The sequence below is a fragment of the Nelumbo lutea genome, chromosome 6, assembly GCF_056320005.1.
Source record: "Nelumbo lutea isolate HS-2025 chromosome 6, American lotus-T2T, whole genome shotgun sequence".
In the NCBI taxonomy this organism is placed as follows: Eukaryota; Viridiplantae; Streptophyta; class Magnoliopsida; order Proteales; family Nelumbonaceae; genus Nelumbo; species Nelumbo lutea.
This window is the reverse complement of record NC_142689.1, coordinates 20,951,886-21,096,064: the sequence shown is the minus strand read 5'-3', so window position 1 is coordinate 21,096,064 and position 144,179 is coordinate 20,951,886. Positions and strand designations below refer to the sequence as shown.

The window sequence follows — 144,179 nt, the reverse complement described above, 5'->3', positions numbered from 1 at the left end:
TCAGAAGGTAGCATCAGCGGATAATGTGGCAGACCCATTGACTAAGCCATTGACACAGAAGGTGTTTGAGAAACACGTGGAAAGTAATGGGACCCCGACTTGTACCAGATTGGACCTAAGTGCAAGTGGGAGCTGTTAGACAATTTTTTGTATGCCCTTAGCTTCAATCTGATTTGATGTGCTTTTGTTATTTAGTGGAAATAAATAAAGTGCATATTTGATTCATGTTGTTTGGTTTAATTCTGTGTAAAACCCTAAAATTGGACATTTATAGAGACTCGTGTTAGTTTTAAATGTTCACAGCCGTTGGATAAGTTTGGGGAGATTTATCCTGCCAAGGCTGATGCTGGTGTGCCACCAAGTGTTGGGATGGCCTGTCTCAGCCATCAGGGTAAGACCCGAGGCACATGCAGTATGGGATTACTTGAATCCTTGAACCGGACCAGATTTCCAGTTTTGCCCTGGACCTTGGAGATAGATGGGCAAAACTGGAAAGTTACACCTAACCCCTAGACTCGATTATGACACTTCACTAGGTGTTGGATCAGGCTGCCTTTGATATGCCAATCAGTGAGATCCTTAGCGGGGATCAAAACCTGGGTATGTTGGGGCAGTTTGAGAATTCATCTGAGTGGGTGATCATAGTGACAGAATCAGCCACTTTGTCGGACAAAGGGTAATGATCGGGACTGCACTCTCTCTGATGGAAACCAAACTGCCGGCAGTTGATTTCAATCGTTGGAATTTTGTTTTGCAAAATTAATATATTTATATATATATGTACGGTTTCAAATTGTTTGCAAATGGTTTTAATTCCCGGGATCCATGTGAGAGGAGAGTGCGGCACTGTTCCTTGCAGCTGAGGGAGAGGTCCTCTCTTGTCGGGCAGTGCTTGATCATTAAGGGCTGAGAGGTTAAGTGTAAGACCATTGAGGATAATACCTGATGGGCTAATCTTGCACCTGCCCACAGTCCCTGGGTTTTTATAAGATGGCTTGGCCCAGGGACCACTTAATGTAAGTGTTGGGCCCATAGGGTCCATATGATGGACTCAAGGGGTTCATTGAGTTTTTCAGTGAATTCGGCTGGGCCTTGTATTAAAGGCTGGGCCGAACCCATGTGGCTGGTGTGTAGATCAATGCTTAGGTCCCACGCCATACAAAGAAGCCCAACTGGGCAGCAGATTGGAAAGTAATTAGACACTAAACACTAAATGGGCCAGAAGCCCATTTCGAGGTGGGCTGATATGATCACCCATCCTTGGGGCGAATCTGAGATTAATGTTAGTAAAAGGATTGGGCATTTTGCCTTATCCACTCTTGGAGACCAAATTCAAATTAGATTTGAATCTGGTAACCTCCTGATAAGATCAGGAGTAAGCTGACTTTATCTGTAGATAGGATTAAGATTATCCCCTATCCAAATACTGATTTGGATTGGGATAACTCCTAATTAGGAGGATTCTTAATCAAGAAGAAAGGAGAAGAAACCCTAACCAAGAGAGAGAAATATCATATCTCCTGCGAATTGAGATAGGATCTCATTCATACTCCAGAAAAAGAAAAAGGCAGTTCAGCCTTTTCGCCTTTAGAGTTCTCCTCCTGCCGCCGCCATCTGTTTTTGCAAGATTAGATCTTTGCAGAAAAGGAAAGTCAAGAAATCTGTTCTTGACATTAGTCTTGCAACAAAGACTAAAATGATTCAGTGTTTAGTGTTTCCAGAGGATTTTTGCGAAGGATCCAGTGTGTAGGACGCACCCTGCTGGTTCTGTTCCATCCACAGCTGTGTCATCTTCAGCAGGAACGGATCTTGGAGCATTCTTTGGGCGTGAACACAAACTTTGGGAGATACTGCTTCTCCGGATCAGGTATAATCCTCCCATTTATCTTTTGGTACAGATCTGGTTTGATTATGGTTCAAGTAGGATCCTTGAATATTGTATTCTAAATTTAGGGAATATGATTCCCAGTTGGGAGAATGTAGGAAATTTTTGAAATTCGCCCACCCATTCCGCAACATTTATGGCGTCCATTAGATAGATCCTACCATTCTTTCAGCTAATTGGTAGTGAAGGAGGAAAATTTGCCTTAAATATTCCCATGCCTCCAGTGGACCCCACAAGTTCAATTTAGCAATTACAAGATTCTGTAGTGGGCCAAAAGAGGAAGCCTGAATTAGATTTGGAGACCAACATGGAAATAACACAATCCTTGATTACAGGAACCACGATTGCCCATTTACGTTTGAAGAAGAAGGCACGACTCAAAATTCTGGTCCAACAAATGAACGTGGGCACTAGTTCTTTGTTTGAAATAGCCAAGGTGGCAAGCTGTGAAATGCCACCACAGGAGCCATGATTGTCCTTGCTTGGAACTACCAAGGGGGAGGAGCCGATCGGCAGTTCGCTATTTTAAACATCTCATTTGCATAGCTAAACCATATTTATTCTTTTTGAGTGAAACTAGATGTAATGAAAGTAAGTCTGAGAAAATCGTAACCATTCTATATGATTATAATTACTTTTATGTGGCATCTGAGGGTCAATCTAGGGGACTGTGGTTAGGTTGGAAATGGCATATTTCTCTTTCTGCAGCTCAAATTATATTCATGCTTCAAACTCAAATTTCCCACCTCACTTCAACTAGGAAATGCTTGGAGTTTATGGGAGTCCTACTAAGGAACTTAGACACTTTGTTTGGAACCATTTACAAGAGCTTAGCGGGTCTATCCACAACCCTTGGTTCATGATGAGAGAGCTTAATGCCATAGCCCATGAAGGTGAAAAGTTTGAAGGGCAAAGAGCTGATAGAAATCAAATGCAACTCTTCAAAGATTTTATCCATACCTGTGGACTAATTGATATTGGTTTCCATGGCCCTCCCTTTACTTGGTCAAATGGCCGTGATAGTTCAAACTTGATAATGGAAACGTTGGACTGTGCATTATGTTGCCTCCAATACCAAAATTCTTATGTGCAACATTGGACATCAGCCAGTTTTAATAGCGAAGTTGATTCAGCCTGGAACCAAGAGAGGGGCTCCTTCTTACAAGAGTGTATGACTTGTAAAATCCACATAACACAATGTGGGAAGCAAATTCTAGGCAACTTTCACCAACGAATCCACGACATTGAAGAGAAGTTACGGGCAATTCAAAATAGAAGTGTTGATGCTCTCACAAAGATGCAAGAGTTGTCTCTGAGAGCTAAACTTAACCACCTGTTAGAAGTAGAGGAATTGTATTGGAAGCAGAGATCCCGCGTCACTTGGCACTGAGAAGGGGATAGAAATACTTTTTTTTTCACATCTCTACCTCCAATAGGAGAAGAAGAAATAGCATTCAGTGGCTAAAAAATAGTACAGGGTCATGGACAACAGATAAAGAGAAAATTTCTGCCACTATGAGGGAGTTCTATGAGCATCTCTACAAAACTTCCCACCCAACTCTCCCACTGATCGAAGATGATGTCATTCCTAGTACGATAAGTAGTGAAGACAATGAATCATTGTGCAAGGTACCCTCCCTTGAGGAAGTTAAGGATGCACTTTTCACTATTGGATCTCTTAAGGACCCGGGGTCGGATGGATTACCAGTTATTTTCTTTCAGAGGAGTTGGAATGAGATAGGTAGTGATTTTATGAAGTTTGTTCAACAAATTTTCATCACTCCAAAGACTGTTACAGAAGTCAACGACACTCTTATCATCCTGATCCTGAAGAAAGATAGCCTCCAAATAGTGAAGGATCTACGCCCCATCGGATACACTAATGTAATTTACAAAGTGGTGGTTAAGATTATAGTTAATCGTTTAAAGCCATACTTGGATACAATGTTAACCCCTTACTAAAGTGCCTTCACGCCAGGACGTCAAATTCACAAAAATGGAATTATTGCTTCAGAGGTAGTTCGCACTTTTAGCCATATGCAAGGGAAGCATGGGGGATTCATTTTAAAGATTGATCTAGCCAAAGCCTATGACAAGATCGAGTGATCTTTCCTAGAGTCGTGTCTGAAGAGAAGAGGCTTCTCTCCCCATTTCTGTAAGCTAATTATGTGTTGTATTGCTTTATCAAGTTTTAGAATTTTACTAAATGGTGAAAAGAGTGAGAGGTTTACCCCAGAGAGAGGCTTACGTCAAGGCTGTCTCCTCTCTCCATACCTCTTCATTTTGTGTACTGATGTTTTGTCGAGAATGCTTGATAAACAACTTCAGATGGGGGATCTTCATGGAATTAAATTTGGAAGAAGCAATCTCAAGACCAATCACCTGCTATTTGCTGATGACCTTCTCATCTTTGGATGTAGTACGCCCTTAAAGCTAAACAAAGTTAAAGAGACACTTGAGAAATACTACAGCTGGTCTGGAGAGGAGGTCAATTTTGAGAAGTCTTCAATCCACTTTAGTAAAAATGTTCACCGCCGTTAAAGAGAGATGTTGACAGATCAGATTGGTGTGGCACACATGCAACGCAATGAGAAATATCTCGAAAGCCCACTCCTCATGAAGCATAAGAAGATAGAATCCTGGCATTTTCTTATCGACAAAATAAGTGCAAAATTAAAAGGGTGGAAAATTCATAGCCTCTCATACGCGGGGAGATAATTCATTAAAATCCACACTCTCTGTAGTTCCCAATTTTTTTCATGGCAATCCACAAGGTGCCGCATGCTACTTTGGAGAAAATCACCAAAATGATTTGTAACTTCTAGTGGGGCTTTGATCAAAATAGGAATCATGTCTATCTGAAAGCATGGAGTGAATTTACAAAAGCTAAATGCATTGGGAGGTTGGGCTTTAAAAGTTTGGAGATTACAAACAAATGTTTGTTAATGAAACTTGGATGGCGTTTCCTTAAGGAAACAAAAAGTCTTTGGAGTAAGGTCCTACGAGCAAAATATCTATCACATGGATCCTTCTGGGGTGGAAAGAACAGTCTAAGTAAATCAATCATTTGGAACACTCTTCTTAGATGCCGACCTCTGTTGTTGAAAGGAGTTAGGATTTTAATCAACTCAGGGTGGAATACCCATGTCCATTTGGACCCTTAGACTTTTTCCCCATTGAATTGTGGCCACATGGTGAAAAATGTTAATGCTAAAAGTTTAAAGGTTGCTGAGCTTATCAATCCTCTTAATGGCACATGGCATTTTGACCTTGTTCAAAACAAGTTTAAAAGTGTAGTTATACATTCATTTCTTCAACAAGGTCATGAGCTCATCTTGGATTGACTAAATTAGGTTTGCACACCTTCTGGGATTTTTACAACTTCTTCGGCTTATAAAATTCTATCATCAAAGGATCCAAGCACTTCTTCCTAAACCGAAGCCTTCCCTAAGTTAAGCTAGAAAGTATTTTGGAAGTACACGACACTCCCACCACGGGTTCATGTTTTTTTGTGGCATTGTATTAAGAACACCTTACCTTTTGGTGCAACCCTTGCAAAGTACTGTTAGGGAGTAAACTTGACTTGTTGTGTGTGTACGGAAGCTAATGAAACAAGGTCACATAGATTCTTTCATTCCCTTGCCATGAGAGCAGTTTGGTTTGGTCTCAAAGTCCAGTTGATTGATGTTAACTCCTAACATGAAGTCAAGGATTGTTTAGCAACTTTGTGGACTACAAACAACAATCACCCACTTTCAGGGGTTGACAAATTCCTTCTGGGGTCCTTGGTATTATGGTATGTCTGGAAAGCTCGCAATAAAATGGTTTTTGAGGGTAAAATGTTTAACCCCGTTCTAGTTTTACAAGAAGCAACAATGCACTTTGAAGAAATCTGGAATTTAAAGTGCATGGACCAAGAAGAGACCCCTTCTCACCCCATGTCCCACCCAAGGTCATGGCTCCCCCTCCCCCCAATGTATTAAAAGTGAGTTTTGAGGGAGCCATGGGTCCATTTTACTCTAGTATTGGAATTATTATCAGAGACTCAAGAGAAAATTTTTACATGGCTAGAGCCATAAACAATGAACATAGTGCCTCAGAACATATCGAAGCTCTAGCTTTCCTTGAGGGCATCAAGCTGGCCAATGAATTACAGATCTCTTCCATTTTTCTAGAAGGAGATGCACAAAAGAGAGTCTCTCTTCTGTTGAACCCCGCCTTAGTGGTTCCCTAGCGCATTCACCACTTGATAGCCGAGTGCAGGAGTCTTTTGCGAATGCTCTCTCACTTTTCTACCTCATTTGTCTATCGTATGGGTAATTGTGTGGCTCATTCAATTGCAAAAAGGGCTTGTTCTTTGTCTAGGCCAAAGACTTGGTCTACCCCACCTGATTTTCTAATACCTATACTATTGAAAGATGCAATGAGATGATTCAGCCTACGGGCTTTTCAAAAAAAAAAAACTATGGATTCTATAACAAAATTGATTTGAATTTAAGTCCTTTTCTTAACCTTCTATATAAACAATATGAGAAGTTAGGATGGTGTATATATCCATTAAGAAGCAATATGTAGTAGTAATGAATTGAACAATACAGGCTCCATCTATTTTGGTTCTTTTGTTCAATCTCCTATTTTATATAAACACTATATATGGTCTCTTCTCTTGTATATTTCCATTTGGTATATCAGTTACCAAAAGATATCAATTTCTGACTTATTCTAGTTTTTTTCTCACTACTTTTCCACTATGAATATTCTTATATATATATATATATATATATATATATATATATATATATATATATATATATATATATATATATATAGTATATATATGTATATATATGTTGGGGAAGATGGGGTCACTATAACTTAGGAGGAGAAGCTCTGAGGCGCGTCTGAAGACACTGTCTTTAGAACCTTATTTGCCCCCACTCAGTTTTACTGAGTTTATTGTTGGGTTACAGGCAAATTCGTTCCCAGGATACAACAGAGCCTTGGGCAAGAATCTGCAACCAGCAAAGTTGAAGAGTCTCCAAAGAAACCTTCTGTGAGACTATAGCAGACCGGACTGAGAGAGAGAGATAGTGAATTTCGAAATTGTGTTTTTGGAGTCTGATTCATGCTCCTTAAATAACTTGTGAAGAGGTATGAGGAAATGGTAGGTGCCGGTTTAGAGAAGGCACCTTGAACAGTCACAATTTCAACCATTGTGACTGTTTAAAAAATTGTTAACAGTTGGTCACTGTTAACTTTGAATTGTGCCTCTTGATCACACCCGATCGAAGTGCGCCTCTAAAGCACCTCATTGCGCCACACACACGCGTGCGCGCGTGTTGCGCGGTATCGAATCCTCATACTCTCCTCTACTAATTCTAATGAGTGTAAATCAGCTCCTATTGAAATATTGAAAAATAAAACTTATAATTTTCCAATGTGGGACAAGTTCAAAACTGGGTTTTGTAAGAGAAAAACTAATTTTTTTCAAACAAGTGTACATATGCAATTTCTCATGTAATTGACCAATCAAACCCATTGGATTTAAATCTCTTATGAGATTAAAATCCAATATATATATATATATATATATATATATATATATATATATATATATATATATATATATATTCCATATTTCTCCTAATGGGTAAAATCTCAGACTGCCAAGCAAGAAAACACAGGTTGAGTTTGAGAGCAGCACCTTTGATCTTCTCTATATAAATTGCCATATTAATTATCCTTTATTTCCTTAGAAATTGACAGGATAAAATAATAAAAATTTTGAAGGTAAAATCCAATAATACTATATAAGAATAGCATGGGTGAAAACCTTTGTTTGTTCTCGCTAATCTCTGAATAATTACTAGGTACTGTCTTCTAATCCTCCTTGGACCTACGGTTGTTTTCCTCTCCACCATCACCCATTCTTGGTTTGGATCCGTCTTCCACCTTGTAATTGGTTTCAGTATTTTGAAAAGAAAAGGGGACTGGTTTTTCTTTTAATTGTGAATGGTGATGCATCCACAAAGCAAACCTGGTTTTTTTTTTTTTCTGAAGTACTCTACGAATAAATTTTACCCTATAGATGAAATTTGTAAAGGCTGATATGATGCACATGTATAAACTACCATATGGATTTTATTGAATGATCTCTTGTTACCTTTATTTTACAGTCTCACTCTTCTATTGTTATTTGTGGACTCAAGATTAAATTCAAAGAGTTATTAACCACAAATTCTGAGTTAATTATGAACTTTCTAAGACAGAATCCAGAGACAGCAATTGATCGATTGGCCAGCCCCCAAAAAATTAAGGAGCAAAAAATTTCCATAAAACTATGAAAAAATAATTTTTTTAATTTCTAAATTTCCAGAAATTGTTAAGATCTCTTGGTCTTGGTTCTGTTGGATTATCTGTAGAAAATATCAGGACTAGACAAACATAGAAAGTAACATACATCTATGTTAACCAATGAAGCCATAGTCCTGTAGCCAGTAATTAGGCATAATCATAAAGAAGAGTTCAATACTAATGCAAAATAAAGGCAGCCCAATCAGTTTGAAGGAGGAAAGTAAAAGTGTTTCGAATTATGGTAAGAAAGGAACCCAATGAACATTAATCCAACAGCCTAAAAGATCTGTGATTTTGAAGGCTGGACCATGAAGCAAAAACAATTTTTTGATATATTGTTTTGTTCCAATAGAGTGTCTACACAATAAAGGGCTTAGATTGAATGTCTAACCAGTTCATAGTTTTGAACCAGCTGACAAAACTATGATGCTCTCACCACTATGAAAAAAAAATGGATCCAATTAATGATGAAGATACAATAGTTACAGTGATATATTTAATCAATAGAAGGTTTGATCTTTTGGAGAAAAGTCTGCCTTCTTGGATTTGTTCACAAAGCGGATAAAAATTCCAGAGTTTAGTCATCAGGAAGAGAAGGAAGAGCAAAAGAAAAGTGCATGATAGGAAGAGATTTTGAATGTCTTTTCCTTTTCTGTACAAAATATTTGGGAGGGAAAGGGAAGAAGAAAGAGATGCATAGGAAGGTAAGATCTTTAATGCTGTTTTTAGTTGCAAAATGGAAGAAAAGAATAAATAATCTATAGGGAAGTGATTTTCCTTAGTTTGGCTGACAAAGGCCAAAAGAGAAAAGAAAGGTAAATTTTATATACGACCTCTTTTAGTTTCTCTTCTAATAGTTAGATAAAGCATAACAAAACAGTGATGACTGAAAGAAAGTAAAACTGATTCCTCTCTCCCAAAAGAAAATCTTTCCTTTTTTTCACCTTTTGTCTTATTTTCCCTTTTTCTTTCTTTTTTATTCTCTTCTCTTTTGTTGTAATTGCTTCACAACTAAATGCAGTATAAGAATTTTGATAGCAATTTTGCTCAAAATGTATAGAGAAAGTTATTGAACATTGACATTGATTTAAAAGGTAACCTAATGAATTGCTTAGATAATAGCTGTTGTTTACAAAATGTTAATTACTTATCAATATGTAGAAGAAATGCCCTTTAAAAAAGGAGTCTGCTAGGAAAAATAAAGAGATTAAAACTTCATACTGATGAGCCGGTACTTTTATTAGTATAGATACAGATAAGCATGCATTAGTAAAACATTTTAAATGATATTAGAGAATTTATCTAAAACTTTCTCTTTGGAAGTATAGAATTTTAATACCAAAATGAGAAATAACGAAAGAAAGAAATGTATAGTATGGAGACATTGACCATCAATTCTTACTTTGCAGGGGTGATACATAAATCCTTCAAGTCATGCAAAGTTTGGATTAGCACATTTTACCAAACAAGGTTATGGTAATGCACATCAAATTAAGATGCCTACACACAATTTTGTAATAAAAAGCCTAAGGATGGTAAATCTGACAGAGATAGTATAAGAGGTGATCAGTAAACTCGGGTACCATCTCCTAGGTGGGTAATTAAATAACTTTCCCACCTGGGTTGCCAACACTTGAATGGGACAAAAATATCTCTTTTAATAATGGATATTTATGACTAAAATGGTCATTGCCTTATTTACATGGGAAATAAAAGAACATGGGTAAATGCACTTACCCAGGTAAGTCTTTCCTGGGAAACACTTACCTGGATAAGTAACTTACCGAAAAGCAAACCGGGCCTTAGAAGTATGTGTGAAGCCCTAAACTCTTGTAGATTTATTCCCTTAAATTCTTATTAATTTTCCACTAAATAACAAGCTAGGGGGATTGGTTGCAATTGAAAAATCACAAAGTGGGTGAAATGATGAACTCATTTAGTGCTCAATTTCAAGGCCCAATTCAATGTTTTCACTGCATCCACGTTTCTCAAACAAGTCCCCCCCCCCAACTCACAGTGCTTTATGAAGTTGAAAGAATATTCTTATCAATGGTTAACTAATTTTTCTTTATCTTTTGTTTTGGTAAAAGTTCTACCCAACTTTAGTGATTCAAAGTACAGCAAAGGTTCATATTGATAAGACGATGGATCCCCTTTGGAATTTATGCAAGTGGGTTCAGGTAGGGTCAATTTTCATTCTTTTAAGGAAAAAAGTACAAGCAATGACATAAGTTGCAGGATGTTGATTGACAAATACAGATGCATAGATATAAAACATGGGAACTATTATCCTAAACAGACTACCTTCACTCTCATCCACATCTCCTTTACTACATCTATAAGAAAGGGAGATGTAGGGACTTGGGTTTATATAGAATAAAACAAGAGATAACTGTGGGTGGTCCTTGAAGGTTTTCTTTTTCTCCCTCAGCTGTGAGTCTTGTGTGGTCCCATTCATAAAGAAACAAACCATGTGATCTGAGTCTTGTTTGCTCAGGAAGTAAAAAAAAAGAATGCAATGAGAGCTAAGATTTTCCCTCTCATGTTGCATCCGGGCTCCTTTTCCTTGTTTTTAACTAATGTGGAGGTGACCCATGAATGTGAACTACTGAAAGCAATGTTCCAAGCTCCATTATTGTATTGTATGAGAACAAATCAAACTTCCAGTATGCACCTGAATGCCTGTTACTTGTGGTTCCTGAGCCGGCTATTTGCGTTCAACTCTATCTTCTGCACCTGGGGAACGAGGACAAGGTACTATTGTTGCAGAAGTTTCACCAGAAAGTTCACCTAAATACATTTAAGGAGCCAATTTTATTTGACAGACAACATTTAATGGTGCAAAGTGTAGGACCAGAAAATCTCAGATAGACAGTGGAAGAGAGAGAGATGGCAATTATATACAGAAGAAACAACTAAAAGCACTAGTGAGAATGAATAGTTTCATGAAGGTTAAAGGTTCTGAGTATATTGGACAAGGAGATAGAGAAAAAAAATGGACTCTCTCCTTGGTATCCTCCCCTAATTGCAATGAATGCAAGGCCGTAATTGACTGGATTAGAACTCAAATCTGAAACTTAATACTCAGATAAAACAGAATAAGCCTACCTGGTTTAGCTTCTTACAGGTCCCTTTGGATATGAAAATATATATTTTGTATCTTTTTGCAGTATTTGTAAGTACAGAAATAATATAGTTTGTGGTATTGTTACTGCAAGACAACAATATTGTACAAAATATTTGGGAGGGAAAGGGAAGAAGAAAGAGATGCATAGGAAGGTAAGATCTTTAATGCTGTTTTTAGTTGCAAAATGGAAGAAAAGAATAAATAATCTATAGGGAAGTGATTTTCCTTAGTTTGGCTGACAAAGGCCAAAAGAGAAAAGAAAGGTAAATTTTATATACGACCTCTTTTAGTTTCTCTCCTAATAGTTAGATAAAGCATAACAAAACAGTGATGACTGAAAGAAAGTAAAACTGATTCCTCTCTCCCAAAAGAAAATCTTTCCTTTTTTTCACCTTTTGTCTTATTTTCCCTTTTTCTTTCTTTTTTATTCTCTTCTCTTTTGTTGTAATTGCTTCACAACTAAATGCAGTATAAGAATTTTGATAGCAATTTTGCTCAAAATGTATAGAGAAAGTTATTGAACATTGACATTGATTTAAAAGGTAACCTAATGAATTGCTTAGATAATAGCTGTTGTTTACAAAATGTTAATTACTTATCAATATGTAGAAGAAATGCCCTTTAAAAAAGGAGTCTGCTAGGAAAAATAAAGAGATTAAAACTTCATACTGATGAGCCGGTACTTTTATTAGTATAGATACAGATAAGCATGCATTAGTAAAACATTTTAAATGATATTAGAGAATTTATCTAAAACTTTCTCTTTGGAAGTATAGAATTTTAATACCAAAATGAGAAAGAACGAAAGAAAGAAATGTATAGTATGGAGACATTGACCATCAATTCTTACTTTGCAGGGGTGATACATAAATCCTTCAAGTCATGCAAAGTTTGGATTAGCACATTTTACCAAACAAGGTTATGGTAATGCACATCAAATTAAGATGCCTACACACAATTTTGTAATAAAAAGCCTAAGGATGGTAAATCTGACAGAGATAGTATAAGAGGTGATCAGTAAACTCGGGTACCATCTCCTAGGTGGGTAATTAAATAACTTTCCCACCTGGGTTGCCAACACTTGAATGGGACAAAAATATCTCTTTTAATAATGGATATTTATGACTAAAATGGTCATTGCCTTATTTACATGGGAAATAAAAGAACATGGGTAAATGCACTTACCCAGGTAAGTCTTTCCTGGGAAACACTTACCTGGATAAGTAACTTACCGAAAAGCAAACCGGGCCTTAGAAGTATGTGTAAAGCCCTAAACTCTTGTAGATTTATTCCCTTAAATTCTTATTAATTTTCCACTAAATAACAAGCTAGGGGGATTGGTTGCAATTGAAAAATCACAAAGTGGGTGAAATGATGAACTCATTTAGTGCTCAGTTTCAAGGCTCAATTCAATGTTTTCACTGCATCCACGTTTCTCAAACAAGTCCCCCCCCCCCGCAACTCACAGTGCTTTATGAAGTTGAAAGAATATTCTTATCAATGGTTAACTAATTTTTCTTTATCTTTTGTTTTGGTAAAAGTTCTACCCAACTTTAGTGATTCAAAGTACAGCAAAGGTTCATATTGATAAGACGATGGATCCCCTTTGGAATTTATGCAAGTGGGTTCAGGTAGGGTCAATTTTCATTCTTTTAAGGAAAAAAGTACAAGCAATGACATAAGTTGCAGGATGTTGATTGACAAATACAGATGCATAGATATAAAACATGGGAACTATTATCCTAAACAGACTACCTTCACTCTCATCCACATCTCCTTTACTACATCTATAAGAAAGGGAGATGTAGGGACTTGGGTTTATATAGAATAAAACAAGAGCTAACTGTGGGTGGTCCTTGAAGGTTTTCTTTTTCTCCCTCAGCTGTGAGTCTTGTGTGGTCCCATTCATAAAGAAACAAACCATGTGATCTGAGTCTTGTTTGCTCAGGAAGTAAAAAAAAAGAATGCAATGAGAGCTAAGATTTTCCCTCTCATGTTGCATCCGGGCTCCTTTTCCTTGTTTTTAACTAATGTGGAGGTGACCCATGAATGTGAACTACTGAAAGCAATGTTCCAAGCTCCATTATTGTATTGTATGAGAACAAATCAAACTTCCAGTATGCACCTGAATGCCTGTTACTTGTGGTTCCTGAGCCGGCTATTTGCGTTCAACTCTATCTTCTGCACCTGGGGAACGAGGACAAGGTACTATTGTTGCAGAAGTTTCACCAGAAAGTTCACCTAAATACATTTAAGGAGCCAATTTTATTTGACAGACAACATTTAATGGTGCAAAGTGTAGGACCAGAAAATCTCAGATAGACAGTGGAAGAGAGAGAGATGGCAATTATATACAGAAGAAACAACTAAAAGCACTAGTGAGAATGAATAGTTTCATGAAGGTTAAAGGTTCTGAGTATATTGGACAAGGAGATAGAGAAAAAAAATGGACTCTCTCCTTGGTATCCTCCCCTAATTGCAATGAATGCAAGGCCGTAATTGACTGGATTAGAACTCAAATCTGAAACTTAATACTCAGATAAAACAGAATAAGCCTACCTGGTTTAGCTTCTTACAGGTCCCTTTGGATATGAAAATATATATTTTGTATCTTTTTGCAGTATTTGTAAGTACAGAAATAATATAGTTTGTGGTATTGTTACTGCAAAACAACAATATTGTAATGTTGCATCACATGTAAATAGTATCTCTCACTGTCTCGAGGTGCAACAATACAAAGATGTGAGTGCAATATTTACATCCCAAAGTACACTTGGTGGTACCAGTAGTGCAAAACATGTTCCTTTACTATAGAATTGGTATCAATTCATTTCTTTGATATGTTAAACAAAACAAGCATAGGGTTCTGACTTTCTGTTAGTTTTCTCTATATTAGAAATGACAATGTATGGCCTTTGGGTTCTAGGTTTCAGTTAGGCTGGCAAGTTTTAAGCCTGAATGGGCCTAATTTTAAGAATGAAGTTATTGTGGCTGAGCCTCAACCTTACAGAAAGCCAAGCCTAAACTCATCATCTTGGGCATATGTGGAGTCTGCTGATCGTGACCCCAACTCACTGTCTAGGAGTAGTCCAACCAAGATGGGAAGTGGGAAAGGATTTGGTACCATTCTTGTTCCAAAGTAAATTTTCTTTTCTCCCCAGGAGGAAGAAGAAGAAGAAGAAGATGATGATGCTGATGATGATGAGGATGGCACTCCCATGTTTCATTAAGCTCCTCCATTTAAAATGATCCTTAAGAATTTTAGCTTAACTATACAAGTAAAAAATGAAAAACGATTCCCAAAAACAAAATTTAAAGAAAAGTATTTACCAAAAAATCACAAGTGGGTGAAATGATAAACAATTCATTTAGTGATCAATTTCAAGGTCGGGCCTGCACTTATATTTTATAATTTACAATGCATAATATAAATATTAAACATATATTATCATACAATAGAAAATATAATATGATATTTGATATTTAAAGTTCTAGGCCCAAGCCCAGGCTAGCCCGGACCTTACTATAGGTGCTAAGCCCAGCCCTCTTCCCATTTTGAGAATTGATTAATCCTGGATGTATTTCTTTGTTTTTCTTTGGGTGGGTTTTGAGAGGGTGATGCTGAGTGCTTGTTGTACTGGGCATGGGGCAAGGTGGGCTATGCCCTCTCCTGTTAATTTTAATTTTCTGTTTGATAATGGTAAATAAAATATTAAGGTGGCAGCCCCTCCATCTCAAGTAAAGTTTAGGGTTAAAAAAAGCCCGACCCTGCCCGGCCCATAATCACCCCTGTTTCAAGTGATGATCCAATGAGTAATTGTTAGTAAACCATGAACACTCTACTATGTTCATCACTCATTGGCTCCAACCTTGCATTTCTTTCTAAGACAATGAGTGATGAGCACGATAGGGTTCTCATGGCTTGCTCTAAGAGAGGGGTGCTCATCATCTGATTAGTGATTACTACTCCAAAGGTTAGGCATTGTTTTGTGTGAGAAAGATTTGGGTAGTGCTAACCAGTGGGTTCAAAAAGATTTTGAAACGTAGTCATGTCATCTTGTTTCCTTGTTTGCCTCTAGAGTGTAGTCCATCTTCCTTCACTTGATAAAGTAGCCTCCTTTTCACTTTATTCTCCATTGTTCTACCTTTCTAATATTGACTTCATTGTACACACAAAGAAAGATGCACAGCCTCTCTCACATGGATTCTTCTTATTAGGCTTTCCTGAATTCCCAACCACAACAAATAAGCATTCTTTTAAGCTTTATCGCTTCATGCTTTTCAACATGCACTTACTAAAATCCTTTCCCCCGTGTTTGTGCTCTTCCAGTAGCAACCCTAGTTTGTCTCAATTTTTAACTGTCGCTTTTGTGTCACATAGGCTTTTCCCCCCTTTTAACTAGGTTTGTGGCTTTTTTCCCCTTTCTAACAAGATTGTCTGCGTTTTCTAATAGGCTTCAATTAAATTAAAAAAAAAAAAAAAAGCTAAGACCATGGCTAATAACTAGGGATGCAAATAATATCTGTTGGCCTGAATTCAAATTCCATATAAAGCAATCCCAATTCAGTTTGTTAAAGAAAGTTACTTTCAAATCATCTTGTTCATGATATACAATTTTCTATGAAGTAAATCAATTCTTAGGTAAATAAAGCAGATTTTATCTAAAGTTGGTGATATCCCACAGTTTTCTATGAAGTGTTGGTATTTGCAGATAGAGATTTATAGTTTCTTTTTCTTCCAACAAATGAATTTGTCTTGATCAGAGCTGTTACTAGGGCCAGGTTAGCCCGAATACAACCGAACCAGAAAAAGTTGGGTTGGGTTGCGTCAGATTGACAACCGGGTTAGGGTTGACTTCTGCCAACCTAACTTTACTTTTACTTGGGTCAACTCAATTATTACTAATTACATATATTATAATCCCACTAATACTATCATGTCTCTTTCACACACACGCTTGGCCATTGATTTCTAGGCATTGAATTATTCATTCAGTTTTAGAAACTTGTCTATTTTGCTTTCTTCTAATTTTCATTCCTGTATATTATGGCTAATGTCTGATGTATTAAATTAGTGATTTCACCTTGTTAGTTGTCATCAGTGATTTTCATTCCATAGTTTTATGCTTTATTATTGCTGATTTCATTATTTTATATTTTTAATGGGAGACCTATCATAATTTATAATAGATTCTATTGGTTCAAAGCTTTTTTTTTTCATTTTTGTACTAAAAGAACCAATAAAAACATCAAACAAGCGAATAACAATAAACCATAGGGTCAGTATCAACGTTTTAAAAAATTGTCTGGAAATGGAACTGTTTTGGCCATTGGTTTCTAAGTCGACAGTCCGATCATCCAGTTCAAACGAATGGCCTATTCTGACAAACAAATTAAAAATAAAAAACTATCAAAACCATTGAACAGGTCGACGAGTCAACAGGTCAATTGCTCGGGTCAATGGATTGTTGACTTTTTCAACGGTTTAGGGTAAAACGGAACCGATTGCCTAAATGGTTCCTTGATCGAACGGTCCAATCATTCGAGTCAACGGCTGTTCAAAAACCTTAGTCAGTATATGGTCTTGAAATTTGGGCCACCTACTGAACAACTATAGAAAAAGGACCCAAGCCAACCTGAAGTCAACTTTAGGTTGAATCAGGTTGGATGGATTTTAGATTAGAGTAGGGTTACGGTTGATTAGGTTAAGTTTAAGGTCAGGTGCAGTTAGGGTTAGGGTTAAGGTTAGGATTGGGGGTTCAAAACCTCGGGTTGGATCGGGGTTTGCTTCAACCCGACCTGCCTGGTTCGACTTGCAGCCCCTAGAACTGGTATCTTAACATAAACTTTACCCCTACGGGCCCTACCAAAGCTATCTCATGGACCATACTGATTCAATATCCAAGAAGACAAGATAAAATTCTAGGAATACAAGAGAAATCTGCAGTAATATTTGCCTTTTTAAACTAACTTGTTGAATAAGCGGTTGGATCATATTTTACATCTTAAGTGTTTTCCCATGAAACATATATGCATTTTCTATGCATAGTGTTTGCAACAGATCTTTGCGTGGTTTTTTCTACTGCATACACATACGTACACGTCTTAACATATAAATATAAAGCCAGCCCATGTTGACCCATTTGGAATCTTCCCAGCCCATTAGGATCATAAAAGTCACGTAGGACTATGAGCCTAAGAGCCCATAATGTTGGTCCATTAGCACTTATACCCCCTAAAAACCCATCCACCAAATACTCTAAAGCTCTCAATCCTCATGGGTAGGGGTGCAACTTGGGCAGGCCCAACCCGTAATTTCATATTGGCTGAGCTTAAATTTCTATCCTTGGACTGAGCCTCGGCCCAAAAGTTCAAGCTTTTAAATTTTTTGAACTGAGTTTGGGCCTAATTCTTAGGAAGCTCGAGCCTGGCCCAATTATATACATGTACATGTGCATATATACACATGTTTGCATGCATATGTGCACTTTTCTTAATAAATTGTACATATATGCATACATGCATACATGTACACACATGTATATCAATTTTTAGTGTGGATTAATAGACCAATTTGAACCCAATCCGGGCTCAAACCCAACCTGAGTGCATCAAATTAATTTTAATACGGGCTGGGTTCAGGCTAAATAGTTCAGACTTGACCTCACTGGGCTCAGACTTTAAGCTCAATTCTTAGGATTGGAACTGATTTAAGCTTAAACCTAGACCAGCCCGCCCGACTTTCACCCCAGATTTCCTTCCAATGATACTATGGGACTCGGGCCCCAAATGGTTAATCGACCCAGAAAAAAAGGCCGTATTAAGGCCTCTCTGGGCCATAAAGCATATCGCCACATTGAAGATGATTGGGTCATTTTTACGGTTCTTAAGCATCAATAATCAACTATGTACAGTGTTTTCAATCGACGACAGACCAGCCGATTGGACAGGTCAACCCATCATCGACCGTATTCCAGGTCCGTTTATCCTAAAAACACTAATTCGATCAATGATCCGGTGACTTAGTTGGTTGAACTGTTGAACCATATGATCCGATCGGCTAATCATTTTCATCGTAGCAATAGTAATAATTCTTATTTATCAATTATCACATTTATATTTATTTAATATGGTTATATGTAATACTAAAGGTGTCCAATATTTTTTATGTAATTTTTTATATTTATATTTAATTTATGATGTCTTCACCCATTTGATCCAAATGGTGGTATCACTGACCCACCACCCGGACAGAAAAGTGGTTCCATTTAAAACATTGATACATGGAACAATTAATATTGATCGGTAAATAGGACTTGAGAAGACAAACCTAAAAACCAATTGTGATCAACGAGCAACTTCCCCGAAGAAAGAACATCAATTAAATGGCAAAACCCATTCTTCACATCTTTCTTCAGACAGGATGAACAGAAGACAGAAAACCCATTCTTCAGTAAGTTGCTGAAAACAGAAAAGTCTCTCTGAGTAGTGTCTGCAGACAAGACCAACATCCAACAGAACACAGAAAACCCATTCTTCAATAAGTTGCTCAAAATTCTCTCTGAGATCGTAGTGGTTTTAGTTCCTAATTTTGGTTGCAAAATCGCCCACTGACTTGCTACCCCATGCTCATCTCACACAAAATGCAGACAATAACTGCTTCTCACCAAACAGATTGATATTTTGTTTCACCTTTCTTATTCTGTTACTATAAGTTTCAATTTTTTTTTTCTTCTGTTATCATCAATGGGTGTCCCCCTTATTTCATTAAATTAGCATTTTTTGTTGAGGGAATTGCAAAAAGTATAACTAGAGCAAACTTCAAGGAAAAGAAAAACGGCCCAAGCGGTGATCCTCAGACCTCATAGCCGGTGATGTTAGTGGGCTAACATTATTGTAACCAACATATAAAACACATGCAAGGACATTATACCAAATACCTATTGAGGTTGCGAGTCCTAGTTACTTGCACCATCCTCATATTTGTAGAAAAATCTAATTAGTATATCGCTCTATTCTTTGAACACATAGACACACACACATATAAAGAGAGAGAGCGAGAGAGAGAGAGAGGAGAGAGAGATGCAGAAAATTAAATGCTTTCTTTTATTAGCAACATTTTAATTTCAAAATGAATAATAAGTCCGAGAGATAAATGCCCTATAATGTAAGAGCTTATTCCCCATAATGAATCCATACTACAATACAAAAACATGCACTAAACTTGAGAAAACAAAACCAGGTAGCTCCAGAAACCACTTCCAAATCTTAGCTTCCTCTTTGTACTTGAATATGCTAACAACAAAACATGTAAGATGGCTCCCAAAGAAGTGTAAGATGCAAAGAAGCCAGTTTCCAAACTAAAACCTGCAAATTAACAAAGTTGCATTATGATGTTATTGTCATAAATAAATAAATAAATAAATAAATATGTGTATTTATTTAAATATCAACCATTGCCATTAATAAAATAAGGTTGTCTTGATACTTACATGATTGAAGAGGGAAACCTTTTAGGCTTAATAGTGAACTGGAGGAGGTGGAGATGAGTATGTGTATACAGATGGTGGATGAGATTTCACTAGTGGAGGAGGTGAATGGTAGTAGTAGGTAGGTGGTGGTGGTGGTGGTGGGGATTTGTATTCATAAGTGGGTGGGGGGGGAGGAGGTGACTTGTATTGGTAAACTGGAGGAGGGGGAGAACTATAGTGGTATGTTGGTGGAGGTGGAGGCGGTGACTTGTAGAGGTAGGTAGGTGGTGGTGGTGGTGGAGACTTGTAAGTGGGTGGGGGAGGAGGGGGAGAACTGTAGTGGTAGGTTGGCGGAGGTGGGGGTGGAGACTTGTACTTGTAAACGGGTGAAGGAGGAGATGGTGATTTGTACTGGTAAACTGGAGGAGGGGGTGAACTGTAGTGATAAGTTGGTGGTGGAGGTGGTGGTGACTTGTAGTGGTAGGTTGGTGGCGGTGGTGGAGGAGACTTGTATTCATAGGAAGGTGGAGGAGGAGGTGGTGACTTATACTGGTAAACTGGAGGAGGGGGTGAACTGTAGTGATAAGTTGGTGGTGGTGGTGGTGGTGGTGACTTGTAGTGGTAGGTTGGTGGCGGTGGTGGAGGAGACTTGTATTCGTAAGAGGGTGGAGGAGGAGGTGGTGACTTGTACTGGTAAACTGGAGGAGGAGGTGAGCTATAGTGGTAGGTAGGTGGTGGTGGTGGAGGAGACTTATATTTATAGGTGGGTAGAGGAGGAGGTGGTGATTTGTAATGATAAACTGGAGGAGGGGGAGAACTGTAGTGGTAAGTTGGTGGGGGTGGTGACTTGTAGTGATAGGTAGGTGGTGGCGGTGGTGGTGACTTGTATTTATAAACTGGTGGAGGAGGAGGAGATGACTTGTAGTGGTATACTGGAGGAGGGGGAGAAGTGTAATGATAAGTTGGTGATGGTGGAGGAGGTGACTTGTAGTAGTAGGTAGGTGGTAGTGGTGGTGGTGGGGACTTATATTCATAAGTTGGGGGTGGTGGTGGTGGCGACTTGTAGTAGTAAGTGGGTGGTGGTGATTTGTAGTGATAAACTGGAGGAGGAGGATGAGGTGATTTGTAGTAGTAAGTTGGTGTTGGTGATGGGGGAGACTTGTGGTAGTGATGAGGAGGATGCTTGGGCTTCTCACACTTCTTAGAAGGGGTCTTAGGTGCATAAGCGAATGGCTTGGCCTTGAGAACAACCTCGTAATGAGTCTTGGATTTCACCTTGAGCGATGCTCCCTCCTTTCCATTGTGGAGGTTAGTTGGAATGCTACAAGTTGAATATTTGGGGGCTGAGTACAATTTGGCCTTGCATTCTTTGGCTCCATTTTTCTTGTAGTCATAACCCTTGACTGTAATAATGTATTTGCCATTGTTCTTGGTTTCCCCATATGCGACTATGCTCTTGTCACCATCTTTGCACGTTACTTGCACAATTGACCCTGCTCGAGCCATATCATGCATTAAATATTCATTAAATTCTCATATAACCCCCTGCTAATTGAATCATTGTTAATTTTTAATTTTGTTTGATGTTTCATATGGTGGAAAACATGTGCAACTAGCATTAATTCTTTAAGAATATGAAAATAAAAATAAAATATAATATGTTTTAGCAAAGAAAAATGTAAAGCTATATATATATATATATATATATCCTTGGATGAAAATTTAACTGCAAAATAACTATATGATTTTGTAAAAGGGAAGTCTTCGAACTTTGTTATTAATATGCATAAAAGACAAAATTCTATAAATATCGATAGAATACAACCTTTGAGGTGCTTCTTGTTGTGAGATTTCTTGGGGTATTTCCAATCATAGCATTTGTAGCAGTAAACGGTTCCAACAACCTTGACAACGAGTGGGTGATGGGGGTAAGGGTGAGGCTTTGGCGGTGGTGGTGAAGTGTAGTGGTATGGCGTAGGATGGTAAGGTGGTGGTGGGGATTTGTAGTAGTAAGGTAATGAAGATGGATGTGAAGGTGGTGGTGGAGACTTGTAATAGTAGGTTGGTGGAGGATATTTTACTGGTGGTGGTGGAGATTTGTAGTAATAAGATGGTGGTGGAGGTGGGGGTGATTTATAGTAATAAGGTGGTGGTGGAGGTGGGGATTTGTAGTAGTATTTTGGTGGGGGAGGAGACGGAGATTTGTAGTAATAAGGTGACGGTGGTGGCGGGGATTTGTAGTAGTATTTTGGTGGGGGAGGAGGTGCAGATTTGTAGTAATAAGGTGGTGGTGGTGGCGGGGATTTGTAATAGTAGGTCGGGGGAGGAGGAGGTGGAGACTTGTAGTAATAAGCTGGTGGTGGTGGTGGTGGGGATTTGTAGTAGTATTTTGGTGGAGGAGGAGGTGGAGATTTGTAGTGATAAGGCGGCGGTGATGGCGGGGGTTTGTAGTAGTATTCTGGTGGAGGAGGAGGTGGAGATTTGTAATAGTAGGGTGGTGGTGGGGGTGGAGATTTATAATAATAAGCTGGTGGAGGTGGTGGTGGGGATTTATAATGATAAGGGGGTGGTGGGGGTGGAGATTTATAATAATATTCTGGTGGAGGAGGTGGTGGAGATTTGTAGTAATAGGCTGGTGGGGGTGGAGATTTAACTGGTGGTGGAGGAGACCCATAGTGATAAGGTGGTGGAGGTGACTTAACTGGTGGTGGTGGAGACTTGTAATAATAAGGTGGCGGAGAAGATGGTGGTGGTGGTGACTTGTAGACATAAGGTGGTGGTGGCGGCGACACATATTCACCAGAAACTGATCCTGCATTCCCTGCTACAAGCAGCATAGCCAATGCCACCAGAAGTTGTGGCCATGGCTGCCCCCTTTTGGGGTCGCCACTGAAAACTCTCATTGATTTCTGCCTGCTCCACCCAAGGTTTAGGACTATGATTTCCCTAGAATGAACAGGGAAGGGGTAGAAGGAAATCTAGAGAGTCTCAGCTGTGGATCTGAATGCCGGTTGGGTTTGTAAGGCCAACTATTTATAGGTGATCCTTGACCTTAATTAGAGGGAGAGTTGTCACAAGTTGTATATATGATCGCATATTCTTTTTATTTGTTTATTTATCATTATTGAATAACACATGTTTGTTGATTGGGTTCTGCAAGCTGGATTTATTTATTTATCTAACATTTTCTTTATGGAGCAGTACTGACTCTCTTCCCTTAACTCATCTGGCTCTGAATTACGCACTACTTGTACTTGTATAAAGCGGCATTGGTGGATAGGTTATAAGAATATTAGGTTTGAATTATTGAATACTTTGGGAATTCTGTTAAGTGTAAAAAAGAATAAACTCTCATGTATTATGCCGAAGTTCATCCAAAGAACAGACTTCTGAACAGAAATTATATATACATATTTGTTATTTCTTTTCTTGTAAATTGGTCTTGAGCATCTGCATCCTCTTTGTGATAACTCAAATGGTGAAAAATTGTGTCCTAGTTCATACCCATTTGGTTGATCTTGATCAGATGATATATATGTTTGTTTAATCATTAAATTTAATGGATCAAACTGCAATTAGTTAATTAATCTTATTTTTCTCATCAGTTCTTAGTCAATGGAATCTAACAACTTCTTTATTACATTTTATATTTCTAACCCAGATGATGGCCCAAGAAGTTGCAATGTTGAGATCGGAAGTTGCATGAACTGCACAACAACCTGTCATAAAGGTATTATTAATGGAAGAATGAGGTGTTTTTGAAAGTCAAAGCTCTTCCCTAATTTGATAATATTATGGGTAGTTAAGACATGAATGGAACCCGTGTTTTGATTTTAAGCCTTTTGGTTTTGGTTTGAACATCTAGGGATAATTTGAAAAGAATTTGGGTGAAAGTTATAAGAAATGATTTGAAAAGAATTTGGGTGAAAGTTATAAGAAATGATTTAACCACAAATAGATATGGATGAAGGGTGATTTGACCCGACCTAATAAATAGCGGATACATGGATTCAATCAGGTGAATCCGTTTCTGATAAATAGCGAACACATGATTCAGCATCCTCAGCTATCCGACAGATTAATTTAGCATTCCTGATCACCTTGGCAAGTCAGGCCTACACCCCCGACCACCTCGGCAGGTCAAGTCAACACCTTCAGATGCCTAGGTAGGTCATTTCACTTCGGGTAACTAGGCCACCTCGGATAGCACCAAGGCCCGGGTACCTTGAGATGACCAAGCTTGTCAAGGTGACACGTGGTGGGTATCTAGAAGACTGATAGCTATCTCCAAGCCTCTCGGGATCACGCCACCTAACCGTAGGTGTTAATCTTATCCCGTCTGAATCGGATGGAAGCAGTAACCCCCGTCTGTTAGTGGAATCTCCGCCTTCTAGAAACGGACCCCAACAGCTTGGGCCGAAGATCCCGGGAGCGTTTTGCGAGACCTACGACAACATAGCTATATAAAGGCATCAACCACCCGAAACCCAGGTATGCGCGATCATTTGCTCTATAGCCTCCTAGCACACAACTTCCAGCTTGCACACTAAGATACCGACGGGTTCTCTTATTTGTTTGTCTTATAGTTCGATTAGCTAGCTAAGCCATCAGTCCGATTATTTAATTGATTCCATGGTCCTTTCCATTGACACAAAAAAAGCTTCTTTCCATTAAATCTTCCGATTTCCAATACTTCAAAAAATTCAGATCTAACTATAAGAACGCCATGAAATTGTTTGAATTGTATTCAGCCATAATAAATAAAAATTTGCAAATAGAAGGCTTATGCTTATCAGGTTGGCAACCTATGATTTATTTCCTTAATGTGTCCTTTTTTATATTTATTTTCATTAATTCTACATTCCCTATTAAAGCTTTGAAGTATGAAGTATTTATTTTGATATAGAGGTGTATTCGAGACAAATTGAATCGTATATTGAGCTGTTCAAGCTCAACTAGGCTCAAGTCAATACTCGCAAGTTATTTGAGCTTGATTTTACTTGAACCGATTATAAATAAATTAACATTAAAAGTTAAAAAGAAATTAATATTATGAATAAAAATACATTAGGAAACATGGTTATACATTTATTCATTTCTAGTATAAATAAAAATATATTAAAAACAATATTTTATTATATGCTGAATTAGGCTTTCGAGATGCTTAAATTGGATATTGTGAAATTCGAACTTGACTCAACTAATTATTCAACTTGAGTTGAGCTTGACTCGAGTTAAGTTTGAGTATTTAGCGTGTTGGATCATCTTGCATACACCCCCTATATTTGATCTCACCAATAAGTTTTACATGATTATTTCATCCATGAAATGTGTTGTACAAGAACGATGAGGACTGATTTCTCAAATTAGGGGTTTACTTGGCAAACACGAGGACTTTTTTTGTTTGCCACATGGCGAAAGAACAATTATATATATATATATATATATATAACTAAAAAAAGATATTCTAATATGAATAAATTAACTGATAAAGTATATTTGTGCATAGGTGAATTTAGATATATAATACATTATATATGTACATATGAGCACACAATGTATACATCTACATTGTATTATTCAATGTCGGGTAGGCTTGAGTGAGTTTCGGATAGGGGTGCAAATGGATCAGATTATGATCCAATCCTATTTTTTTGGATATTTTTCTATCGAATTTTCAGATTAGATCAGGTCAAATAATTAGATCCAATTAAAAATCAGATCAAATTCAAATCACCCCCTATCTCACTCGAATATATATATATATATATATATATATATAGACAAAAAATATATGAAAAAAATGCTTGTATTTTTTTGTTTGTCTTTATATAAACTGTGGGTTTTTTCTGTTTTAATAATTTGTTAAATTTTAAAGAAATCAAATCCAATTGGATCAGATTTGGATATCTAACATCCTTAATGGATTCAACTTTTTTGAAGTCTGATGGGAGCATATATGAGATTTGTAGTATTACATTGGATTCGGATTTATCCTGATTCGGGTCTAATCCAATCTGTTTCTGTAATTTCAGATTACTTGAGGCTTCAATCCAAGCCCAACTCAATTTAGGTTAGGCCTAGGTTCTCTTGGCCAGACCCAATCTTGAGCCCAAAACTCAAGCCTAACGCATGCAAAAAGCTTGACACAGATCAGTTGGAACTCTGGTTAATCCCACCCAAATAGCAAGGAGTCAAAGGTTGGGATGTAAATGGATCGAATCCAGCAATAATACTCAAATTCAAATCCAATTAGAAAATTTGATATTTGAATTTGATTCGATTCGATTTTAAATTCGATCAATTAATTATTTTAGATAATTAATAAATATATAAATTAAATATTTTATTTATATAAATATATAAATTATTTATATAATATAATTATTATATATAATTGATATAAAATATTTTACATATTATATATAAAAATTAAATAATCAATCAAATTCAGATATTTATCAAATTGAGTCGGGTCATATTCAAATTCAACTAATTAGTTCTTTGAATTATTCGATTAGATAGATTTTCAAATACTGTGGACACCCCTTAGGCCATGAGCAGAAGAAAGAAGAGGAACATAGCGGAAGGGTTTGAAGGTTTTTGGCTCATTTATATTCTCCACTAATGACTAAACAAACCCATTACTACCAGAACCAGATCCCTCCGCCATAATATATTAAGATCCTAACAGATATAATAAAATCATATCGTAATAATAAACAAACAAATCGACAGCTCACTTTCTAATTTCTAGAGTCGTTCCACAGCCCTCCTCATCTTTAATTCCTTATGGTTTATATATCAATAAATACGGTTGCTGAAAGCCAGATCTACCTAACCCAAGACAACATATTCTCGGTCCAGTCAGTTGAACAAGTTATCAGATAAATATGTTTAGTGAGCTAGTTAAAACTTAAAATTTATGTTGATCGGACCGGATTTTGGACAGGGTGGACCAGATCCCAAACCAATACATAAATGTACAAAACAATCCGAATCAGACCAACCGGATGATAGATAGTAGGGGTTCTAATTCTATTAGGTAAAACCATAGTTTTTTAAAATGAATCGGTGATTGAACCGGTTAGGGGTTCGATTATTGGTTCGAATGACCGGCCCATTCTGACAAAAAAATAAAAATTTGAAAAAAATTGAAAAATGATTCGAACGATTAATCGTCCGGTTCAACAATTTGCTGACCAAAATCAGTGGTTTTGGAGAAAAACAGAACCGATCAGGTGACCAGTTCCTGATTTTTCTGGTCTGACCATCCGGTCCGATTTTGAAAACAGTGGGCAAAACAATGGAGGATTGGGGAGAAAAATCCTGCAACTTTACTGCACAAGACCATGACCATCACCATTCTGTAGCTACCCGCTGTAAAACCTCACCATGGGCTCTACTCAGCACAGAAAATACTCACCGGATAATTCTCCATGACTGTCTTACACTGCACCTTCGATAATTCATTTGTTAAATTGTGACATTTGGACATTAGAAAAATAGGTATGAGATCGAGGAATCTTTGTATATGATAATATAATATACATATATATGTAGTTGGTCTTGGTCCAAGTCTTGATCGGTTTGCAACAACCAGAACCTGTTCATTTTGACCGTGATACTGACCCAAATCTAGGGATGGTAATTTCTACCCTATCCAGTGGGTACCCATCCCTATCCTACCCGATGGGGTGGGTTTGTTTTCTTGAAGAACGGGTTTTGGGGTGAAGACGGGTTTTAGGATTCTACAACCCATACAAATATGGGTAGAGTATGGTATTAGGCTAAACCCAATCCTCCCCGATGCACATACTCTTGGAAAGCATATAAACTTTATGTACCAAGTGCTTAATTTAATAATATTTTTGAATTTTATATCAAAGATAATTGATAGTTCATGTGTTTTTTTGTCTTAATCAAATAATTGGAAATTTTGTTGTTTATTTGTGTTATTTTATTATTTATTACTTATATATGACAATAAATAATAGAAAATTAGATATGGGTTCTAAATCCAACCCGCCCTACCCTTGAATGTGAGGAGGATAGGGTTGGGGAGGGTTTTGCGTTTTCATGTGCGGATAGGGTTTGGATTCTCAAAATCCAACCCGCTATGGGTTTTGGGGCGGGTACAGATTGGGAGATTTAAGGAAACAGGTAGAGTCTAGAATTTGCAAAACCTCCCTAAACCCACCCCATTATCATCCCTACCCAAATCCTATACCCATATAATTGTGTCAATTTGGGTTAATCTGCAACCAATCCAACCCATTAACCCGGCAATGACCTAATTAAATAGAATGAAGTCACATTGGTAAAAAAGCCCAAACGGACCCATATTGGCCCAACCCAACTCGTCCAAAATTAATACTTGTCATGTTTGGCGCAAGACCCCCAAAAGAGAAAATTATATGAGGTGTCAATAAATATTTTTTCTAGGAAAATTTATACTACCAGAAAGAAGGGCTATAACCAATCAAAATTTTTGATAAATACCACTTGATTGGTTAACACAATGATACTGGTTGATTTGCCACAAGTTCTTTTGGATGTCATGTCTTTCCGATATCATGGCACAGTAAAATTTTTCCAACTAACCCATCGTTTATGTTTGTAATTTTGTATTGAATTAGCAACATTAGTTTTTCTTTCTTTTTTTATTTGGTGTAGAATGATCAATGACCAACAAACAAGAGAAGAGGCTAATTTAAAATCTAGTTCGTATAAGGCATTTCCCCGGGCAAGTGATTCCTAGGGAAACGTCACGTCGTCACCCATTAGCTACAAATACAACGTTCAGTTAGGCAAAGATACCAGGATAAGGTGTGAGAAACAAGGCGATTAGCAATACTCTCTAAAAAAATTACCATGGACCCCATTCTAGCGAAGCATGGGTCGATTCAGTTTGGTTCCATGGCAGAACATGAAGCCTACTCTATTGGGGTCGATTCCAGGTTTTTGGAATCAAAACCTACCCCATAAAAGTCAATTCCAAGGTCTATCGATGGAACTTGTTCTTTCTTTATTCTCTCCTTAAAAAAAAGAAAAGAAAAAGAAAAAAGGAAAATTCCCAATTAGTACCCTATACTTTGGCTCAAGTGACAATTTGATCCCCAGACTTTAAAATGAGAAAATGTAGTATCCAAACTTTCAAAATGTGACAATCCAATACCTGCCATTAATTAGCAATTAAGTGACATTTGAAAAGTCAAAAATGCCCTTCAAATGCCATCTAATTCTCTTTATCAACCATCCAAACGTTGACAAAAAACTAAACAGTCCCAAATCCTAGCATTTTCTATTCAAAAAAGTTAGTGACTGTTTAGAAGAATCTAAAATTTGGGATTGTTCATTTTATTATCAATGTTTGGATGGTTGATAAAGAGAATTAGATAGCATTCTTAAGGGATTTTTTACTTTTCAAATGTCACTTAACGGCTGATTAACAAACTGGCTAATGCCGGGTAATGGGTTGTCACATTTTGAATGTTCAAGTACTGGATTGTCACATTCTGAAAGTTTGGATACTGAATTGTCACATTTTAAAGTTTGGAGACCAAATTGTCACTCAAGCCAAAGTACAGGGTATTAATAAAGAATTTTCCCAAAAAAAAACCATATTCTTTAAAAACTTAATCTTCAATAAATATGATATATAGTTTAAAACTTATATTATCTTTATTGATTAAATTAAGCACCTTAATATGTAGATTATCATTATATAGTTCAAAACTTGTAATTTAAATTTAAATTTTGTGAATATTACATTTTACATTACTTATTATACACATTCAAATATTAAAATGAAAACAAATAATCAAATCACTTAAGTAACTCAATGGTCAAGTGAAACATGACCTTTGTATCCATGAGTGATTACGTGCAACTCTTCACATTCCCAAAAGTATTTTTAGAATTGATTTCAAGGCAAGTTCCACCAAGACCATGCAAGGCTGATTCATCAAGTCACTTCAGGTAAGATAAACCCCTAGACCCTAGAAGGCTAGAACCAGCCTTGGTGGAGGTCGATTTCAAAAATTTAGAACCAAACCTTACCTAGTAATAGATTAGATAGGATTGGTTCAAGACTGGTTCCATTCAATTTTAGAAAGAATTTACCAATTTGCTTACCCCTAATAGCGATAGTAAAACACAAGATTATTACATTTTTGTGAAACCCACCTACTAGGCCATTTTTTATCGCAAAACGAACAGGGCGGAGCCTAAATGACTAGCACCTACCCGTCTCAGGTTCCAACCAACCCAACTCATTAAAATATGAATCCATTGGGTTGATGGTTAGGCTACGTAATAAAATACCCAGCATCAGGAATGTGAGATACTAATTGTTCATGGGCCAGGCTCGGACTTGGCTTTGGACAAAATTTGAATGGTCAAGGCCAAAAGCCCGGCCCCAAAACAGCACAAAGTTGGTTCTGGCGGACCGCCCCGTGAACAGGCTGTCACGACTCAAACAAACCCTGAAATAAATGAGTGGGTTGGGTTACAACATATTACCAATTACCACCCCAAGGCTAAACCGGATTTCATGCCCACAACTCTAACCGCCTTGAATAGCAGCCACATATCTTGTATTGTGAGACGTGCGGCTACAGTGTAGTGTGGGTAGGGGCGTGGGTAGAGAAGGTGAGCAGGAAATGTTCGGTGATGGGTTCATCTCTCTCCAGATCAGCAGATGCCAAACGAAGCCCGAAAATCGAGAAGGCGAGCATCGGGTGGGTCAGCCCATCTTTAAATTCGGTGCTGAACATCATGGACCTAGTGTTAAAATGCAACATGTGGGGACATCACATCACATAGGTTTATCACCACCACAGGTCTTGTCCAGTTTGAAGTTTTTCCAGTTCCAGGAGGTTGGGATCTTGACTTTGTGAATCCATTTCTTACTTTTACGACAAGATCCAGGAGACATCTGTCCAACTCCAAGCCGAATACAATCAAATACTAAATATAACCCAGATTATTTTTTTCCGAAAAAATAAATAAATAAATAAATAAAACAAAAAGAAAGTGCACTGCAGTCAGACGCCTTGTATAACAAGTAAGCTATGATGAACTTGAGAGCATTGAACCTGTTCAAAAACCAATCCAAATGACAAATGCATCACAACCAGAAGAGGGGGGGCTAGGTATCTTGAAACGGCCAACAATCTGGTGAGGTCGACCAAGAGCAACTCCAATTCTTAGCTGGGCAACCTGCAAATTACCCAAACTTGCCACCTTTTCAGTCCTGAGCAGGGACAAGTTTACCTTGGCAGTTGATGCTACTACTACTACCAAACCGAGCATGAACCCAGTCCATTGTAAGTTTGTAACTAGGTAAGACAAGATGCATGGAATCATCTCTTGCACAATCAATATTATAACATTCCATAAAAACCAAATTTTAATACATATCAGCTCTAATAATCTACATGGCCATTGGAAAGCATGCATATATCTGTAAAAATATCAGATGTAGATTATCCACACTAATTGAAGCATGAAAGAACTGACTTCAAAATTTTATGAAAATAACAATATTACCATAAGAATTCAGAGTCAACATTGGTTCTTCAAATAACATCAAACACTCTGCAATTTTAGTCCAAGTTTTGCCTAAAGGAGGAAAAAGGTCCTGAAACAATTAGCTTCCACCTTCCACTTGAGTGATCCTCAACCTTGCATAATTTAGGAAAAAAAAAAGAATCTTTAAGTATATTCTTGGGGGGAGAGATAAATCAACATAGCAATATAGTAAATTGGCGTAGGTAGAAATAGAAGAACCTACCAAGCATGTCCTAATTTGCGTCCAGGCACAAGGACAAAACAGAATGGCTTGAAGATGAATGCAAACCTGAGACACAGAGAACTCTGTGAAAACAAATCGAAGAAAAAATAACAAATGGAATAGATAAAAAATAGGAAAAAGATTAGTAACTAGCCTTCTAGCTCAGTCTGTAACCAATCCTGAGTGCTTATCAAGGCCTGTAGAATGTCTGGATTTAAAGAACTCCGGTAAGGATCAAGTACCCTATCTCCCACACTGATTGTTGATCCCAATGGTACTGTTGCCATGGGAATCCCCAGTACATCACGAGCCATCATAGATAAGATAGGGTATCTTGGCATGTGAACTTTCCACCAATTCAATATATTAAAATCCAAATTGCGAGGAAAAACAGGTTCTTCCAAATATTTATCCAAGTCAGATTTGGCCCTCTGGCTATTAGAAGTCTCATTTAGAAACTTGTCAAACCCACTAAGCCTGTCATTGTTAACACTAGGTAAGCAGGTGCCAGTAAACCTGTTGTTACCTCGAACTTCCCAGCCTAAACCTTGATCAAGTGATGCTAACGTTGAACAGATTGAATATTCATTGTAGAGTTCCTTAATACTGTCGAAAACAACCTTGATGCGTTCAGAAGCACTACTACCATAAATCTGTGGATAGTAATATTCTACCAACTTCATCTTGAACCGAGGATCCAAGATGACTGCTACTGCTAAAGCCAAGTTGCAAGTGCTCCAGTATTTATCAAACTTGCTTTTCATCTTCAGTCCCATAGTACTAATAACAACATCTGAGCTTTTGCACCACTCAATCAATTGTAAATGAATGTCACAAATCTCAGGAAAATACAAGTTCGCAGTTGGATGTTTGATCCCAGAGAAAACATTTGAAACTTCATAGAAGAGTTTCAAATAGTTGCAAATGGTACTTACCCTTTCCCACTCTATATCAGACGGTGCCATTGTGTAGGCAGAGTCATGTTCTTGCAAAAGAGAAAATGCATCCCTGTATTCTAAGGCCACTGCAAGCATCAGATACGTTGTATTCCATCTCATTGGGCAATCAAGACACAAGCCCTTTTCATTATAAATACGAACTTGTTGAGCCAACTCATTGAATTTTTCTTGCCGTGCTTGTGAACTTTTAACATATCTAACACTTTCACGGATCTTGTGGATAACTTCACTTATTGCTTCCAATGCATCTTGAACAATCAGATTGAGGATATGTGATGCACAACGTACATCAAATAATTGACCATTACTCAAAAGCAACCTGTTCTGAGTAAGCCGATCTCTAATTCTAAAGACAAAATTGTCATTGGTGGAGCAATCATCAAGTGTCATGGAAAACAGCTTACGGTCAATATCCCATTCCATCAAACATGTCATAAGAACTTCTGAAAGCAAGTCTTCTGTATGAGAAGGATCAACCATTACAAAGTTCAGAATCTTTTTCTGTAATTGCCAAGTCTCATCAATGTATTGTGCTGTCAAACATAGGTATCCACCATTTTCACATGAAGCCCACATACCAGCAGTAAGACTTAGTCTGCCTGGCAATTTGTCCAACATCTCATACACTTTTTGTTTCTCTTTCACATAAATGTCCATACAATCAGCCTCAACAGAATTAGATGACATAAACTTAAACAATGGTTGAAGATTCTTAACAAATACTTTGAACCCTATGTGTTCGACCATGGCCAATGGATACCCATGTAAAATGATCATGCGCACAAGATCAAGGCGACTACGCTCTTGTTCGAACTTGTAACTTTCAAGGCTAAGGGTCTCATCTTTCTTCTGCTCTTGATCAAAATTAAAGTTTTCAAGGTCAAGGGATCCTTCTTTTTTCTTTTCTCTTACTACAAGTAATTGAGCAATGTCATGATTAGATCTTTTCCGACACCTTTTCAAGTGATTTCTCAAATGTGATGTTCCACTGGTACTTGATCCACTAAGTTTCTTTTTACAATGTTTACAAACAGCATAACAAGCATCAGCCCTTTTAACCCTTTCAAAGTCATTCCACACAAGAGATGTCAATCGTTTTGTCTTTTTAACAACAGGAGGGCTTGAATTTTCCATGACATGGACTTAATACTCTACCAGTCTGCAAATCACATAAAACCAAATGCAATTCTATAAATAATAGAAGTAAAAGCTGAACAGAAAAATAGAGCCAGATGGTTATTTACTCAAAACCCAATCAACAATGACACCCAAGAAACTGCAGCAATCATATAGCACATTTTCAAGACTCCACAAAACATGGATCAATTAGATATGATTCTTATACTGAACAAAAACACATACATATCCACTAAAATCACAACTAAATTGTAAATAAAGAAAAGAGAAACAATAACAATATGAAAGATTTAAGGTTGTGGAAGACTTCCATTGCCAAAGTAGACTAAATGGGGAAAGGGAATGTGAAGTCTCCTAAACTAAATATCAAGTTCTAAATTCTTAACATTTCTGGCAACATTGCCCCTAAATGCATTCTGCAATGATATAAAATGCAGCGACACTTGTCTATGCAGTTTAACTTCTTTTATAGTAAAATAAAAATTTATTAAAAAGGAAAAAGAGATTACGAGAAAAGTGACAAGACGTCGCCCAAGAGAAGAACTAAACAACCCTTCACAAATATGTAACAGGAAGAGGGGCTTTGTTCTGAATGTCCAATAAATTATTATGGCAGGACATTTATTTTTTGGAATCACAATAACAAGAATCAACAGACAAGTTAATTCTACAAATATAGAAACATATAAACCTCCCATGATCCAAAGAAGATGGACAAAAAAGTTACAACTTCAGCCCCATAAACAATCCCAAGGCCACAGTATTTATCTGGTACACCTCTCTCAAAATAAAAATTCAATCCCTCCCAAAACCATAACACCAAAAAACTTTCAACTCCAACTGATAGTGGATCAATTGGTAAGGTCTCTTGACTAGTTGGTAGTGGAGACTTGGGATCAAATCCAATTGCCATTATGCCCCTAGGAAATGGCTAGCAACTTCCCTCTCAACTCAGCCTTAATCCCAATTATTTGTGGTTGGATATGTTCTCAATTCTGCTTCACTTCCTGATTCAGTTTTCACTCTATAAATGTGATCTGAATTCCAATGTACTCATCTTCTACATCTAGATGTATATCCACCAATTCCTGTAGACAAGCATATGAAAATTGGAAATAGGATGCTAGGAACCTTGAGCACCTCCCCATAAAAGGAAAAAGCGAGTGCCCCATCCTTGCACGGGCCAAGTCGAAAGAAGAAAAAAAAAAGGTAAGAAAGAAAAGTTTAACGCACAAAGTAGACACTTAGAATTACATCACAGAAACTTCAGGCAAATACATTCAGCTACAAAGTGGTGCATCAAACAAATCAGAGAGAGTCAATATTAGAAGAACCAACAATAAAAATATTTGAGTATTTTTCCATCTATAATGTAGAAAAGTACAGATTGCCAAACAAATTGCTAAATCAGAAATAAGGACCCACCAATTCAAAGATTCAATAGTAAGAGATAAGCATATATATGTTGAATCCTGACTCCTCCCTCCTCTGAAATTACCATCAATTGACTAAAAACACCAATCATCCAATTAATTCACAAACATCAAACTGTTAATTAAGGAAACCTTTTTAGATTATCTGAAATGGTATGAGAACTTATAACAATCATAAAGTATTAATTACAATCAGGATAAAACCACACGGGCTTCGAGGTGAGTTGTCAAAACCCTACAGATGAGACCTCCAAAATAATTAAGTTCGTTCTTCAGTTATAATATTTCAAGCAACTAACCATAAGACAATTTGACAGGCTACAATAAAATCTCAAATCATTTAAGAAAGTCCCAGCTCAGGCCCAGAATAAAACACGATATATCGTGATTAATTTAACATATAGAACATACAATCAGAATAGAACAAGCCAACGGTAGTTCGGTTCAGAAATCCAACGTGATTCACAAGAACTGATGAGCCTCCGATCAGTAGGGCTGCAAATGGGTCTGGGTCAACCCAAATCTGACATATTAGAGACCTAGACGAACGCCACTTCCGCCAATCCTAGAGTCCAACCAATCAGATCTGAGAAGAACAACGGAAGTGATCGGAAGAGACGTCGGTCGATCCATCAATTTCGAAGGTAAAAGAATTGGAATTCTGCAAGTGGGTCAGAACTAAAACCGGTTGGGATTCGCCATGGATCCAACCTGTAACCCCAGGCACCCGTCCCAAATCAAAACCCTCGATCCAATCCATGGCAATTCCGATCCAACGAGTCAGTGGGTCGACCCGCCCCATTTCCAACCTTACAGGTATCGGATCAGAGCTTCGAACACAAAAAGCTGTAATCCACAACAACCATGAACGATACCCTCGATAACCTCCCGGATCACAAGAAAAAATGAAAGGGGGACGAAGAAGACAAAATTAAAAATAAGTAATTTTAGCCTCTATCAAGCGCTCAGTCCGTCTGAACACAGAAATCAAACCAAAGGACCTCACGGAAATGGAAAATTCGTCAAACCCAGGTTGAGACAGGGAATCTGGTTCATCCACACGAAACGTTTAAGCCCTAAATTTTCAACCATGGAAATTTGTAACTGTCCAGAAAAACCACACCTCCAGACAACAACAATTGCAGAACAACATACAGAAAACACAAAGAAATCCATGGAAAAGATGTCCAAAGCCACACAGTAATCTTAAAACGAAGGAGAAAGAACATAAGACAATTAGGGTTAGGGCTCACAGCAACTGCAGACGTTCAGCCGGAAACAAGCTAAGTAGTTGCAGAGGACACTCTCCCCTTCCTTCTCGAGAGTCCGATTGAGAGCTGGATGGTTAGGGTTTGGTTTCCGATTCTCGAAACACCCCGCACGCGCAGTGATGAGCGATAAAACCCGAACAGGAGAAAACCCGAAAAGAAAACGGGGTTAGTAAGAGAGCTGAAAGCCTCCTTGCAGATTGACGCCAAGTGCCCAAGTCAAGGAAAAGTCTCGGTTTATCCTCGCATCCAAACACGCTCTGCGGGTATTCCAAAATCTGTGGTGGATGGTCCGATTGAGAGTTTGATCGAAGTTGGAGGGCCGGATTGTGGAGGACCAAATGATGGGATAGATGGGGGCCTATGGCCGGCCCATTCAGACATTGGAGCAATTAAATCTGAATTGGGGACCTTTGCTCGGCCCGGCCCATGGAATACGTGAATCTTTCATTAAGGCTCTGTTTGGGACAGCTTCTGCATTTGGGGCGAGCTGTGTTAATTGAGTCGCTTTGATGTTAACACGCCCATGATGACTTTTATATTTTCACCGTTTCACCAAAGCTTCTTACTGTGTGGAGCTCAATTTGGAGCACCAAAAGCTGCTCCTCAAAAGCCTTTCCAAACAGGCATAAAGCACCGAAAGATGCGTCTGATAAAAAAGTACTTTATTCAAAACAACAAAACCTACCTAATGCCCAACAACCAGAATCAACCTGTTGAGCGATTTGAGCTGTTTGATAATAGCTGAAGCAGCTGAATTGAATGGCTGATTATTTTGTCTTTTAATGAATAAAATAATTATGGAATAAAATATTGAAGGTATAGATGCGTAATAACCAACCCAACTTAATAACTTAATCACTAAAAAGCAAAAGTCAAATGGGTATATAATAGACCCAATATATTGATGAGAAGGACAATGGGCTTTTCTTTTTCGGCCTATCTAATCTGTGGGTGATGCAGCATCAAACAGATCGACCTTGACAGCAATGTAGGTGGGCCCATATTGTCAAAACCAATCCTTTTAAAACCCGACCCGAAAGCAAACAGTTGTTCCCTCTTAGATGAGTCACTAGTTCAACCGGTCCAAGTCAATGGACCAATCTCAGTCTGTGATTTAGTTCTTGATATTTGTTTCGCCAACTAGTCGAGTGCATTTGTTTCATCAATTAGCCAATGCCTTTGCGTCCCCTGATTTCAGCATATCTCCATGGAAAGAATGAGCACCACGGATGCCCTCATAAAACGTAGCCCCTATAATTGCCGCAATGACGCCCTTATAGGTTTTAATATCTGTTAAGTGGGCTTATATATTCAGTGAAATAATTGCATTGATGGGTTATCTTGTAAGTGGGATAAATCAAGTGATTCATTTAGGCAAAGCCCGTAGACTTTAAAACAAAAGGGTATGGGGTTTAATGAGTGGATATCACATTTTGACCCATATAGGCTTAATGGGATCCTATTAGGTCAAAATATAAAGGTTCCTAGGTTATGGTTCCCGATATGTTAAATCATCTAGCCGCCCTCTTGCTCTACTCCATTAGTGTCCAGAGCTGAGAAAACCTAAGGAAGAATGAAAATTTAACAGAGGAAAACCATAGCCGACCTACCATTGATTCATCACTCATTCCGCAAGGGTTTCTACTACTGCGATGGAAACAGGTATGTATGTTTAAACCTCCTTGATAACTGCAGCCTGATATTCTTTGGGGTGCAACATGGTTTCTTGTTCTTCGTACATGAATGGTATTGGTATGATTCTACAAGGCTAAGGATTGATTTGCTCCCATTTATTTATTCTTACAAGTGGTATCAGAGCCTTATATCATGTTCGGTTATTAGGATTGTCGTTTTTCTTTCTGAATCGATTTCACTGTGGTTGCCTTTCGATCGATAGATACATTCATTCGGTTGTGTGTGCTTGTTGAACAGCCATGAAGCAAGGTTGTGTCAACCAAAAAAAAAAGACGCATTGATGATTCAATGCAGTTTTGGTTTCAGTCGAAGGGAGGGATGCATTGATGATTCGGTTTCATTGTTCATGATGATTCAATGCGGTTTCGGTTTTCGGTCGACCAAAAAAAAAGAAAGACGCATTGATGATTCAGTTTTGCTTTCAGTCGAACAAAGACACATCGTGATGATGATTCAATGCTGTTGCGATGCGTCTCTGAAAGCAAAAAAAAAAAAAACAGAAGACGCATCGGTGTTGCGTCTTTCCTTGTGATGCCTCTCAAAAAAAAAACGATGCATCAATGTTGCGATGCGCCTCTGGAACCCAAGAATGAATTCGCATCAGTGATTTGATGCGTCTACAAAACCGACTAAAAAAAATTTGGAATCGTGATTTGCATGCACGTAAGCAATTTGCATATGTTAGTTCTTTTCTCCTTTTGCATGGAAGTAACCTTGAACCTTTTTGACTTTGTCATGCATGCGATGAATACAGTTTTGGATGAATACTTTTTCCTTTTCAAATTAAATTGATTGAAGCAGCATGTTACCAAAGTAGCCTCTGCAGTGTAAAATTAATTTGATTTGAAATATAAAGATTTTGTGTGTTCTTTGTCCATGCGGACATTGATCGGCCCATAGGAAGGTTGATGTTTGGTCGGGTAGTGAACACACATGCGATGATTTGAAATATGAAGATTTTGTTTGTTCATTGTCCATGCGGACATTGATCGGCCCAAAGGAAGGTTGATGTTTGGTCGGGCAGTGAACACACATGCAATGATGAATATTGATATTGTAAAACTATTATCCATGTGAATAGTAGTTGGTCCAAAGAAAGGCTATTGTTTGATAGGATTTATTATCAATTTTGATTGTTGCATTGAGAATACCATTTACAATTGATGTTTCTGTGCAAACACTAAATGTCAAGTTGTGCTGGGTATCTTGCCTTTGTAATTTATATTATTATTGATTATATGTTGTTTTTGTTCTCTGTTCAATTTCAGCAACTGCAAATAATGTTTCTGCTCAAATCAGTGCCATTCTCATGCGAAAGAGAATGTGAAAATCATTCTCGGCTACATGGATTTAGACCTTGCGTTAAGGATGGAGTGACCCATCCCGGCTGAGGACAATTCCAATGAGGCCAAAGTTGAGAAATGGGATCGTTCTAATCGCATGAGTCTGATGATTATGAAACGTTCCATACCAGAAGCGTTTTGGGGTTCTATTTCTGAGAGCAATAATGCTAAGGAATCCCTTGTGGCGATACAACAGTATTTTGCCATGAATGAAAAAGCGAAGACTAGCAACCTTTTAGCTACTCTAATTTCTATGAGGTACAAGGGAAAGGGAAATATAAGGGAGTATATATTGGAAATATCGAATCTTGCTGGTAAATTAAAAGCACTAAAGTTAGAGATAAATGATGATTTGCTCGTGCATTTAGTTCTCATTTCTCTTCCTACACAATTCAGTCAATTTAAGGTGAGTTATAATACTCAAAAGGAAAAATAGACTCTTGATGAGCTCATTTCTCAATGTGTGCAAGAAGAAGAAAGAATCCAGATAGAAAAGACAGAAAGTGCTCACTTAGCATAAACCTCTCAGAATAATAAAAAGAAGAGGACTAAGGATATTGCAAAAGGAACACCCACGCAGAAAAAGGCGAAGAAGCAAGGTGATGGATTTACCTGTTTTTTCTACAAGAAAGGTGGACACATGAAGAAAGAGTGTCCCAAATACGTCGTTTGGCGCATAAAGAAGAGTATGTTTCTCACTTTAGTTTGTTCTGAGGCTAATTTAGCTTCTATACCTATAGACACTTGGTGGATAGATTCTGGCGCTACTATTCACATAAGTGTGTCTATGCAGGGTTGCATCTGGAGCCGGCCGCCAACTGATGCAGAAAGATTCATCTATGTAGGCGATGGCAATAAAATTCCTGTGGAAGTTGTAGGACATTTTAGATTGATTTTAAAAACCGGTTGTTATTTGAATTTATTTGAGACGTTTGTAGCTCTGTCATTTAAACGAAACTTAATTTCTATTTCCTATTTAGACAAATCTGGTTACTTTTGTGGTTTTGGAAATAATAACATTAGTATTTCTCTAAATTCAAACGTTATTGGTGCCGGTGTTTTAATTGATCGTCTTTATATGTTAGAAACTATTGCTTCCCACAATGCAATCCTGCATGCAAGTACTAAAGGTGCAAAGTGTAAATTAACCGAGAATTCTACTTCCTTATGGCATAAGCGCTTAGGCCACATCTCTAAACAGAGAATTCAGAAGCTTGTGTCGACGAAATTCTTGATTCCCTTGATTTAACGAACTTCAAAGTCTGTATTGAGTGTATTAAGGGAAAATTGGCAAACACAAAGAAATTATGTGCCAATAGATGTACGGAAGTCTTAGAATTGATACATACGAACATCTGTGGGCCATTCCCTACGCCTGCATGGAATGGCCAGCAGTACTTCATCATGTTCATAAATGACTATTCACGGTATGGGTACCTATATTTAATAAGTGAGAAGTCTCAATCCCTGGATGTTTTCAAGTCTTATAAAGCTAAAGTTGAACTTCAACTTGGTAAGAAAATTAACTATGGTAGATATGATGGATCAGGAGAGCAACGTCTAGGACCCTTTGCTAACTTCCTAAAGGAATGTGGTATCGTCCCACAGTACACCATGTCGGGTACACCCAGCATGAATGGTGTTGCTGAAAGACGAAACATGACACTTAAGGATATGGTGAGGAGCATGATTAGTCATTCTTCTTTACCTGAAACACTTTGGGGAGAAGCATTAAAAACTGTAGTGTATATCCTTAATAGAGTACCTAGCAAAGCAGTAACTGAAACCCCATATGAGTTGTGGACTGAGAAAAAGCCCAGCATAAGGCACCTATACATTTAGGGATGTCCAGTTGAAGCGAGACCTTATAGGCCCAATGAAAGGAAATTGGACTCTAGGACAGTTAGTTGTTACTTTGTTGGATACGTGGAATGTTCTCGAGGGTTCAAGTTCTATGATCCCACCACCCACTCCTTCTTTGAAACGGGAAATGTGAGATTTCTTGAAGATGTTGAGTTTGGAGGGGAAGAATTAAGGAACGTCTCTTTTGATGAAACAATTGTCTTGCAAGAAGAGATATTATTAACGCCAGTGATCAGACAACAATTTCTGACACTGTTTATGAAGCGATTCCAGTTCAAGACAACAATGAAGTTCCTTCCATGGAGCAAACTCAACAACCTCAAGAAGTGCCATTGAGGAGATCCAACAGACAAAGGAGAAGTGTGATTCCAGATGACTATATCGTGTTCCTCCTAGAACAAGAAGACTCGGTAGGCTTAGCGGAAGATGATTCAATCACCCTTCACGAAGCCCTTCAAAGTTCTAATTCTCAACGTTGGATCAATGCCATGCAAGAAGAGATGAAATCCATGAAAGACAATGACGTTTGGGATCTTGTCGAATTGCTTGAAGGCTCGAAACCCATTGGTTGCAAATGGATATTTAAAACCAAAAGGGATTCAAAAGACAATGTCGAAAGATATAAGGCTCATTTAGTCACCAAAGGTTTCACTCAAAGGGAAGGCATTGATTATAAAGAGACATTTTCTCCGGTTTCTTCGAGGGAATCCTTTAGGACAATAATGGCACTTGTAGCTCATTTTGATTTAGAGCTACATCAGATGGATGTAAAGACAGTGTTTCTCAACTGAGACATTGATGAAATGATTTATATAGTTCAACCAGAAGACTTTGAATCCATGGTCTGCAAATTAAAGAAATCCATCTATGGTATCAAACAGGCTTCTTGTCGATGGTATCACAAATTTCATCAAGTGATTACCTCATATGGTTTTGAGGTAAATGTGGTTGATGAATGTGTATACCACAAGTTCAGTGGGAGAAGGTTTATCTTCCTGGTACTATATGTCGATGACATACTACTAGCGAGTAACGATATAGGCTTGCTGCACGAAACCAAGAAATTTCTCACTAAGAATTTTGAGATGAAAGATCTTGGGGATGCCTCTTTTGTGCTAGGCATACAAATACTACGAGATCGCTCTCGAGGCGTTCTTGGATTGTCACAAAAGGGCTATATCGAAAAGGTGCTAAGCAGATTCGGCATGAAAAGTTGTTCGATGGGTGATATGCATGTGGCTAAAGGAGACAAGTTCAGTCTCAGTCAGTGCCCCAAAACAGACATTGAAATAAAGGAGATGCAAAAGGATCCCAATGCCTCGGCTATAGGAAGTCTAATGTATGTTCAAGTTTGTACCTGTCCCGATATAGCATTTATAGTGGGACTGTTGAGCAGATATTTGAGTAACCCAGGACTGGATCATTGGAAAGCAGCCAAAGGGGTCATGCGGTATTTACAGAGAACAAAGGACTTCATGTTAATCTACAGGAAATCAGAAAATTTGGAGATCATTGGGTATTCTGATTCTAATTTTGCGGGATGCCAAGACAGCAAACAATCCACTTTGGGCTATGTTTTCATGTTAGATGGAGAAGCTATATCTTGGAAAAGTGCCAAACAGACGCTCATAGCCCCTTCAACTATGGCAGCAGAGTTCATAGCTTGCTTTGAGGCATTCAATCATGGGATATGGTTGCGTAACTTTGTCACGGGGCTGCGAGTGGTTAATGGCATTGAAAGGCCATTAAAGTTATTGTGTGACAATAAATCTATAGTTTTGTATTCCAACAACAACATAAATTTTGTGAAGTCGAAACATATTGATATCAAGTTTCTATCTGTTAAGGTAAGAGTTCAGAGTGATCAGACTTGCATAGAGCATATAGGGACAAACTCCATGATAACGGATCCGTTGACCAAGGGATTGCCACCTAAGGCCTTTCATGAGCACACTAGCTTATATGGGTGTAGGCATGTTTTATGATACCTTGATTTAGTGGGATTTTTCTTTTCTTTTGCTCTTGGATGTACTATGGATTAAAGCATGTTTGCATGTCTACATTTACACATAATAAAGTTTATGACTCTTTCCATCATCTACATCTCTGAATATGTTTATGATTTTTGATTGATCTCTCTAAAGAATAAAGTTGAACCAGTTGGAAATAGGCATGTTTTGAGATCACATTGCATGTAATTTCCATGCCACTCATCCATACTTGATCTATGTCATTGGATGCATTGATATGGTGAGCATGAAAGGTTTAGTCACGCATATATGTGGTGAAAGCCGTCATGGTCTCATATTAGTACAGGAGATGGACCAGATTGAAACTAAGGAGAAGTATAAAGAAATTAGCATAAGAAGTGTACACATAAGGAATCCTTTCAATATAATTGTTTTAGTTCTCATATGTAGCCCAAGTGGAAGATTGTTAGGTTTTAATCTCTGTTAAGTGGGCTTACATATTCAGTGAAAAAATTGCATTGATGGGTTATCTTGTAAGTGGGCTAAATCAAGTGATTCATTTAGACAAAGCCCGTAGACTTCAAAACAAAAGGGTATGGGGCTTAATGAGTGGATATCACATTTTGGCCCACATAGGCTTAATGGGATCCTATTAGGTCAAAATATAAAGGCTCCTAGGTTATGATTCCCAATATGTTAAATCATCTAGCCGCCCTCTTGCTCTACCCCATTAGAGTCAAGAACTGAGAAAACCTAAGGAAGAATGAAGATTTAACTGAGGAAAATCACAATCAACCTACCATTGATTCATCACTCATTCTGCAAGGGTTTCTATTACTGGGATGGAAACAGGTATGTACGTTTAAACCTCCTTGATAACTGCAGTATGATATTCTTTTGGGGTGCAACATGGCTTCTTGTTCTTCGTACATGAATGGTATTGGTATGATTCTGCAAGACTAAGGATTGATTTGCTCCCCTTAATTTATTCTTACAACCCCTCCATCTTTGAAAGAACCATAAAAAAAAAAAAAAAAAAGAAATCCTCCAAGAGCTCAATCAGATGCACAGCAAGGCATAAGATAAATGATCTTTTTATTTGATTAAAGAGATTCGTGTTTGATTTGGAATTAACAACTAATTATTTTTGACAAAGGTTACGTTTGTTTGAGTTGTAAAAGTAAATTTGCACCGAAGAAAATAATAATACCATGTGGTTTGATGTGAGTGTAAAATGGGAATCGGATACATTGGTCACGTTTAGGAGATTGAAGTAAATTAAGCGTTGCTTTTTTGCGAGTGTTTGGATAACACCCCCAACAAGGTAAAACTCTACTAATAAATAATGCCCAGGTGATGGTGATGGATTGTCACTTCTGCATATATGCTTGATTAATATTTAAAATTTAAATTATAATTGTTTAAAATTTAACATTGAAGTCTCTTGGACTCTGTTCCACGCGGTAGAGTGAGACAGTTTAGGGTGGTCGACCAACGACTAGAATGGTAGAAATGGTGGGATGCTGCAAGAAATAGAGGAAAGGAAAAAAGGAACCGAAAACCATGGGTTTTTACTAGATTCAAGTGAGAACAAAGAGGAGGGACTTGCCGCTGCAACTCCCCTACTTTCGCTGAAGAAGGCAATGAGTAATGGCTCGGCGGCGAGAAGGAAGATGGAAAGGAAAGTGGAGAGAATAGGAGGAAGATAAGGGAATCAGAGAAGAAGAAAAAAACCAAGCTCTAATTGCCGCCATAGTTTGGTGCTTCGGAATGTTGAGGACAATGAATATATAGGACCATTGTCAAAGCAAAAATATGGTGAGAAATAAAAAACTGATGAGAATGATGGGGGCGGATCTGAGAAGGATGCATCTGTTCCTCATATCATTGAAAAAGGAAGAAAAATGGGGGGATATCTGAGAACGATGCATTCGTTCCTTAGATCCATGAGAAAGGAGGAAAAAATGGGGGCAGATCTGAGAACAATGCATCCCTTCCTCAGATTTGTTCATCAGATGGGAACAAAATGGTGTAGATATGAGACTGATGCATTCGTTCCTCATATCTACTCCTCCAGATAAAAAAAAATGGTAGAAAACTGTACTTGCATTATCGCCGATAGAGAACAATAGCAGTGAATGTTTGAACGTTGCAACGGCTAGAGGAGGTCTGAGGAGGGAGTTTTACACTGATGGGGACGATGATGGAATTTTACATCGATTTTATTGATGATAAATTTCCACAGGATATCAATGTAAAACTTGGGCACGGTGGAATTCCACGCTGGTTAATGGTGTAAGCCAACACCTCAAACAAATAGATGCAAACTCGAACCGGGATATAAACTTTACACCAGTTTGAGTTTTCACCTCAAACAAACGCGGCCAAAAGAACTAGTTGGAGTGTGATACTCAACCAGACTTGGTAATCCATCTGGTTGAACCGGCGAACCTTTCAATCCGGTCAATGAATCATGAGTTGTGCTGAAAGCTGGAGGGTGGGGTATTTGATTTGTTACATATCAAACCAAAATCTTATGAACAACAAAATTCTGTTTTGAAGCCTTGATACCATGGCAGTTGTTGGCCAAAACATGAATCTCCAGGTTGATTTTTTTTTTTTTTTTTTTACCATATTTTCATTGTAGTATCATCAAAAGAACAACTTTGAGGCTTAATAGCCATAGCACAACTTTTTATCATAGTATCAGGTACCGTCATGTTTATCGTGACGCTAATCAAGTGGCAGATTGATTAATACATTAGGTAGTTAGTGATCGATCTTTTATCTCTTAATGATCTTTTGTGGGATTTAGCTTTCATTTGCTTCTATGATGTTTGAAATCTTGTGTAGCCCCCTCCGTTTTATAAATAAAAAAAAATATATTTTCTTTTAATTACATGTTTGAAATCTTGGCTGATAAGTATGAGAACGTGAGCATCTCTTATAGTGGCCATTGAAAAAATGACAAAGGTTAGGTCCTTATTCAGTCCACCCCTCCCAAGTATGTATTGCCAACTTTGGTCAATTGGTATTCCCAGCTTATAGACACAAATTTGAACTCCCAATTATGATTTATGACAGCACAACGTTTGAGAAATAAGTGGGTAAAGCTATACTACTAACAAGGTCCATAATTGTCTAAGGCATCTAGGGGATGATTAGGCAATAAGAATTTTATGATAAAAGAAACTTACTTTTTGGTTAGTTTCCTAATTATATATACCATTTAACTTGTATGTATGTATGTATGTATGTCTGTCAGATTCGGATTGGAATTGAATTATTGGGCCCAAGCTTGACCCTAATGGTGTGGGGATGAGACGGGGAATTTTCTTTTGAGAGAAGCAAGTTAAATAAGAAGATGAGATGGGGAATAGAGGAGGCAAGGTCTAGACAGAAATGGGCCATGAAGGTTGAATCTACTAGAGAGTGATGCTTAACATTTTAGTGGAACTTCCAACTTGAACCTGCTTATTCCTCCCATCTTTTCTCTCCCTCAACACCCCCCCCCCCCTTTCTTCTTTCTTCCCTTTATTTTACCATTATCAAACTTGTTTCAACTTTAATATGAATGCTCAACGTTGGCTTCCCCTTGAGCACCATTATTCTCATTAAATGGCATGACCCAAATCAAACTTTGAACACCTGAAAAACCAAGAACGTGATCATGTTTTTTCTTTTCCTTTCAATTTTTTGTGATCAAGGGACCTATTTCCATTCAGTCGGTCTAGAACTATAAATGACATCTAATGGGGCAATCAAACTTTTCACAAGTTCCTATCAAATTTGGGTTTCCTTTAGAATAATCTTAACAATAATAGTTAAAGAACCTCCAGCATTTTACTTATGCCGCATTTATCGATTACCCTAGGTTATGTACTCCCATTTTTTACCATTGCAGAAGGAGAACCATATTTGGCAAGATCCCCAACAACAGCTGAACTCTATGCAGTGATTAGAAGACTATGAAAGTTTTTTTTTTTTTTTTTTTTGTATGAGTGTAAAGACAGTTTTTTTGTTCTCAGATGCCAAGGCAGTTTTAATGAAGTTCAAAGGGACAAACAAGAACATACCGTGGGACTAACAAGCATTATATGATCATATTTTTGAACTTCTTTCCTTTTCTGAAAATATTAAAATCTTGTATGTAAAAAAACTCTTTTATAAATAGTAATGCCAGCTCCGTTGACTTAGCTCACCTCTTTTTAGAACCATGTAAAAAAGGGATCCAAATGTTTCCTTAAGCTTTTCCTTTAATGAAGTCTGGTTAGTTTTGGGTGTCGTTGATGACTGTTGATGCTTAGGGTTCCCTATAAAAACCTAATCATTACATCGAATGATAATGGGCACTACCAAGACACTAGGGCAAGGTGTTCTTTGAATGAATAGGCCAAAAGGTAAATATGGTATTCTGAAAAAAATAAATGTTTTATTTTAGCGTATTTTGTTTGAAATATATAAGAAAAGGGGGTAACTGCATATTTTTCCAAAACAACAAGAGAGATTTTTGTTATAAGTCAAAATACAAGGGAGGTTTATATGATTGTCAAAAAACCTAGGGGAGTTTTTTTTTTGTATTTTACCCTTTTTTTGGCAAGAACCCACTTTACTACATTTCTGACCATTCCTCCAATTACTAACCATATAAATAATGGTTTTAACAAAATGTTTGGGGGCCAAGGACCCCCACAAATGATGGGGATGATTTTGCCCATGGGGATCTCCGCTATGTATATATGTATGTATGTATGTATGTATATTAATATTTAAAAAAATTATGATTGAATATTCTTTGATATATTTGAATCTATTTTAATAGTATTGTAACTTTGTAATTATTTATATCTATTTTTAAATGAAAGAAAAAAAAAACAAATGTGACATCATAAAAAAAAAACATGGGGAGTGGAGATCCACGCAGGGATGAGGATGGGGATAACCTTGCCCCTGTTGGCGGGGACAGGGACAAGGATGGGGATAGAGAGTGGCTCTGTCCCTTCCCCACCTCATTGCCATCCCTAAGCCAAAACATACAAAAAAAATTGTAGGTTGGATTGGAGCAAAAATAACTGGTAAATTGACAAATTTCCAATTTTGGACTTTATCGAGGCCTAGGCCCACGTCAAAGCCCAAAAATTTGTAGGGTTGGGCCTATGACCATTACTTCTAGGCTTAGTTTTGTCTAGCCCAAAGTAAAATAGAAAGACCAACTTTTGTACTATGGGCATACTAATACTTAATTCCATGAATTTTCTTTTACAACAAAGAACTACCCTATACTTCCAATTCCAATGGTCTATTTTCGTTGTTAGCATTTTGTGAATTTTGAACTTTTACTAGACCATTTTGCCCTCTCTCTTTTTACATCTTCAACACTATTTTGGACTTTTTCTATCTTCTTCCGTTTTTAATTTGTTTTAAGAGAGATGAATGAGAGTTGAAGGCTAACGGTAAAGCATTTACCATAAAGTTCAAAACTTGTATTTTGGGATGTAATAAAAGAGAGGGTAAAAGGGTCTCCTAAAAGTTCACACCTATCTAGTATTGAATTGGGTGTCTTTCACTACTTCAAGAATGACGAACATCAGTTTAGGTGTACGCAGTCTTCTTGTGGGATTTAGTTTCTTGCCATCAGTGCAGGAGCTCATAGTGTGTTATTTGAATAAGGTTTTCGGTGGAAGCATCCCTTCAGGTGTCATCGATGCTTACGAATGTCTATGATGCAAAGTCATAGAATCTTCCTAGAGCTGATAAACTGGTAATGGCCGGTGTGAACCAAGAAGGTAAAAAGTGACATGAAGCTCTGCATTTCTTTGTTTCATTGAAAAGGAAGTGCGTGAATGGATGTGGGCTCGATCGTCGAGCCTGTGATGAATTATGGAAGGCTAGTTCTGGGGACTCCTATGTTAAGGATGATAGGGGAAAGTTAGTGGGTCTCACCAAAAGTTTAGTGTATTATTAGTACAGAAAGGAAGGCGGTCGATCTTGCAAAGATGCTTCAAAGACAGATTGGATTATGCATGAGTTTTCACTTTTGAATCGTCCTAGACAGGCTAAACAGGTTTTCGTTACTTCTTACTTGTTTTCATTTTCTTATTGTGTTGTTTCATTTGTTCCTTAAAATGTTACTTTTGTACATCTTATTCTAATACTGGGTTTTTTTAGTCTGTAACTACTTGATTACTTGATTTTTTTTCTTATTGTGTAGTTTCATTTGTTCTTTCTCTCTACATCTTATTCTAATACTAGTTTTTGGTTTATAACAGTTTTATCAATGGATACTCTGCAAGATCACTAAGACCGAAAAATTACCTTATCATTCTAATAAAAAACCCAGATAGTTACAATATAATGGGTAGCCAAAACTGCGACCAGTTGCTAACCCAATGGCTTCTCAAATTAGTAATTGCTCATCTTATCCATGCCCACCAGTTGCGTACCTAATGGTTTCTCAATTTAGTAACTTCTCATCTTATCCAAGCCTACCAGTTGCAGACCCAATGGTTTCTCAATTTAGTAACTTCTCATCTTATCCATGCCCACCAGTTGCTTATCCAATAGTTTCTGACATTAGCAACACCAAGGAACACTAGCCATGCTTATCAGATGCTCTTGACATGCAAATTTCTTCTATTGTTAATGACCAGGGCGGAGCTAGGATTTTTATTGAGGGGGGCCAAAACATAGAAAACATGGATAGGGGGGCCAAAATTTAGGAAACATGAGTAAAGGGGATAAAATACAAGTGAAAACTTAAACAAATTTAAAGGGAATTTTAAAGGCATAGGGGGGACCATGGCTCCCCTCCGCCGCCCCTTGGGCCTGGCTCCGCCCATGTTAATGGCATTGAAGGTTATTTGTGTTTGCATAGAGGTTTATTAAATCCTAAAACCACAGTTCCCGACAATATTCAAGAATCTAGCACTTCAACCTCACAAGTGATGCACTTGAAAATCTCTCCATCTATGAGCTAGGCTCCTCCAACTCCTCTGACTCATCTGCAGCCGGAGATGTTGGATTAATAATCCAGGGAGCAAGCAATGTCACCATGTCTGCAGCATCATCCTTTGCTGCACAATCAACAACATCAAAACCTTCTGGTTCTAATGAATCACGTTCAACTATCAGAGTCGGATTGGTTTGATATTTTATATGGGGACTGGTCATTGTTTAAGTAATTCTATGACATTTTGTGGTCTAACTCTATTTTTTATTCTGGTATAAAAGAGTGGGTGCTACATAAGACAGGGGGTAGCACATGTGGTCTATACTTCTTCATTGTTTATAGAAACACGTGCAAGGTTTATAGTATTATAAGAATTTCTTTTCTTGTCTTCTATTAAGTTAAAAAAAAAAAACAAAAAGAACTTGAAAATGGGATTTGCTGATTTAAATCCTCTGTTATGGGATTGGAGAGAAGATTGAGCTGATTAGCACCTTATTCAAATAACAAAAGAAAAATTGACTGGTTTTTTTTTACAAATGACGCATATAAAGACAAAATTGTATACAGAGCAAAAGAGAAGAATGGGCAAGACGATAGGTTTTTGAGGTTTTTATACTTACGTTGGTCAAATCGGTTTCAATTTGATTTATAAAAGCATAACTTGAAACCGAACCGAATAATTGGGCTCTAAAGTTTTTCAAACCAAAGCCGACTGATTGACTTTGAAAACCAACAAAGTCGGATTGAATCAGATCGGTTTGGTCCGGGAATTTTTTTTTTTTTTCGTGAGTCAGATCAGATCAGTTGGATGAGAATCATTAGTATAGTAGGGTGGAGTCGCATTGAATATAATTATAAACAATTCATATAGACGTTTTGGACCAAACACAATACTGCTCAAACCATTTATTTAATGTCTAATCAGCAATAAGTACCAAACAGGTTCCATGTCGAAATGTCTGTGTTGGTGTTTTGACATGAAATGCCATTGCCTCTCTAGCGTTTGAGCCTGAAATGGCAATAATAACAAATATAACTTAACTGAATCAACCGGTTTGATGGCATAATCATTCGGGTTGATGGGTTCTTGTCTTTGACCTAATCAATGATTTTTTACGACCACAGTGGGTTATGGGTTGGACCAACCCATCATTGTGATTGGGTGACTCAGTGCATTGGATGGTTCAACGCACTAACGGCCTAGGTCAACAATGGATTGAAAATACCGATCAATTTTTCCTTTTAGTGGAATTCAAATTCCTCCAGGAGTGAGGGCTAGTCATTTTTATTTTTGCAGAATTGAAATGGAAACAGAACTCGAACAACTTAGATCGATTTCTAATACACAGTCTTAAGGCCCATTTTTGGCATTCTCCTTATTAAATGAATTTATATTGAATTAGGTTGGGTTGAACCAATATCTACTCCATTGACATAAGATAAGACTTACAGGTGTCGATGGACCAATTTTGGGTTACACCCAACTTGAGCTAAAACCAATTTGATCAGTTTTGATGGTTCAGATGATTTGGACCAGTCTAAAATGGGCCAAAGTGTTCATCGGATTGAATTGGACCTATCCATCTGTAATGGATTCATAGTGAATTGAATCAAATTGGACCAATATCCGGTCCATTGATAGCTCTAATAATGTGTGTCAAGGCTTTGGTGTCAAAGTGATCTCAATATTTTAAGAATCACTATTTTTTTCCCTTTCGTGAGGGAGGGGGTGATGGAAGTCATTCTATTTTCTAATAAAATGTCATCATCATATCATCAAAGCCTTACCTCAACTATATGACTTGGCAACATGAATTATATATATATATATAGCACTTAACATAACTGTAAATCATTATAATCAAGACTAACCGATTTGGACTCCAACAGAGAAGATTATTTTTTAAAATTGGAAAATCTTTGATATGGGAAAGATATAGGATCTATTTAATAGTTTTGATAATCAGAATTTATTCATGAATTTTGATAAATAACACCTGATGGGTTATTACGTTTATGATTCCAGTTGATTGGTAAGAGGTTTTTCGCATAACATATCTTTTTAATGTTACAGTCGATTCAAAGGTCAAACTTTGACTACCTTAGGTTATTGTCTTTTTGAATGAGCATTAAACAAATGAAAGTTCTTGTTTTCCAAGCATGGAAAAGAGTCAATATCATTTTTTGTTAAATGTCACGAAGTTAAATTGTTCAGATTTATTTTGCCAAAATAAAAGATGATCATTTCATTATATGGCCTTTTCTATATGCATATACCCAATGTATTAAAAATTGATCCGGATTCATAACCGCTTTGGCCACTGGTATGGCCATTGTCTGGATTGAAGACGACAGATTAAATCAACTGTTTTTGGCAAAATTGGGTTAAGGGTGAAATAGAACTGATTGCCTGGACAATTTCCAGGCCAAATTACCCAACCATTTGGGTCAATAACAGCTCGAAAACTATGTATGTATGTATACAAAATGAAATGGCAAGACAAAACTCTTTGTAGCTGTTCCCATATAATTGGGATAAGGCTTAAATGATGATAATGTTAGTATGTGTATTCAAAATACAGGAATCTCTTAAAATAATGCATCTCTTGTAGGAAAAAAAATTACAACTGTAGATTTATAATTGCCTACTTGGACGTGTATACATAATATAAATAGTTAACGGCCATCCTGTATTGATTACATGGCAATTATTACCTAGGTGTTTTGTTCGGAACCCACTAGCCACGTAGTAAACTTAGGTTGATCTTTTTATTTGATTTAAGAGATTCAGGTTTGATTTGTAATAGCAACTACTTTTTACAAAATAACTAATTGGAGTGTGATGCATAGACTTTGTCAAATGAAATTGAGAAAGGGCCTAGGACATTTCAAAGCTTTTCATGACTTATTTCAAGAGAAGCCCCGGATTGATAATTTGTAGCTTTTTTTTTTTTTAATTTAAACCTAAGGGTAAATTACAGATAGGTATCCTGAACTTTCAATTACAACACTTGATTACCCTGAACTTTCAAAAATAGACACATAAATCCATCCATTAATATTCCATCAGTTAAACATTACATAATGTAAAAAATACCCTTATTGTGTATTTCTAGTATCATTCTCAAGTAACTGATGTCTCCCCATGGTGACGTTCTCACATGGACAGCAAATAATATATTCAAAATTTTCAAGTGATGATTTTACTCCATAGAATAATCTCAAAAATACACAAGAAGGGCATTTTTGACATTATGCAATGTTTAACTAATGGATGGACCCAAGTGTCTATTTTTGAGAGTTCAAGGTATTCAAGCATTGCAATTGAAAGTTCATGATACATATCTGTCACTACCCCCAAAGTACAGGGTACCTATCTATAATTTACCCTAGAACAAGTTAGGCTTAGAAATTAGACACAAATAACCATGTTCTTTTCCCTTTCCCTGTCATCAAGCACATATAGAGGTATTCACCCCTAAAACTTAAATGTGAACTCAACCAGACCTGGTAATCCATCTGGTTGAACTAGCGAACCTTTTGATCCTGTCAATGAGTCAAGGGTGTATGACCCAGAGCAATGTACTGAAAGCTGGAGGGTTGGATTGGGTATTTGATTTGTTAAACATCAAACTGGAAGAAATAATGTAATATATAAGATTTGGAGGTATTCACTCCCATTTTGGGGCTTAATAGCTATAGCACAACTCTTTATTTTCTTCCAAGTACATATTTCAAATCTTGGGCTGACAAGCATGAGAACGTGAGCACTTCTTCTAGTGGCCATTGAAAAAATGCCAAAGGTTAGGTCCACCCCTCCCAGGTATGTATTGCCAACTTTCGTCAAGGGTATTCCCAGGTTATAGACACAACTTCTGAATTATGATTTGTGATGGCACCACGTTTGAGATATGACAAGCAGGTACAAGTGGGTAAAGTTATAGTAGTGCGGTCTATAGTTGTCAAGGCGATGCTTAGGCCATAAGAATCTTATGATATAAAAAACTAACTTTGAGGTAGTTCCCTAGTTATATATACAATTTAGTATACATGTTAATTGAAAAATAATAATTTTCTTTATTAAAAATTTTAAATTTCTTCTAAAAATGTGAGAAATCATCATACCTAAAACATAAAAATCTTTTAAATATATGATAAAAATTCAAGATAGAAAGTAAAATAGAAAAAAAAAAAACAAATCTCTCTAAACTTCTATTATTTCCTTTCCTTCTTTCTTTCTTTTCATCTCTCCGAAACTTTTTAATGTTTTAAATTTCAATGGAAAAACATTATAACCAAGTATAAATGATATATAATATATAATAGAATGTATTGACACATATATTAATAAGACACAATAATACAAAGGATATTACAATAAGGAGCTTACCTTGTCATTTTTGCCACCTAAGCAGCCACTTAATCACCTCAGCGGGTACCTAGTCACCTAGATGGGCACTTAATTGATTTGGGCAAGACAACCAGCCAAGGGCGCCTAGTTGCCAAGGCATCATAGGTGACGCCTTGACAACTCAGATGTGGTCCTTTTGTGGCATCCAAAAGGCGGGGCAAGAGGGCGGTCTTGATCGAAGTCCCAAATTTTTTGGATCGTAGACTTCTTTGTGTTTTTGGATCTTACTCTGGCAGAAAAACTAAAGCGAATAGAGTATGACAGTTGACCACTCAATTTGGTTGTATCAGTAGATGATAATTTCTCTCATATTTTGTATCTATTTTCTAGACGATATAATGACAGGGTGTTAAAAAATAACAATAGTATTATAATCAGCTCTGGTTTCAGCTTGAAGCCTGCAGTATATTTAACATGAAAATGGTTATTAGGTGCATAGCACGTTCATAGTTAATACAGCAACACCAGAGAAACAGCTTTTGTAGATGAAATTTAAGAAATCTTAGTTGACATGGTTTCATTGTAAAGATTTCTGAAGTACTACAAGGAAATTATGAGCGCTTTCAGACAGAAGTGAGTTCAAAATCTAACCGGGCACTACAGTGGATGACCCAAAACAATTTCAGGAATGAAAAATTGAACTGTCAACTTCAAAAAAAGTTCAGGTCCTTCTACAGATCAGAGTCCTGGGGATCTTGTGATCCATGGAAGAACCACTTGCAAAGAGGGTGATGCATATCTGAGCATAAAGCACTACTTCCTGCAACGAGAAGGAATCAATTCTGTAGTAGATCTCCCAGAAAATAAACAAGACAAATATCAATCCCTGACAAGGAGAATCATGGCCTCTACAGACCAATACTTCCAAGCTGAGAACCAAGAATTTCAACAAATCAATCTGCATCAACAAATATCTGCAACATGAAATCCGTGATCAAAAACTTTCCTAGAACAATGAACAATTGTTGTCACTTTCCAATCCAAGGAGCATATTGCAATTGGCACACCATTACAGGCAATTTATCCTCCTGTTTTTGGAAAAAAATGGACTCCACAATAAAATTACTATAGACCACTAACCTCCAGATCTGGCAAAGGATCATATATTTTCTTCTCTTTTATGTCAAACATTGCAATTCCTGTGATTTTCTGAACCCCAAGTCTACTAGCAACCAAGTTCTGCAATAAAGGGAAAATATCATAACAAGGAGAGAAGGATAACTTATTTAAAGAATGTGATCAATGTGCATAGACAAACATGCAAGCACCCAACAAATACACTTGCACAGTCTAAATCCTAATTTCTAATGCTGTAAGTTCTCAACAGGCTCATGCTCTAAACATAGAAAAGCATATCTCTGTTTTTCCCTTAGTAAAAAGTAAATTACTTTCTTTTATCAGTAACTTGAGCAAAACTAAATTTCAACTCCCAACTACTGGTTTGGAATCTGAAAACTAGTTGTAGCCCCTTACCAGGTTGAAATCTAAGTCCTAATGCTCTAAGTATTCAAAAGCCCCAAGCTCCAAACATAGAAAAGCACATCTCTATTTTTCCCTTCGGAAAAGTAAAACACTTTCTTTTATCAGTAACTTGAGCAAACTCTAAATTTCAACTCCCAAGTACTGGTTTAGAATGTGAAAACTATTTGTAGCTCACCAAATTGAAATCTGTTGATTCAAATGCCTCCACATGTGGTAGCACCTGCACAAGGGTGTTAATGCAATAAACTTAATGTCAAAACAAGATTGTAGTGTTTACATGTTTTAAAAGGCAGAAGAAAGGACTGCTTTATATATAAATGCAGTTTGAGGTCGTAGGCTTGTAGCTAATACCTTATCTTGTCATGTACTACATCTAATGAATTGTGTAAATCTAAGAAAAAAATTAAAATGAAATTACAAGCAGTAATTGTGACCATTCAACTGTTGAAATAGGTGTTGCATTTGATTTGATAACATATAGGCCATAACTTGGTGATTAAATTCCTTACCATTTTGTGAAGACCATTAACAGTAATAGCTTTCTGCTCATGGGAATTGCCTTTAGACATCCAAACTTCAAAAGGTCCCATTTTCCTATCTGTCTGGTTTGTGAGATTCAAACGTATCTGCAAAAGATGAATTAACTCAACTTTAAAGTCATTGCAATTATTTTAGAAAAGTGACTATAGGATCTAGTAATTCATGATTAATAAGCAAAATAAGCAAATATTTTTTCTATACAATTTTGTGTTAATGATGGGACAACAAAAAACAGAACAAATTCATGACATGTTAAACCACATTTGTGCCCCTCAGGCCTCATATAGTTCCCTAGTAGCATTGGAATGGAATTTCTTACCCAGTCTATTCAACCCACTCATTAAGTAAGCTTCTGGTTTGGGTTTTCACTTAGTATGTTTCATTATGGGTTGAATCACCCATCAGGTGGCGTTAAATTTTTTTGGTTGGGTAATGGGTACCCATTGGTCTATGTTGCATGGACACTCCAAACTTGATGCTTTATCCATGTTGGACACTTAAATTTTAAGTGTAAATTTCATGCTAGACATCTTTCCCAAACTGTGTGGCAATCCAAAGAAGTGAAAAAAATTCATGATCAAAGAATAAATAACTTTTTTAATGCAGGCAAAGAACATGCGATTTGGGTGGGTGCTGATTGGGTGTGAGTTTAGAGTGGGTTTCACCTCAATCCACATCTAATCCACCCAAACCTGCCCAACTGCCACCCTATAGAAAAGTGAGAAAACCTACAGATGAAACTTCAAAATTAACAAAATCGTGTATCTTTATTTGTAACTAGACCTAAGTATGCAGGTAAATTTGCACAAATGAGCATAGATTCGTGATGTCCATTTAACTGGGAGAAAACAGACATCATTTTATCAGTGATTTGAAAGGCTGGGCACACAGGTGAGGTGCATTTCAAGGTATACACCTTGTCTAGCCCCCAAGCGCAGAACTTTTGTTAGGGACTGCCTAACTCAGGGACTCTTTCGAGGGAGCCTGCCTCCTGAATGAGAGTGAGAGAAAGAGAGAGAGATTGTATTCCCAAATCGATAATCCCCTCCTAGCTTCCTTTCCTTATTTATATACTGCTGTTACAATTCTGTTATACCCGCTTCTCCACTTGTCCAATTTGTTAGTTAGTTTGTTCTAGTGGTTGGCTGTTAGTTACATTCTTTAAAGGCTGGCATGGCCTTTTCTTGTACACTTGTATTCCCTTTATTTGTGTCTCAACAGTCCCTCCTCCCTTGAAAGCGACCTTGCCCTCAAGGTCAAGATGTGGAAATCTATTCTGTAAATCCAAGTAAGGTTCCCAAGTTGCATCCTCAATTGGGAGACCTGACCATTCCACCAATGCCTCTGGTTCGATGTGATTCCCTTTGCGTATCCACCTGAAATCTGTTCCTTAGGTTCTTGGAAGATCAATGAGAACTTCTGAAGTAGCTGCTGTAGTTGTGTGCGGCCTTCTTCGGATCTGCTTCCTTGGGCTAGGATGGGGCCATTCCCATGGGAGTCTATCTGCATTAATATGATGTGGGCCGGGTCTGCTGCCTGTTTCCTTAGGGAGGCGAGACTAATGGGTCCTGGACCCTTGGACAGCTGCCCTTGAATATGCACCTGAGAGCTGCCCACTTGAAAATCCATGGTGAGACGGGCCCAATCACATATCACCGACCCTAGTTGCCTTAACCATTGGACTCCAAGAACTACATCTGCTCCACTGATTTCTAGGGGGTGCAGATCTACCTCAAACTCATGTCCTTGTATCTTCATCTTTAATTCTGCGCACGTACTATCGCACATCCCATTAGCTACGTGCACCCAGAAGGCTGTACATGGTTGGACCGGAATCCCTAGTTGTTTGACCAATGTTTTGGTAATGAAATTGAGAGTGATGCCACTGTCTATTAGAACCGACACATGGCGCCCTTGTACCAATCCGGTTACTCTCATAGTTTGAGAAGAAGCAAGACCGGTCAAGGCTTGCAGAGATACTTTCGGGTATTCCTTTGTCCATTGCCCCCATTCTTTGTTGTCCATTGGCTCTTCAGTGTCTGTTGATTGCTTGACATATTTGGTTTCAGGTTGAAGGAAGAAAACTTGAGGGATATTACAGGGATGGCCCGGCCCGAATTTGTCTCCACATGCATAACAAAGGCCCTTTTCCCGTCAGGCTTGCATCTCAGCCCAGGTTAACCTCTTGGCTGAGTCGGGGCCTGAGCCAGAGTTGGCGTCCTTGCCTGTGATTCCTACTCCTGATCTGGGCTCCGGTTTACCCAAGATACCTAGTTCTGGGTTCGGTATACCTGGTCTAATTGCAGCTCCCAGAGGTCGATTAATCTTTCTTGCCCGATTCAGTTTGTCTTCATGTAGTCGAGCTAATGCTGCTGCTTCGAGAACGGTGGTGGGCTGCATGGCTTTTACCTCCAGCCGCAATTCTTCCTTGAGTCCACCAATAAAACTACCGACAAGCGTGTTTTCTGGCCAGCCTTGCACGCACACAGCTAATCTTTTGAACGCTATCTGATAATCTTGGACGGAGCCGGTCTGTCGTAGCTTAGCGAGGCTTTCATCACAGTTCTCAAAAGCCAAGACTCCAAATCGCATGGTTAAGGCATCGGTGAAGTCCGCCCATGTGGATCTTGGGTGTTGTCGCCGGTACCACTGGTACCAGATGATCGCCTCTCCTTCCAGGTGTGCAGAAGCTAATGAAACACGATTAGGTCCTTGTGTGTCATGGTAATCGAAGTATCTTTCTGTTCGCAGAAGCTAGGATGTGGGATCTCCCCTTGCGAAGATGGGAAACTCGATTCTTGTTGTTCTTGATCCACTTCGATGACTGGTGTCACTGCGCTCTTCCTGATTCGGCGCAGGTGGTGCCTGTGTTAGTCATTCAAGCAAAGATGCAAAGCTTTCTTTGATTTCTTTGACGTCAGCCGATATTCTTTGCATTTCTCCTTCCATGTTGTCGACTCTGTTCTCCATTGCGGATGACCTTGTGCTTGGCATCTTGGCTCTGATATCAACTTGTTAGGGGCTGCCTAACTCAGGGACTCTTTCGAGGGAGCCTGCCTCCTGAATGAGAGAGAGAGAGAGAGAGAGAGAGAGAGAGAGAGTTGTATTCCCAAATCGATAATCCCCTCCTAGCTTCCTTTCCTTATCCGCCTCTCCACTTGTCTAGTTTGTTAGTTAGTTTGTTCTAGTGGTTGGCTGTTAGTTACATTCTTTAAAGGCTAGCGTGGCCATTTCTTGTACACTTGTATTCCCTTTTGTTTTTACTATAGCTACTGTAGCTACAGTAGTCCGAACCAGTAAGGAGAAGAAGAAAGAGAAGAGAAGAAGAAGAAGATGAAAGAACTGTCGAACTTGATAGCTAAACCCTATCAGTCGACCTCTTAATAGTGATTAGGCTTCTAATTAAATGTACAAGGACTAAACTGCCCCTACATAAGTATGGGACAGAGAACCTCTAATAAGACTGCCACATAAGCTCATAACTTAACCAAGGTGAGATGACTAATCTACCTTTATTCGGCTAACTCTAACACTCCCCCTCAAGCTGGAGAATATATATCATATAATCCCAGCTTGTTACATATATAGTTCACTCTCCCTGAGCTTAAGGCTTTTGTAAACAAATCTGCCCACTGATCACCTGAGCTTACATGTTCTATGCTTATCTCTCTAGTAAGAACCTTCTCCCTCACAAAGTGGCAATCAATCTCTATGTGCTTTGTTCTCTCATGAAAAACAGGGTTGGATGAGATATGGAGCGCAGCTTGATTGTCACAGTACAACTTCATAGGTTTATCCATGTGGAACCCGATTTCTTGTAGGAGATTCCTCAACCACACTAATTCACATGTAGTGTGTGCCATGGCTCTGTACTCGGCTTCAGCACTGCTTCTAGCCACAACCGTCTGTTTTTTACTCTTCCACGTCACAAGATTTCCTCCAAGAAATGTGCAGTAACCTGTAGTAGATCTTCTATCAGACACAGAGCCCACCCAATTTGCATTCGTGTACCCAACTACTTCAAGTTTTCCTCCTGGTTTATACAATAGCCCACGGCCTAGAGCTCCCTTCAAATATCTTACAATTCTAAGAACTGCATCCCAGTGAGATATATGAGGGTTCTGCATAAATTGGCTCACCACACAGACTGCAAAGGAGATGCTTGGTCTCGTGATAGTCAAATAGTTCAGCTTCCCCACTAGTCGTCTATACATTCCAGGATCATCAAATATTTCCCCTGTATCACGGCTCAACTTAACATTTGGTTCCATAGGAGTCTCAGCCGGTTTTGCACCTAACAGTCCTGTTTCGTCCAATAGATCGAGAACATATTTTCTTTGGCACAGGTTTACACCTTGTCTTGATCTAGCAACTTCTATACCCAAGAAATACTTCAATGTCCCAAGGTCTTTTGTTTGAAAATGATTTTGCAGAAAGACCTTGAGTTTGTCGATCCCCAATTTGTCACTGCCAGTTATGACAATATCATCCACATAGACCACTAATAAAATCTTTCCAGCTTCTGAGTCATAGCTGAACATTGAGTGATCAACCTGGCATTGTTTCATTCCAAAATTCTTCATCACTTCACTAAACTTCCCGAACCAAGCACGAGGTGATTGTTTCAACCCATAAATTGCCTTTTTCAGTCTGCACACCTTACCAGCCTCCCCCTGAGCAATAAACCCAGGTGGTTGCTCCATATATACCTCCTCTATAAGGTCACCATGAAGGAAGGCATTTTTTATGTCAAGTTGAAATAAGGGCCAATCATACATAACTGCTAGGGAAATTAACACACGGACAAAGCTAATCTTAGCCACTGGAGAGAAGGTCTCCATATAGTCCACTCCATACAACTGTAAATACCCTTTAGCAACAAGTCTGGCTTTCAGACGCTCCACACTACCATCTGGCAAGTATTTAACAGTATACACCCATTTACAACCCACAACATGCTTACCAAGGGGAAGAGTAGTGAGCTTCCACGTGTGAGTATGTTGAAGAGCAAAGAGTTCCTCCTCCATTGCCTGCCTCCACCCAGGTGAACTAAGAGCCTCTTGGACATTGTTAGGTATGGAAATAGATGACAATAGTGAAACAAACTGGTGATGTGAGGCGGAAAGGTGAGATACTGAAACAAATTGGAAATGGGATGGAGAGTAGAACTACGTTTACCCTTCCGTAAGGCAATGGGTAGGTCAAGTCCTGAAGGTTCAGCAACAGGAGCAACGATAGGATCCGCGGACAAGGTAGAAGCTGGAGGAGGGGCCGGTGTCGTTCGACGTGTATACACTTGCCGAAGTGGTGGTCGTTCAGTAGGGATCTGCATTGGATGAGATGACGAGTCAACTCCAACAGGAACACCCGGAATGGGATCACTGACCGAAAGAGGAAGAGGAAGTAAAGGTGGAGACGAAGATGCTTCAGTTCCTGAGAAGGGAACAGACTCAAAAAAGGCGACATCAGGACAGACATAGCACTTCCGAGTAATGGGATTGTAACACTTGTACCCTTTTTGAGTCCGAGAGTAGCCAAGAAAGACACACTTAATGGAGCATGCATCCAACTTGTCTATTCCAAGACTCAGATTGTGAACAAAGCACACACAGCCAAAGATACGAGGTGTTAATGGAAAGAGAGACAAGGTGGGAAACAAGATAGAGAAGGGAGACCGACCACGCAGTAAGTACAGCATCACTCCAAAGACGTTTAGGAACACTCATATGATGAAAAATAGACCGAGCTGTTTCAAGGAGATGACGGTTCTTCCGTTCAGCCACCCCATTTTGTTGAGGAGTGTATGCACATGAAGTTTGATGAATGATGCCATGCTGTTCTAAATACTGTTGAAAGGAAGTTAGAAAATATTCACGACCATTATCTGAACGAAGAACTTTGATTGGAACACCAAATTGTGTACGTATTTCAGCAAGGAATTTTTGAAAAATGGAAAATAATTTACTCATTTCTTTCATTAAATAAATCCATGTCATTCTTGAACAATCATCAATAAAAGTGACAAAATACTTGTAACCATTATAAGACTCTATTTTGATCGAGCCCCAAACATCTGAATGAACCAAAGTAAAAGGACTCAACATACGACTTTCAACTCTAGGACTGAAGGAAACACGACGATGTTTCCCAAACTGACACGACTCACACTGTAACACTAACAAATGACTCAAAGATGGAACTAGTATCTTGAGTGCCTTGAGAGAAGGATGTCCCAGTCGACAATGCCACTGTAGAGGAGTGAGTGAAGTCTGAAGTGCAATTGACGATCCACCACCGTCAAGGTAATACAATCCACCAGCTTCATGCCCCCCATCAATCTTCTTCCCCGTCCTGAGATCCTGAAAAACACAAGAGGAAGGGAAAAAAGTAACAGAGCAGTTAAGAGTCTTGGTTAATTTACTAACAGACATAAGATTGAATGGAAACTTAGGGACATATAGAATAGATGATAAAGAAAGAGAAACCATGTCAACATTGCCAACACCACAGATGGGAGAGGAGAAACCATTGGCAAGGGTAACAGTTTGAGATGTGGTAGTTTCAGAGAGAGAAGAGAACACACCTGGAGTCCCGGTCATGTGATCAGAGGCTCCAGAGTCAATAATCCAATGAGAGGTTTTAGATGACAGGCAAGCTATACCTGAGTGGGCAAGAGTAGCAGTAGTGTGCTGTGAAGTGGACTGAAGGAACCGCTCATACTCATCACGCGGTACACTCACCATCTCCCTTTCGGAAACAGATGTAGATGTGGAAGGAGTTAGGTCTGCCTGTTGATTATCACTGACATCAACCCCACCAGCAATAGCATGATTGGCCCATTTAGAGGGAGGGCGGCCATGAAGATCATAACAGAAATTTACAGAATGTCCTTCCCTGCCACAGTGGGTACACTTCCTTGTAGAGCTGCCTTTTTCTTTGCCACGGCCTCCCCCTGAGTCACGACCAACACCACGACCAAATATGGAACCACCACGACCTCCTCGGGAGGCATGTCCTCCCCCTTTCTTACCACGTCCACCTCCTCTGGCTATTACAAAAGCTGATCTATCAGACTGTGTGGAATTCTCTATCTGTCCCAAAGAAATCCTGCGAAGCCGAGCAAACACTTCCTCAAGTGTAGGAAGGGTAGAGACCCCCAATATTTGGGCTCTAACTGGTTCATACTCTGATTTCAACCCCACTAAGAACCTTGTGACATCTAGTTGTTCCCTCTATTGTTGCTGAACCTTAACATCTGGAGTGAGAGGATGATAGACATTGAGTTCATTTCTGAGGTTCTTCATACTGGCATAGTACTCTTCTAGGGTTTTATTTCCTTGTTGCAGACCAAAGTACTCCTGATAGAACTGATATACCCTTGTAGTATTATCTTGCCTAGAATACAGCTTCTTGGCATGTTCCCATATGTCCTTAGCTGTATCTAAGAACATGAAGTTGGCACTTATTTTGGGTTCCATACTGTTCCATAGCCATGTCATGATTTGAGCATCCTCCTATTCCCAATCATCAAACCCTAGAGAGTCAGCCGGTGGTTTATCTTCTTTCACATGCTTCACTTTTCTCTTTGCCTTGAGAAAAACTTCCACCGACTTGGCCCATGGAACATAGTTCTCACCATTCAGTTTAACTGAGGTCATCTGTACACCTAGATAGTCAGAGGAAACCACCACACTAGGTTTCTGATCACTACAGCCATCTCCCATTGCTGCCATGATACTCTTTCAATGCTGCCTCTAATCTGAATTCCCAATCACCAACTAAGTGCAGCTGTCAAGAGTTTGATGTTCCAGAACCTACAGCAGTCCCTAAACACAATGATAGATACACACGCCTTTGTTTTTATCCACACCACTACTGATTTCACAAAAAATAAAACACAGACTACACCGACATTAGTTCAGCACTTACTAACCACATGCAAGCTCATTTACAACTACTCAACAAAAACTCAACTAGCTGTCACACCACTACTGCTCTCAAGTGTTTGTGCATTACAAGCACCATCACACAGCCATAGCTGTCACACACAATACAGACCTGTTTTAACGCTTTTAAGAGGGCACCACAAGACCAACAAAAACTCAACTAGTACCATTGCATTACACCTTGCACCATTCGGCCACCTACAGTAGCCAGCCCTTACACCATTTGGTCACTGTAAACACAACCTGTTCTTGGAATTTTTCCAAGAACCAGGGCAACAACCAACCTAGTTCTCTAGGTTCTGATCAGTCCTCTCAAGTTCTTGAAGATTTTCAACCCAGAAATACCAACAGCACACAGAGGAGAGATAACCAACCTTCGTTTGAGAGCTTCAGCCAACCATTCACTGCTGAAGTTGTTTTCTTAGGAAAGAAGGTTCTGTGCACCAGAAAAAAAAAGAGCTGTGATGTTTCAGGCCTGGGACAAACCACTTTTCTCCATTGACAGCCCAGAGAAGAAAAGGAGAGAACTGAAGCACGAACTGAAGTTGTCACGAACTGAAACAGGTCACGAACTGAAGTTGTCACGCTCTGATACCATGTTTTTACTGTAGCTACTGTAGTCCAAACTAGTAAGGAGAAGAAGAAAGAGAAGAGAAGAAGAAAGAGAAGAGAAGAAGAAGAAGATGAAAGAACTGTCGAACTTGATAGCTAAACCCTATCAGTCGACTCTTAATAGTGATTAGGCTTCTAATTAAATGTACAAGGACTAAACTGCCCCTACTTAAGTATGGGACAGAGAACCTCTAATAAGACTGCCACATAAACTCATAACTTAACCAAGGTGAGATGACTAATCTACCCTTACTCGGCTAACTCTAACACCTTTATTTGTGTCTCAACAACTTTCAAAAGTCATGCGCCTGGTGCACCTATGTGTGTACCTTGCACTTCAGCCCTGGTGCACCTAGTGCATTCAAGGGGACCCAAGTAGCTCACATATGGTCCAATTTTAAGGTCTGAATAGACGTCCTAGACCTGCAACTGAGACTCCAGAGGTGGATATGAATCTGCATCCCACATATCATGGAAAGAAATAATGATATCTCATATATGTTCAAGTTTCAGGTTGCTTAGTTTGCAAGCTTATACTTCATTATGAACCCAGAAGATGTCTATCATGGAGTAGCAGTATTACCAAAAAGGGTCTTCCTGAGATGGTTATGGATGGAACCTCCACAATCTTCAATTTGATCTCTTTGTGTGATATGGGCTGCAAGATGAACAAACTTAACCTTTTTAGGATGTGGACCTTAACGAACATATGATATTTTAAACATGCACGAAAGATGAAGAGTGTGTGTGCGTGTCACGATGTAGAACAAATAAAAGTACGCATTTCCTAAAATTCATAAAATTAAAATATATGCCTATATCATTTTTCAAGACTTAAACTTGCCAAATTTAATTAAATTACTAACATGTGCAAAAATTTTATAGTATAATTTGTTAAAACATATCATTTTACATATTTTAGAGGTGTTAATGCTACAAATTCATATTGGGCAGTGTGCAGATACAAAGCACTCTACAATAGAGTGATGTCTATTCTTGGGTGAGCCCCTCATCTATTGGAAATGCAAGAAGAAACAAATCGTCACCAAGACTTCCACAGAGGCCGAGTCATGTTATGTCTTCTATCTGCATTTCTGCTAAGTGGACTGCCACTTCATCAGGATCAATATGTGATTAGCCTTATTACACTTCCATGCATAGCCTCAAGTACTGGTCGACTGATATTTTCACATATTATGACTCCGTTACAACCTCTTGCTAACAAAATGATACCCTGTCTATCTTGTACTGTATTGTTATTTTGTATTTCCCTGTATTTGCATTGCAGTCTCCACTCTCCACATGTGAACACATTTTCTATGTGCCTCCCTTGGGGTCTCTCTGTAATTATGTATATTTTATACAACATATATGCAGGACTGTGTGAGCTGTTGACAGTTTTAGACATCCACTCTCATATGTAAGTTTCTCTTTACATCTTTCTTTTTTTTTTCTTGTTCTCATGAGTGCAACCTAGAGGTCTTGGTCCTCGTAGGATTTAAGTATCTAGAAATGGAAGAAACTATATAAATTAAAGTCCACAAAACCATATCTAAAAAGAGAACAGAAAAAATGAAAAAAGGAATTTATTCCTCAAAAACTGCATTTCGTTTGTCATAATTCCATAAATAATGAAGTACCATTTCATAGGTTTGGGGGATTCTATCCTTGTGGAGTTCCAAGCAGTTTTGCAGGGAGTTCAGATTGCTAGAGAGCTGAATTTTGATAGGCTCTTAATGGATAGACTCTATCCATGAGCGCTCTGTAATCAGGTCTTATAAGGATTCAATGAAATGATTTAAATGGCTGACCACCAATTTCTCTAAGAGTTTGTTGGGAAAGGAGATCGGCCAATGGGATTGCGGACTACTTAGCTAAGCAAGGAATCCACAAGGACCATCTTTTTTGGGCTCATTTGTAATACGTCTCTGTTTTTGTTTTTTAGGCTGCAGCTCGTGCCTCTTATTGGGAAGCTTCATTGTATACTCTAATTCCACTATTGAATAATTAATAATTTTTATCATTACTTGTAAAAAAAATGAAGTACCATTTCAATGTAGAAAATGAATATGAACTTACACTGCCAAAAATCGGTTGTGTCTGCAGCCGCCCAGGTTCACCCAAATTAGTATGCCATGTAATCTGAAACTTACCAAGGACATTACTTCCCTCAACTTTCATTTGTGTGGATTCATGTGAGGACAACCTCAACTGATAGAGATAATTGTGAATTCCTCCCCCAGATCTAATGAGAATGGGTGGCTTAAATATCTCTCTTCCAATTAGTATGATTGGAAGATTGACAAGAAGATATTTTATATCAGTTTTATGAATAAGCAAAGCACCACGAGGATAACAAAGCTAATAATATTCCATTTATTTGCACCACCTGGTTTGACAATTGATCTCTGAATAGTGTTCATCAGCTTTCAATGTTGTTGTACTCCAGTTCTGAGCAGGCACAAAATCAACTTGCTCCATGTAAAGGTTCGATTTTGTATGGTTTTCAATGCAAGCCTCCAAAAATGTAATGTCCTGAGAGGGAAAAGGACAGAACTATCTTAAGTAAGATGGATTAGGAAGAGACACATATGGCAGCACCAGATTTAATTTCCTAGGAGAAGGCATCCAGATAGCACTAACACAATTGAACTATCGAAACAATGATTACAATCCAAGACAGAAGTGACATAAACCAACAAACTAGACTCAATAATTAGTAAACTTTCACATAATCGCACGGTTCGCACCAGAAGAGTAGTTGATACCAGATTTTTTTTGATAATTAGTAGTTGACACCAAAATTGAGGTGCCAAATTGGTATAAAATCAAAAACCTTACAATATTGTCTTGCCTTTAGAACTCTACATATCATCAAATATCAATTAATTTTTGAGGCTTGACCTCTCAATCTTTTTCAATCAAGATAAGAAAAATTGATAAAAAAAGGTGTCAAGGAGAAGGCATAGCTCAAAATAAAGGATTGACTATCAATGCAGACCATTGCTGCACCAATAGTCTTTATACTGCAACTAAGCCCAGCGACACTACCTTTTAGAAGACCATTGACCATGAGTGCAGATCTTGGAATTTATTGTCTAGAGTTTGTACCTAGACATGGGGACTTCTTGGAAAGACATTCTAAAATCTGGAGCTTTTAGAATATCAAACCCTGTAAAACTGATAAAATTTCAGTTACTGAGACTCTGATCCTTCTATGTGGATTCTAGAATCGATCATAAAATCTACATGCAAAATATGAAACAAATGCCTTGGATTCTTAATAGAATCCAATTTTTCCATAGTATTTGGATTCTAGAATGCTGGAAAAACAGCCCGTTAGTTTTAGGACTTATTTGGTAGGAAACTGATCAAGAAATAATTTAATTGTCAGAAATTTGTATGATTGTGCCCAAGTGCAAATTGCTGGGAAAAAGAATCTATTTTTGATAAACAATTTTCCAGTTTTAGTTATTTTTGAATTCCTCCCATATATATGTGTTTCTACGAGTATATATAGTATAATGTTATGAGTCTTCAGGAATTGTTATATTAGGAAGATATCTAATTATGGTTCAGATTGTGGTCATAAAATAAATGTAGCTAGTTTTGAACAAATATTTCAAATTTGGTTTTTGTCTTTTCTTTTGTTTGATGCTCTCTCCATAAATCTAAGGCGCTAATCCTCAGCAATCTTATCCATGGTGCTATCTGAACTAAGGACTTGATTCTAGAGAATATAAAAACCCATTACCTAATGGTGATTCCAGCAATATGGGGTCTTGGGAGGGGTGTACTGGATACAGACCTAATCTTTGGCATGTTTTGCATAAAGTGGCTTCTCTCAGACTCAAACCCACACTCTCACACTTCTCAACCCAAGATTTCACCATTACACCAAGCAATGTATCCTTGACTCAAGAAAATATGCTGATACTAATTCTTGATCAAGATGAAAGGTGTGACTCCATTTTCATATCCCTTTGTGGTCAATAACTCAATATAATTAGTAGGTAGCTCTGGTTGTTAAATGTCTACAAGATTTATAGAAGAGAAAGAACGCAAGTTTTGGAGGGAAAATGGAATGCCTGCAAGACAAACACATAAAAATACACACCTGCTTTGTATCCATATATAAATATTAGATTTCATAAGGCAGACAAAGATTTTAGGATACAATCTGAATAGCTCATTCAGATGGATCGCCAGGTCTGCAGATGAACTAGTTGATACTCTAGCAAAAGAAGGGGATACAAGAGTCATGTTAGCCAGGGACAGAAATGTAAAATATGCATTTTGGCTGCACAGAGGTGTTGCCTGTATTTTAATTGTGCATTTGGCCTTCTATCCAGAAGTTTGCATAACAGGCTTCCCCTGTGTATTTAGTTGAACGAAAATTGTCTTTGTTACTTATGGGAGGTCATCATGCCAGACATGAAACCCAAATTCTTGGCACTGGTGCCATGTACCACGGTATCAGTGATTTCAAGGAGGGGCATAGGATATTTTCAGTATATCTGGTTGGTTCTTCAGTCCCCTAAGCCAAGGATCTGTGTTTTCCGTCTGAAGCATATCCCACCGTCTAATATATGGCATAATAAGCCTATTTTCTATACACACTTGACATGCTAACTCACAAATATAGTATTCTCAAGCTAATATTGTCTACATATTTTGGTCAATTAGATACATTTCAGACATTGATCCACTTCCTTACATAACAATGCAAATAGTTATTTTGCTATGCCAACATTCAATTTTAATATTAGTTAGCAGAAACTTTTCACACTGAAGAAAAGACCGATTGCTTCTGTGGCTAGAAAACATTAACTACTTTATCTGCTTATATGCAATTTCCAGTGCAAGTGCTCCACCAATTTGTGTTTTATCTCTTCTCACCTTCCAAGTAAAATGTATGTTGTCTATTTAGTTTTTTTTTTTTTTTTTTTTTTCCAGAAGGCATCTCACAGCATATGTGCAAAAGCTCTCAGAGAGCATATGTATGTTTATGTGTATACATACCCATTGGTACTTAACATTAAATGAACCAGCAAAGACCTACCTTGACAGTGCGAACCTGCATGAAAACTTTGTATCATCAAATGAAATAAATCAGACAAGGAACGCTGATCAATAGAGACAGAATAGAATGACAAAACACAAACATTCAAGAAGCAATTATTGGTTGGTCCAATATGTACCAAATTAGTAGAAACCCATAAAACTCATGTGATACCTTTGTTCTGACAGAAAGCGGGCTTGCCACAATGAACTTAAAAGATTGTGGAAGATATTTGCAATCACCATCCCCATCGGTGTACAAAGCAGTACAAACCAGCCTGAAGATTAAATGAAGAGAAAGCATGATCAACATGGAGATATATTTCATAACATCAAGAAAGTAATGTGTTGAACAGAGAAAATTTATAATCATCCACTCCCAGCCAAGAATTACGTGTGGGTCCCAAGCTCCTTGACATCATGTTCCATAATAAAATCATACCGCCCCCCTGAATGTATTGATGCAACAGGTGATTTTGAAGTATCCAATAACATTATACGCTGCCTCTCTGTTTGAATTTCAACCTGCATTCAGTCACTAATTTTTAAGGTCTAGGTAATAGTTGTTAGATTGAAAATTGTATTACTCCATATTTAAACACATGAAAAGAACATAGACATTTTATTGATATCATATCATAAAACCCCAGCCACTGCATATTTCTTTGTGTATCCATAAGCATGGAGACCATAACTTACATGCAAACAAAGATTCAATAACTAAAAAAGTTGAGTAAAAGGTAAAGTATTGTATTGATTCCTTCAATTGATATAAAGATGTACAGGTATAAGCATGTACAGTGAGCCACTATAAATAAGTGTAAACATGTTGCAGCTCTCCCGCTAGCTAACAAACTTGCAAGGACATTCTGCAAATAAATCAGACAAATTAAATGCATAAGTAAAAGAATACAACTCAAAAATACAAACTACACAAATATGATGAACATTCCAGATACAATTAGATGCAAGGTCAAATCAAATTGTAAAAAGCTGGATGAAATCAGCATTTTTAACCTTTTTCACATCAATGTAGGACTTAGTGATCTAGGTCATTTTGAAATTTGAACACGTTTTATTGTCATTTGTATTATTTTCCAGGTTTGTTGAGATCCTTAAACAGAATCCCAGCATCCCCACCAATCCTGAAACTAATTGGCTAAGGGCAAGAGTCATGGGATTTCCTCTGCATAATATATATACCCTCCAAACATATCAGGATAATACTAGGGAAGCTAAGAAGATAGTGAAGATGACGAGGGATTTCTTGTGGGAGCCAGGGCAAGAGAAGAAGGATCATTTTATTAGGTGGGAGATAAATAGTCGAAGTAAGGAGGAAAGAGGATTAGGATTAGGGAATCTTGCTCATAAGAATGTAGCTCTTCTAGGTAAGTGGTTGTGGAGATGGCCTTTAGAGAGGGAGAGGTTATGGCATGCAGTGGTGGTGAGTATCCATGGCTGTTCCGGAAATGGTTGGGATGTAGGGGTATCCAGACGGACAACTCTTGCAACACCTTGGAAGGCAATTCATGGCATCCTCCCCCAGTTCCTCCGCTTTGTAAGTGTTGTCAGTTGTTTATGTATTCAGATTTAGTACCATAAGGGTACTGTTGTAATTTCTCCTTCATTTATATTGTTCGACTATACTAGTATAAATAATAAAATCATTCTTTCGCCCCCTAAGTTCTGGAGGGCATTCAGTCACTCGACTCATCTCTCTTCTCTCTTCTCCTCTCCTCTCTTCACTTGCTCTTGCTCAACATGGTATCAGAGCAAGTCGTCCAGGCCTGAAGGGTGGTGTCAAGCTAACTACTGTTGCATCCAGTGCTGTCTCCAATCGAACTCCTGATCTAGTGAAGTCAATTCAATCCAGAAGTTACAGAGTCTATTCGTCTTCCAGCCCAGAAATTGCTCCTCCTGTCTGCTCGACTGTAGAGAGACTATTGTTTGTAGTTCGTAGAGGGTGTTCTGTCTTCAGAAATTGCTGCTTTCCTTATTCTGCTCATCTTCTGTTCAGCTGCCTATTGTTTGAGGATTCGTAGAAGGAGCTCTGGTTTACAGTCATGGAGGTCTGGTTTACCATAAGGGAGAATATCATCTGAAACTAAAAGAGGTACTGTCATCCTTGTCTGTTCGGATGCCTATTGTTTGCTGAACTGTTTGATGACTGTTCGGCTACCCTACTGTTGTTTGTTCGACTGATGAACTGATGAACTGTTTGATGTCTACTGTTTGATGCCTATTGTTTGTGGACCATCATCCTTGTCTGTCCGGATGCCTATTGTTTGCTGAACTGTTTGATGACTGTTCGGCTACCCTACTGTTGTCTGTTCGACTGATGAACTGTTCGACTGCCCTACTATTAAGCGACTGTATTCCTTAACACAATAACTGTATTCAAACTTTTTTGTTGTTGGTATTGTAGACTGTTGATGGTCTATTTTAGCCGACTAATTGTCTGCTCAACATTAATCTTATTAAGCCCTACTAAGTAGGTCATTCAGACCTGTTCTTGTACTGCAACAGCAGTGTGCAGACTTGTTTCAGTGAAACCATAGGTCAGAAGGACCTGTTTCAGTACTGCAACAGCAGGGTTCAGTTTGCTATTTGTTCTCAGTGAAGCTGTAGGTCAAAAGGACCTGTTCTTGTACTGCAACAGCAGTGCTCTTTCTTTTGTTCTCAGTGAAACCGGTGGTCAGAAGGGCCTATCTCTGAAATAGTCTTGTACGGCTGTGCCTTTTTTGGTTGCTGTTTCAACTTTTTATTCTGATATCATGGGCAGTGAAGATTCAGCCACATCTGGAGTTTCCTCAATGCTGAATGGAATGGGTGGGGGTGACCTATCCTTTCCCATGGCTGTTGTCCCTCTTGATGGTTTAAATTACCTGGAGTGGTCAAGAAGGATCAAATTATACATCACTGCAAGGGGGAAGATAGGCTATATTAATGGGAGGATAAAAGAACCATCCTCCGGGAGTGCTGAATATGATAGATGAAATCAGGAGAACAATATTGTTATGTCCTGGCTCTTGGTTTCCATGCAACCTCAAATCAGGAAGAATTTCATGTGGGCTGAAACAGTGAATGAAATCTGGGAACAAGCAAAGTCTACATATTCAGAATTGCAACACTATGCCAAAATTTATCAACTGCAGGTAGCATTTTCTACTTGTAGACAGGGGGAGAGGTGTTTATCGGTCTATTACTCTGACTTAACATCTGTCTGGAAGGAGTTGGATCACTACCAGAGTGTGGATTGGAAGTGTGATGAGGATGCTAAGAAGTATAAACATCTTGTCTCCCAGCAAAGGGTGTTTGCATTCTTACATGGTCTAAATCCTATGTATGAATCTATCAGGGTTCAGATTCTCAGCTCTAAGGATCTCCCTTCTGTTCAAGAAGTCTATGCTCTTGTATAATCTGAAGAAAGCAGGAGAAATTTGATGAACAGCCCTGGTGGGGAGGCTATTGTGTTAGTTGCAAAAGGAGGTGTATCTACTGGTGTCAGATCTTCTTCCTGGAAAGGAGATCTTCAGAAAAAAAAAAAACAGAAGATAAGGAAAAATTGCGGTGCACTCATTGCCAGAAACCCTGACACACCAAAGATACCTGTTGAGATCTTCATGGGAAACCAAAATGGGCTCAAGATCTGACTAAGAAGCAAGGTTCAGAGGTGAATAAGAAGTACGGACAGCAAAGTACAAAGAAACATCACATGGCCAACATGGCTACTCGGGAGAATCAGCCCCCCATTTCTCCTATGACTTAGACACATCTCATTGGACCTGACCCAAGGGAGGACATTATGAATTCCTTCCGTGACCATTTAGAACTCTATGGTAGAACAATTCGTCAGATGGATACTCCTCCCTCAACCTCATTTGCAGCTATGTCAGGTAACCCTGCCACTGCTTTCCATGTTGCTTCTCACACTCCTGACTCTCCATGGATCATTGATTCTGGAGCATCAAAACATATGACTGGTACGTCCTCTTACTTTCAAACCTATCACCCTCTTTCTGGAAGAGACAAAGTGAGACTAGCCAATGGATCATACTCTTCCATAGCTGGTCAAGGAACTCTTTCTCTTCCTCTTGGCCTTACCCTTTCTGATGTTCTTCATGTTCCAAATTTTCCCATTAATTTGTTCTCTGTTAGTAGTGTTACTAATTCCTTGAATTGCTCAGTGACTTTTTTCCCTTCTCATTGTGTGATTCAGGATCTGGCCTCGGGGAGGACGCTTGGTAGGGGTCGTATGGCTGATGGACTTTACATGCTAGAGAATAAGGCTGGTCTTCATGTTACAGAGTCTATGAGTCAGTCCTGTAAGAAAAAAGTTTATTTATGGCATTGTCGTCTTGGTCATTTGTCTTTTGAGTCTTTGAAAGTTGTATTCCCAGAACCGTTTAAGTCAATGTCTGTTTCTGATTTTTCTTGTCAAACATGTCAGTTGAGTAAGCATTGTAGAACTCATTTTCTTCAAAGAAATAGTAAATTTGAATCTCCATTTCACATTGTTCATTCTGATGTGTGGGGCCCTATTACTTTACCATCTGAGAGTGGCTACAAGTATTTCATTACCCTCATTGATGATTATTCTAGATATACTTGGGTATACCCGATGCGAACCAGAGAAGAAGTACCAAAAATCATTCAAGATTCCCAATGGATGGTCTTCACTCAATTTCAAACTGAAATCCAAATTTTCCAATCAGACAATGCAAAAGAATTTTTTCATAGTGACCTCACGGAATTTTTTGCTTCGCATGGTTCCCTTCACCGTAGCTCTTGTGCCCGCACACCACAACAAAATGGTGTGGCCGAACGGAAGAACCGACATCTCCTGGAAGTGGCTCGAGCTTTACTACTTCATATGAATGTTCCCAAACGGTTTTGGCTTGAAGTTGTTCTTTGTTCTACTTACCTTATAAACCGTATGCCCTCTCGTCGGTTAGAGTACAAAGCCCCACATCAACTTCTCTTTCCCAAGGCTCCCCTTCTTTCTATTCCTCCTCGTGTCTTTGGTTGCCAGTGTTTTGTCCAAAATCTGTCTCCCACCCGTGGGAAATTGGACTCTCGTGCTATCCCTTGCATATTTCTTGGTTACTCTTTCACTCAAAAGGGATATCGTTGTTTTGATCCTGTTTCTCATAAATTTTATGTCTCCATGGATGTTTCTTTCTTTGAAGATGAGCCTTTCTATCCTGTTTCTCCTCAGGGGGAGTGTAGGCATGAGGAGAAACTGGTCCAGCTTCCCTCTCTCCCTGACCCTCCACCTTTTCGTGTTTTTTCTCGTCGTCGCAAAGGCCAACCAAATTCAAGAGTTGTAGAGAATCCAGAAGTTGTACCTCCAGTGCCACCAGACTCCTCGAGGGAGGATCATACTCACTCAGGTATTTTGGCTCCCAGTGATGTCCTTGAATCTATTGAAAATGATTCCTCTACTACTAATGATATTGACTGTCCTATTGCTCACAAGAAGGGTGTTAGATTGTGCACCACTAAACATCCCATTTCCAACTTTGTCTCCCATGAGAACATTTCATCCTCATCCCGTGCCTTCCTTACCTCTATTGACAGTGTCCCTATCCCTAAGAATGTGGCAGAAGCTCTTTCAGTTCCTGAATGAACAAATGCCATGAGGGAAGAAATTAATGCCCTTCACAAAAATGGCACATGGGAACTTGTTGATCTTCCTAAGGGAAAGGTTCTAATTGGATGTAAATGGGTGTTCACAGTCAAGCATAAGGCTAATGGAACAGTGGAAAAGTATAAAGCTCGCTTAGTGGCAAAGGGGTTTACTCAAGTGTATGGAGTTGATCATGCAGAAACTTTTGCCCCCGTTGCCAAGATGAATTCCATTAGAGTCCTTTTCTCTCTTGCGGCTAATCTTGATGGGTTTTACACCAGCTGAACATCAAGAATGCATTCTTGAATGGTGACCTTGAAGAGGAAGTGTACATTATTCAACCTCCTGGATTTCTAGCCCAAGGCAATCAACAGAAAGTGTGCAAGTTGAATAAGTCCTTATACAGGCTGAAACAATCACCAAGAGCTTGGTTCAGCAGATTCCATGTGGCAGTTCAGTAGAAAGGATACAGGCAATGTCAATTAGATCACACACTGTTTGTGAAAAAAGGAGATGGTAAAATTGCTGCTCTAATTGTATATGTGGATGACATTATTGTTACTGGTGATTGGGAGGATGAAATTCAGAAATTGAAACTTTTTCTTGCCACTCAGTTTGAAGTGAAGGATCTAGGACCTGCCAGATACTTCCTTCGAATTGAAGTTGCCCGATCAAAGAAGGGTATCTTCATTTCTCAAAGGAAATATGTCCTAGATTTACTTCAGGACACTGGAAAGATGGGGGTGAAGCCAGTTGACTCTCCCATTGACCCCAACCATAAATTAGGTGACAACTGTGGTGAATTGCTCAAGGATGTGAAACAGTTTCAAAGGCGTGTAGGGAGATTGTTATACCTTTCTATGACTCACCCAAACATTGCATATGTTGTTGGTGTCCTCAGTTAGTTCATGCATGCTCCTAGGTCTTCTCATCTTGAAGCAGTAGAGAGAAACCTCCAATATCTAAAGAAGTATCCGGGTACTGGTTTGTTGTTTCAAAAGCACGGACATTTGAAAGTTGAAGTTTATACAGATGCAGATTGGGCTGGATCCCAAAGTGACAGAAAGTCTACCAGTGGCTAATGCACCTTTATAGGAGGGAACCTTGTTACATGGAGGAGTAAAAAGCAAAATGTGGTAGCTAGATCCAGTGCTGAAGATGAATATCGTGCTATGGCCCACGGGGTTGCTGAAGGCATGTGGATAAAGAATTTGTTGGGGGAGTTGGGTTTCCCAGTGACCAAACCTATAACTCTATTTTGTGATAACAAAGCAGCTATAAGCATTGCTGCCAATCCGGTGCTACATGATAGAACAAAGCACATCAAAGTTGAAAAGCATTTTATCAGAGAGAAAGTTATCACAGGCGAAGTGTGTACCCCCTATGTCACTTCTGAGAACCAACTTGTAGACATCTTTACAAAGGGTTTAAACCTTTCCAGACATCATGATCTTTGTGACAAGTTGGGCATGATTGACATCTATGCTCCAACTTGAGGGAGAGTGTTGTCAGTTGTTTATGTATTCAGATTTAGTACCATAAGGGTACTGTTATAATTTCTCCTTCGTTTATATTGTTCGACTGTACTAGTATAAATAATAAAATCATTCTTTCGCCCCCTAAGTTTTGGAGGGCTTTCAGTCACTCGACTCATCTCTCTTCCCTCTTCTCCTCTCCTCTCTTCACTTGCTCTTGCTCAACAATAAGGTATGATGCTTGCTCTGGGACTCATGTTCTTTTTTGGGAAGACACTTGGGTGGGAAATTTGCCTCTTAAGGATTTGTTTCCTTTCTCTTCTCTATTTCCCTTTATAAAAAAGAACCTGTGTCTACTTTTCTTTTGTCCCCGTATACCCCTTTGTCTACAAATTGGGACCTTGGCTTCTATAAAGGGTTGAGGGATGAGGAATCCTTATTAGCTTCTGAGCTCTTATTGTTACTTGATTTTGTTTGCTTGGACCCACTCAATTCTGGTAGGAGGATTTGGACTTTGACTCCGAAAGGGTCGTTTACTTGTGCATCTTTCTTTAAATCCCTTTGCTCTAGTTCCTCTCCTTGGGCATTCCCAATTAAGGAAGTTTGATCTAGGCCTATTCCCCCCAAAATAGTTGTTTTTTATTGGGAAGTTTACTACGGTAAATCAATACGATGAATAACCTGCAAAAGAAAAGACCTTTCTTGTATTTATCCCCTAACTGGGATACTTTGTGCAAAGCACAGAATGAGGACTGTTACCACGTATTGATTTCCTGTCCTTTTGCTGCAGCCATTTGGAATTGGGTATTTGATTTGTTTGAGTGTAGGTGGAACTTGCCAGCTGAGGTAAATTTGTTGTTTTCTCCATCTACCTTTGTGTGGACCACAAGAAGAGGGAGAATTATGTTAAAGTGTATAAGAGCAGCTCTTCTTTGGACTATTTGGGAAGAGAGAAATTCCAGAATTTTTCAGGAGAAGGAAAGAATCATTCTTGAGGTCAAGGAGTGTATTTTGACAAGGACTATTTTGTGGCTGAAATCCTTAAAGCTCTTTGAAAATTACTCCTTTGATGATTTAATGAGGAATTGGTCTGAAGTTGCCCTCACTTCCTCTAGGAAGCCTAGAGTTCAAGTAACTTGGACTCCGCCGATGGAGGGTTTTGTTAAGCTGAACTTTGACGGGAGTAGTCAGAGTAATCCAGGACCATTTGGTATTGGTGGTGTACTGAGAAATGAGAACAGCAACATCATCGCCTTTTTTTCGGGACCGGTGGGAATAGGAGACTCTATGAGGACTGAACTCCTAGCTGTGGCACAGGGGATACAGATTGCTTATCAACTCAGAGTGCAGAACTTAATAATTGAAGGAGATTCCAAGGTGGTAGTAGGATGGTTGGCTGACCCGAGTACTGTCACTTGGGACTTTAAGGATATTTTAAAAAAGGTTAAATGGCTATTGAGGGACATGACAGTTAGATTTCAGTGGATGGGTAGATCGGCTAATGCCTTGGCAGATTATCTTGCTAAACAAGGGGCTACTCGGATCTCCTTGTTTTGGGCTTCTCTGTAATTTTCTTTGTCCTTTTCTGTTTATTAACTAAAGGGTTGATGGTATCCCCATCTCCCCTCCTTAAAGGGGAGGTAGCATCTGCTGCATCTCCCTAAAATGTACTATCTTTGGCTATGAATTAATAAATCTTACAATTCACTGATAAAAAACAGAATCTCTTGACACATCTCTAAAATCTGGTAAGATAAGTATCGAGCCCATAATTTTTTATCCAATCCACAAGCACATCTTCATTTTCTTGCATGCTTTTCCTTCAAAGATCCTTCTATTCCTTTCTTTCCATACTTCCAATTGTAAATCCCACCTGCAATAATCTGAAATAAAAGAAAAGAAAAACAGGAGAGAAGAAGAAGATTGAAGGAGATGGAAGAGAGAGAGAGGTGATGGAGGAAGAAGATGGAAGAAAGGGAAGGAAAAGATAGAGTAGTTCAATCCTCTCTTCAGCCCAACAATCTCTTTTATTTATAAATGCTTTAGGCTTGTACAAATGCTACCTTTTTCTGTTTAATACAAATTTACCTTTTCTTTTCTCAAAAAAACAAAAATAAAAGTCTCATTAAACATTCAGTCCACTAAAAAAAATAAAAATATAAAGCCCACAAGATATAAAGACTCTCACAGATCAATATAAACTCCCATGTTAAGAATAAAAATGGCATTCTCTCAATTATTAGAAAATAGAAATTATTAGATTGGACAACCTTAGTAATGACAAACATGTGGATACTCCTATGGAATTGAATGTTAAGTACAGTAAGGGAGATGGTGAGTCCCTCATCAATCCTACACTCTATGGGCAACTAGTCAACAGCCTCATTTATCTAACTATGACTAGAACTGGCATTGCCTATGCTTTCCAGGCCATTAGTGCATTTGCCTCTACACTTTGTTGTCGTCATATGTTTATTGTTTATCATATCATCAGATACCTGAGGATGACTATTTCTAGAGGAATCTTCTTTTTTGTCCTATTGATCAGCACACTTGCAAGCCTATGCAGGTGCAAATTGGACAGGTTGCTTTACCACACCTAGATCTACTAATGGCTGGTGTGTCTTTCTTCGCAACTCTCATTTCTTAGAAATGTAAGAAGAATATAAATATATACAAATACTCAGCTGAATGCAGGGCTATAACATTAGAATGAAATGAACTTGTATGGCTACAAGAACTCTTGAAGGACTTGTCCTTTATTTACTTGATTTACTTAGGCCTAATCGATTATATGCTAATAACACTAGTTCTATATATGTCGCCTCTAATCTAGTCATCCATGAAGAGACCAAGAATATAGAAGTTGATTGTCATTTCATTAGGGACCAATATTGGCCGGTATCTCTTTCTTGGCAATTCTCTCATTCCTGGAAATGTAAGAAGCAACTAAATGTATCCAAATCCTCACCTGAATGCAGAGCTATGTCATTAGAATGTAATGAACTTGTGTGGCTACAAGGACTTTCTCCTTTGATTTACTTATTATTACTCCAATATATGGTAATGACACTAGTGCTATACATACTTCTAATCCAGTATTTCGTTAATGGGTTGTCATTTCATCAGGAACCAATACTTGGTTGGCCACATCTCTCGTCCCTTATGTAGCCTCAAAAAATCAATTAGGAGACACCCTTACAAAGGTATGTCTTGCATCCATCAAACATTCTTAGTAGACAAAATGATTTTTTTTCCACAGCCTCAATTTGAGGGGAGGTGTAGGAAGAATGAAGAGAGACTGCAATGTACATTATAGTCTGTCTTCTATCTCTTTTTTTAATTCTTTTGTATTTACATTTTGACCCCTATACATTTTATAATTTTGTTTGGTCCCTTAGAAGGGCCCTTTTTTGTAATTGTACATAACCTAGGCCTAATAATACATTGAGACCTTTGGGGGTTGGGTCATTCTCGGATTCGTTGAGGCACCCTGCACAACCGGTGTTCTTTCTCTTCCCTTATGCACAGCTATCAAGCGTAAACCACGGACTGATTACACACACCAGCCAAGAATACACCTTTACCAAAGATTCTTATTTGAAATTTTAAGCCCATAAACCTATCCAGAGTTGCAAAAAAGATAAGTAAACTTAAAATTATAGAATATTGCAGGCAGAAAAACACAACAAAAGAGGAAAAGATAATAACTAGGGACTGGAGTTAGGCTTGATGAAAGGAGTGAAAATTGGACATTTACAATATGATGTTCTACAGGTGGCGTGTGAAGGGTAGCATGCCAGGAGAACATGGAGGCTCCATAGAAAATGATACATGGAAACTAAGGAACAACTGACGTCTTAAGACTTCATTTTTGGAACACTAGCATCAAGATCAAAAACAAGTAGCTCGGTCATCTGAAATTACTCAGACAAAATATTGAAAAAAAAAAAGAGCAAAATCTGTTACAAGACATAATAAGTGATTAAGTTTCCCATGAATGTTAGGCTTTACAATTAAACAATGAACTTGGATTATGCAGAATGCTTAGAAATTACAGAGTGTCTACCTCCTCAAATGATATCAATTATTATTAACATTTAGAATCAACAAATAGATACTAAAATAGTCCACTTATATGGGAGCAAATTGCAGGACAGGGAGACACGAGCAAAAGAAAATACTATCTTTTTTTATCTGTTATGAACAGACATAGTCACCTTGATTATAACGTCCTTGACTTCGACATTAGAACTGTTGTTGATGCTGATATAGCTGCAGAAGGTCTCCCCAAGGTAAATTGCTCTGCGGACACAAATTGTCGAGAGGTGATCTTTAGAAGTTAATTAGGTTAATCCGAGAAGAAACAAGAAAGGAGAGAGAGAGAGAGAGAGAGAGAGAGAGAGAGAGAGCGAGAGAGAGAGACCCAAAAGCTTGGGGGAGGACGAGGAAGCCCGGGAGGCCCATCGCGTCGGTGGGATTCTGGAGAACATAGCGGTTGCGATAGGTATCCACTTCGCCAGGTTTGGTGGTGTTGGTGTTGCAACGATGGAAGAGGCGAGGGAGCTGAGCCTGAGACACGGTGGCGGGGTCGTCAAAGATATCTTCTCCGGTAAGGAGGTCGAGCGAGTCGAAGCGGAGGGGATCGTCCACCTGGAATGATGGCCTGCAAAGCCGCATCACTCTGAAGGTCAGGGAGTGTAATCCCATACTGGCGTTCATCTCTTTCCTGTCCTCCCGATCTCAATTCAGTTGCAAGCGGAATCCGGGAAACAGCAAGACTGCTGTTAAAGTTGTTCTAGTTTTATGGCCTTTGTTTTGCCTTCTCTGTTCAGATTTTAGAATTCAGAATTCCTGCTTTGAGTACTCCCTTCCGGTGCTTTCACTCCTTCTTAGTCCAATCAAATGACAGAGTTCCGTGAAAGCTAATACATTCACGTGGGATTATGAATTTAATCAAACCGAAATGATTTGTCTACCAAATTCAGTGACCATCGCCGGAGAAGATGAACTTTTTGACTTTTGTTTGGAGATCGTCGAATCCGCCGATGTCGCCGGAGAAGATGGTCTACATTGAACCCTCTAATATTTTGCCGCTTCGGCTCTCTGCCTTGGCTCTGAACTCTTGTTGAAGGCGTGTTCGTAGCCGGAGAAGATAGGCTCCACGTCAACCCCATTAATCGAGTCTTCAAATCAACAACGCTGCGTTATCTGAGCCCTTTCCTCCCCCACTTTAACGGTCAAACCAAACAAATCCATGCAATTTCTGTTATGTCAACTCGTTGCTCATAGTCATACGGGTGATCATGGGCCGGGCCGGATTTAAGTAGCCCAGGCCCGTGATCAGACCAACCTGGACCCTGGGGCCTGGAACATAAGCCCGGGCCTGGTCTGGCAATAGGCCTATGCCTTTCTTTCTTTTTTCCATTCTAAGCCAATGGCTTTCAATATACTATACTCTTGTTAATATATTATTATACATAGAATATATTTATATCCATAATATTATTAAAAGTATCAATTATAGTGTAGGACTTTTGTATGACTAAAATAACCCTATTTTAAATTTGATCCCTCCTTAATTGTGAGGGAAAACTGTAATTTGAAGTATTACTTTTCATTTTATTTAATTTCCTCTCATTAAGTTGTATATTTAAGGTATTAATTTCTTTCATTGTATCATATTTTTTATTAAAATGCCCTCATCTTTTAATTTGGCCCCTCTCTAAGTGTGAGGGCAAAAATGTAATATTAAATTCTTTTTACCTTGTTCAATTCTCTTTCATTAAGACCTATATTTAAGGTATTAATTCTTATTTCCTCTCATTAAATCCTATATTTAAATTATTTTTCCCGCTAATAAATTTTATCATTTTTTTACTTCAAATAAATTATGCTAATTATATCTATATCCAATACTTTTGGCAATACAAAAAAAAAAAGCCATATTTAAAACAATCCAAAAATGACAACATTCTTCCATCTTGGTGGTGGGTACGTAATTCAACCATCCAAGTCAAATAAAAAATGGGCCAATCCATGATGATTATGTCATGGCTAAATAATTAATACACATTTTAAAAGAAAATTACATAAAATTGTGGAAAAACTAAACACATATCTAATATTTTATATTAATCATATGAAAGAAAAATACATATGATACACATAATTGTTTTACTACAATAATTATTTTACTGATGTTGGAAATAAAAAATAAAATATAAAACTAATCCAAAAATGAAATTGTTTTCCTATTTGGTGGCAAGTCAACAATTCAACCTTTTAGGTAAAATGTGCCAACACTCGGTGTTAGAATTAAATAATATCATTTTTTAAAAAGATAAAAGCACAAAAAATATAAAATACAAAAAATCACTAACATTTTATATTAATCATATTAAATAAAATAAGTGTGACAAACAATAATTATTTTTATTGATGATGGAAATTAAATACAAAATATAAAGTCAACCCAAAAAATTAAATTGTTTTCCTAGTTGCTGGTTGAGGGTCAACAATTTAGCCTTTTGGGTCAATTTTTCATCCCTTGATATCATAATTAACTAATAAAAGATATAAAAACAAAAAATTAAAAAAAAATGCATAAATTTTGTAAAAAATTGGACACATATCTAATACTTTTTTATTATATATTTTATTAATCATATTAAAAAATGTGTAATAAAAAATATTTGTTTTTATTGATGATGGTAATGACATACTAAATTCAAGACTAACCCAAAAGTGAAGTTGTTATCAGGTTTGGTGATAGGTCAAATATGTTAGCCCTTGATGTCATAATTAAATAATAAAAATAAAAAATAAAATCACAAGTTAGAAAAATGAATAAATTTTATAAAAATAATTTGGGCATATATCTAATATCATATGTTCATCATATTAAACAAATAAATGTGTGATGAATAAGAATTATTTTTATTCACAAAAATATAAAAAAATTTTGAAAAATGTGGAACATATTATTACTATCATCATCATCCTCATTGTCTAAAATTGACATGTTCAAAGAACATGCACATTTACTTTTGAGTGTGTGTGTGTGTAGATAGATAGATAGATAGATAGATAGACAGGTGCATGCTATGTATGCGTACAAGTAAAGGGTGAATATATAACTTAACATTGTATAATCAAATTTAATTTATATTTTGTTTTACTTTTCTTTCATTTTCTTTTATTTTCTATTTCACTTTATTTTCAGTTATTTTTCAAATATTTTTATTTCATATTTTATCTTTAATTTTTTCACCATTATTTATTTGATTTTCATTTCTAATTTTTTAATGCAACATCATCCATTGGCAAATTAGGGATGTCAATGGATTGAGTTTGAGTTAAACGGTAAACCTAGCTTGACCTGCCCTAATGGAAAAATGTGACACCTTAGAACTTATAAAGCCAAATTTCAACTTAAATTAATGTCCTTTAGTTTCCAAAATGTGTTATTAAAAAAAGGTAGTGGGTTAAAGCTGGTCAATATTGGATTGAACCCTATAGTCGTAGGCAAATTTGAAAATTGCAAGTAGACTTGGCAATCGGGCTGGGTGGGTCGGGTTCGAGTTGGGTCAAGGTATTTTGGGTTGTCAAATGCTAGACCCTAACCCTAAATGTTCAGGTTAGGGTTGACCCATGGGTCAATTCGGGTCATCCCAAAAAATTATTGAAATTTAAAAAATAAAGAAAATTTACATGAAAAATATCAAAATTAAAAGAATTAACTTTAAAATTCCAAATATAAAATAAAAAATTGGACATTTAACAATTTAAAGAGTAAACAATAAAAAGTAAAGATTAAAAGAAAAAATTAAAGAGTGGAAATTTCTAACAATGCATAAATAATTCCAATTAGACTTGACAATTGGGTCAGCGGGTTGACCCATGACCCAACCCAACCCAACTCAGTTTCGGGTCGGGTCGGGTCATGTCATTTTCACATTCGGGTTGCTAAAAATGAGACCGTAATCCTATTTTTTCGGGTTGGGTTGGGTCAACTTTTTGCCAGGTCTAATTGCAAGTTACGAAGTCAGGTTGGGTTAGAGTCTGACATCAACCTGTACTGAACCCGACTAATTGGCATGCCTAAACATTACACTAACAAAAGGGTAGTAAGTATATTTTATCCCAAGAGTCAGGAGAAGTTTTTGGAGAGATCAAAATTCAATGGAGGTTTAAATAATTTAACTTGTATGTATGTATGTAGTAATGTATGTATGTATTGTAGGTATATGCGTGTGTGTTGGACTTGGATTGGAGCAAAATTATTGGGCTCAAACCTGATCCTAAATTTGTGTGCCTAATTAGAAACCATACCTATAGTGATGGCAGTTTTCTCCATTACCCCAATCCTTGTGGGCCTACCTCGAATGGTGTGAGGATGGGCAGTGGCAGAGGTATTTTCTTTTGAGGAGCCAAATGAGATAGAGAATAGAGGAGGTAAGGTCTACATAGAAATGGGCCATGAAGGTTTTGAGTCTATTATAGCTTTTTCTTAGAAAAAATCAATTTTTTTTTGAGGGGGGGGGGTGGTTTCGGCAAGAACCCATTTTATTACACTTCTGACCATGCCTCCAATTACTAACCATATACATAATGGTTTTAACAAAAAGTTTGGGGGCTAAGTACCCCCACCAATATATTTGGCTCGGCTCGTTGGGGATGGGATAATTTCCCCCTGAATGAATGGGGAGAGCATTCCTCGCCCTTTGGGGATGCCCACTATGTATGTATGCATGTATGTATGTACATATATATATGTTAATATTTAAATAATATAATTGAATATGTTTGAATATATTTGGATCTATTTTAATGACATTATAATTTTCTAATTATTTATATTTATTTTTTAAATCAAATAAAAAAAAAAAACAAAAGGTGACATCATAAAAAAAAGATCATGGGGAGTGAAATTCCCCACAAGGATGAGGATGGGATAACCTTGTCCCTGGCGGCGGGAATAGGGATAAGGACGGGGATGGGGAGTGGCTCCCTGTCCCTTCCCCACCACATTGCCATTTCTAGGCCAAAACATACAAACAACTTGTTGGTTGGATTGGGGCAAAAATAACCGGTATCTCAATTGACAAATTTCCAATTTTGGACCTTAGGTTTTTTGTGAAGGCCTTGGCCCACGTCCTATACATTCAGATTCCAACAGTCTATTTTCATTGTTAACATTTTGTGAATTTTGAACTTTTATTAGACCAGTTTGCCCTCACCTTTATTACATCTTCAACACTATTTTGGACTTTTTCTATCTTCTTCCTTTTGATAATTTGTTTAAGAGAGATAAATGAGAGTTGAAAGCTAGCGGTATAGCATTTACCATAAAGTTCTAAACTTGTATTTTCGGGATGTAATAAAATAGAGAGTAAAAAAGGGTCTCCTTAAAGTTCAAAATTGAAGGAATGTTAACAACGGAAAGTGTTGGAATCTAGAAAGTATAGGGTAACTCTTTGTTGCAAATGAATGATTAGCACGACCTAAGTTTCACTACCCTAAAGTATAAGGTAGTTCTATGTGTTTTTCCCAATATTTTATTTATAAGTTTGTAGCCCCAAAAGTCCAATTTGGCTCACCAAGAGAACAATGAGAGTTGAAAGCGCATAAAGTTTAAAACTTGTATTTTGGGGATGGGAAAATCTATGATGTGGAAAAGATATGGTATGGGAAGAGTTTTGACCAATCAAAACCCACCCATAAATTTTGATAAATAACACCCGATTGGCTACCACGTTTATGATTCCAGTTGATTGGTCAGAAAATTTTCAGATATCATGTTTTTTTATATATCATAGTCGAACCCTTTGGGGATATAATAAAAGAAAGGGTAAAAGGGTCTCCTAAAAGATCAAAATTGATGGAATGCTAACTACAGAAGCAATAACTCTTTATTGCAAATGAACGTTTAGCGACCCAAGTGTCACTACCCCTAAGGTACAAAGTAGTTCTCAGTATTTCCCCCAATATTTTGTTTATAAGTTCATAGGCCCAAATCATCGTAGTATATAGACCTCTTCATGGGCCAGGCTTAAACCCTTATTAACAAAAAATGTTCATGCCCATGACCGAGCCCTTGCCTTACTATCAAGCTTATTATTGAGCTCGACCATTGGCTCAAGTTTGGGCCCGCCCAAGTTGCATCCGACATCCCTATTTATATAAAACCCCACCATGTCAAAAGATGCTATAAGAGCCTTTGATGTGAACATATCCAACCTGAATCTCTTAATCCATGATGGACAAGCCAAGGCCAATTTCCCTACCAAAATACCCCTCCTGTCACAATGAGCCAAAACCCAACACCTTCTCTATCCTTAGAAACCAGTGTTTTGAAACCATTGTTGATCCATCGGTTAAACTGTTTGACTCATTATTTGGTCATGATTTCAACCTAGCTTAACCTAAGTATTTGAAAACCCTTGACTTGATTTGCAACTCGTTTAACCAGGCAGTTGAATCAATGCCCTGCTTGACCTTGTTAGCTGGTCATGAGTTACAAATTAAAAGAAAACTTCTATAAGCCATAATTTTGCATTCAATGTATAAAGGTGCCAATTGGTTCCTTGGTAAGGCCTCTTATTGATTGTAGATTTGTAGTGGAGGCTTGGGATCAAATCTTACTTGCACTAGGGTTCACGATCTATTTGTTGTTGTAAATTGCTAAATACACTTTAGCCCAGTATTTTTTTTTTCCAAAAGAACAACTTTTTATGCCCTGAAATCTGAACGTTTAGCTTTCTAAATAATAATAATAATAATAATAATAATAATAATAATAATAAAACTATAATAAAAAATATGGTCATTTAGTAAAACACCCCCTATAGTTTCATGGATTTATTAAAACCTACCCTATAGTTTGTGTTCTACTAATGCCCATCTGACTAAATTTAACCAAAAGAAAATAGAAACAAAAATATCACGTTTGCTCCTAATAAGACGTGTAACCACTCTATTTGGTTTCATTTGGTCAATTTTGTTTTCTGTGCAAAGAAGTGTAAGGGGTAACTTTGGAATAAACAATCATAACCCATGCTCTTGAACATTTTCCATTCAGTTTAGGTGATCATGTTACTATTTTTAAATTGCAAAGCAAACACTTTTTAGTAAAAGTCGATTAAGCAAATAGATTACAAACAATAAGGGTATTTAGTAAAATGAAGACTATAAGGTAGGTTTAAATAAATTCAAAATTAGAAGGGGGTGGTCTAGTAAATGGCTCTAAACAATATAAACTAGACCAGACAATATATATATGATGCCTATGGATCAACCCTATTGGACCCAAATGATTGAATCGATGGCCCATGATTGAGTTCACATCGTCTGTTCCCTTTGACAAGAAATTTAGACCAATAGCAATCTGCCACATCATTTAAAAAAAAACACTTTAATTTTGAAATGGGAAAACAGGCTGGTGGGTGTGGTAGATTGATATTCATCTTCCACATAGACACTTTTTAATGCCACATCAGCACACTATTGCTAGCAACAGTAGAAAAACAAAACACAAAAAGTTATTTTATTAGGAAAAATGGTTAATCAAACACAAGAGTTTTATTAGAAAATGGATTTTTGACATCAAAACAAAGATAGTATGTAGGCAGGTTAGAGCAAATTGTTCGTACAATCTAAGACTAAGAGTCCGCACATCCTGAGGACTCATGGACACGATTCGTCGTTGAAATCACTAAGGAATCCACATTTTTGTTCGTGTGATTATAAGTTTTTAAGTAGCTTCTATATAAAGATGTTCAAGTAGTTCACCGTTCAATGTTACACTCTTCTTTAGTTCTTCTATATATATTTTAGGTAGAGCAGAGTTTCATTACTCACGTAGGATGGTAGGAGACTTTATTCACAGTCAAAAACTCAACTCTCAACTCTTCTTCAGTTCTTCTATATATATTTAGAGTAGAGTAGTTCATTACACTAAATCTAATATTGAATTGGTGTCTTTCACTACTTCAAGAATGACGAACATCAGTTTAGGTGTACGTCGTTTTCCTGTGACCTTTAGATTCTTGCCATTAGTGTAGGAGCTCATCGTATGCTATTTAAGAAGAAGGTTTTCGGTGGAAGCATCCCTTCGAACATCATCGATTCTTATGATGTCTACGATGCAGAGCCGTGGAATCTCCTTAGAGCTAATAAACTGGTAATGGTCGGTGTGAACCAAGAAGGTAAAAAGTGCAATGAAGCTCTATATTTCTTTGTTTCGTTGAAAATGAAGTGCATGAATGGATGTAGACTTGATCATCAAGTCGGTGACAGATTCTGGAAGGCTAGTTCCGGGGACTCCTATGTTAAGAATGTCAGGGGGAAGGTAGTGGATCTCACCAAAAGTTTAGTGTATTATTAATACAGATCCTGCAAAGATGCTTCAAAGACAAATTGGATTATGCATGAATTTTCATTTTCAAATCGTTTTGGATAAGATAAATAGGTTTTTGATCATTAGTTCTTACTTGTTTACTTGTTTTCTTTTTCTTATTGTGTTGTTTCATTTGTTCCTTAAAATGTCCCTTTTGTACATCTTATTCTACTAATTACTTCTTTACTTGATTTTTTTGCTTATTGTGTGGTTTCATTTGTTCTTGCTCTCTACATCTTATTCTAATTCTGGGTTTTTGGTCTAATCAATGGGTACTCTGCAAGACCACTAAAACTAGAAAATTATCTTATCATTCTGATCAGAACCGGAATAGTTACAATATAATGGGTAATGCTAGCCAAAGTTACCCACCAGTTTTTGACCCAATGGCTTCTCAAATTAGTAATTGCTCATCTTATCCATGCCCACTAATTGCGGACCCAATGGCTTCTCAATTTAGTGACTTCTCATCTTATCCATGCCCATCAATTGCTTATCTAATGGTTTTTGACATCAGTAATGCCAAGGAGCATTACCCATGCTTATCAAATGTTTTTGAGATGCAAACTTCTTCTATTGTTAATAATTTTTAAGGTTACTCATGTTTGTATAGAGGTTTATTGAATCTTAACACCATAGTTCCTAACAATATTCAAGAACCCAGCTATTCAACGTCACAAGGAACACTACTGAATATCTACTATCCTGTAACAGTTCATCAATTTCAAGAATCATCACATCACTTGGATGCATTTGGAAATCTCTCACTATAATAAAAAAACTTTTCGTGACGTTTCATAAATGTCACCACTAGAATCTAAGGAAACGTCACCAAAAGGTTTTTGTGACGTTTACATCATTGCTATGATTGTGAATGTCGTTAAAAGCTTTGGAGACGATTATATTTGATTTCACGACATTTAGCAATTGTCACTAAACCTTTTACAAAGATCACATAATTCTTACAATGACGTCATTTAAATTTCTTTTGGTGATACTTGGCAAACGTAACTAAAAATATTTTTTAGTGACATTTATTAAATGTGATCAATAAAATTATTTTTTACGACATTGCATAAATGTCACCAAATAAATACTTTTAATGACACTTTATAAGTGTCACAAAAAATAAATTTTGGGGACATTTACCTAATGGCACTAAAAGGATAAATTTGAGGACATAAATATTTATGTTGACGTTTGGAAAAGTGTCACAAAAATTACTTTTAGGGACGTTTATTAATAGCTATTGCTAAAAGATTACACTAAGTTTTAATGGAATTTATTAATAAACATCACTAAAAAATTAAAATGGTCTCTTCAACCATCCTTGCCACCATAAAACCAATAATCCAATAAGGTCTAAATGAACTTGTTCTCAAATATGATATATTTTATTAATTCATACACATGAAACAATTAAATAGTAGAGATGCATTAAACAGTAAAATTCAATATTAAAAAAAATATAATGTACATTTACCATCAAACTGTTATTTACATTTTGAAATAAATAAAGTTAAAATAACACAATAAAACTCTCATTAGAAGAGGGTCTTCATCTTTCCCTTTTCTTTCCTCTTTCCCTTCCCATTTTCTATTACATGCACTTGAGATGAATCTATTATGTGAGTGAGCATCTGTTGTAAAAGGCAAAATTAATATAAAATAAAATTATTTATATGATAACAGATGTAAATAAATAAGAAATAAAATCAAACTTGCAAAAACTTACTGGGCTTGTTAGTGGTTCTTCAATAGTATGATTGACAATATCTACATGCTGAATTATACTGCCTATTGTTCCATGGTCACTCTGCACATGAAAATGATAAAAAAATTTACAATCAAAATCTATACTATTTATAAAAGAACGAATCCATCTCTTTTCTGGACTTTTCATTAGACTTCTTCTACCCTGTGTGTCTAGCATATGGCGAGTATATGTAGGGTATATTTGTCATTTCCTATCATTACTCAATAGAAACCGAAAGACCTGTCTCCCACAACCTTTGACTGTCTTTCATAACATGCAAGAATTCATCTCGCACAAACTCCAGAAATAATGCCATCTCTCCCACAAACTCGAAGGTTTCTATCCCACAAGAGCATCTTCTCTCCCATAAAGTCCAACAACATCATCCATGTCTCGATTTGGTTGGTTGCTTTCTTGGGTCACAATTGTGGAAGAACATCTTTCAATTACATTTGAACATCTATAAATGAAGGTTCATAATTCCCTTCAGCTATGTACAAGTCTAAGAGAGAAATTGAAGCAGTGAATATTCGAAAAGCAGAACAACTAGAGGGTTGATTATTAAAAGACGAGAGCAATCGCATGTAATCCCCTGTTTTCAATTTTGGTGTGGGTTCATCTAATCACTCGTACAAATTCTTTAATGTGATTTGATTCATTGAAAATTGTTGGTTTCAAACCGGTGTCTGAATTCACAACTTTAACCCATCAAAAATTAAAGTTATGTGATTTAATTCATTTCAAATGATGGTTTGAAACCAATGTCTGAATTCACAACTTCAAGCAATCGGGTGTAAAAATTTTAGTGTCACCCATTTGCTTGAAATCAGAACTACTCTTGTAAAATTTTATTGTTTTTTATTTAATCATTTTGTTTTTTTTTTTATGCTTTTCATTAATTTTTTTGAAGTTATGTGATTTGATTCATTTTAAATGCTAGTTTGAAACCAATGTTTGAATTCACAACTTCCGGCCATTAGATGTAAAAATTTTATTGTCATCCAATTGCTTGAAATCAGGACAATTCTTATCAAACGTTATTGCTTTTGATCTAATCATTTTGTTTTTTATGCTTTTCATTAATTTTTTATTAATTTTATTTTAGCATGATCTTGAAGTATACCATTTTCTTTCCTCTCTATTGTTTGTAGTTGTATATTGTTTGTTTCCTCTCTACAATAATGAAATTACAGTTAACGTTTCAACTTATTTTTGGTATTTCATTTAGCACACAGATGACAACACTTAATGAGATGAGTATTTCCTTCAAGAATGTACTTAACGAGTTGTGCTCCAAATTGCGCATGTTAACTCCCATATTCTTAGTTGAAGAAGTTGGAAAGGGTTTCAAGGCCTCTGTTCTTATAACAATCGGAGCCAACAATTGGAAATTTTATGGAAAGAGATCTATTTCTAAAAAGGAGACGGAACAAGATGCAACTAGGGAGGTGGTCAAAAAATAGTAGAATACTTTAACATTAAAATAGAGGATGTGAATTATTATGACTTACATTACTATATACATAAATGCTCAAAATTGGAAATGTACATTGACGATTTGAAATCGGAGCTACTAAAATTAAAAAATAGGCTTAATGAGACCAGAGTTGTGAAAAATGAATGCACTGATGATGAAAAACCAGAAAAAGATGAAGAATATGGTGTAGAGGGGATTTAGTTTATCTTGTGTTTAGTTTATAGATGATGTTAAAGTGAATGGTAGTAATAATGCTTGTTTTTAGTGTTATGTTTTAAGTTTTATTAACAAGATTGTTTATGTTTTGGGACAATTTATAATAGATTTCCATGTAGAAGGTTGTTCATGTTATTTTTATATAAAGTATAAATGTTATCTTCAGTTGTTGTTATTCTTTCTTTAATGTTGTGTTCTCTCAACACATTGTGCATGGGCATTGTTCCAAAACTGTATCATGTTCAAAAACAGAAGAGACACAATTTTGGCGGATTGAAAACCTTAACCACATAACAGAATAAAATTCAGGAGTAATTGGGCACGAGGATCCTCAAAAAACTGAAATTCTATTTCTACTTCATGAACTGAAATTAGGTAAAGCAATTTCGACTGATGTATATAGAGGTTGATGGGGTCAAGGAGATTCATAGTTGGCAACATCTTGGATGAGATGCAACAGAGCAGGTGCTGGATACATGGGCAAACTCTAACATAAATGGTCAAGCTAGGGTAGTGGAAGCTGTGACAGAAATGAAATTGTTATCCTGAAACGTTAGGGGGTCTGAGAGACAGGAGGGAGTTAGTAAGCAGTGTGGTGAGACTCAGAGGAGAAAAGATAGCTAGAATAATATGGAACTGTCTTCCATTTGCCATTTTCTAGAATGCATGGAAGGAAAGGAATACAACATTTTAGTGAAGTTAAAAAATGGAAGCTGGACAAAATGGCGGTGGTTGTTGCATACTGGGTTTTGATATTGCTTGAGTTTTCTCAGGTCAATAGAGTAGACTTGGGAGAAAGCTTATGGGAGGTAATGGGATTTCAAAATTATGATATGGATAATTGAAAATATGTTGTTTTTGTTAGGTGTTACTTTTAACACCTATCCAGATTTTACTTTATTTTCATTTAATGAAATTTACTTTTACTTATAAAAAAACATAATTTTATTAAATGAATGATACAACTAAACTTAGGTGTGAAGGCAACACCTTCATGCATCTTAACTATAAACTCAAGGACAACATTTAAATTTTTGATAATGTCCCAGAACCTGTCTCCAAACTCTTTTATGCTCGTTTGAGCTAAATTAGGTAGAACCAGCACCGAATCCATAACCATTTTACCTATATTAGCCATGATTCTTTCAATCCTCTTAGATTTCTTTAAACATTGTCGTTTTCTCTCCTTCCATATTCCCAAATAAACGGCAATAGGGATGCAACTCCAATAGATTTTGGCTTTTTTTTTTTTATTTTATTCTTTGAATTTTCTGCAACTTGAGGAAAAAAAAAAAAGAAAAAACCTCTTTTGGAGTAATGAACATTTACTTCATGCATACACCAATATATATCGTAAAATGTTGATGCCATAAATTATTAAAGGTCATTTCACAAATTTTACAACATACCTTTTGAAAATATTTTAGCCACTATTTGTTTCAAATTATGAATTAAGTGTAGAGAATTTACTAATTGATTGTAGGATTAACTAGAAACTAGATTATTAATATAGACCAATTTGTAGATGTCTTCTGAGAGCAACCACAATGTTCAACGAAAATTGCCAACAGTTATGTATGTATATATCCATTCCACCCCCTTCAAAGACTCTTGATAGATGAGACCAACATTTGGTAATGGCCTTTTGACCAATTTGTGGATATGTATATTCATGGGAAATGTGAATAATCCTAATAATAATACCAAAACAAAAATTGTTTAGGTGAGAGTACCTAATTTACAAATTGTTGTTTCTACTTTGTTTACCTTGTCATTTACATGAAAACAAATTAGTAGCAAAAAACTAGACTTTTCATTATAAAAGCGATAATAAAAATAATAGTTGAAATATTTTAGCATAAAAATTTTGAAAAAGAAACAAATACAACCTAAAGAAATGACAATGCCTATTATACAATTATCATTAATCAAGTCAACAGAGAACGTATGCAGCCAAGGTATAGTACAACAATATTCCATCCTCCCTCACTCGACAAGTAGAACCTACCACTTCAACTTTCCTCTTTCTCCCATAGTATTAGGCCTTTAAGGTGAAATTTTCAAATTCTTCCACCTCATAATTATCTATTTTTTTCCTGTTTTTAGCGTCAAATAGATGTGAAAATCTATCACAATAGAAAGTTTGAAAAATAAAATCACTAAATAAATAAAAATTTATAAGTTGGGAAAAAGTGAAGGACCTTTTAATTATCGAGGTACATGATTGGAGATATGAATGCATAATTGCCCAAGCTTAGACCCGATTCGGATTACAAGTTTGAGGTATTATAGGAAATGCATTATGGAAAATAATATTGTAATATGTCTAGGTGAAAGTCAAAGACTTTAATGCAAGGGGTATGTTGAGGGATTGATGTTTCAGTTTTTATTTTGTTTTATTTTTTTGATAGGTAAAGAAATATTTCATTAATAATTAACTAAAATGTGTACAGTATGGCAATCCAAAGGAGGCACGAGATGCAACCTAAGGTACAATTCAACTTACAATTGAGCCCAAAATTTGGATTTCTTAGAACCCCCTTGCTTAGCTAAAGAATTGCTTGGAAGAGATTGATAGTTGATAATTAGTATAAGTAGATATGATACCCGTACATTTCATACTTCAATATAGAACCAAAAGAAGAAAAGATCTCACCATTATATTTATTGATTTATATTTCTGAAGCCTAAAAGCCAATTTGTTTTCAATTACATGCACAAATATTTATAACCCTAGCGTATTCAGAAAGTGGCAGATTGTTCTTTAGATTCTACATAGCTTTCTACACCCTATAAAAATGACCCAAATGTAACTGCCCCCAAGACTAGCAATAGCATTGTCAGTCCCAAAAAGTTAAGCCAAATAACTTCATCATTAGATGTATCAACTGAAGCATCCTCTGCAATTTTGATGTCTGGCCTATCAAACAAGGCCTGTGTCTACTTTTATTTCAAAGAAAGCTTCTTTGGTCCTCATGGTTGCATATCTCTACAGTGTCACTGCATCCAAATACATAACATAGGACCTAAATTTATAGGACTTTGTTTCACCAGAACCCAATATGCCTTCATCATTGTCATCATCATTAGGTGGTATCTGAACCCAAGAATCTAAAACCTCAAGCTGATTTTTAGGTACCAGATTGTTCACAATTACCTAGTCCTTGATGAATTCATTAGCAAGAAATTTCATAGTTCTCTCAAATTGAAACCTCCAATCAGGAAGAGATTTTTGCTAGCCATTATCAAATATCAACTATCAATCTCTCCACATTCAACTGTTTAGAGAGTTGTACCCCTTGCAGAACTGCTTGGGGGAAAGACGGAATCCCCTGGTCCAATCAGGTTTGAGAACAATGCACATATATTCCCCCCTCCATGCCTTATAACACCCCCTATACCTGAAGGTCATGGGCTGCCAAGACTGTTGCCATCATAGTTAATTTCAGGAATCCTTCTTCTGGAGGAGCCCATTCTGGATTAGGCTTGGCTTTAGTGTGTGAGGAAAGTACCACTTGCCTCCCAATTCCTCCATATATCATCAAAGGAGAATGGGGAAAACCGCTTCAAGGTTTTAACCCAATGTATAGTCCTTGTTTTGATGTAGTTCAAAAGGGTTTATACATTTCTTTCTTTGTCATTAAAAATTCTAGAATTTCTTCCCAAATGGTCCGAATCAATGCAGCCCTAACAAACTCCACAATAATCCACCCCTCCGCTTAGACCAATTGAAGAAAGATAGGTCAAAAAGGCCACTAATTTGTGTAGTAGCTGACCACCTATACCCAAAAAGTGCAATAATCTTTTCCCACAAGCTTTCAGCCACAGGATAGGAGACAAAGAAATATTAACAACTCTCTCCACTAACTTTTCAAAGACAACACCACTTAAGGGACAAGAAAAGGTTGGGTTTTTAATATGATAAGATTGTAATTTCTGTATCTATAAACTAAATAAGGATAGTTAAAAAATAAATAGCTTATGTATCTTAAGGGGGGAGGGGAGGGGGGGGGGGGTTGACCTTGGATCAAAATTCCTATTAATGCCACTGACTTCAGTATGTGTAGTATACCAAAATAAAGTGTTATAACAGAGCTTTTACGAAGAATAAATCTAATCATATGGGATGGGGCACCAATGGCAAAGTGAAAAGCAATTGAAACTTTGGATAGAACTCTTAAAGACACTAGACATTCAATTGCTATTTGAAACTTGGATCTACTGAATGGTTTATGCAATGGAACAAGAATGGTTTGCAAGAGCTTCCAACGCAATGTCATATACACATAAATTTCTGTAGGACAACATGTCGGAAAACATGTTTTTTTTTCCCGAATACCACTCTCACAATCTGAGGATGAAGGGTTCCCATCTAAACTCAAGCGGAAACAATTTCCAATTCGTTTAAGTTTTACAATGGCAATAAATAAATTAAAGCTTAGGGCCAACAATAAAACTATACGTTGCATTGTCAAGAGAAATATCATCTTCAACAATAAAACTATTCATCAAAATTGAATAATCAAATAAGAAGAGAGGAACTTTCACAATAAATATAGTGTACAAAGAAATTTTAACCACAAATATCATCTAAATGCAGTCTAAAGACATATGTAAGTTTTATTCTTGTTTTTGCAAATATAACAACTAATGCCACTAATTTCTGATCTACATTTCTCTTAGTAGATATTTCTGCTATGTAGGGTTCAACTATGATATAAAAAAGATATGACATCCCAAAGACTACTGACCAATGAATCAGAATCATAAACGCGGTAGCAAATATGGTATTATTTATCACAGGCATGAATTTTATGCAAATAAGGTGTTAGTCTCAATATTTTATGCAAAAGGCAGAATTACTCAATTAAAAAATTAAGGGGTAATTTGAGTTGAGTCCCCCTCAGAATTCCTATGTGATCTTACGGTTTGGGGTCAGAGTAAAAGAGAATTGAGAGCGGACTATGAACAATAAACTGACTATTGATTGAGATGATCGACCTGACTTAACTTTAATGGGATTGAAGAGGAGAGAGACGGTTGAGCGGAGTAGCACCTTATTCAAATAACAAAAGAAGATTTGACTTTTTTTTTTCTGACACGACACACATATAAAGACAAAATTGTATATTTGTATAAAGCCAAAGAGAAGAATGGGCAAGATGGGTTAAATCGGTTTCGATTTGAAAGTTGACAAAATCAAATTGAATCGAATCAGTTTGATCGGTTTTTAGCATTTTGTTAACAGCCTAACCCTACTAGGGGGATGTTGGATTTCCTCGTAGCTTTCATTTGACCATTGGATGAGAATCAGAATCAGTAATATAATAGGGTGGAATCAATTGAATATAAACAATTCATATAAACGTGGATAGCAATGCTAACAGCAAACAAAACACTGGTCAGCAATAAGTACCAATCGGGTTTCGTGTCAAAATGTTGTGTTGGTGTTTTGACATGAAATGCTATTGCCTCTCTAGCCTGAAATGGCAGAGTTGGATCTGCTCCTTGCAAATTGCACCCCTCACACGGACTTCACAGCATGTTCTGGTCGCATGTCAGGAACATTTCTATAATTGTATTTAATATTTCATGAGGAGATGTTCTCAATACATAATAGGATGTGGCTGTGAGATCGGTGTAAGAAGTGTTATGTGAGTAATAGGTCCCAATTGAAAATCACAATGGTAACAAACACAACCTAACTAAATCAATCGGTTTGATGGCACAATTGTTTGGGTTGATGGGTTCCTATCTTTGACCTAATCAATGATTTTTTACGACCACAGTGGGTTATGGGTTGGACCAACCATTATTGTGATTGGGTGACCAGTGCATTGGATGGTTGAACCCTAATTGTCTAGGTCAACGACAGGCTGAAAATATCGATAAATTTCGCCCTTTAGTGGAATTCAATTTATTCTTTTATGGGTAAGGGTCAGTCACTTTGCTTTTTGCAGAATTGGAAAGAAAGCAGAACTCGAACTCAGATCGAGTTCCAATACCATATCCGGCATTCTCCATGCATTATATTTCCAACAGATCCTAACCAGCCCGACCCGAACCCGACATACTTGAAGTTCTTTGCAACCAGACTTACAGCAATACGGCCCTGCGCTCCATGTGTGTCAGGATCTGCTACACTAAGAGACTGAAGTTCCATGTCTGTAATAAATTTACAGGCTGCAGGCCCCATGTATTTAAATACTGACGCGGAACCTGTATCATGATCGCTTCTATCGGGGCAAACCTGTGCCCACACGGCCACACCGATCGTTTCACAGCTCGCTTAACAGCTTATCATTGGTTCTACAGCCTCAACCCGCGTTCAGCTACACCTTGCACCTTGCGAGAGCTAACGATAAGTGCAGCATGTGTGGGCTCGTTTTATCAAACCGACTTAGATGGCATTTAAAGGAGCGAATCCTCCTTTTTCATTGTTGATCCAGGCATCCAGCTGCAAGCCTGCATCTGTGGGTCTCAATTGTCAATCCTTTAAAAAGCGTGGATCTCCAGTTGAGGAGATTTTTTTTTTTTTTGTTTTCGAAGCAGTTGAGAAGAATTAAAGAATGGGGAATCTCGTCACGTAAATTAGCCGAAGCAAATAGACCCGATACGACACGTCAGCCTCTCATTCTCCGAGCTGATCCTCCGATACAATCAATTAATAGAAGTTGCGAGGCTATTATTTTATGATTTGTGTTAGTGGGTAAGAAAGTGAACAACGTAAAAGGGGGTGGAGGAGGTTGTGCATAGCTAGCCTTTCTTCTTTTCTTTCCGTCTCATTATTCTCTTCTGGATTTCCTTCTAGTTGCAGGAAAGAAGACTTCGGCAGCTCCAACAAAAATGCTTTACTTCACCTACTCACCACCCTACTTCCCTTTAAAAGCTCTGGGACATCTCATGCTCCAAATCATACCAGTGGAAATCATCAAAGAGTGTTGATCAGAAGAGAAAGGAAAAAGAAAAGAAGAAACCACAGCAGCACAATATGGGTTTTCTGGGAACAATTGCAAGGCATCTTGATGCACTAATTGGGTATGTTTCTTTCATCCACAATACACGTATAAAGTAAAGAAAATATATTTCATGGGATATGTTTTAACACAATTTCATCTTGATTTGTGAACCAGGCCGGGTGTGATGCTCCTCTTTCCTTTGTAAGTCACCAACATTATAGTTGTAGTTATGGAAATTCTTCATTCCCCACCCCTTGTTCATAAAACGATGAGTTTTAATTCTTTGATCCAATGATCAGATATGCATCAATGCGAGCGATAGAAAGCCCAACAACTGTAGATGATCAGCAGTGGCTAACATACTGGATTTTGTACTCTTTCATCACACTTTTTGAGCTCTCTTGTTGGAAAATCCTAGCATGGTAAATGGTGATATAGTGCACGCAATACATGAATATGATGTTTTTATCTTGTAAGACTTGGTTACAATTTGGCAAGATATTGCACTGCAGGTTCCCCCTTTGGCCATATATCAAGCTTGTATTCTGTTTGTGGCTGGTGCTACCAGTCTTTAATGGTGCAGCTTATATCTATGAGAATTTGGTGAGGAAGCTTGCAAATAGGATTTGGGGTGAAGTCAGCTCGAATTATCCGGAGGGGCAACGGAGAGCTCTCCAGATGATGAGCCCGAATGCTAGGCAGGCGGTTGAGCGGTTTATTCAGAAACATGGCTCTGAAGCCTTTGAGAGGGTCATGAAAGCGGTATGAGATCCAATCATTTCCATGGGCATTGGCAGTAGATAATAGAATAAAAATTGCTTGATTTAATCTTACAATTCACAAAAACACCAAGGCACATTGTTTTCTTTCTCTTCTTTCCTTCTGTTGAATTTCCAGGAGGTGATGAAATCTTACTTTACATGTTTGCAGGCTGAAAAGGAAGCAAAGAAATACTAAGGATATATCAAGCTTCTTTGAAGCAGCGTTTCCACTTCTACCCAATTTATGATACAAATATTCTGATGCTTGTAATAATAGAAATCATTAAATGAACAGTATTCTTAAATTATCTAAGGGATTCTCCAAAAGAATGTACATGTGGCATCTTGACCCCTTTTCATGGCAGAAGAATAATGCTCTCTTTTAATGGGAAAATTTTCTTTATATCCAAAATTCCTAGAACACGATCGATTTGCCTGTGCTCCACATCTTACAAGTGAATCAAAGGAATTATCAGAATGACCATGCATTGTTCAATATACCTGCAAATGTGAAAAGCACATCAACAATGGAGACATCTAAATGGCCTCATCAAACTCCATTTTTTTGGTTAGAAAGAAATGAATAAAATCATACACTTGACCTACAGATTCATCAAAGATGTTGCGGTTCAGCCATTTGAAATGAGTCTCATAGGAATTACATGTTATGTACACATTGTCACTCAATTCCGATGTGCTTTGGGCCTTTGGTATGAAGTGAATCTTCATTCTATTTGACTGCCATGCCCAATAATCGTTCAGAACAAATCTAGGTTGTCTCAGATTGGTGATGGCTCATACTGACCCATATACCTTGATTGATGACAAAGGATGTCAACCAATAATTCAAGATTAGCAAAAAAAAAAAAAACAATAATTCTGAAGATAGATTCTGTTCCAATTAAGTTAGTACCCACATCATTGGCATAAAAATGCAGTGCAGAATGCAGATTCTTGGTCCCAATATGAGAGAAAATTCTTCAGAACCAGAAATGACCAATGGTTAGATTACTTATGCAAATTGAATCCATGTGCATGGAAAAAATTAGAAGCTTTTTAAGTATGAATTGCATCTAACCATCTATCTATGCCTTTTCCTAGCACATGAGACAGGTTAGAGCTACTGATTTTCAACATCTGATTGCATGCATATGGCAGTCTCAACTTACACATCTACAAGAGCATAAATAGCATTCAGATTTTACAACTGACAAGCTCTTCATGACCTTCTAAAAGTGCTTTTCCTGTACCATTTTGGAATTAAATACCATGACAATTACTAATTGCTATAAATTGGCCCTACTTCAAAGATTTCCTTTCCATACCCTTTGACGTTATACTTGATATAACTTGAAATCAAGCTCCTATACAGTACCAAATTAACAATGGACTAAATGTTCAGGCAATGTCCTATAAGATTCTGACAGGCGTGTCATAAGTGATGGGAATACATCTTCCTAGCTCTTTAGTATGAGAACATGTCTTTTTTCTTTTGATAACGGAAACCATTATATAAGGAAGAGGAGCTTCCTTCAAGATAAAGGGAAGTACAGTATGGAAGAATACAGGACAAACATAAACAACAAACAGAAGCTTCCCCTGTACAGAAGAAGGAAGAGTCAAAGATTAATCTATCCTGGCGATCCATAAAATGAATGGGTTTACAACCAGAAAACCCCTCTAGAATAAACAACCAATGGCAAGGAATACCTTCAACCTTTCCAATAATAACCTCCATATACTTTTCCCCTTGATAATTCTTTGGTTCATCTCCTTCCATACACTCTTAACACATTTCAAATGTAACAGATTCCTCAAAATCCTTCCCTAGGTGCTAAAATGTTCCACCTTCCAAGAAGCCATCAGCATAGACAGATTTCAGGAGTAATCTGTTCCCACTTAAACGGAAATGCTTGTAGTGGTAAAATCACAGGCTGATAAGCATGAGAACACAAGTTTGAGTCTGAGGTAGGCCACTGTGTGCAAAGCAAAAAATGTTAGGTTAGGTTCATATCCAGTCCACCCCTCCCAAGACCCCAGATAGCAGGGACCAACAATGGCCTTTACCCATCTCACTTTAAGAGCATCAAAAGTGTTCTCGGATTGCATAAGTGATGTAACAATGGATCAGCAATCTTCCTCATGCACACAGGCTACAGACATTTGCAATGGCCATTCCTTTTTTTCTTAGATAGTTTATGGTTAAGCATTTTGTTTAGAATACCAGTCTAGGTGAAAGAAGAGATCTTTTTAGGCATTAGCTCTCCAAATCCACCTCCACCGAAAAGAATACCAAGCTATCCCAGAAAATATTCATAAAATAAAGTATCGGTGAGTGTCTCAGAGCTATCCGCTTTCTAATTCCTAGCAATTTCAAGCAAGGATATTAGCCACTCCACCTCCCAATCATTTACATTGCACTGCAAGCATGGCACCTAATTTATGTTACCACCCACTTCATATTTCTCCATGATTGTGGCATTCTGATTTTATGCTAAGAAAAACATGTCTGGGTGAACCACATTCAATGAATGTACAAATGAAAAACTGATAGATATCTCCTCAATACAATTATTATTATTATTTTTTGGATAACAGATTTATTCATCTATCAACTCATACCTATTATGCATTGTCAATGGCAGATCTGCTACTTGAGACTTTTTATTATTAAATTTTATTTTCCTCTGTTATTAGCAATACAACTTTGAATTCTTTGAAAATAGAAGTCAAAACAGAGTTGGTGATTGAAATTCAATTTCAAAGTCAAGTTCCAATTCTCTGAAGTGCATTCAAAATGTCTGAAATAGATTTTGTGGTCCCCATGGTTTGCAATTTTGATATTGATGGATGTTTTGCCACAAGTGATCTATGGAAAACTTTGTTAATTTCACTAACAGATCTAGAAAATCTAGAGAAATCAAGGAAAGATTACAAAACACATGGAATTTGTTAATGAAAATGATTGTTACAAACTGTAACTGCACAATTAAGACTCAAAAAGCCATAACACAACTACATAAATCATATAAGAGAAGATTAATAGACTTAAATAGGTATACAAATTACAAAAAAGCATTTAATTCATTACCATCGAAGGATCATGTTTCCTTATTTTTCTAATATATTAACTAAATGTACAGATTTATGTTATTTATACACTTATGCTTAAAAATACAATAACCCATCAACTTTACATATATCTGTATGTTACACTAATAAGTTTATGCTTATCTTATAAATTTTCTAAAGTTAACACTTACCTTTTTCATAATATTTAATAACTGATTTATATTCATTTGTTACAGAAATAATATTTCTATAATAGGTGCAATTGCATACTAAAATGTTTATACTTTTGTCTTGTTCCCTATAAATTATTTGAATGTATAAATATATGTATATAGTTATGACTTATAAATTTATAATCACTTAGTTCTTAAAAAGTTTTTAATTATAGTTGTGCTATGGTTACAACTTACAAGCATACAATACATATATTATGTCCATACATACTCAAACAATAATTTTTTTTGTGTATATTGGTTAAGTATTTAATTTTTTACTAACATAATATTTTATGAGTCTCCACATTTTTCTTTTAAAATTCCAATGATTTTAGTGAAATTTCAGAAAGCGTCATCAATATTCTGAAATTTTGAACATTAAATGTTTAATTTATCGGAGATTTTCAAAATATTTGTAATAAATTGGTGATGTGAGAGAAAAATATACCAAAAATCTTTTGTATTGCCTACAGAGGGAAATTTTGACAAAAATTTGGCAAATTCACCAATATTGAAAAAGTTGATAGTTTCCCATTCTTCACATCAACTAGTAGACACCAACCTGCATCTTTTTCTTCTTTTCTTCTGGATCTAAACCAGCAAGAAACTTGAATGCCCTACCTTCTTCAACTTGCTTATCATGCACCTCCTTGTCACTGGCACTATCCCAATCAATAACCAAGATATGATCAAGTGCTTCCCAGAGACCTTCAAGGTTAGTAAAGTAGCTACTCACATATCTTGTTGTTGAGCTGTTAAATCTTGTATCAACTTGTACCTTTCTGCCGGCCTTCAAAAGTATGCAGCAGGCCAATATTATCACTGTAAAAATCCAAATTCCAATATTATGTTGACCTTTACAGCTTTTGCAATGTCATCTAACAAAATTCTGAAAGTTTTTTCTGGCTCCATAGGATTAACCCATTGACAATATATATGCTCCATGCCCTTGATCATGAGACAGTCCACCTTAGAAGTCTATTTCCAGATTCAATAACCCCATGGAAACTGCCAAGAAAGCTGAGAAGTCTATTTCCACCTTAGAAGTCTATTTCCATAGGATCAACCCATTGACAACATATATGCTCCATGCCCTTGATCATGATACAGTCCACCTTAGAAGTCTATTTCCAGATTCAATAACCACCACACCCCTGCCCTAAATCTAGGTCTGCAACATGGGTGCACAAAGCCAAGCAAGGATTTTGGGTTTCATGCTGGAATTTACAACTGGATGATAGAGAAAAGTTTCAACAAGTAGTACATTCCATATCAACATCTAATCATATGATTGATAGAGAATTTAATTAGTATTTTATCATAAAATTGATAAAAAATTCACTTGTGTGTTCATACAGCACTACCATTTTCTGGAGATCATGTAACAGCAAATCCCACACAATTTCATCTGCACCCAGATTACTTGATCTGTATCTGAGACCAGGCCTTGGGAACCTTACTGTCTTCCTTTTTTCCTTTCATTTTCTGACCATATACCTTCAAAGCTTTACTACCCTTAGTAATGTGGGTTTCGATCATGTGGTTTTCAAGAGTATCCACCATGATAGGCCAAACCTGCAAGGGAGCAAGGTGTGCCTGATAACCTGGAATGACATCCCTTTGCTGTCCACTGGAACTATTAGCAAGGTGTTTTCCATACTGCTCCCTTCTTTTGAATCATCAACCCTTTAATATATTGATCCCCTTCATATTGAAGAATTTTAGTCTCGGAGTTCTTTTATCATGGTATGAAAAACTCCTGTTAAGTGATTACATAGGGCAAATAGATTGAGATCCAGAGTAAGTTGACCATACCTGAGCCCAATGTACCATAAAAACCAAACCCAAATCTTCAAATCTTTCTTTCTGGTTGGTCCATCTTCCTAGACTAGTGCCAATTTTATAATTTTTGGGTTATTGGTCAAGAGTTATTTTCTAATTTGTTAGTATCTTTTTTGATAATCAACAGAATGAATTGTATTCATTATAATGGGAAACCTTGCTGTCCAAAGATGGATATCAGGTAGGTAGCATGTGCAATACAAAAGAGCAACAACCTGACCAGTCTTTCTTAAGTTGTGTTAATAACCAACTTCACAATTCCAGGTCCCGGACATCACCATTCTAAGGATTGCCTTGATGTTGCTGATTTAGCTAGGCCTTCAGCCAGCTCATTAGCACCCCTTCAAATCCATCTGATCTAATTTGTTACTATCTTAGAAATAAGGTTAATCATCTAGGATGGTCATAAATATTTTAAGTGTCTTCTTTAGAGAGAATATTGAAAGTTGAGGTTCTAATCACATCCCTTTTCATCAGCCTAACTTTCAGAGGACAAAACTTGTTTGTTTTACTTGATTTTGGTGTCATTAAATAGTCTATTGAGCTGTCTATCCAATTATACCAATATATTTGTAAATTTGATGTGTTTTGGGAGAATTATAGAAGTTATACTGGTAGGATGTCAATCTGTGGTGAGATTTCAGTCTTATTTTTAATTTTTTAGGGTACATCTTGGAGTTATCTTTGGTTTGTTTAGTTTAGAAAGATTAGTAATGGGTTATAAAAGTTACTGTAAGAATTTTGCGTCCTTATTTAAGTGCCCTTATAGGTTATCTATAGGTTTGACTGTGGTCAATTTCCTATTTGGAAAGGAACAGGAAATGAATTAGTTTTTTTCCCACAAAGGCCCATGATTGTTTAGATGAAACTTAAAGTCACCTAACTGCATGAAGCACTGGTTCTTGAAAATAAGTATCAAGAGTGGAAATATACAACTCAATAAGTTGATTTAATGGAAGATATCAATTTATGATATAATGAACTCAAAAATTGCTGAAGCTTACAACCTATAGTGAAACTCCATTCGATGCAAAAATCTTTCCCAACATTGTGGTTTTCAACATATAAAGGAGACACACTATCTACCTTCTTGTTTATCAATATAAAAGTAGTTCTACTTAGTTGGATAGCATTTAGAAACTTTCTATGTGTGTTTAGAATCTGTATCTGCACCACAGATAATGCACAAAAAGGCGAGTTGTTAGAGCTATAAAGGCTTTGGTATGCACGATACTTAGGCTTTCACCTTTCAAATAGTTGGTCTAACGGCTTATGAGGTCTAGCAATGGAACAAATTCAGAAAAACTTTCTAGTTAAAAGATTTGATTGAATATATAATTATCTTTATTCTACATTTAGAAGAATTTATTATGAATAATCATGCCTTAATAAATTAGTATTTCAGGAGATGTGACAGGGGTTTCTCTGAATTCTCTCTCTAGGACAATGAATAGATGAAAAAATTTTGCCTCTGCTTTGTGGTAAGACCTCTCAATTATCCTATATCTTTATTTCCTTATGCTTACTTTACATTTCCGCTATTTCCCTTGACTTAACTCTGTTCTTTCAATAAAGGTTGTGGCTTCAATCTTGGTGGACATTTTTCCATAAAGAAATGGTTTTAGGAATATTTCAATAGTTTTTCCAAGAGAATATATAGAGAAATTAGGGAACGATTATAAAAACATGAAATTTGTTATGAAACCTCAAGATTTGTCAGAAGAAGTTTAATTGCATTTAAGACTCAAAAACATAGCAAACAATATGCATATATATAAGAGAAGGTTGAGAGACTTAAGATAGGTATATCAATTATATTCAAGTGATAAAACTTGTCAATGATTTCATCAGCAAGAAATTCAGAAAAATATCTGTATAATTTTGTTGATATTGAAAAAACTTTGAAAGTTAACAGTTTGAATGTTTCTGTCTGCAGACAATTATTTTTTTCTAGTTCACCTAACATATCTGTTAATAAAAAGGCTCAGTTTCTGTGTAGTATCGTTCCATTTGCAATATGGGAATTTGGAGAGAAAGAAGTGAACATATATTTGAGGATAAATGTTGGGCTAGAAGCAAAATGACTGCTGAAATCTGCGCTGTAATTGTTAAATGAGCAGTGGTCCATCAAGAATTTAAAGATACTAATAGGGATAAGAACTAACTTTTTGGTCTACTTTGGGCTTAAATGATAGGGCTCAATGAGAAATATGGATTTTGTTGATGTAATCCTGAATGGAAAATGCTGAGTTTTCTGTTTTGGTGAAATATCTTCATTTTGTGATTGTAATCCTTCCTTTTTTATTTAATGAAAAGTTTTCTATATCAAAAAAACTTTTTGAAAGATTCTCAATACATTGGCATCGGCATTATAATGGGAGAAAAAAGATCCTGGGGCTCTTCCATATTACCCCATAGCGAAAGGGTGAGATTTCAACCAAATTTGTCAATGTACAACCTCTCTTTAACTGGTTGCACTACATCTTATTTTTGGTATCTTAGCAATTTGCTTTCTCCGAGGATTTGTTTAGATATAATGGATTGAGAACTTTGAACTAGATGGATACTTTTGATTAGAAGAGTTGCCAATTTTGTTTTTGGTAAAAACAGTTGAGAATTTGCTTTCTAAAAAGTCCATAAAGAAGAGTTCTATTTAAATGCAGATTACACATGTAGTAGATCTTTTAGTAATATATTGTACCTCAATTTCATTATTCAAAAGTATGAGGCATTTTGTCAAATTGTCCCTATGATGATTTATCATGTTATTTTAGGAAGATGTTGGCTACAAGAACAAAAAGCTACATATGATCCCAAGAAGCATGCTTACATTTTTGGAAGGGTTTATAGAATCAGATTGTTCCATATTGATCTACCTCCAGTTAGTACATTACAACTGAAGATGTGGAGGACCTAAAATCTAACAGAGTCAATGGTACATGTGCTGATGAAGTATTCAACAACATTATTACTGAAGCAAAGGAAATTAGTGGGAGGTATGTCATTACTTTGGTTCATGATCATACCAAAGAGATGAAACAAAGAAAAATAGAAAACTAAAAGATTCCAAGCAACCAATCAAAGAACAAGAAAAATTGTCTCAAGCCAATCAAAGAACATTAAAACAAATTGAAGCTGAACCTTGATGGTAGTTCTATGGGCACTCTAGGGAGGGCAAGCATAGGAAGTGTCTTCAGGAATCACTTAGGCATGGTGTTGGCTATGTATTCAGGACCAGTTGGTTTTAGTGGCTCGGTTAGAGCTGAAATAATGGCACTGTTGCAAGGGCTGAGATTAGCACAACAGCTTGGTTTCCTAGAACTTGAAGTTGAAAGAGATTCAAAACTGGTCATATCTTGGAAAAGGCATTGTAATTCAGCACCTTGGAGTTTTAAACACGCCTTCAGAGAGATAGACTACCTAGAAAGGGAACTCAATATCACCTTCAGTTGGATTAAAAGAATTGCAAATGGGTTGGCAGATGTACTTGTAAAGAAGATGGGCTGAATGGCCCATAGGTTGTTTATTCTTTCTTGTTATTTATGTTTTCTCTGTAATGGGCCTTATTCTGGGCCCATCCTGTCAATATTAAGTTCTTTGTAAATTCTTGCGCAACTAAGGGCCTCCTTGTAATTATTCAAATATATCTTAATAAAATAGTGTTAGGGTGTTGAGAGAGGGAAGGTTCGAAACTCTCATTCTCAGACCCTCATTGCTGAACTCTCAGCTCTCTCTTCAGTTTTCTTCATGTTATCAGAGCATACCTGAACTTCGATATCCTAGGGCTGGAAGCTTAACTCGTATTGCCTGATTCTTGGAGGTCATTGGAAGTGCCCAAGACTCGAATCTCTTGGAGAAGTGGTTCGGTGGCCAGGAAGAATCAGAGAAAAGAAAAAGGGGAAGGGGAACAGCTCGGTTCTGGTTTGAAGCTCGAAACTGTAAGTTGTGCTCAGATTTCTGGGTTCAGTTTTCTTCTGGTTGTTCTGTATTGCTTTCAACTGTGTTTGGACTGTTGAAGTGTCCAAAAACTCTGGTTGTTCTGTACTACCTTCAGCTGCCATTGAATCTGGTTTAACCCAGAAATTTCTGTGCTGTTTTTTCACTGCTTCTTGGACTGTCAAAACTGCGGAAACATCCTTGTAACAAGGCTGTGGATTGTTTCTTATACTTGGCTGTTTTTGGGGGGCTGTACGAACTGTTCTTGAGGCCTTTTTCTTTTTTGACAGTGAGGTTGTCTCTATTGCCCACACTGTGTTTGTAAAAAGGGCTATTTCAGCAATACCAAGTGGTATTTATCTTGAAGTCCAGATTTGAAAAGGTACTTCGGCTGAGTGCCTAGAAGTTTCTGTTTACTTCTTGAAGGCTGAACTCAGTGTAGTGCCTTCTTGTGGTCGGATGAACTCTGTTATTGCTTGTCCTTATTCAGTATACTTGTAGAAGTCATCTGAAATCATATTTGGAGTGTTTACATGATGTACTCCTCAAAGTTTGAAAACAAAAGTGGTGCTGAATATGGAATGGTTCAGGGGACTCCAAGTGATTCCTTATTGACTGTGACCACAGTTAAACTAGTTGGAACTAATTATCTGGCATGGTCACAATCAGTAAAGATTCATGTATGTAGTAGAGGAAAGTGGGGGTTCATTTCCGGGAGTAAGAAAGCTCCCCCAGAAGATGATCCAACCTATGAGAAGTGGATGCAAGAAAATTACACTGTCATTGGGTGGCTTGTAAACTCAATGCAACCACAAATCAGTCAACACTACCTATGGATGAATTCAACAAAAGAAGTTTGGGACGGTGTTGCAGAAACCTATTCCCAAAAACTCAATGTGGCCTGGGCATATAAATTGAGAAGTGATGTAAAGAATTTAAGGCAAGGGGAGAAACCTCTTGCTGTATATTTCTCAACCCTGAAGTCCCTATGGCAAGAGATTGACCTAATAGAAGCTATAACTTGGGACACCACCAATGATGCAGAGACCTACAGAAAATTGGTTGAAAGAAACTGGGTATTTGAGTTCTTAACTGGACTAAACCCAGAATATGATATCACAAAACAAAATATTCCTTCAAAGGAATGTGTCTCTTTGTCACAAGCTTATGCATTGGTGAGTAGTGAAGAGAGCAGAAGGGCTGTCCAGGTTCAAGGGGCTGATATTAATGATCACTTTGCCAATATGGGGATTAAACCTAAAAGGAATGCTGGAACTTCTGGTGGCACAGGAAAGAAAGAAGTTATATGTGAGTACTGCAAGAAGCCGAAGCACACCAAAGACAAGTGCTGGAAATTACATCCTAATCTTGTTCCCATTCGGTTTCAGAAAAAACATGATGGTAAAAGATCGGGAAGTGCAAATGTAGCTGCCGAGCCAAATAGTGAAGAGATGTCTGCTTCTGCACAGTTGGCAGCCATGAGAGCAGAATATGAAAAGTTTGGGAAGATGATCAATCAGTTGAGTGATGTGACCTCTCCTTCCAACCCTTCAGAAAATTCTACTGCTTCAACTTTTGCTCATTCAGGTATAAGGGCTTCTGCGAATCATGCTACCACTTCAGGTAATCTCACCATATGACCAATCTATCTACCTTGTTTGTTTCATATGACTTACTTCCTGGACGTGATAAAATCACTTTAGCTGATGGTTCACTTGCCCCTATCTTTGGTAAGGGAACCATCAAGGCTACGAATTCTTTGTTCCTACCTTCTGCCCTCCATGTACCTAAACTAAATACAAATCTGTTGTCTGTGAGTAGTTTAACCAAGTCACTAAACTGTTGTGTAACATTTTTTCCTTCCTACTGTGTTTTTCAGGATCTGAAGTCTCAGAAGGTGATTGGGAGTGGCCATGAGGCGAACGGAATATACCTGCTTGATACTCCGGGACAATGCACCGATCATCTTGGAAATGTTGCTCTCGGATCTGCCTCTTCAAAGTCTGTTAGTCGGATTATGTTGTGTCATCGTCGTTTTAGTCATCTGTCTTTTTCTACCTTGAGTCATCTATTCCCTGAACTGTCTAAGGGAATTAGTTTGTCCAGTCTTCATTGTGAGTCTTGTGAATTGTCAAAGCATTGTAGAAAAAATTATCCTTTCAGCAATAAAAGATCTTCTATTCCTTTTAATATTGTGCATTCTGATGTGTGGGGACCTTACTACTTACCCTCCATGGGTGGCTACAAATATTCCTGATGAAATCCCGTGATGAAGTTCCAAGACTTGTAAAACTATTCCATGAATTTGTTCAAACCCAATTTGATACCAGGATTAAAATCTTCAGATCTGACAATGCAAAAGAATACTTTGAGAAAAACTTATCTTGCTATCTTTCTGACATGGGGGTTATTCATCAAAGCTCATGTGCTAGGACCCTAGAACAGAATGGGGTTGCTGAGAGGAAAAATAGGCATATTGTTGAAGTTGAAAGAAGTATCTTATTTGCCTCACATGTTCCTACCAGGTTTTGGGGTGATGCTTTTCTTACTGCTACCTACCTTATAAACCGTATGCCATCTAGGGTTTTGGGGTTTAAGTCTCCCTTCACTCTTCTTCATCCGAACAAGGACCTTTTTCTTGTTCCTATTCGTGTCTTTGGCTACACCTGTTATGTACATGTTCCAAGTGTCCAAAGGCATAAATTTGAACCCAAAGTTCAAAAGTGTATCTTCCTTGGTTATTCCCCCACACAGAAGGGTTATTATTGTTTTGATCCAAAGTCTGGCAATCGGTATGTCTTAATGGATGTCACCTTTGATGAGGTTTCCCCCTTTTATGGTTCCTCTCCAGAAGGACATTGTCCACAGGGGGAGGATTTGTCACAGGTGTTTGCTCTTCCTCTTCCTATCCCTGTTGAGTCTCTTGATGTGTCTGCTTCTCCTTCAAATGTATCAAGGGTGAATCAGTCATTTCATTCTCCTTGTCTCAGTACTCTACCTCCTCGTCCTATCCTCAATCCCAAGGTGTATCAAAGGCAAAGATCCAGAAATGTGCAGGTTGTTTCTCCTACAACACATGAGCCTCATACACTTCCAGTCACAGAAGAGACAACAGGTACTATTTCAGCACCTTTGGATTCATCATTCCCTAACCTTGATATTCCCATTGCTGTTAGAAAAGGAAAACGGAATTGCACTACACACTGCATTTCCAAGCACCTTTCTTACGGTTTGCTTTCACCTTCATACTTTGCCTATCTCTCTTCTGTTGCTTCTCATCCTATTCCCAGGTCTGTGTCAAAAGCTCTTAAGATTCCAGAATGGAGGGATGCTATGAGATCTGAAATCGATGTCCTATACAAGAATGACACATGGGAAGTGGTGGATTTACCTGAAGGGAAGGATCTAGTTGGTTGCAAGTGGGTCTTTACTATCAAATACCAAGCTGATGGCACCATTGAAAGTTACAAGGCTAGGCTGGTTGCAAAAGGCTATACACAAACATATGGGATTGATTATTTAGAGACCTTTGCACCTGTTGCCAAGATGACATCTGTGAGGGTTCTTCTATCTTTAGCTGCTCACTTTGACTGGCCCCTTTATCAATTGGATGTGAAGAATGTATTTCTGAATGGTGAATTACATGAGGAGGTTTACATGTCTCTTTCTCCAAGGATGTATGGAACTGATATGAAAGGAAAGGTATGCAGGCTGAAGAAATCTCTTTATGGACTAAAACAGTCCCCTAGAGCATGGTTTGAGAGATTTAGAACAACACTTGTTAACTTTGGTTATGTGCAGACACAGTCCGATCATACTCTTTTTGTGAAGAGGAGTGGACCTCTGGCAGTATACCTCATTGTGTATGTAGATGATATTGTAGTGACTGGTAATGATGTTTCAGGAATTCATGATCTAAAATCTTTTCTCCATACAAAGTTTGAGATTAAAGAATTGGGGGAATTGAGATACTTTCTTGGCATAGAAGTGGCTCGATCCAGGGATGGGATTCTTGTCTCCCAAAGGAAGTATGTTCTTGACTTGCTCTCTGAAACTGGAAAGATGGGTGCTAGACCAGTTGCTACTCTTATTGATATGAGTCATAAACTCTCAGCCTCAGAAGGGACATTTTTAGAAGACAAAGGAATCTTTTAGAGACTTCTTGGGAAACATTTGTACCTATGCATGACTCGGCCAGATATTGCATATGTAGTCAGTTGCATTAGCCAATTCATGCATGCTCCCCGAGACACTCATATGGCACCTGCAGAGAGAATCCTATGTTATTTGAAGGGCTCCCCAGGAAAGGGTATTCTGTTTGCCAAGCATGGTCATATGAAACTTGAAGCCTACACCGATGCTGACTGGGCCAGGAACATTGATGACAGAAGATCTACTTCTAGATATTGTAGCTTGGTGGCTGGTAATGTTGTTTCTTGGAGAAGCAAGAAACAATCGGTTGTTGCTCGGTCTTCTACTGAAGCAGAATACAGGGCCATGTCACATGGAGTTTCTGAATTATTATGGCTAAAATCTTTGATGGAAGAACTTGGAGTTGAATATGACAAGCCAATGATGTTGTACTGTGATAATCAGGCTGCCATCAACATTGCTCACAACCCAGTGCAACATGATAGAACAAAGCATATTGAAGTTGATCGACACTTCATTAGGGAAAGGGTCTCTTCGGGTGAAGTGTGTCTTCCTTTCATCACATCTGAAGGGCAGTTGGCAGATTTTCTCACCAAGGGCATTCCCAAGGCAAAACTTCAGCATGATACCAGCAAGCTTGGCATGATTGACATCTATGCTCAACTTGAGAGGGAGTGTAGAGAAGATGGGCCGAATGGCCCATAGATTGTTTATTCTTTCTTGTTATTTATGTTTTCTCTGTAATGGGCCTTATTCTGGGCCCATCCTGTCAATATTAAGTTCTTTGTAAATTCTTGCCCAACTAAGGGCCTCCTTGTAATTATTCAAATATATCTCAAGAAAATAGTGTTAGGGTGCTGAGAGAGGGAAGGTTCGAAACTCTCATTCTCAGACCCTCATTGCCGAACTCTCAGCTCTCCTCTCTTCAGTTTTCTTCAGTACTAGTAAAACAAAGGGTGAATAGAAACCAATTGCTTTAGGAAAAAATGTAAACTCTTATATCTGGGGATTGGCTAGAATGGTCCAACATCTGTACTAAAATTTAACTTCAAATTTAATTAATGAATATCCTTTACTGATCAAGAAAAAAAAAAAGAAAGAAAGTTGTTCCAATGCCTAAGCATCAACATGAGCCAAAATTTGAGTCCTTTGAATATCAAGAAAAGCCTCAACAATTGGATGTGAATACACCTAGGAGGCTATTGACAACAATCGTTCATCATATTTTTCACGAAAACCCATTCTAAGCTCCCTTCAGTACTCATGCTAAGATTTAAGAAGAATTATACAAACTTTTGGGGGTGGAAACATGGAATATGGATTTTTTGAATGCATTTATTATCAACCCAAAGAATCATATTTCCCAATTACTTCAATGCCCTCTCAATAAATGCTCAATTAGTGATGGTACATGGTGATCACCTAATGCTGGTCTTGACAATACAAGGTCTTGGTAGGGGTTAACTGGATAGGGACCTAAGCTACAGCATTTAATGTATGAAGTGATCACATTCTCATGCTTGTCAGCCCCAGATTTTACCAGTGCACCAAAAATGACCCCATTATTAATGACTATGCAAATGCTGCAAAGAATATTTTAAAAAATAGAAGCATTCCATTAGGCATTCCACTATCCCAAGGTGTGGCTAATAAACCAAAATTCAAGAGGCATTAGTCTACTGAACATAATTTTTTCAATTTCTCAACTAATATAAAGTTAAAATAAAATAATATAAAAGCATAGCAAAATAAGCATCAATTTTGGTAGACCTCTGACATGTAGAAATAGGAAAGTTTTGGGGATTATTTATAGTTTGATAAATATTTGGAAGGAAAATCCAGAGAAATTAATGAAAGTATCAAAATCATGGATTTTGTTAACAAAACTTAAGGGATTGTAGTAATTGCACATTTAAAATTCAAAAAACCATATAAAAAACTATTCATATCAAATAAGAGAAGATTAATAGACTTAAATAGGTTCATTAATTACTATAAATATCTAATTGTTAAACTTATCAGTGATTTCATTGGCAAGATATTTCCAATAATTTTATTGGAATTTCAGAATGTTTCATTGATATTTGGAAATATCACTAATATAATGATAAAAAATATGTTAGGACTTTTTTATCACTCCTAATAAAAAGGTGTGATTTTGAAAAAGAAAATCACATATATTGCAAAACATCCTGTTACCAAAACTGCCACATTCAAATAGAAAAATCAAGGGCTAATCAGGTAAAAACTGACAAACGTAATATGACATAAACAAATTTGGTTAATGCCAACAATGGAATTGTAAATACAATGGATATAAAGGATTAAGGCAATTATATAACAGTAACGAAATGAAAAGCATTTTTGTTTGCAAATCACAATTCACTTAAGTTACATAAAATCTAAAGCAATGGAGCAATAATATCAATTATCAATAAGGATAAATTTTGAGTACCAAGTTATTAACTAGTAACTTAATTGTTCACTTCTTGCATGTAAAGCTCTAACAGATTTTTTTTTAAATAAATGCATCTGAACTTGGAAGACGGCTGCTAAAGGAAGGGGCCCTATGTTTCTTTTCTAATCTCATATCCTTTTTTATCCAACATTTGTTTTTTTTTTTCATTTTGTTTGGTGGGAGGTGGAGTCCTCGAGTAGAGGTGGGTATCCCATTCAAAATTTCATTCTTTTCTCCACCTAAAAGGAGAGAAAAATTTTGTAGGCATGTACCACATCGGGAACCCTTTGAAATATTTGGGAAGAAAGGAATACTAGGATATTCAAAGAAAAAAGCCAAAGTAAAGGAGCCATAGAAACTAGCAGTTGGTAGCAAATTCATTGCAGAGAATATTTGTAATTTAGACATATTGGTGGAAGGAGACTCATACAATTATAAGTTGTCTTAAAAACAGTATAGGCTCTTGGAAATATAGATACATACCAAGGGAGGTTGAAAAGTTGGCTACGGAATTGACAAGAAGTTATAACTGGGTCCCAAGGTTTGCAAATGCAGTGGTAAATTGGTTAGCAAGACAAGGAATAAATAAAAATTTGTTGTATAGGGGATTGATTCCCCAAGATGAGTTATTGTGAAAAGAAATTCAAGGGTGGCTAGCAAGGACTGGGTCAACATTTCATACAAAATTATTTTTATTCATATTCATTAATGTTACAACCTAATAATAAAGTGAGAAAAGATAAGGGTCAGAGAACCCCCTTTATGTCTTAGAGATGAACAAGAAGAAAGGGATGAAGCCCACCTCATGCATGAGGGAGAGAGCAGTTGCCAAAAAATTGTGTACCTCTAGCTGTAAGAAGCAATCAATCCTCAAGAGTCCTATTGGGGTTGATGCATTAATTGTCTATATTTATGGCATCATTGATAAAGAGGACAGATTAAACAATATTCAAAGACTCAGTTCTTCTTTGCCAATGAATTTAGGATTAAGGATCTAGAAGATTTATATTTCTTGGAAATTGAATTTGCTCTCACAAAAGGAGCATGCATATTTCTCAAATGAAATACATCCTCACATCCTCCTAGAGAGATAGGAACAGTAGGATCAAAGCAAGTTCAAAGAAATTAACATTTCCAGGATGCCACACTCCTGGGGCCAGTGGATCTGGTTACCTGATTAAGAAACTTGAATTTGAAAGCATAATTAAATGACAGGCATTTGGTATCTGGAAGTTTGATCGCAGCCAAACAGTACAACATTATCAGAGCTACTGTTCAAAAACCTATAGTTGAGTAAATTTCTTTTGATTTTGAAACAAATATTGATGCATACTTGTCAATAGGAATTTTTTCCTATCTTAGACAGAAAACTCAACCTACAAAACACATAAAAACTGCTTTTAGAAAGCATGCCTTACGTACGATACAGCCAATTAATTCATTAAAATCAGAAATAAACCAGACTTACTCTCAAAACCTGTAAACCTTTGCTGATGTCTCCTGAAATTCTGGAATATTATCAGTTGTGTTAACAGCTCCAAAGGGTATGGTTGAATGAGTTGGTCTAGAATTATACTGATCCATGTTCTGACAGGGTTTCAGAATGTGTTTTGCTCCTGCGCTTAATTTAATAGGACCTGATCTTGTCACAACATCTGGATTAGAAGAATTGTGATCAGATGACATTCCACATTCATCCTGAATCTTCACTGGACAGTATCCGGTGCTGCTTGCCTTCCCCCCACATACATCATATTCAGCTGATTCTCTGTTATATTGTGTATGGCAAGTGAATTCCATATTTTTCTTCAATTCTTTTGGAGATCTTGGAACCTCTTCCATCTCTGGGTTTCTTTGCAGCTTTTGTTGAATTGTCTGTTTTAGAAGCAGCTCTCTTTTTGAATTTCTTTTCATGGTCAGGATCTCCAGGATGAATACTTTTCATCCTTACATCCTTGGTCCTGTTTGTGGAAGTTGTATTCCACAAGGAAGCAGATTTGTATCCTGGAGGGACTGGGATAAGTGGAGGGTAAACTAAAGAGGCTGGAGAAGATGAACTCTTCATGCAAGGGTGAGAATTGCTGGGGTTGTGAGAAGACATAATCAAATTCTTATTAAGGGGAGGGTTAGCTGGAAACCTAGTTCCAGACATGGTACTGGGATGAGGTTGAGCACTTGTATCAGGATATGGTTGAGAAGTTAGGTCACTCCCTTTCTCCTCTGTTGCATTTAGTAGCCAATGGGGAAGGTTCACTGAAGAGCTTTGAGAACATGATGGCTGCAAATGCTCTCCAGACTCTTGATTGGAGAAGGGAAACTGGAGAGTTGGTTTTGTACCACATTCCAAGCACTTTTTACACTTGAATTGGGCAGAACTTAAAAGCTTATGCTGACAACCATCAAAAGGAGTTGATGCAGGGGATGGAATTTGAGAGATCATTTTCAAAGATTCAGTTCCAGAAATACAGGGATCCAAGGACCTCACTTTCTGATTTGGCAATCCTAGAGAAGGACAAGGATGGACAAAGTTTTGCAATTGTGCATCTGGGTTGCCATTGATCATGGGAAAGCTATTTTGTGATTTTACATATGTTTGCCAGTCTAGATATGAGTGAGCAGATTTAGGCTCTACCCTTTTCTCCTGAAAAATACTTTGTAAGGGAGAACAACTTCTTGGTTCAAATGAAGAAATTATAGTTTCTTTCAGTTCTTCTGATACTGGAAGTATAACCAATTCAGGCTGGAAATGTCCTTTCAGAGAAGAGTTGCCTGGTGCAACAATGGCAGGATAATGCTCTGACACAATTTCCTTATCTGTCCATATCTTTCCATCCTCAGAACCTTGGACTTCTTTGCTACGTACACCCACTGTAACATCTTTACCCATCAGCCGCAATGTTGGTTGGGTGGTAAGCGGAAACCCACAGTCCTGAATTTCCTTTGGTTGAATCTTTTCACCTTCAGTTTGATGTGGAGTTGAAGTATACTTATGCCCAGAAGAACATATGTCAACGAGGTTCAGGTCAGAATCAAATTGATAGGCAGAGGGGTTGTTTCCCCTCACTGAATCATGCCTGTGAACATCTGCACCTCCAGTATATTGGAATCCACTAATACTTAACAAAGATGAAAATGATACTTTAGAGTTTTCTTTCTGATAGGGTTTCTCAGCAACCAGTTTTAAGTTGTCTCTGGTAAGTCCAGTCTCAGCAATACCCTTCTCTTTCAAGTGTGAATTATCAAATACACTCTTTGTCTCCAGAAGATGATGCTTTGGGGAAATGCTTGAAGTCCCAATAATTGTGTTTTGCTTCTTCAGTGGGAACCCTGCTTTACCACTTGAATGCAAAGGGATCAGTTCCCCCTGTGAATTAAGAGGCAAACCAATAAAACCTTCACCAATGCACTTATCTCTGAAAATAGCTTCTCTTTGCTTCTTCCACTCAACAGAGGGACATATGCTGCTCATTAAATCCCTAGCAGTCAGGTGACCAAGTGACGGGTAAGGTGAAGCACAATGGTTGAGCCTTTGAGTGGTGTCTTGTGACAGAAATGGATGCCTTGCACTTTTTTCTGTATTTGTAGCAGAACAGGATGATAAGAACTGAAAATTTGCCCTTCTGTTTGTCAATGAATACATTGCAACAGATCTTGGAATAGAATCTGCACAGGGATCGGGTAGATTTATCCCAGTATCAGATATCCCTTGGATATTTCCATCTGCTTGAGCCTCTACAATGGGATTAAATCCCCTATTTGTAGTAGAATGGAGGAGTTGGGGAATACCCACATGTGAAAGAGACTGTGAGGCAGTCAGGTTACCTTGATTGAGCAAATACAAATTATCGTCATGCTGTAATTCCTGGTTGAGGTCTACAAATTCATCTGGAGTTTTTTCTTTATCCTGGAAATCTCTTTTAAGTTGACTTGGAGATGTTGGTGAAATGGGACAACTATGATTATCATCCAAACATATATTTTCATGTGCAGGTAGGAACTCGGTTCCGTTTCTAATGCTAACAGCAACATTTTCATTACTTCCATCCAACTCCATGGCCTCAATCGCAGGGGATAATTTTTTATTAATTTCCATAGATTGATCATGTAATGGTAGAGCATCTATGACATCAGGAAATACTTTTCCAAGGCTTTGCACTTGAGGCAGATCATTGGAAGGGCACCCTTTCTTTATTGGTCCAAGTATGTCATCCTTACCTGAAAACCTGACATGTTTGTCTGATTGTTGACCTCGTCTAAGGTTTATTTGATTACCACCCTGTATATCACCTAAACCAGCAGAGCACTCACTGGAAATGGCTGTTGCCCAATTCTTCAGAATACTGTGAATGGGAAAAACTGGTTTTTCATGCTGCTGGTGTTCTGGTGCTAATTCGGAATCTTGTACACTTTTTTGTGTACAGGAACTTTTCATGCTTGATTGTCTCTTTTTTGGGATAACACCAGTATCTGAAACGTCCTTTCCCAACCTCTTATTGTGTAATGAAACTTTTTTTTGTCCGGAGATCTCAGCTTGAGATGGAACTTTTAGTTTACTAATTTTTCCCTGCAAAAGAGACATGCCATACCAAATCTTAACAAATTTTGAATTCATATGCAATCCAGCACTACGTTTCACATGAAAAAGAGATGCAGAGTTAGGCAAATGTTAAAGCAACACTGTGGAAGTGTCATACATCAAATTTAAGAACGATAAGCAATCTACTTGCAAGAAAAAAAAATATACCACATTTCTTCTTTTAGAATAAAGTAATATTTCATTTAAAAAGAAGGTCATACATTCTATTTATCTAGATGTAAACTAAGCAAGTTCAAGTTCCAGAAGAAAGTGTCCAGCAAAACAAATATGATTGCCTCAATGTGGTCAGCTCTTCTGGCAGCTTTAATGTGGTCAGTATGGATGGAAAGAAGCAGAAGGTTGTTTGAGAACAAGTTCACACATGAAGATAAAGTGATAAAGAATATGGTGGGCAGACTGGGATCGCGGACAGCTGTTGAGAAAGAGTTTAGTCAAGGTACAGAAGATTTGTTTTTGTCTGAACAGAGTTGATTTGAATTGTAATGAACTTGTAGTTGCTTTGATGTGGCTTGTTGTTGGTTTGCTCCTACAGTGACTCACTGTAGGGAAAAGTTTTGTAAAAGTTTCTATTTGTGCAACAATATACCTTAATAAAAAAGAAAGATGATGCACAAGTTGTACATTCATGTATATAAGTATAGGGTCAGATATAACAGCACGGTACTATCCTTTGTTCCAAAGAGACACCTACCCTTAAATATGATTATTATCCCAAAGGATATTCACCTCACCTCAAATCTTCTCTACCGACACCCTCACAAGCAAGGGTCTTCCATTGAGTTAGCTCACCAATATGTCCAAAGAATATCTTCTTGTGTCCCATGACAAAGTTGTCTTCCTTCTCTAATCTGATGGAGATTTCTTAAGTAGCACACAATTAATTTTGTATCCTTCTACTACTAGTTCTAAGAAACCAGACTCCTTGGCCAATATCAGACCTTGAAGTGCACCATCTAGCTCAGCTCTTATGGAGCTCCCAACACTAATTGGTCCTAAAAAAGCAAATATAGTGTACCTTCTTGACAGTATGGCCGGCCAGAAATAAGAGGAAGAGAAGAGGAGAGAAGAGGAGAAGAAGAGAAGAGAAGAGAGGAGGGAAGAAAGAAGGTTAGAAATAAGTGCACCACATGTCATTTTTGATTTATGAACCGCAATAAGAAGATTAAGGTCAGAAACCACACAAGGTGGCTCAGTAATAAGTTCACCGCAAGTATCAAAAACAAGAAGAGGTTCAGAATCCAGATTACCTAAGTCCAGGAAGTCAAATTGTAATAGACATTCAATCTCTGGAGTCATCCTCTTTTTTCATCTAACGAACCACTGGTGCCAAGACCAAGGAATAGGAGGAGGCACAGGAGTAGTATTACTACCACCACAAGGAAGAAGAGGAGAAGGAGAAGGATCAACAACACCAATTATAGTTGGAGTAGGAATCGGCATACAAAAAGGAGTTCGATCTTCACTAGCTTTCTCCCCCTGAAGAGAAGGATAAGAAGAGGAAAATAAGGGAGTAGACTCAAAGAATGTAACATCTTTGGGCACATACCTTTTTCCAGAGTGAGGGTCATAACAAAGGTGCCCTTTTTGGACTGAAGAATATCCCAAGAAGACACACTTAATAGACTTTGGATCAAATTTTAACCTAGAAGGACTCATGTCATGGACAAAACAGAAGAAGCTGATGAGGAGACTGGAGATGAAGGGTCCGTGAAGGAAGTCTATTAATAAGATATAAAGTTGTTTGTATAGCATCCCCCCAGAACCGAGTTGGGACATGCATCTGGAATAACAATCCCCTAGCAACTTCAACCACATGTCTATTTTTCCTCTCTGATACCCCATTTTGTTGGGGGTATGAGGACATGAACTTTGGTGAATTGCTCCTTTCTCTTCAAGGAAAGTTTGTAAGTGCTTCTCCAAGTATTCCTTGGCATTGTTAGATCTAATAATCTTAATCTTCTTTTCAAATTGTGCCTCCACCATATTAAGAAAACATTTTATAATTGAAGGAACTACATTTCGGCTCTTCATCAAATACAACCAAGTATACCGCGAGTAGTCATCAACAAAGAGAATGAAATATTTATAACCACCCATACATGGAATAGAATAAGGTCCTCAAACATCAGTAACATTACTTCTCTCATTACTTGCAAAATATGTGGTTCTACATTGCTTTGATAGTTGGCAAACTTCACATTGTAAACCAGAACTAGACAAGGACTCAAACAGACTAGGAAACAAAAACTTCAACGAACCAAAAGACACATGTCCAAGACAGTGATGCCACGATTTCAATTGACTTAGTTTTTCATCATGACAATACTCAGACTGACACATTAACCCAAACTTTGGAGACCGATCAAGAAGATAAACTCCATCGGCATCATGTCCACTGCCAATTGTCTTCCCCATACTCAGATCCTAGAAGACACAATAAAATGGAAAGAATGTTTCAGAACAATTATGAGACTTTGTAAGAGAGCTAACAAATAAGAGATTTCCATGCAATTGTGGGACATGGAGAATTGTTTCAAAGAAAGGTTGTTGGTAAGTTTAACTTCACCCAAACCCGAGATTGGGGTTTGAGATCCATTGACAACAGTAATCTTACCTTTCCTTGAAAAAAGTTTATACGTGGTAAAGTAGGAAGGCATACCAGTCATATGATCACTGGCTCTTGTGTCAATTATCCAAGGGCCAAAGGATGAGGCATGGCATGCAAATGTAGTACCTGATTTTGGAAAGGCACTAAAAGGTGTATGTGAACCGGCAGATTTAGGTAACCCACTCTTTTCAAGATGGAACAAGATACCACTCAATTTTTCCATCACATCAGAGGTGTCATGAGTAGATGCCTGAGCAGAAGAATTCCCCTCAAGCATGTGAGTCTGAGAATCATGACTAGCTGTAGCAACATGAGCATTTACCTTCTTTCCGGTTTTAAAATTCTTAGGCTTTAGGTGGGGATTTAGTTTCCAGCACCTATCCTTGGTGTGCCTTGGCTTCTTGCAATGTTCACAAACTACATCTTCAGGTTTACCAGAACTCTATTTGGGTTTTGTAGACACAAGATCTGTGTGCTCATTGACAGGAACTTGCATCATGGCAATTCTCCTACTCTCTTCATTCTGCACCATAAATATACTATGGAGAGTGACAAGATATCAGCACTAAGGATATGTTGCCTGGTGAAATCATAATCGGCATTCAATCCAACAAGAAAATCAAAAACTCAGTTTTTCTCAATGCACTTCCTATATTGTTCAGCATCAATAGGATCCTTCCACTCCAAAGCTTCTAAATGATCCATTTCTTCTCAAAATGATTGTAAGGAAGAGAAATACATGACCACCGATTTCTCCCCCAGTCGCATATTATATGCTTCTCTTCGCAGTTGATAGATTCTAGTTGTGTTCTTCGCTTGAGAATAAGTTGAAAAGTTAACCTATCCCAAATGTCCTTAGCAGTTGGAAAGAACGTATACTTGTGGGCAATGTGAGGCTGCATAGAGCATACCAGCCAAGACATAACCAACAAATTATCCTGCTCCCATTTGTAATAAACCTAAGCTTACCTCTTCCTCCGATTGTAAGCTTAGCTGATTGAGACCATTCAAGAAAATTTGTTCTATCAAGTTTTACAATAGTAATTTGCCCCCCAGCACTGCCATTACTTCCCGGGAGGACATAGGTAGGTACATACACATCCTTGTGTGAGTCCATTGATCACCACCCGTCTAAAAACACTTTTCTCACCAACACCACAATCTCCCAACACTAGCTGAACACCCAAACACCTTTCCTTGAAGGTTAAACACGGGCTACAACGATAAAACAAAAGAAAAGAAGGTACTGGTGGCAAAATAGGGGAAGAAAAAAAATCCCAAAAAAAGTTTTAGGGCTCCAAAAAATCTGAGACTGCTTCCTATAATCTCAGAAATTTACCACACTTCAAACGCAAGTGGATTTAACAGCAACCAGCCCACCATGCGAGCATGCAAGCCCTAAACTCTAAATCTGTAATTTTTGCCAATTTTCATCTAAAAAATCCAAGAAAATGTAAAAGAGCTTCAAACCTCCATGAAATGTATATCAAAATTCCTCTAAAAATGAGGCGCATCAAGGGGTGTCAAAACCGCAAATGAACGCCGCCGAATGTACGGGCTGCTGACATCAACCAACGGCAAGCTGGCGTCAACAGGTTCGTCTGTGAGTCATGACCAGCAGCTGATGCTCTCCTTAATCTTTTGTCGGTCTGATACCAAGTTAAAGTAATCGAAGAACCTAGGTGTGTTACTATTCACACCCTGAAGAGGCCTTCTTAACTTTTTTAAGAAAATTACAAATGGGCCCTTGAATAGGCGCCCAAATACAAAAAATCACGAAAGGACATAAGCGCCCTTACACTCTCAACAACTGCTATACTGCAAGTAGTTGGAGCAGCAACTTTATCATCCATTTCATACTATAAGGGTGATAATGACTTGCAATACTGTTGTAGTGAATTTCATGATATTGTGACTAATTTTGCTATGTTGTTACCTGATATAGAACTACATGCAGACAATTTCATATGTATCAAACCTCCAAAAAATGTACAGTTTTTGTTAATTTTTGTTGGGCACGGTTTCCATTCTTTAGGTGGTTGTTGTGTTTTATGAAATTAGTCCCAAATATATAATAATGCTCCTAAAATATCAAAACAAGCATCCTGTAGTTTTCCATAATATCCAGAATAGTCCAATGCTTTCTGTGGTTTTCTTATAGTACTTTTATATAGTCCCCTACATCTATTTCCATATCATTTATCCACTGCTGAGAGGGATCAATGGTTGTATCTACGTAGAAGTTTAGATCCTGGTAGTGATCACTCTTCAAGCCATTTTCAGTTTTTAAGAAATTTGCAGTTTCCCCATAATCAATACCAGTAGCAGTCCAACTCATTTAGCAAAACTCTGAAAAAAAGAGTAATACTTGTCAAGAATTGTTCTCTATATTACTCAATTGTGGTAAGCTAAACGACAAAATTCTAAGCACAGTAGCTTGGGTGGCTAAAGGAGCCAGAGACTGTAGCTTGGTCTTTAGAAGAGCGATGAGAAGATTCAAATGGCTAACTTCCAACATAATAGTGAGAGTCCAGTGGGAGAGGGGATCGGCTAATGGGCTGGCATACCTTCAAGCTAAGCAAGGGATGCATAGGGGTCATTGATTTTGGGCTCAATTGTAATCTTGATTTATTTTTGAGGCTGCATCATGCCTCTCTGTGGATTTTTTATCCTGTATCCTTTCCTAGTTCTTATTTAGTCTTTAATAAAACACTTCTTATTGCTTATCATAAAAAGAAATCCTAAGCACAGTAGATGAAATTCTTATTGGAAAGAAATTGAGAGAACATCAGCTTTCCCCAATAGGACAAGAACAAGAACAAAGCACTCTTGACCTCTACATGACTCTGAAGTATAAACCAAATTGCTTTATCTAGGATAATCTCTATCAAATTGATTATAACTTCATCACAGAGCAAACATGCCAAATGTTCTGAAGAGATGTTATATTTCATGAAATTGTAAGTAATTAGAACTAAATTGGAAGGCCAATTTTAATGGTCCAAACGTGCTTCTAGTCTAAGAAATTTGTAGGTATAAATGAATTCTACCCTACACAAAAAATTCAGGAGATGAATAAGCTATAAGAATGAATAGGAGTCAAATGATTACAGTTCAGTTCTTGAAGATAATAATGAGAGGACAAAATAGCTGAGTATTAGATACTATAATCACATATTACCTTTCAGTGCCTAAATCCTGTATCAGTAAGTTTCTACAATGGTAGCCACAATACTGAATCTAGTATAAATGTTTGTCATGAATTATCGAACATTAGGCTCAGTTTGGGAAGAGTGCAAATACAAATATGTTCACTGCAAAACCTTGTATTTGTATTATTTGCACTTTTCCCGAACTGAACCTTAAACTGAAACTAAGGCTCAGTTTGGAAGGAGTACAAATACAAATATGTACATGTACAGCACAAATACATACAAAATAAGACAAAATACATATTTGTACTTGTACTCCTTCCAAACTGAGCCTAAGGCTGTTGTAGAAGATGGGCCCTACAGCTCGGTTTAGGAATAGTGCAAATAATACAAATATGTACAGTGCAAATACAAGGTTTAGAAATATCATATACAAGGTTTTGCACTGTACATATTTGTATTTGTACTCTTCCCAAACTGAGCCTTAGGAAACTGTGGAATGACCAATACAGGTGGAAATGCTTGAAACCTATGATAGCTGGATTTTCATTTTCCTTACGATAATAGTATCAGCATGACATTGCACGGGTCTAGGCTCATAATCTGTGTATTGACCAAAAATCTCATTTGGTATTTCCATATTGATGGTTTGGTTGGTTACATGCTCATGGTTTTGGAATATAAACTCAGAGCATTAAAATATCAAAACCGATATCGCAATTATAAAAATAGCAGTACAAAACAGTGATGACAGAAGTATAAATTTTATTTATGCAACAGCCATTAAGTTAAGTACATTTCAACTTGTGTAAGACCAGTGCAATGCATGGGCTGGTGTTAAAAGATGCCTAAATATGTTTTATAGGGGACTGATTGGATGTTTTGTTGTGAGTAATCCGTGTTTTATTTTTTATTTTATTTTTTTAAACAAAAGACACAAAATTATAAAAGGATTGGAAAGCAAGAGAAGGTAGATGATGTGGACAACTGCACTTGGTGATAACCAACCAGAAAAACTTGTAACCAATCAACGGCATCATAAAAGTGATAACCAACCAATCAGCAGGTTGGTTTTCATCAAAATTCACGAGAGTTTTGATGATCAAAGTCTTTATGGTATCATGTCTTTCTGGCATCATAGATTTTTCTATGGTATAGGTTAGTGTTTGCATTTGGAGTTCATTATAAGTTCACAACTATTATTTTGTTACTGAACAATTTCTAGTACTTACTGTAAGTTATAACATAATTATTATATTCCACTAGATATAGTGTTTGATTGCTTGTTTACTTGATAATTTCGTATTATTCTTCAATATGGCATGTGTCTATATGCCCATAACTAATTTACTTGAGTCTTCATGTCAATAATGCAATGTCAAATAAATCCTAGGAGCACATGCAATTAACCATTGTACCTCGGCCCATGAAAATACCTAGCAATATCTAATCAAATCACATCATGGTTTCTTGCTTGTATTTTATTGTTTAGTCATTTTTTGTGTTCAATTAAACTAGAAGATTTCAGTACGAAAAACGATGTGAAATTATTTATATATCTATAAAAGAGTATCAAAGAGAACCATTATTTCTATGTTGATAAAAGAATATGAAAGAACTACTACGCAGTATCAAACTCATGCCATCATCTTATAATTTTTTCTATCTTCAAATTAACCAATAATCTTGTTAAAAAATGGGAAGCTTCATTGAAGACCAAAGTCTAGAAAGAAAATATGTGATCAATTAAGATTTAAGATTTTAAAGCTGATGGAGCAAAGAATGAATGAAGTGATCAAGCATATTTGGAACCCCTAACACCAGAGGAGCGCTCTACAAGAACCTTCCTATTTCACAACATTGTTGACAAACATCATGCTCTCATCCATAAGATCTCACATCCCGAGTGCTAGACAATCTACAAGAGTTTGGAAATACGGCTCAGTGAAATGGAGGAATATCCACAAGAAATTCCCTCCCCTAATGGATTGGTTTCTAAATCAATGAAAATAAGTAGATGGTCGTTACTCGGTTGATAAGCGATTGTTGTACATTTGATGTCTACATTTCATGATCTGACCACAAATTGCACATGTGATATCGATTTGGTTACCATATATAACAACCAAAAAGAATCTAGAATAAGTGGCATTTCCTATATCTGTTTAGCTGTTAGAATTCAACAGTCCATGTACGATTAACGTTTGGAAAACAAACACGATCAAAAACTAACCATACGATCCAAACCCAACTGCTCCAAAACAGTATGACTGTCAATCATATCTTCTCACACAAGAACCATTGCTGCTGAACCCGTACAGACAGCTGGAGCAGCACAGATCACTTCAGAATCCTAAAAATCTCCAATAACATGGAACCCCATCTCTTGTTTTAACTTTTCCCTTTATACCGAAGCTCCTCGTAGGAGCAGCGAAATTCACATAAGCATGTACAAGAATTACGCGTGGCTTTTATCTTCAAACTCATAAAAAAAGGTCCTAATGCTTTGCAGTCATAAATCTTGAGCAGAAAGAGTATAAAAACAATATTGAAGATAAAATTAAAAGATAACTAACAATGAAGATCTAACTAAACACAGAAATACTGTAGCAATCAAGCAACCAACAATCGAGCATAGAAGAAAAAAATAAACATAGTTTTAGAGAAAATCGCGTACCTTCTTCCCTTTATTCGATGGATCGAAGACTGCAGTCTCACTCTTCTTCGTCTTCTTTTTCTTCTTTCTCTTGTTCTTCAATTTCAGTTTCCTTGCAACAGCTACGGCTTCCTCTCTCGACATCTTCTGCTTCCTTTTACGTTTCACAACACCATCCGATGCTTTCGCAGCTTTTGTAGAATCCAAATCTTCTTCAGACACCTGCTCCGCTTCTTCATTACAATCAACCTCCGCCTTCTCGATCTGCTCCGCAGTCTTAAAGATCTCCACAATAGATCTCTTCTTCAGCGTTCTCGTCTTCGACTTCACTGCCGCCGCCGCTTCAGCCGTCGTTCTCATCTGCTTCCCTTCTTCGGAAGACACCTGAGCGAGACAATTATCGATATGCGCGTTCACCGCATTCACCGTTGACGCAGTGAAACTCCGACAGACCGGACAGATCATTGCCAATTTCTCCTCCTCCGTTCCCGAACCCGCTTTTCCAGCCCCCAAATCCGCCTTTTCCGACACCAAACCGCTTCCGTCGCCGGAGACCAGTTTCTCCGTTTCTTCTAGAACCTTCTCCTTCCTCTCATCAACTTGCTTAGATCTCACCAACTCGAGCTCGTCCTCCCACCACCGGTATTTCGGACACATTAACGGAGGAAGCAACTTCTCCATCTCTTCCTTCGTCTTCTTCTCCTTCCCATCTCCACCGAACGGCCAACATATATTCACGTCAACGCTTCTCATCTTCAAAGTATACTCTCTGAAACACCAAATCACAAGCTTCAGCCCCATACGAGAACTCCTAACAAAAACCATCGACACTTACCGGATCGAAAAGCCTCCAAACGTAGCCATGCTCCAGTTTCTCCTACACACACACACAAAAAAAAAAAGAAGAAAATATAATAAAATTTCAACGAAGAACAAAGAATCGGGATTGGTTGTTGGTGGCGATAGAGATTCCGGCGGCGGTGACCGACAACTCCGACGTCGGATTCAGAAGCAAGAATTTGATGCGAAAGAGGCAGAGAGCTCGCTTTTTGGTAGCTTTTCCATATTTTTCCCGCTCGCTCTCTGCTGGCTTGGGTTGGGTTCGGTGTTCCTCGCCACTCAGTTCTCCATCCCCTATTTATGACAGAAAGCGACGTATAATAGATCAGAGAGAGAGAGAGAGAGAGAGAGAGAGAGGCTATATATATTTCTTAAGTAAAATAAAATAACTTCCGAAAAATAATAAATATGATAATGTATGTGAGGATACTATGGCATACATGCATGCATGACCATACATGATGGCCATGAGCACATGAACATGCAACGCCAGACGCTTCCGTGGGAGGGAGACATGGGACCGACCCTCCGGAACACCTGTCACTTGATAGTGACATGATTATAAGGAACTAAACGAGAAGAAAAAGGCAAAACCCAGATAAATAACTTAATTAATTAATTAATGTAATTAAAAATTAAACAATTTGAAGGGCGTGAGAGTTAATCTCCTTTCTCGCCATTTTGTCCTGGTTCAGACAGGCTGGTTTGTAGGAGGAATTAATTCTGGGTGAGGATTAATTGATTGATTTCTGTGGGTATAATCAGAGGAAATGTTGTTGGGAAACGATTCAAGAATGTTAGATTAATGGGGAAATGGGGTTTTCGTGAATAAGAAAAGAGGTGAGAAGAGGAAGAAGCTGGCTTCGTTTCTGAGTCCGCATGAAACAAAGCTGCAGAAAACGAGGCTGCTGTCTCCTGATTTGGCCACCCTTCTTGTCCTTGTTGGGTTGGATGTAGTGACGGTGATCTGGTTTTGCTTGGAGTGGTTACGAGACAAAGCTCAGAAACGAAGAAAGAGAGATGGAGATTGTTGTGAAGATGAGTGACGGAAGAGAGTCTGGTGATCAGTGGTGATTTCTTTTCCTGCTTCGGCTTACTGCTTGTCTGACAGACCGTGGACTGAGTAAGAAGTCAATGTTCTTTGGGTGCTTAATGACTTATTAATAAAGCCGCTTTAGTTGAAAGCCTGCTGAAGTATAAGTAGAAGTAGCTAGCTCTTTGAGTGTATCTCTCTCGATCTCTTTCCCATTACATCATTACAGGTTAAAAGCTTAACTTTCATGATTTGAAGCTTTTTGGCTTTGGACGCGGAACATTACATAACAGCAGAGCTGGGGGAAATTGGAGTTGGCAACTGTACGCAGCAGGCGTAGCCCAGCGAAGAGTAGACTCTTCCTTGCGACGGAACGAGAACGCCGCTATCACCGCTGATGCCAACTTCAGGTCTTCAGCAGGGTGCTTTGATGCTTTCTCTACAAATTCATCTAAAACCAGCTTTTATTAATAACGGTAGTACGGGACTGGCCGCTGGGTCTGCTCTGAAAGTATTAAACTAACGGCCGTTATATCTGTTAAAACGATAAAAGAAGCCAACGTTAGATACAGTTGTGAGCAACGTAACCGTTAGACCGTCCATCGTAATTATGTCGGCACAGTATAAAATGTACACATCCAATGTGAGGCCTTTCTCTACATTTACTACAAAAGTACCCGTACTATATACCCTGTTTTTTGGGGGTTCTCCAATGGTTCAAGGACACGTTTATCAGGACAGCATGACCAATTGTATCGGCAATTTTTGAAGGAGCCTTTTTAGTCGATTGCCGATGAACAAAATACTTGATTAAAAAAAACACTACAAAATTGGGTTTATAAATTTATGCAGGGGAGAGCATGGGTTCATTCAGTTCGGTTTCAAGGCATCTCAAGTTTTTGGAACCGGAACATAGGTCGGCTTTGGCTTTGGTAGTTTCAAAGTCGAACTTATTCTTTCCTTTACTCAAAAATGGAATATGTTTTTTAAAAATTTAATTTTCTTTAAATAATAATAATAATAATAATAAAATATAATTCAAAATTTTATTAATTTATACTATATATTTAGATTATTTATTGTACACATTATTCAAATATTATTATTTAGATTAAATCACTTAAGTGAATCAATAGTCAAGTGAGACCATGGACTTATGTTTGGGTTCAAATCTTCACATCCTCAAACTATTTTGGGATTTGTTTTAAACCAAGTTAAACTTTAAGGTCAATTCCACCAAGACCAACCAAGGTTAGCTCTCTATGTCAATTCAAGTAGGATAAATCCCTAGACCCTAAAATTATTCTAGGTTGGAGTTGCTCCCAAGAATTTAGAATCAAGCGGCCTACCCGGTAACAAATTGGATAGGATTATTTGAGGCTAGTTGGAGATGAATTCCATTCGGTTTTGAGTAGAACCTATTCATTTGCTCACCCCTAGGGTTATATTAGACCAAAATGGTATCTATTCATACCACTGTTTTAAAATTCAACTTGAAGGCGGAATCATTTTCCCTATGGATTGCATGTTATTGGTTCAACCATTCGGATGAAACAACTGAGTGCAAAGTTATGGCCTACAAAGTTTCCTACAAAATTGTATTTTATAACCCATAACTCATCAATCAAGTCAAGTGACTCAGCAATTAAACTACCTGGTTTGAACATGTTTTGACCAAGTCAATAGTTTTTAAACATTTTGTGGGTTTTAAGTTTATCCAAACCAAAATCAGAACCGGGTCACAGGTTGAACAATTCAACCAGCTGTGTTAAGGATGATTTGAAAATATTGGTTCAAACAATAGACTATTACTTGGTGCAATGGTTAAATCTTGAGTTGAAAAGCATGAAAACATGGAATGGTGTGTGAATAGTCACTTTGTACAAAAGAAAAGGATAGGAATGGTAATGAGGCGGGTTTAGCGTGGGGCACCCCCTCCCCATCCCCGCCTTGTAGTCAAAATGCTTTGCCCCATCCTCGGTGGTGGGGTGGGGCATCCCCATTCCTCGTTAGGGATAAGGAATTCCTAAATTTTCTCTGCCCCGAGACAACCACCTAAAAATAATTTAATTTGTGGATATTTTACAAATAGGATTATTTGAGGATATTTTAAGAACTGAATTATGAAAATTTGAGAATATTTTAGAAATGGAATTATGAGATTCTATGATTTTAATAATTTAGTGAAAACTTAGAGATATTTAAAAAAAAATCAATATTAAATATAAGGATGTTTTACTAATTTACCATTAGGTTCGGGGCGGGTTCGGGGAATTCTATGCAAACTACTGCATCCTCGTTTTAAGACAAAAATATTTTTTCCGTCCCTGTTTAAGATCAGAAAAAAAAAAAAAAAAAAAAAAAAAACCCACCCCATTTAGGGTGGGACGGGGCTTTACAGAATAACTTTTTATCCCTAAATCTAGCCCTCCTACGACCCTCATACCTTTGTCTTTGTTCAGACAACTTCTTTTAGTATTTACTTACAAACTTAAATTAAGCATAGCATTTATATATTCGGACAAAGAGCAATCACTTGAACTAAGCATGTTTGTGATCTCATGTTGGTGGAGAATGTTGAACTAGCATGGCAGCAGCGTATTCTCAATGGAGGTGTGAGGTGAATCACATTTACGGACTGCACATGGCCCAGCACTCTAGCCCAAGTTGCTTAAAAAGTAAATTTCAAACTATTGTACCGGCCGGCTCTACACATCACCCAACTTTCCTTCGTCTATCATATCATATTATTATTCTGTTAGCTAATCTGTGCAGCTCGTTTTATGTTGAACGGAATTAGCCCAAGGGTTTTCTAAAAGAAGGTAAGATGATGTGTATGAGGTTATTTAGCCATTTTACATGCATGCATCTCCAGTAGATTCCAATTCCATGGTTTAGCCATTTTAATAAACAAGCATCACATTTATGCCTTGTACCTGTGCACATCTCTTAGAATGCTAGTGAGACAGACAGGTGGCATAATATGATTGGAGATCGTCCGGCAGATAGAAACTCTCTTTAGTTGACGTTGTAGGAGAGACAGAGAGGGCTGATTGGAACATGGAAGTACATAAGGGAGGATTTATGTTTGGGCTTTAGAAAAGCAAAGGTAGCAGGAGTCCTGGTGAAATGTTTCGCACGGTTCCTTTTTTCGGGGTTTTTTATAGTACGGCATGATCCGGAATCCGGAGCTGATGATGTTGGCAACGGAGTTCAGAATTCAGAGAGTTCAGAATATCAATCAAATTTTATCCAAACAAACAACACCCCATTAGTGCTATTCCCTAGGCATTCAGACATCATTTTGAGCAAAGCTCAGAGAGAGTATTTGGCTTGGCTTAACCAAGTTGCAGTGGAGAATCTCATAACAAACAAATTTAGGAGAGAGTCATCACTCATCACTACGAAAGGTGGTGACAACATTCTTTTTTATATTGTTTGGGTAAAAAATTTTGTTAAGCATGCATTCTCTCATTTTCTTATCGTTATCTCTCTGACAATATATAAAAATAGTTTACTAGTTTATAGCTAATCCACTCTGCCGTAAAGAAATTGTTTAAGCCTGTCCAATCGTACAGCGGCCAAAAATAGAATCAAGAAAACAAGTTTTGATAGAACAAAAGGAAGCTGTCCTTATCAGTCCCCTACTGGCTTGTCTAGCCCCCACCAGCTAAATGTTGCCCACTCACGCTTAAATAATAATATGGTAAATTATACATACCCCCTTGACCCTGCAATATTTTTTGTGGCAAATATCCCATGAGCTTTGGCTGTTAGATAAAGATCCCTCCATTAACCTTCAATTAGTTAATTTTGAAAAATATTCTTACCTAATTCTCTAAATTTTTCTAAATTCCTAAATTACCCTTTTCTAATTTATTATTTTATTCTTTTCTATGTCTTTGCAATAGACCGGATCTGCTCCTCACACCCGGTGCCTTACACGTACATCCTATCACGCATTGGGAACATCTCCGACACTTATTGACTATTATTCACAGAAGATATTTCCAATGCATGGTGGATTTGCCTGTGAAGCGCCCATTTGTGAGGAGCAGATCCCGCCACTCTTTGCAAGGTGTTTGTTTCTAATGGGTCCGCTGTTGAGAAATTGCATCTTCTGGTGTTAAAGGATTGGGTCCCATTGAAAAGATTGTTCCCTGCATCAAACATTGTGATCTCAACAAACTGATCTCGTAAGGGAGGCAACTGGATAATTGGTTGTTTAAAAGAAGCACCTCCAACTGTGCCTTTTAAATAGGAAAAGCTACTAAATGAAAACCGAGTTAGTTGGAGGAGGTGAGTTAGATGGCAAGTTAACCAGGAGCCTAAGGCCCCATTCACTTTTTGGTAAGTTATTTATTCAGGTAAATGCAGTTATTTGGGTAAGTTTTTCTTGGAAAACACTTATCCGAGTAAGTGCATACCCATGTTCTTTTATTTGTCATGTAAATAAGGCAATGATTATTTTAGCCATAAAAATCCACTATTAAAAAGGGCATTTTTGTCCCATTCAAGTGTTGGCAACATTTCCCTTAAGTGGGAAAGTTATTTACCCACTTAGGAGATGGGTACCACTTATTTGGGTAAGTGATACCCACTTTCCCTAATCTCCACATAAATCTAAAAAAATAACATAAGATTCTTGGTCAATGGAAACTTTTCCATTGACCAACTTTCTCCCCTCTCAAAATCCGAAAAAAGAATGCCCCCTAAAAAGAAAATCCCTTGCAATTGCAGATCAACAAATTCAGTTTTTGTGTGTATATGCGTTTAGAGAGAGATCTACAAATATTTTCCCTATTTATTTGGTTTGAAGGAAAAAGTAGGGAAAGGAAGGGAAAGATAGGAAAACCTTTACAAACCTTGTATTAGGTTTCCCTACCTTCTCCTTCAAACCAAACATAAGCTAAATGTTGTTTGATAGTGGTGTAATCATTTCCGGAGCAGGAGGTTGGCTCCTGATTCCCTCTCATTCCAACGCCTTGACCAATGGGTTCATGTCATTGGCACAATCTTCACGAGAAGATGTCAGAAAACAGAGGTATGAAGAAAAATCAATAACCACAAGAAAGGGACCGACCTTAGATATATTGAGGTTTTCAAACATTTGATAATTTTCTATACTCCAAAATTTCGCTCTAATGTCTCTCTTTATCATGCAATCCTTTCTCTTGATAAACTTGTTTTTCAGCCTCAGTCAGTTTTCTAGCTCCATAGGTGTCCAATCTTCTTGTTGATGGCTTTTTCTTGCCCATGTTGCAAAGGCTTCAGCCGATCGGGCATAAAGCTCAGCAAAAAAAGAAATTGTAACCACTCCTATTTGGTTTAGGATGAGAGGGGTCCTTCAATGCTAGCCTGGATCTTTTCTAGTGCCGACAAGGAATTATAGTTGAAGTATTAGTACCCCAGGACATCACAATTGAAGTATTAGAACTCAAAAACATCTATAACTCAGGAGGAACATGATACAGGACACCTTTCAGCTTATTGGGACCAAAACTCATAGTCACTAAATATCCATTGTCAAATTTTCCATCAATTTATCCCAGTAACCCGACAACCAGCACTCAATTTTGAAGTTTTTACTAACCAATCCGTGGTGGTTTGTTTCTCACAAGTAGATGGTGTGGCTCCTGTGCAACAGACAAGGCTTTTAGCTACAAAATTAGATGCCTGGACTGAAGGGATGTTTTTACGAAAGAAATACAACTGTTCATAATGGTGAAGCAATGATATGTAGTACTTGTACAATACAAAGGATGCGTTGGTAATGGTGCTTGGGAAATTGAAAACGGAAATGACATATCTCCATTTGTGATCTCTTATAACCTCCTCAAGACCACCCTGTGATGTAGCCTCCACAAAAAGTCGATGTAGATCTAGAGACTTCCCACCCATGGTAGGTACCATAAACTTAGTTTCCAACGACCCGTGAAGATCCGTAAGTGTTTCCATGAACGTCTTTGCATTTTGAATAACTTCCTCATATTCCGCAACTAGCGAAGGATAGAGCTTAGAAGGGTTTGATTCTTCATATGTGTTGTTCGATGGTGTTTGTGGAGCCACTGTTGTTTTTGTAGTGGTGACCATTGAAATCAATACTAGCAAGTGCTCTGACGTTGTTGTCGTCCGGTGGGTGGTCACAGTATAAGTCGGTGTAATTGCAAATTCTGAGGTCTACCAGCACTATTGATGGTAGAAGTCGGAGTTGGGCGATCTTCTCTACCCTGCTCGCTGGTTTCTTTTATGATGCCGAGAAGGAAGTGAACGAACAAACACCCAAACACCCCCATTTGCTGGTAATGGAGGTCGGACGTAGGTGGCGGTGGGGATGTTTGTTCCGATTGTTACAATTCTCGTCACGGTGGGAGTGGAGGAGGAGGAGGTGGCGGTGACACGGTGTTTGTGTTACTTAATGCGGGGAATGAACAATTATAATTAAAGTTTTTTGTCAGTGATGTTGTGAGAGAGAACGGTAATCAAAAGAAAATAGAAAAAATTTTAATCGGGTATTTTGATAATTTAATGCCTTTCGGTTGGGGTATTTGTCGCAATGTAAAAGTTTAAGGAGTGTTTATCGCAAAAGATAGTGCAGGGTCTTTGTCAGTTACCGTATAGTATAAAGGGGTCTTTGTAATTTATCCTAAATATGTTCAGTTGGCCAAACACCTCTGTGGGGGCGGTTGCAGCCTTCTCAATAAACCATATGTGCATGGATTTTTCATTCTACACAGCGCTTTCTCTCTCTCTACTTCTGATCATCTTCAGATTGGAATCTCTTGGGTGCTATATTTCTAAATTCATCCTATAGGAGCTTTTATATTTCATGGGTGGAGTTCAAAGAGCTTTTAGGGCTCTTGCACTTTAGGTTTCTGGTTTCTGAAGTCCAATTATTTTGAGCTTGTAGTTTCTCTTTCTCATGCTTTAAAAGTAGGTTTAATTGGAATCTTGTTTGGACAAGGCTAAAGCTTGGCATTCACGTTTGTAGTTTTGAAAAATCCCTTCATACCTTTTGGGGGAGGCATTCTTTTCCTGGATTTTGAGAGGAGGAAATTGGTCAATGGGATTTTGATTCCTATTGACCAAGAATCCTATAGTTCTTTTTTTCAAATTTATATAGGGACTAGGTAAGTAAGACCCATCTTCTAGGTGGATAAATAATTTTCCTATCTTGGGGGAAAATTGCCAACACTTGAATGGGACAAAAATGCTCTTTGTGATAATGGATTTTTATGACTAAAATGATCATTGTTTTATTTGTATGGAAAATAAAAAACCATTGATAAATACACTTACTCGGGTAAATCTTTTCTGAAAAACACTTACCTGGATAAGTGCATTTACTCAGATAAATAACTTACCAAAAAGTAAACAGGACCTTGAAGATAAGAAAGGGAATACCAAAAAGTAAACGGGGCCTTCTATCTTATTTATGTGGAGGCAACCAAGTAACACTATATATATAGAATTGAAATTGGGAATAAAATTAACTTGAAAAGCACAGTTTTAACCTCTTTTGTGACAAGTGGTGTAATGTTTTCCTTTTCCTACTAGTAACTGTTTATCTACAATAAAAAAAAAAAAAAAAAAAGTTACATACATATATATATATATTAGTTTTATTCTATGTTGAAGCCTGCATTTTCTGTTTAGATCAGAACAAGGGGGGCATGAAATGACTGTACTGTAATCAAATGCAACAATACTCTGCATTAATTTTGGTGGTCATTCTTAGGGTTTGAATATTAAAAGTTGTGAGAAACGGTCCATCCTGTCCTTGAATGAATCCCAGGAGGATATCCCATGTCTTCCTTATTAGAAATCAATCTTGAATTTGAATGGTTCATCATCAATTATAGCCTATATGTTCTCTATTATATCCAATTATTCACTTTCTCCATGTTTTTATTTTCTTTTTCATGTTCATTGAGTAACACCAATGCATTTTTTCTCCACTGACTTGTGACAAATAGATCTTGTCCTTGAAATTATGACGGGAAATAAGACGTTTGGTATGCATCATTAGTGTTTTTTTGTCTCTGTGAATATGGGAAAGTGGGTTAGTTTGTAGATTAACGCTGTGTTTGGTTTGAAGGAAAAAGTATGGAAACGAAGGGAAAATTGTAAAGGTTTTTTATCTTTTCTTTTCTTTTCTTACCCTTTCCTTCAAACCAAACATAGCCTAAAGGAATCCCAAACACTATTTTCAAAACCGGACCAGACCGGAAAAACCGGGAATCGATTACTTTCATTTTTCTTCAAAACCGTTTTTTCCCCCAAAACCATTGATTTTGATCAGCAAACCGCTGAACCAGCTGATTAACCGTTTGAACAGTTTTGATCATTTTCCTTTTTTTTTTTTAATTTTTTATTTTTTTTGTCAGAACAGGCCAATCGTTCAGGTTGAACAATTAAACTGTTTGAATCGGTAACTGGACCCTGACCGGTTCGGTCACCGGTTCATTTTTAAAAAGCATGATCCCAAATCCCACCCACTCAAAGAATTTGGGCCCCAAATACCACGACACTATCTAGACAAGGTCTTTTTTTGAGCAACTTTTAAATTAAAATTAAAACATTGTAAAAGGTAGTGTTATTATTAATCAATCAAAGTTAGTACAGGGCTACAATGGAGGGCTATTGTCCTTCTTAAATATAATCTCTTTGTATTTGCTTGCATGAGGTCGAGTTTTTTCTGAGCTCAGAACTCTTCATTAACACCGTGTATATAACTTCAAATGGAGTGAGTACAAATTAAGGTGTGAAATGAAAAGAAAAACCATTTGCTCAATGTGAAGTTTATTTCCACAATATTAAGTAGTTAGGTAATGCAACTATCCACATCCTGATACCTCAAATTGATTATTATCTTTGCCCTGTATGAATAAGGGCATTTCATTCCAAGACTGGTTAAAGAATAATCTGTGAATCAATTGCAAAAGAAAAAAAATTAATCTTCATATAATCAAGTTTTGGTAATATATATTATGAAAGCAAAATCACCCTTAGTGATATAACCTATAAGCAATTTAATTAAGCCATAGCTTTCATGAGCACAATTACATACACCAGCATGATCAAAATTTATGAGATAATTATGCTTTTCTTTGATAAGATAATAGAGGGAAAGTCTAAACCTATTTTCACCCCATAATTATATGGAAAGAAAATATTGACAGTGCAGTAAGAAGATGACAACAAGTTACATTCAAAGCCTGTCTTTGCAAGAAAGAAACCAAAACATAAAATAAGATATTAATGCCAGTCTATATAACTTAAAGTAACTTCTTTTGGCCCTGAATTACTGCAGGGTCCCACTCCAGACCCTTAAATTTACTAATAAATCAATTCCTGACAACCCCTACACACAATGAATTGAATCCAGCCAGAAACCAGAGTAACATTACACTAGGAGTGGGGCCATAGGGCCTTATCAGTTATCCCTGAATGCAACACAACAAGAAAAGGGGAGATGATGAAATTCATTAATTAGTCCGGAAAACCACTTTTAATTATCAACCGGAAGGAATTCAGAAGTTCTTTTTTTTTATTCAATAACAAAAAGGATTTCTAAATTCTAATACCAATGCTGCTCTTGTGATATTTTCTATTTCACTACTGAAACGGACATGCTAAGCCTAACTCAACAATAAGTAGAATATTTAAACCATACATAAAAAACAAATGAAATTTATAAAAATGCCTAAATACAGTAAAAACCATAACTAGCAATCTAGCTAGTTAAATCACAACTTATAATGAAAATTAGTTTTTATTTTTTCCTAACAAGAACATAAGACCATAAGATGGATAGCTGAGCCTAAACTATTAATTGTTACTATTAGGCTGTGTTTGGTTTGAAAGAAAGGTAGTTAAAGGGAGGGAGAATACTCATAATTGTTGGGCTTTCCCATAAGTAGTAGCTCATCTAATAGGCTTCCTTGACAGAATCACACAAGCTTGATGATATAGAACAGTCACTACAATAATAATCGTTGGCTAAACGTTGTGGAAACTTTTTGCGACATTTACCAAATAGATTAATTAGATATCCATATCCAATAATGTCTAATTAAGACGGCTTGAAGAAAAGATTAATTGTATTTGAAATACTTATACGCAAATAGATCTTTTTGGTAGGAACACAGTCTCCAAATTAAGAACGTAATTAACAGCTTCATTAAAATATAGTGTGATCTCATATATTAATTGTTCAACAGACATAAATTTTATGGCTTGAGAGACTGACTAGTTACTTAATTAGCTAGGACGAGCACCAATTATTTTTACAGCTGATCTAGTAATCTACATGTTCTTCACCCATTGAGTATGTTGGAACTATTTAGATTTCATTAATTAAACAAAATGATCATCACCCTAAACTGGTATTCTACTTCTATATAGAACATGTAAGTTTTACTTTTAAGATCAAAAGAGATACCCTTCTCTTTAATTGAACTGTTCCAAAGATAGATGGCCACAATTCAAATTTGTTTATTGAATTCATTTGCAGTTTTGCACCTTTTTATTATGGAGACCTCTAATTTTATTCTAAGTGGAAAGGTGGACCATCTTAAATTTTAGAGTAAAAGACTTAAACATCCCCTAAATTTGAAGATAAATACTAATACCTCATTTCTAATATCAGAATAAGATTCCATTAAAAATTTAACAGAAACAATATAAAAAGACTCTTTTATCCTTCATTATTCTTTAAATTAAAAAAAAAAAAAACACCCAAATTAGCCAATGAAGAATTACCACTGTTTTCTTTCCTGTAAGGATAAAATTATATATTAAATCCAAAAGAAATTACATCAAGAGGGACTAAAACCCATTCAAGACAAAACCTGAGCTGCATAAAAATGGTGAAACGCTAAACTGAGCAATAAGAGATTTAGAATCAACAAAAAGGACAATTCGATCACTAATATGAATAGTTCAGCGTGTTCTGTATGAAACCACTGATAACAATCTGATTTTTTAATTTCTAGTCATTAGAATGCGTTCGTCCATAAACTTCAACACAATTAGAAGAGTTTTATATATACACTGTGTATGCCACAGCTACTTCTACATAGATCAGCAAGCAATAGGAACAGGAAGCACCCCAACCTCCAAAAACTTTTCCAAAAAAAATATAAAAAATAAAAAACCTCCACAAACTTCATCTAACAACCAAAGATCGCCCATGCAATCATAGCTAGCTACTTCTCCCTTCAATGAACCATCATAGTAATTAAATTGTTAGATCGGTATGATGTGCAAACCTTTTGTAGAATAATTCAAATTCTCAATCCTGGTGCGTTCAACCCATTCATGATTCAACCACAAACTTATTTATTTATTTATTTGGATAATGATTCAACCACTGACATAAAAACCCTCTGGATTGCCCACAAAATGAAGCACTTAGATTAAGAAATCAGTGCAAACAACCACCAAAATAGTGTTGTGCAGCCATCTGTTCTCTCAACAAGCTAGATTCAACCATGTCTAACCAATAGCCAAGGCTAGCTCAACCCAGATGAGTAAAGTGGCAATACCGTGTGGTGGTGTTGCTGGTGAGAGGTAATCGTTTGTGGATTGCATAAGTTAGTGGTTGGGTGGTACAGGGAGTGCAAACCTCTATGATGTTTTTGGGTATGTGACAGATTGACACGCTCAGAAGAGAGCAAAGGACAATAATGGACAGAATTCGGTTTTAGGAAAAAAGTATTCCCACATAATGTCAAATGCTAACAGATTTGGACGGAATGTTAAGATAGGGGAGGCTTTTGTCTTATGACATCACAAACACAGGAGGTCTTAGTCCAATTTGAAAAAGGAGAGGATGTTTTAGTATTTAGTATAAAAACGAAGGGAGGAGGACTTAACCCACTTTGCCCCAGATAGTAGTCCGGATCTGTTACTCAAACTGACCTCACAGCATGTCGTGGCTGCACAATGGGAGAGATGTTCCCAATATAGTGGGATATGGTTGTGAAGTCGGTGTAAGGAATACTCTGTAAGAAGCTAATCCCAATTCATCCAACATAGAAGCGTGCATCTTTTCTCTCTCACCCCAAACCCAAAGAATTAAACAGAAACAGAAAGCAACACCCATTACAAAGCCAATAAAAAACTTTACTAACCGATTCTCAGCTTTGAAATTCTCAGATAGTCTTCTCTCAACAAAGATAGATCTCTTGGAATTTCATACATGGCTAGAACTATAAAAGTGGAATCTTTCTTCATCAATGCCTTTGTCAGCCGAAAGAAAAAAAAAAATCAGCACATCGATTCCCTTCTCTTAAAGTGTGAGAAAAGTTAAGATGCATCCCGTTATTCTTTTCCAAATGTACCCATGAATGTAAGTGAAATGCCAAGGGAGACAAATTCATTTGCACTTAAATTTAGGAAAATGAAAAATTGAAAATGACCAGCCCCTTCTAGGCTTGTAGCTAGGAATTCCAAATCTAATATATAGACTATGGTACTTGGAGAAAAAATGAGATTCCATTTTCAGCGTCATATTCTGTTGACCAAACACAACCTAAGAGATGATATAATGTTTCACGATAGTGACATATACAAGGACAAGCTTCATCTCAAAGAAAATAAAAATCAATAACGTCTTTAACAAAGTCATGATGA

At 37.3% G+C, this 144,179-nt stretch overlaps 5 protein-coding genes, 1 long non-coding RNA gene and 1 pseudogene across 20 annotated transcripts; 1 reads left to right on the top strand and 6 right to left on the bottom strand.

Moving 5' to 3' along the window:
* Nucleotides 1-19,458: 19,458 nt before the first annotated feature.
* LOC148847838 (uncharacterized) lies at nt 19,459-23,017 on the bottom strand. Its single transcript, XM_088951948.1, has 3 exons — nt 21,663-23,017; nt 19,859-21,330; nt 19,459-19,733 (listed from the first exon to the last, which is right to left on the bottom strand). Exons 1-2 carry the CDS (start codon nt 22,738-22,740, stop codon nt 19,886-19,888), a joined length of 2,523 nt encoding a protein of 840 aa, XP_088808074.1. The 5' UTR covers nt 22,741-23,017; the 3' UTR covers nt 19,459-19,733; nt 19,859-19,885.
* Nucleotides 23,018-30,731: 7,714 nt separating this feature from the next.
* On the bottom strand, nt 30,732-36,741 carry LOC148847837 (zinc finger BED domain-containing protein RICESLEEPER 2-like). 4 transcript variants are annotated; one of them, XR_016101020.1, is made up of 5 exons: nt 36,417-36,639; nt 31,789-33,752; nt 31,635-31,700; nt 31,391-31,524; nt 30,732-31,179 (listed from the first exon to the last, which is right to left on the bottom strand). XR_016101020.1 is itself a non-coding variant. In XM_088951093.1 (4 exons), the coding sequence occupies exons 2-3, from the start codon at nt 33,725-33,727 to the stop codon at nt 31,645-31,647; spliced, it is 1,995 nt and encodes a 664-aa protein (XP_088807219.1). In that variant the 5' UTR covers nt 33,728-33,752; nt 36,417-36,741; the 3' UTR covers nt 31,340-31,524; nt 31,635-31,644. The 4 variants fall into 4 exon arrangements, 2 of the variants coding, with proteins under 2 accessions (XP_088807219.1, XP_088807221.1); XR_016101021.1 differs by having other exon boundaries at nt 30,838-31,060; XM_088951093.1 differs by lacking the exon at nt 30,732-31,179 and having other exon boundaries at nt 31,340-31,524; nt 36,417-36,741.
* An 18,270-nt stretch (nt 36,742-55,011) lies between these two features.
* On the bottom strand, nt 55,012-82,669 carry LOC148847836 (uncharacterized). Of its 3 annotated transcripts, XM_088948175.1 has the most exons (12): nt 81,837-82,669; nt 81,631-81,715; nt 70,701-70,831; nt 70,482-70,584; nt 70,308-70,322; nt 67,635-67,780; nt 67,325-67,520; nt 65,829-65,903; nt 56,657-56,773; nt 56,323-56,367; nt 55,746-55,844; nt 55,012-55,579 (listed from the first exon to the last, which is right to left on the bottom strand). In XM_088948175.1, exons 1-12 carry the CDS (start codon nt 82,130-82,132, stop codon nt 55,559-55,561), a joined length of 1,329 nt encoding a protein of 442 aa, XP_088804301.1. In that variant the 5' UTR covers nt 82,133-82,669; the 3' UTR covers nt 55,012-55,558. The 3 variants fall into 3 exon arrangements, with proteins under 3 accessions (XP_088804301.1, XP_088804304.1, XP_088804303.1); XM_088948178.1 differs by lacking the exon at nt 56,323-56,367; XM_088948177.1 differs by lacking the exon at nt 70,308-70,322.
* An 8,693-nt stretch (nt 82,670-91,362) lies between these two features.
* LOC148847835 (uncharacterized) lies at nt 91,363-99,932 on the bottom strand. Its single transcript, XR_016101307.1, has 3 exons — nt 98,676-99,932; nt 91,546-91,626; nt 91,363-91,450 (listed from the first exon to the last, which is right to left on the bottom strand). It is a non-coding gene; the product is annotated as an uncharacterized LOC148847835 (long non-coding RNA).
* A 45-nt stretch (nt 99,933-99,977) lies between these two features.
* On the top strand, nt 99,978-101,292 carry HVA22F (HVA22-like protein F). Its single transcript, XM_088952071.1, has 5 exons — nt 99,978-100,297; nt 100,393-100,419; nt 100,518-100,640; nt 100,731-100,980; nt 101,149-101,292. The coding sequence occupies exons 1-5, from the start codon at nt 100,251-100,253 to the stop codon at nt 101,173-101,175; spliced, it is 474 nt and encodes a 157-aa protein (XP_088808197.1). The 5' UTR covers nt 99,978-100,250; the 3' UTR covers nt 101,176-101,292.
* Nucleotides 101,020-130,822, bottom strand: LOC148847833 (uncharacterized). 9 transcript variants are annotated; one of them, XM_088952063.1, is made up of 6 exons: nt 129,689-130,811; nt 118,123-121,218; nt 117,828-118,030; nt 101,897-101,957; nt 101,586-101,792; nt 101,020-101,480 (listed from the first exon to the last, which is right to left on the bottom strand). In XM_088952063.1, exons 1-2 carry the CDS (start codon nt 130,490-130,492, stop codon nt 118,426-118,428), a joined length of 3,597 nt encoding a protein of 1,198 aa, XP_088808189.1. In that variant the 5' UTR covers nt 130,493-130,811; the 3' UTR covers nt 101,020-101,480; nt 101,586-101,792; nt 101,897-101,957; nt 117,828-118,030; nt 118,123-118,425. The 9 variants fall into 9 exon arrangements, with proteins under 9 accessions (XP_088808189.1, XP_088808190.1, XP_088808196.1 ...); XM_088952064.1 differs by lacking the exon at nt 101,897-101,957 and having other exon boundaries at nt 117,828-117,880; nt 117,988-118,030; XM_088952070.1 differs by lacking the exons at nt 101,897-101,957; nt 117,828-118,030 and having other exon boundaries at nt 129,689-130,436; nt 130,503-130,822.
* A 5,517-nt stretch (nt 130,823-136,339) lies between these two features.
* LOC148847832 (high mobility group B protein 10 pseudogene) lies at nt 136,340-138,164 on the bottom strand (annotated as a pseudogene). Its single transcript, XR_016101399.1, has one exon. The product of XR_016101399.1 is annotated as a high mobility group B protein 10 pseudogene (transcript).
* Nucleotides 138,165-144,179: the final 6,015 nt, after the last annotated feature.

Excerpts from the sequence above, each read along its gene's own strand:
- LOC148847838 (XM_088951948.1), bottom strand. The coding sequence starts at position 22,740 with ATGAGAGTTTTCAGTGGCGACCCCAAAAGGGGGCAGCCATGGCCACAA. Across the intron at positions 21,331-21,662 it reads CAACAAGAAGCACCTCAAAG|GGTCAATTGTGCAAGTAACG; the intron begins GTTGTATTCTAT and ends TGGCTCGAGCAG.
- LOC148847837 (XM_088951093.1), bottom strand. The coding sequence starts at position 33,727 with ATGGAAAATTCAAGCCCTCCTGTTGTTAAAAAGACAAAACGATTGACA. Across the intron at positions 31,701-31,788 it reads GTTACAGACTGAGCTAGAAG|GTTTGCATTCATCTTCAAGC; the intron begins GCTAGTTACTAA and ends TCTGTGTCTCAG.
- LOC148847836 (XM_088948175.1), bottom strand. The coding sequence starts at position 82,132 with ATGAACGCCAGTATGGGATTACACTCCCTGACCTTCAGAGTGATGCGG. Across the intron at positions 55,845-56,322 it reads AATCAACAGATTTCAATTTG|AACTTGGTTGCTAGTAGACT; the intron begins GTGAGCTACAAA and ends CCTTTATTGCAG. Across the intron at positions 55,580-55,745 it reads ATCCTTTGCCAGATCTGGAG|ATATTTGTTGATGCAGATTG; the intron begins GTTAGTGGTCTA and ends TTCATGTTGCAG.
- HVA22F (XM_088952071.1), top strand. The coding sequence starts at position 100,251 with ATGGGTTTTCTGGGAACAATTGCAAGGCATCTTGATGCACTAATTGG. Across the intron at positions 100,298-100,392 it reads CATCTTGATGCACTAATTGG|GCCGGGTGTGATGCTCCTCT; the intron begins GTATGTTTCTTT and ends TTTGTGAACCAG. Across the intron at positions 100,981-101,148 it reads TTGAGAGGGTCATGAAAGCG|GCTGAAAAGGAAGCAAAGAA; the intron begins GTATGAGATCCA and ends ACATGTTTGCAG.
- LOC148847833 (XM_088952063.1), bottom strand. The coding sequence starts at position 130,492 with ATGGTTTTTGTTAGGAGTTCTCGTATGGGGCTGAAGCTTGTGATTTGG. Across the intron at positions 121,219-129,688 it reads CATCGAATAAAGGGAAGAAG|GGAAAAATTAGTAAACTAAA; the intron begins GTACGCGATTTT and ends TCTCTTTTGCAG.